Source organism: Salvelinus namaycush, chromosome 16 (assembly GCF_016432855.1).
Source record: "Salvelinus namaycush isolate Seneca chromosome 16, SaNama_1.0, whole genome shotgun sequence".
NCBI classification, from domain to species: Eukaryota; Metazoa; Chordata; class Actinopteri; order Salmoniformes; family Salmonidae; genus Salvelinus; species Salvelinus namaycush.
In genome coordinates this window covers 10,093,938-10,238,116 of record NC_052322.1, presented here as the reverse complement: position 1 = coordinate 10,238,116, position 144,179 = coordinate 10,093,938, and the positions used below count along the sequence as shown (strand labels likewise).

At 41.5% G+C, this 144,179-nt stretch overlaps 2 protein-coding genes and 1 pseudogene across 2 annotated transcripts; 2 read left to right on the top strand and 1 right to left on the bottom strand.

The window, feature by feature from the left end:
* The first annotated feature begins 5,851 nt into the window (after positions 1 to 5,851).
* LOC120060607 (whey acidic protein-like) lies at positions 5,852 to 7,442 on the top strand. Its single transcript, XM_039009984.1, has 4 exons — positions 5,852 to 5,960; positions 6,332 to 6,478; positions 6,771 to 6,908; positions 7,208 to 7,442. Exons 1-4 carry the CDS (start codon positions 5,858 to 5,860, stop codon positions 7,342 to 7,344), a joined length of 525 nt encoding a protein of 174 aa, XP_038865912.1. The 5' UTR covers positions 5,852 to 5,857; the 3' UTR covers positions 7,345 to 7,442.
* Positions 7,443 to 10,993: 3,551 nt separating this feature from the next.
* On the bottom strand, positions 10,994 to 43,494 carry LOC120060964 (GPI transamidase component PIG-T-like). The gene is made up of 12 exons (XM_039010417.1): positions 42,919 to 43,494; positions 42,141 to 42,318; positions 39,895 to 40,022; positions 39,239 to 39,339; positions 38,923 to 39,009; positions 34,401 to 34,488; positions 32,935 to 33,032; positions 32,533 to 32,692; positions 28,133 to 28,333; positions 15,708 to 15,873; positions 15,305 to 15,388; positions 10,994 to 11,926 (listed from the first exon to the last, which is right to left on the bottom strand). The coding sequence occupies exons 1-12, from the start codon at positions 43,460 to 43,462 to the stop codon at positions 11,677 to 11,679; spliced, it is 2,085 nt and encodes a 694-aa protein (XP_038866345.1). The 5' UTR covers positions 43,463 to 43,494; the 3' UTR covers positions 10,994 to 11,676.
* Positions 43,495 to 56,881: 13,387 nt separating this feature from the next.
* Positions 56,882 to 118,404, top strand: LOC120060899 (annotated as a pseudogene).
* The last annotated feature ends 25,775 nt before the right edge of the window (positions 118,405 to 144,179 follow it).

The following is a 144,179-nucleotide window of genomic DNA, read 5'->3' as shown; positions in this document are numbered from 1 at the left end:
GAGTTTGAAGGTAGGCCTTGAAATACATCCACAGGTACACATCCAATTGACTAAAATGATGTCAATTAGCCTATCAGAAGCTTCTAAAGCCATGACATTTTCTGGAATTTTCCAAGCTGTATAAAGGCACAGTAAACTTAGTGGACAGGCACAGTAAACTTACTGGAATTGTGATACAGTGAATTATAAGTGAAATAATCTGCCTGTAAACAATTGTTGGAAAAATTACTTGTTTCATGCACAAAGTAGATGTCCTAACTGACTTGCCAAAACTATAGTATAACAAGAAATATGTGGAGTGGTTGAAAAATTTGTTTTAATGACTCCAACCTAAATGTATGTAAACTTCCGACTTCAACTGTACATGTAGCCCTACTCTCCAGAACAGACAACCACAAACGTACAATTACCTTACAATTATCATTACAAATACCTTGCACATTTCCACTGTCATTTTCATGACTCTACTAATAATTGAGCAGATACAGTATTGTGTAATTATGTACTTTCTATCTCCAGTGGCAGTTTTCACTGTAACATAACCATGTAATGCTAACGTAGGGGTTCTCTGCTTCTAGTGTGATGTGACAGAGTGCACAATATTGCTTGAGCAGGCAGACACTACTTTAGATCAAGATCAAGGAGCTGAATCAGAGAGACAGGGCAATCTCAGAGTGGGGAGTCCAAATGGTACCATATTCCCAATTTAGTGCACTTCTTTTGACCAGAATACTTTTGACCAGGGCCCATAGGACCCTGCTATGAATTGGTTGGTGGCCCTTGACAAACACAACAATGCTCTGTAACTGTGTAGCAAGTAGCATATGTTGCTACCCATCTAAAGTTCCCCTGATACATGCATTTTCCATCACTATCAACCATAACATGTTATATATTTTCCTATTATTAAGCAATAGGCTCCTCTTAAACATTTGCTCATGCAGCCTGTGTTTAACCTAAGTGGAGTTTTATTTAGTCATATAGAATATGACGTGTATAGTCCTAAAAATCTTTTTGAGGCAAGTTGAAATACAGTAGCAGTATTACTATGTTCATAGAGGTTTACGTTGTAAAAGTGATTAGGGAAGAAAATCCAATGTTGAGCATTTATCTAGTCTGCTGTCTGCTGAATAGTTGTCCATCCTCAGCCACTAGATGTCAGTGTAGTCAAATGAAAAACACATTGGTCTGCCCATCATAAACATGACAGATACTTTTGGTCATTTAGTGTATGTTAACACCTGCTCGTCAAACATCTCATTAATATAGATTTCGTCCCCCCTTTGCTGCTAACAGCCACTCTTCTGGGAAGGCTTTCCGCTAGATGTTGGAACATTGCTGTGGGGACTTGCTTCCATTCAGCCACAACAGCATAAGTGAGGTCAAGCACTGATGTTGGGCGATTAGGCCTGGCTCGCAGTCGGCGTTCCAATTCATCCCAAAGATGTTCGATGGGGTTGAGGTCAGTGCTCTGTGCAGGCAAATCAAGTTCTTCCACACCGATCTCGACAAACCACTTCCGTATAGACCTCGGTTTGTGCACGGGGGCACTGTCATGCTGAAACAGGAAAGGGCCTTCGACAAACTGTTGGAACAAAGTTGGAAGCACAGAATCGTCTACAATGTCATTGTATGCTGTAGAGTCAAGATTTCACTTCACTGGAACTAAGGGGCATAGCCCGAAAGATGAAAAACAGCCCCACCATTACTCCTTGTCCACCAAACTTTACAGATGGCACTATGCATTCAGGCAGGTAGGACAGACGATTTTTACGCGCTACGCGCTTCAGCACTCCGCAGTCCCGTTCTGTGAGCTTGTGTGGCCTACCACTTCCCAGCTGAGCCGTTGTTGCTCCTAGATGTTTCCACTTCACAATAATAGCACTTACAAATGACCAGGGCAGCTCTATCAGGGCAGAAATTTGATGAACTGACTTGTTGGAAAGGTGGCATCCTATGACGGTGCCAAATTGAAAGTCACTGAGCTCTTCAGTAAGGGCATTCTTCTGACAATGTTTGTCTATGGAGATTGCATGCCTGTGTGCTAGATTGTATACACCTGTCAGCAATGGGTTTGATATATGTAGGCCTATTCATGTGTAGGCCTATTCCTAAAGATGAATTATAGTTTTCCAAAAATCATAATTACTACACTATACAATCAACGGACTCCAACCATTGCCCCAAAATCTCTCTACCTATTTTGACACATTTAGTTTATAAATAGTTAGGCATTAGGGATTTTCACCCACAGAAATCATTTGTCAGTGACCATGTTTACATGCACACCAATATCCTGTTTTTATTCAGGATACTCAAGTATTGGTTTTTGAGTGGACACATATCATATCCGGTTTACAATAACCTGAAAAAGCTTGTATCCTGGTTATGAGAAACCCGGATAAAATGCCTGGGATATGCTGATCTTAGATGGGATACTGTGTCATGTAAACATCTTATCCCGTTTACTGTTGTTTTTTCAGTTTCACATATCATGGGTGTTGTGTGAGGTTATCAGATTGTTAAACAAATCACTTCAAAAAGTAGGCTACCTGTGCAGTTCGATCCACCATAATAATTCCATAATTTATTTAGCTGATACTCTGTTCTTGATTGACTGGTTTAGGCTACTTTCACCCCTAATTCATAATTTCTAACATTTGGTAGGCCATATTATAATTTCTGACATTTGGTAGGCCTACATGCAGCTTCTCTTCTGTCATAACTTGTTTCCCTAGAATACTAAATAAAGCAGTGCTCACCAGAATAATGTCTTAAATTGATAGGCAGTACACTCGTGGAGCAAGGATGTGAAGGGTCCAGGCCATCAGTAAAAAAATGCAATAACTCCAAAACAGTAGAAAGATTATGTCATCTGTTTGACCGGTTTTAAGGAAATGAAAAGCTGAGAAAACGATACAACACGTTTCTGATAATACTTCAGTTTGCCTTGGGTGCATAATTTATTTGGTTGAAATACTGTCTGCTTGCATAAGTGTCAAAGATAACACATTACATGCACATTTGCATTTTCTCAAGATGCTGAAATAAATCAATCATATATTTCTCCACTCCTGTTCCAGAGACAAAATAAAAATTCACTGTATTATTTTACTGCAAGAAATGCATAATTCTGCAGGAGTTAATATTATATTACACTACATGTGAGAGGTGATAGGTCTACAGTGAGTGTCCTTATTTCAGTTACTATTCCATTTAACCCATATGAATTTAAATGAGGAATATTATTTTTATTAATGGGTAGAGGGATACTCGTAAGTGGGTTATCAAAAGGTGCATGTAAATAGCTTATAGCAAATAAGACCTTAAGCGGGATATGAGCTACTATCCGGAATACTGTAAACGTGGTTACGGACCTACCAACTCAGTTGAAAAAACACTATGGACGTTTACTTGCTAATGGGTTGCATCAAATTTTGGCTTGAATGTTGAGGGTATGGAATAGTGCCTTCAGAAAGTATTCACACCTCTTTACTTTTTCCACATTTTGTTGTGTTACAGTCTGAATTGTAAATGTTTTAAATTGAGATTGTCTGTCACTGATCTACACACATAATTCCAAAGTGGAACTTTGTTTGTAGAATGAAAAAATATATAATTTAAAACAAAATCTGAAATGTATTGAGTCAATAAGTATTCAAACTCTTTGCTATGGCAAGCTTAAATAAGTTCAGGAGTAAAAAAGGTGCTTAACAAATTGCATAAGTTGCGTGGACTCATTCCGTGTTCAATAATTATGGTTAACATGATCTCTGTACCCCACACATACAACTATCTGTAAGGTCCCTCAATCGAGTAGGGAATTTCAAGCATAGACTCAACCACAAAGACCAGGGAGGTTTTTCAATGATTGATAGATGTGTGAAAATAAACAAAGGAGATTCTGAATATCCCTTTGAGCATATTAATTAGGCTTTGGATGGTACTACAAAGATACAGGCGTCCTTCCTAACTCAGTTGCCGGAAAGGAAGGAAACTGCTCAGGGATTACATCCAGTCACTACCAAGATACAGGCGTCCTTTCTAACTCAGTTGCCGGAAAGGAAGGAAACTGCTCAGGGATTTTACCATGAGGCCAATGGGGATTTTAAAACAGTTTCAGAGTTTAATGGTTGTGGTATGACAAAACTGAGGATGGGTCAACATTGTAGTTAATCCACAATACTAACCTAAATGACAGTGTGAAAAAAAGGAAGCCTGCACCAAATAAAAATATTTCCAAACACGCATCCTGTTTGCGACAAGTCACTAAGTAATACTGCAAAAAAATGTGACAAAGAAATTACCCTTTTGTCCTGAATACAAAGCGTTATGTTTGGGGCAAATCTAACACAACCCACCACTAACCAGGTTTCCATTCAACCTATTTATGCAAGTAAAATGTAATGACATGCCTTATAGAAACAGAAAATGTGTCAGTAAACTTTCCAAATGTCTACAAAACACACTAGACAAGGTGGGATCTTTTTGTGTCTGTAAAATGAATTATGAGAGAAATGTCGGTGGAAATGCTTTCATGCCTAAATATTGATATAACCATCATATTGAAGTAAACTTGGAGTCACACAATGACATGTGTGGTCCTCCCACTACGACTCGTCGGGAAAGCATGCAGGTTATTAGGCAACATGAAATAAGTTATGATGAACTTCACAGGGTGTTGAAAAATGTAATATGAGCTTTGATGCTCCTTTCCAATAAATACTGAGTCTTATTTGGGTGACATGATCGTCGATGCTTGGCTGCCGTTTCACAAATAAAAATAACTTGATTTTTGAACACTCGCATGAAAATGTGTTGCTAATTGGACGGAAACCTAGCTACTAAGTACCACTTCATATTTCCAAGCATGGTGGTGGCTGCATTCTGTTATGGTTGGGCTTGTCATCGGCATGGACTAGGGAGTTCTTTAAGATAAAATTAAATGGAATAGAGGTATAAGCACAGGCAAAATCCTAGAGGAAAACCTGGTTCAGTCTGTGTTCCAACAGACACTGGGAGACAAATTCACCTTTCAGCAGGACAATAACCGAGGTTCTGACCAAAACGCCATTGAATGTTCCTGAGTGGGCCTAGTTACAGTTTTGACTTTAAAAGCTTTCAAATCTATGGCAAGATTTGAAAATGTCTGTCTAGCAATGATAGAGCATGAAGAATTTTTTAAATAATAAATTGGCAAATATTGTACAATCCAGGTGTGCAAAGCTCTTAGAGACTAACCCAAAAAGACTCACAGCTGTAATCACCGCCAAAGGTGCTTCTACAAAGTATTGACTCAGGGGTGTGAATACTTATGTAAAATATGTATCTCTACATTTAATTTTTAATACATTTGCAAACATTTCTAAAAACATGTTTTCACTTTGTCATTATGGGGTATTGTGTGTGTATATGTGTTAGAGATTTTTTATTTATTTAATCCATTTTGAATTCAGGCTGTAATACAACAAAATGTGGAATAAGTCAAGGGGTATGAATACTTTCTGAAGGCACTGTAATATTAATCAATTTCTTATCTAAGGAAACCACACAAAAATCCTTAGTTTTAGGTTAACAATATTTGCTTTTGCTCATGGATTTGGGAAAGGTGAGTCCCTTTCTGTCCAATTATGAATTTCTATCCATTTGGGGGACCCCTTTTTCCATCTAATTATTGTTATTACATGTGACCTTAGCGCGTGTTCGGCTCTGAACTCGGAATGTAAATTGAGGGGCATAGGGACCCTACAGGCGCATTGTTCCCTGTGCATTCGTCTCTCTTTTGGTCTCTCCCCCTTTTTACGTAATCGATTTGGAGTATTTGCTCCAACAAGTAGGCTCCAGTCTTGAAGTCAGCATGGAGATGAATTCCTCAGCGCTTTGTGCTTTGGCTATTGTTCTGTTGGCAATTGTAGATTTGAAACTAGTCTCTGCTGCTGAAACTGGAGGCAAATCTACAGGTGAGCTGTTCTAATTACTTTGCATTATTTGTCATGAAACAGATTTTTTGAAGTAGTGCCTACTACATTTGACTGCTTTGTTGTAGGCCTACCTATGTGGTGAGACACACTAGGCTACAGTTGAGCATAAGCCCCTTTGCAACCTATTTTGTTGTTACTTACTAAATATATGACTTTCATTTGCTGGTTGAAAGCATACACCGAGTATGCGTGTGAACTAAAAAGCTTCTGTTGAGAGGAAAAATATTAGGTGAAATTGGTTTTGTAACCCATTGCCACAAGGTTGCTGTGTTACTGCGTAATTACACCGTAATTAACTTGATTTGAGGTCTCCACAGTTCACTCCAACGATTCCTCCTGCTCTCTCACAGTGCCGACCCTCCAGAAGGCAGGTCACTGCCCGCGGCTTCTGAACGTCGTGCCGTCACACAAAGGATGTGTCTGTGACGAGGACTGTCCTGGAGATGACAAGTGCTGTGTCTTTGACTGTGGCGCCGTGTGTGTCCCACCTGCCTTCAGTAAGAACCTGACTGGTTTATTAACAGTGTTCAGAATGCTGTCATGCATTTTCATGGGTGATATGTGGAAAAACATTGATGATTCCTATACTTAGACACAAAAATACTTGGGGTATATATAGTCTGCAGTCTTCCCACAAATGCAAATGCCTATTTATAGTAGGCTAACCATCTCCACACAAATATGAGATTTTCAGAAAATGGTAGAGTCCAATTGTATCCATATGTTCATGTCCTTTTGCAGTAAGTTGGGTTCCCTGACATGTCTGCTCTGCAAATTTGTTACCAAAAGCAAAGCCAGGACTGTGCCCTCGCAGACTATGGGGCTCAGGGATGTGTGCGGAGTTCTGTTGGAACGACAGTGACTGCTCCAATGATGAAAAATGCTGCCACAACGGATGTGGGCATGAGTGCATTACACCTTACACAGGTAGGAGATGGTCCCAAAGTGACAGATACGCCCCATCCATTATTGCTGCATTACTCTGGAAACAAGAAAGCTGGGCTAGTTATGTACATGTCATACACATGGGAAGATCCCTTTCATATACTCTTTTTAGAGCTGAGACACTTAAGAATTCCCAGAGCCATGTATGTCTAGAGTCTATATGACCTTGAGCATTGTAATAGTAAGACTTCAAATGGGAACAGTCAGTGTAGACTGACAAGTTGTTACTATAGACCAATGTTGCTACAGTATAACTGAACACCTCTTTTCTGTTACCATAGTGAAGCTCGGTCGATGTGCCCTGCCCAAGGGGACCCCTATGTGTGCTGAGTACTGTTACCATGACGGCCAGTGCCCAGAAGAACAGAAGTGTTGCCGGACAACCTGCGGCCACGCCTGCAGCGAGCCATGCTCATAGGACAGCAAGGTTTGGGTCGGGATATTAGTGACAATGCTAATAGACTCCTTCTCTTTCAAGAACAAGAATGCTTGTTGGCTTTTTAAAACATTTTTTTTAGAGGGGGTGTTTTTTGTTCTTGTTTGTATTCCAATCAATAAAACCATCTGTGTAGCCTTTAAATACATTCCTGTGCATTTATGACCTTGTTGGTGGAAGTCTTGAGTGCCTGAGATGCCTTTTTATGGGCTTTTTATGGCAGCACTGAGCTACAATAACAAGTTATGGAACACTTCAAGAATGGAAATTGCTCAAGTATGTACACGTTTCCACCAGAGTCAGTACATATACTTCTATTTGACCAGGGATTTTGTCTAAAGAAAACCTGTAGAAAACCTTCTGGTGTGCTACTACACCTCCCCTAACCTTCAACTCTGCACAAAGTGTCTATGCTCCCTGCCAAGGTATACCCACTTCCCCGCCTAAATGGACTGAGTTAAGCAGAGCTATTAAACCGGACATGACCATCACTGATTAGGAATGCAGAGGGCTTTTTTGTTCCACTCTAGAGTGCCAAACACACGCAAGAGAGAAAATGACTGGCTGGCAAAGAAAGGGATCTCTGTGCCTGTCTGTTCTGCTGGAACTTGGCAGGAGTGAGGCCAAGTTTGTAAATAGAGAAAAGAATCAGCCGTTCCCTCCCCTACCCTGCACATACAAGCACTTCCATAACTGAGGCAATTGAGATGGAATACAGAAAGTGAACTCCTGGACCTGGGGTGTATTCAGTGATGTGGAACGTTCTGAAATAGAATGAATAGTGATGACACATTGTCTACTCTATCAGATAGAATAGGGAAATGATCTATTCTTCATGATACAGAACATTCAAGTAGAAAATGTAATGTTACATTCTACTGAATAGATTCATACTGTATGGCTTGTCATAAAATTACATCACTCGTTTTGAATGCTTATGACATGTTATGTCGTCAGAGGCATCTGTGCCCCTTCAGATTTGTCCATTTTAAAAATATATATTTTTAAATGTTTATTTAAAATAAATGTGTCTCTATGTAATACTATCAATCAAATGTATTTATAATTCCTTTATGTCAGCAGATGTCACAAAGTATTTTTTCAGAAACCCAGTCTAAAACCCCACCTAGCAATTTTATGAAGTTGGCTTAAGATAGCCCAGATACTGTAGGTTCCCAATCTCCCAACCTCATAACTAGCTACCAAGAAGCCTTTTCAGGTTATCAAGTTAGAGTTAGCTAGCTTGTCTAACTAACTTAGCTGGCATGCCTTCTGGAAAGGTTGGTAGACTTTAGAAAAACAAGCAATAACTAAATGTAATGACAAAGACTCACATTTCTTTAAATCTTTTACCAAGATTTTCGCCGGGATGCAGGGTAGCATATTTTGTTTCTTTAAAAAAAAAAGAACCACCAATTTAGGAGGATGAAGACAGCTCAAGAGACATGTAGAAAGTCTTACATTTTTTTTGGGGGGGGGAATTAAACATAATGATTATGCCTCTAGATTGCAGGAAAAAGCTATTTCAGGTATTTGAAAAATGCAAAATTGTCCAACTTCCAGAGCACCCCCCAACCATCTTTACGTACTTTGTGCCCCCTCAGATTTTTGGGGTGATGATGCCCCTGTATATCGTGAAGACTCTTTTGCTAGATATTGATAGTTGATCCATGCTTAGTTGCAGCCAAGTGGTTCCTCATCATTTATTCTCAGGAATCCTCAAGAGTTCTCCTAGCAGTCCAAAAATAATGTTTTAGACTGAGAAGCAGGGATGCACAGCATTCATCAAGGGCACAATTCGATTCCCAATGATCTAGGGCTGTATTTATCAACCGAGAGTAGGAGTGCTGATCTAGAATGAGTTTTGACTTGGATCATAATGGATAATATTATATGGACAGGAGGGACCTGATCCTAGTCTGAGACAATTGAGATTCATACGGCCCCTCTACAAGCCTCCATGTATTTCTTCTTTTAAGGCGAGGCACCACAGGATTAAATTACTTTTTTTTGCATCGACTTATCGATTTAGAATTTTGGGGTATTTTTGTAACTAAATGAGTTATTTAAAAAAGTAAACATAAAAATGTCAAAACTTTATGTAAATGTTTATTTGATTTAGTTTATCATACTACTGTCATTCAAATGGACATAAATCCATAATTTCGAAGCTTACTACATTTAGTAATACATAATTCAAAAGCCTTGCCTGGCTACCTAAACTCCTCGCTCCGGCAAAACGTTACATAGAAATCTATTCTAGACCATCTGATTGGTCCCAAAAACTGATGGGTTGGGCCAGAGCAGAACACACGTGGGTAAAGCTAAGTTTGAAAATGCATCATTAGCTTTGATACTGTGATTGGTTAGAGACAATTCAATCGCTAATGACTTTGCTTTGTACAACACCCCTCCCTCATTTTGACATCACCCAAAACAACTTCAATGATTGCAGTCTCAGATTGTATGTAGGGAACAATTGAGCAGCGGAAGACCAGAACTCAGTTTGAGTCGTCAGGCAATTAAAAGCCCATTTCGTAGAGAATGTTACAATCTGGACTATATGTAGTAACTAACTTTGAAGAGATTGCGATTGGGTCTAAATAGGTGTTTTGCATTTGGTAAGATAAATTCCTTGTACTGCTCTTTAACTGCCATTTCCCAAAAGTCAGACCTTCCCACATGAAAACATGTTTTTTCTCAGCTTCAGAAGCTTCTGCATTCACCAAATTTTGTGTGGTTATCCTTAGATATATTCTCCAGACTTGTGTAGAGGGAATTGTTGACATGTTGTAAAATGTTTTATTCTAGATCACATTTTCTTTTAAAAAAAACACACCTAAAATGCATTTTACATGTGACTTTAGTATTTCACAGATAGAAAGATTAAAACAATATTTATCCACAATCGTCTCTATACACATCCGGTCCTGGAGTGTCTTAACAAAATGACACCAAATAATTTAGGCTGACTTCATCCAGTGTCCAGAAAAACAGATTTGCTGTATATGCAAAGGTGCACATATTTAATGAGAGCCTTATTTGCATATTTTAATACAATATTTCAGGAAAGTTGTAATACAAAAAGTATTATGTTTGCATCTACATTCAACTGGTAAAATTGTGATATGAGTAAGGGGGATTTTTTTTCTTCCCTTATTAGGGTGTGGTGCCTTGCCTTAAAGCCATTAGATTAAAACAAGAATGACAAATGTTTGGTCAGTTGACCAGTTTTATAGATGTATTCTTTTTATATACCCAAGGTTACCCAATATATCTTCACACATTTGAATGTTGTTCAGTAAAATGTATGTATCAAGAGCAGTTTAATATACAAAGAACGAGCAGTGTTAAAAAGTAAATGCATGGAGGGTGCTTAGCCTTAGTCAAGTTCCTAATATAAATGCATGGCAAACTCATCTTTTTAAATGTTGTCTGTTGGGTATTTGTGCTACAAAGGCTTACCAAAAGGTAATGCCAATTAGAGAACACGACAACTTCAAACAGAAATTTGGACAAATGCAAGTTAAAATCAACAGTCGTTTCCAGTAGAGATTTTTGGGTTTTCTACAAGTGCAAACGTTCTGACTGGTTCTATGATTAATGAACAAATGTGACACGAAATCCCACGTATCAAAACAAAAGACAAATGTTTATGAAAGTTCTGTAAGTCAGTGCATTTAACATTTCAACATCAACTAAAAATACAAATCTTATTTATCTCAGTAAAGATTTAAGAGATGAATCTGGAGCCGAAATGTACCAAACATCTGAGTAGGAGTGCTGATTTAGGACCAGTTGTCTTCTAGAACACAATGATCCTAGATCAGCACTCGTACTCAGACGCTTGATACGTACAGCCCCAGATCCCAGAGCAATGGCTTCCTAGTGATCTATAACAGACAATTACTTTTCCCAGGAACCAATATGAGCTTGCTGTGATTCTTGCAGCCAACTGTCCCCACTGAAACCCTGGAGCAAACACTTTGGTTCCTGCCTTAAACGTGAAAAATACATTATTCTCTGTTTAACTAGACCAACAGCAGTAGTAGTGCACTGAAGAAAGGACACCATTTTTGCTTCTCACAGGCAAGAAAAGGCCTTTAACGTCCATCGAATCCATGACACTTCATTAGAGACTTCATTGTTCATCAACTCCTTTATCCTTCACGAAACAAACTTAAGAGTCATTTATTTTCTTTGTCGAAGCTTCCAGCACTTAAAGCGTTATCTTCCTGAAACTTACATTCACAGTTCCCAAGTGATGTAGCCACCGACCTCTGCTGTTGTTGTTGAAGTTAGCATTCTGGCTCATCACAGCAGTGGCACACCCCGTAGCCTGCGGATGATGTTGGCTAGCCGTTTGGCCAGGCCCGGACTGGGCTCCTCCACCTGGAAGGTGCGGGTCAGGAGATTGTAGAGGGAACCGTAACCCACGGCCACCACGGTGCAAGTGAGGCAGATGACGTTGTAGGGCATGCTGAAGTCAGGGGTGGGCAGGTTCACCAGCAAGGGCTCCGTGTAGACCCGCATGAAGTAACTGGACTCCTCTTTACAGGGGAAACTGGGAAGAAAGACAAGATGAGGTATGTTTAATGTAAAAAATATGTTTCTAATATTTAAAATTGAATGCCTTTATTTTTGCCAATGTAGAGCTAGTGAGATTCCTCTGTAAAAAAAGTCATATGCAAATTAAATGTCTTATTACAATAACCTACAGTGGTTCCTCCTTTAAAAGTTGCGTCATACTGCAGTACACCTTGTGTGCTGCCGCAGCATTCTGTGGCACGTCATTTAATTCAGGCATTTTTTCTGTTACTGCAAGTTATTGCTAGTTTGATCACCAGATGGCATCTTTGAGAAGCATTTGATAGTATTCCGTATTGGCATTACCAGAGAATTTAAAACCTTTTTTGTAAAAACATCGTATATGGGATTGATTAAGAAATTTGGCTTGATTTATTTGATTAATATTATGGTGTTTCTATTCAGAGAAAAATGAAAAACTACACCATCAGGGTTTCCGTTAGGATGGAATGGAAAATATGGCGATGTACAACATGACGGTCGGGAGCAGGCTACAGGATTGGAGGATTATAAATTGTTTGCCTTCATTAGACAACTTTGTTCCAATATTTCTGTAAATCAGTGATATCTATTCTCATAGTAATACGTTATGGATCCATAACTAAATCAACATCTGCATTTTGTAAGTGTATTTTTTATCATTATTTTATTAACGAAATGTGTTTATTTGTTTTTAGGCTACTGTGCAGTCTACAATACATACTGTAGTAAACATTGGAAAGTGCCTAATTCCTTACATAAGGGAGAGCAGGCCATGTCTGTACTACAGAATGCAGGGCACGCGGGAGACCAGGGTTCAAATCCATGTTGGGGAGGATGCTGTCCTTGTAAATATAAATTTGTTCTTAACTGATTCCACGTGTCATTTCATAGTTGTGATGTCTTCACTACTATTCTAAAATATAGAAAAATCCTGGAATGAGTAGGTGTGTCCAAACCTTTGATTGGTACTTGCTTAATTCATTTGATTAATATTATGGTGTTTCTATTCCATGAAAAACTGTTAGGAATCAACGGAAAATATGGCACTGTAGCTAGAGGTCGACCGATTATGATTTTAACGCCGATACCGATTATTGGAGGACCAAAAAAAATAAATTGGCCGATTTTATACATATATATATATTTTTGTTGTTGTTGTAATAATGACAATTACAACAATACTGAATGAACACTTATTTTAACTTAATATAATACATCAATAAAATCAATTTAGTCTCAAATAAATAATGAAACATGTTCAATATGGTTTAAATAATGCAAAAACAAAGTGTTGGAGAAGAAAGTAAATGTGCAATATGTGCCATGTAAAAAAGCTAACGTTTAAGGTCCTTGCTCAGAACATATGAAAGCTGGTGTTTCCTTTTAACATGAGTCTTCAATATTCCCAGGTAAGAAGTTTTAGGTTGTAGATATTATAGGACTATTTCTCTCTATACCATTTGTATTTCATATACCTTTGAATATTGGATGTTCTAATAGGTACTTGAGTATTGCCAGCCTAATCTCGGGAGTTGATAGGCTTGAAGTCATAAACAGTGCAATGCTTGAAGCACAGTGAAGAGCTGCTGGCAAATGCAGGAAAGTGCTGTTAGAATGAATGCTTACGAGCCTGCTGCTGCCTAACCAACACTCAGACTGCTCTATCAAATCATAGACTTAATTATAATATAATAAACACACAGAAATACGAGCCTTAGGTCATTAATATGGTCAACCCCGGAAACTATCATTTCGAAAACAAAATGTTACATTTTTGGTCTAAATATTGCTGTTAAATTGCACAACCTTCAATGTTGTGTCATAATTATGTACAATTCTGGCAAATTAAATACGGTCTTGGTTAGGAAGAAATGGTCTTCACACAGTTCTCAACGAGCCAGGAGGCCCAAACTGCTGTGCCTGGTGAGCAGTTGGTCAAGTTCTGTTGTCAGAAGAGGAATGGAAATGTCAGGGTGAACCGAAAACCTGACGAACCCGCCTCTTCCTGTAGGAGGTGGAGTTCCAGAGCTCACAGGTGTGCCTGGCATGGATTGTGACTCCATCTCGTTCTTTTTCAACGTGTGAGTGAGTCAATAACTATTCAAGCGATTGACTCACTGATGAAGGATCGGCAAAGGCAATCTGTAATTTGCGGGCATCACGGCTCGATAAGAACTGTTTTATGTATATATATATATATATATATATACATATATATATATATATATATATATATATATATATATATATATATATATATATATATATACATATATACAGTTGAAGTCAGAAGTTTACATACACCTTAGCCAAATACATTTAAACTCAGTTTCACAATTCCTGACATTTAATCCTAGTAAAAATTCCCTGTCTTAGGTCAGGTAGGATCACCACTTTATTTTAAGAATGTGAAATGTCAGAATGATTGTAGAGAGTGATTAATTTCAGCTTTTATTTCTTTCATCACATTCCCAGTGGGTCAGAAGTTTACATACACTCAATTAGTATTTGGTAGCATTGCCTTTAAATTGTTTAATTTGGGTCAAACATTTCAGGTAGCCTTCCATAAGCGTCCCACAATAAGTTGGGTGAATTTTGGCCCATTCCTCCTGACAGAGCTGGTGTAACTGAGTCAGGTTTGTAGGCCTCCTTGCTCGCACACATTTTTTAGTTCTGCCCACAATGTTCTATAGGATTGAGGTCAGGGCTTTGTGATGGCCACTCCAATAACTTGACTTCGTTGTCCTTAAGCCATTTTGCCACAACTTTAGAAGTATGCTTGGGGTCATTGTCCATTTGGAAGACCCATTAGCGACCAAGCTTTAACTTCCTGACTGATGTCTTGAGATGTTGCTTCAATATGTCCACATCATTTCCTCCCTCATGATGCGATCTATTTTGTGAAGTGCACCCATCTCTCCTGCAGCAAAGCCCCCCCACAACATGATGCTGCCACCCCCATGCTTCACGGTTGGGATGGTGTTCTTCAGTTTGCAAGCCTCCCCCTTTTTCCTCCAAACATAACGATATGATTGGTCATATAAAAACCTTGGGACCCAAACGCATAATGAGTGCTTTAACTCCCCTTGTGGTGGTCTGGAGCAATGAAGGTGTGACGCTGGGTACCTCTAAGTCCTGCGGTGTAAGCTCGCAACTTTTAGAGGAGGATCCACTGTATGAGAGTTGGGGGCCAATTCCATTTCAAATCAATGGATTTGAGGAATAGTACACTACTTTTAAAAGAAGATTGTATTTGGTGTAATTTCCTTGATGCATTCAAATTGCATTACCTCAGGTGATAAACTAACACACTTAAGACAACTACTACGTAAATGCTCAACCACTACTTAAAAAAAACAGCCTCATTACTCACAAGCTGCTGAAAAGTGGGCATTCCCGAGTGCTGTTGGTATCCATGGCAACGACACTGGGCACGAGAGCGCTGATAACAGAAGACCTGAAGCAAGGGAAAACATTTAATCAAATACCTTCTACTGCAAACCTGAACATCGAGAGACTACAAGCAAGTAGTATCTCAATTTCAGCAATGGCCCCATCTTCATTCAGAATTGAAGCAAGACAAGAGCAAATGGCACTTATAAAAGCTGACAGCACTAGGCAAACATGAAAAATGTATTTATACGTAAAATTTCCATCACAGTTTGCATTTCATTAGACAGAAACGGATAGAGTACAGCACTTCACCCATAGCATTGCCCTTTTTCAGTTTCTGTAAAAAGTGAACATGAATCAATTAAATCAAAGTCAAGTGGTACCCGACGTAGAAGCCGTGGTTGGGGTCGGGGGTATACTCGGTCCACTTGAGGAGTGCCCTCTCAAACTGCACGGTCACCTCGGTCACAGAGTTGGGGGGCAGCTGGACCAGCATCTCGAGCAGGTGGGGCCGAAGGCGGTCCTTGGACGGCTGGTAGTGAATGTAGCCTAGGTAGAGAAGAGGGGAGTAAGAGAAATGTTATTTATTTACTCGCACACTAATGAAAGACAAGTAAAATGATGACTAGGGCAGTTTTTATATATTTTTTAACCTTTATTTAACTAGGCAAGTCATTTAAGAACAAATTCCTATTTACAATGACGGCCTACCCGGGAACAGTGGGTTAACTTAACTTCACTCGGGTAGGGGGCAGGCAGCATTCGGAATTTTGGATGAAAAGCGTGCCCAAATAAAACTGCCTGCTACTCAGGCCCAGAAGCTAGGGTAAGCAAATAATTAGTAGATTTGGATAGAAAATACTCCAAAGTTTCCAAAACTTTTAAAATAATGTCTGTGAGTATACCAGAACTGATATGGCAGGCAAAGACCTGAGGAAAATCCATCCAGGAAGTACTATTATTTTGAAAGGCTGTTTTTCCATTGAAAGCCTATCCACCATACAAAGACTTAGGAACCAGTTCACAATCTCTATGGCTTCCTCTACATGTGGCCAGTCTTTAGGCATTGCTTCAGGCTTTTACTCTGAAAAATTAGGGAGATACAGCACTTTCAATGAGTGGTCAGTGGAAATCTCCAGACATGAGCCAAGTGTGTGATCGGGAGCGCGCCTTTCTTGTTTCTCCTTTTCTATCGACGAAGCTTTTGTCCAGTTTAAATATTATTGATTATTTATGACAAAAACAACCTGAGGATTGATTTTAAACATCGTTTGACATGTTTCTACGAACTTCTATTGTACATTTTTTGACTTTGTCTGGATGTTGAGAGCACGCATTGTGCCTTTGGATAACTGAAATAAACACACTAACAAAACTGAGGTTTTTGACATAGAGGGACATTATCGAACAAAACAAACATTTGTCTAACATGGAGACCTGGGAGTGCCACCAGATGAAGATCAAAGGTAAATGATTAATTTTAACGCTATTTCTGACTTTTGTGACACCTCTCCTTGGTTGGAAAATGGCTGTATGGTTTTCTGTGGCTAGGCGCTGACCTAACATAATCGCATGGTGTGCTTTTGCAGTAAAAGCCTTTTTGAAATCTGACACAGCGGCTGGATTAACAAGACATTTATCTTTAACCTGTTTGAGATAGGGGGCATATTATTAGTAGTATTGGATAGAAAACACTCTGAAGTTTCTAAAACTGTTTGAATGATGTCTGTGAGTATAACAGAATTCATATGGCAGGCGAAAACCTGAGAAAAATCCAACCAGGAAGTGGGAAATCTGAGGTTTGTAGTTTTTCAAAGCTTGGCCTACCGAATACTACAGTGTCTATGGGGTTAAGTTGCACTACCTAAGGCTTCCACTAGATGTCAACCGTCTTTAGAAACTTCTTTCAGGCCTCTGCTATAAAGGAGGGGGGGAAATGGGAGCTGAATGAGTCATGGGTCTGGCAGAGTGTCTCAGGCTCGTGACGCGCGCTCCCGACAGAGTTAGCTCTCGTTCCAATGCTTTGCTGCAGACAATGGAATTCTCCGGTTGGAACATTATTGATGATTTATGTTAAAAACATCCTAAAGATTGATTCCATACATCGTTTGATATGTTTCTACGACCTGTAACGGAACTTTTCGAGTTTTTGTCTGGACGTAGTGCTCGCGCCTCATGAAGATGGATTACTGGGCTGAACACGCTTACAACAAGTGGCTATTTGGACATAAATGTTGGACTTTATGGAACAAAGTCATTTATTGTCGAACTGGGATTCCTGGGAGTGCATTCTGATGAAGATCACCAAATGTAAGTGAATATTTATCATGTTATTTCTAACTTCTGTTGACTCCAACATGGCGGATATTTCTTTGGCTGGATTGGGCTCTGAGCGCCGTAGATTATGCTTTTTCCGTAAAGTTTTTTTGAAATCTGACACAGCAGTTGCATTAAGGAGAAGTCTATTTTTAATTCTGTGAATAACACTTGTATCTTTTATCAATGTTTATTATGAGTATTTCTGGGATTTCTGTGGCTATCTGCAAAAACACCGGATGTTTTGGAATCAAAACATTACTGCACGTAACGCGCCAATGTAAACTGAGATTTTGGGATATAAATATGCACATTATCGAACAAAACATACATGTATTGTGTAACATGATGTCCTATGAGTGTCATCTGATGAAAAGGTTAGTGATTCATTTTATCTATATTTCTGGTTTTTGTGACTCCTATCTTTGGCTGGAAAAATGGCTGTGTTTTTTAAACTTGGATCTGAACTAACATAATCCTATGTTGTGCTTTCGCTGTAAAGCCTTTTTGAAATCGGACACGATGGGTAGATTAACAAGATGTTTATCTTTCATTTGCTGTATTGGACTTGTTCATGTGTGAAAGTTACATATTTCTACAAAAATATTTTTGAATTTCCCGCGCTTTCAGCGGAATGTTGTCGAGGGGTTCCGCTAGCGGAACGCCTGCGCTAGAAAGGTTAATCCTATGTATAAAACTTGAATTTTTCATCAATGTTTATGATGAGTATTTCTGTAATTTGATGTGGCGCTCAAATTTCACCGGATGTTTGTTTGAGACAATGATTACTGTACATAAAGCGGCAATTTCAAATGAGGATTTTGGACATAAAGATTTACTTTATCGAACAAAACACACATTTATTGTGTAACATGAAGTCCTGTGAGTGCCATCTGATGAAGATCAAAGGTTAGTGATTAATTTAATCGCTATTTCTGACTTTTGTGAGCCCTCTCCTTGGCTGGAAAATGGCTGTATGGTCAGCGTCTAGTCACAGAAAACCAAACATAATCGCGTGGTGTGCTGTCGCCGTAAAGCCTTTTTGAAATCGGACACTGTGGTTGGATTTACAAGAAGTTTATCTTTAAAATGGTGTATAATACTTGTATGTTTGAGGAATTTTAATTATGGGATTTCTGTTGTTTTGAATTTGGCGCCCTGCAATTTCACTTGCTGTTGTCGAGGTTGGACGCTACCGTCCCACTGGTGCCAGACAGGTTAACTGCCTTGTTCAGGAGCAGAATGACAGCTTGGGGATTTGATCCAGCAACCCTTCGGTTACTGGCCCAACGCGCTAACCATCAGGCTGCCTGCTGCCCCAAATGTGAAGGTCATGGCATTTTGGATGGAGGTTATTTGTCAGCCAAATGACTGAAATCACCATTATATAAAAAATAAAAAAATAAAAAAAGAAATTACAAATCGGTCGAATAGCAATCATTATATAGTTGGAAAAAGTATATGAACCCCTAGGCTAATGACTTCTCCAAAAGCTAACTGGAGTCAGCTAACCTGGAGTACAATCATTGAGACGAGATTGGAGATGTTGGTTAGAGCTGCCCTGCCCTATAAAAAAACAATCACAAAATTTGAGTTTGCTATTCACAAGAAGCATTGCCTGATGTGAACCATGCCCCGAACAAAAGAGATCTCAGAAAACCCAAGATTACGAATTGTTGACTTGCATAAAGCTGGAAAGGGTTACAAAAGTATATCTACAAGCCTTTGATGTTCATTAGTCTAGTCCACGGTAAGAAAAATTGTCTATAAAGCGAGAAAGTTCAGCACTGTTGCTACTCTCCCTAGGAGTGGCTGTCCTGAAGAATCAGCTAAAGATTTACAGAAATCTCTGGAACATGCTAACATCTCTGACGAGTCTACGATACGTAAAACACTAAACAAGAATGGTGTTCATGGGAGGACGCCACTGCTGTCCAAAGAAACATTGCTGCACGTCTGAAGTTCGCAAAAGAGCATCTGGATGTTCCACAGTGCTACTGGCAAAATACTCTGTGGTCAGATTAAACTACAGTTGAGTTGTTTGGAAGCAACACTGTGTGGAGAAAAAAAGGCACAGCACACCAACATCAAAACCTCATCCCAACTGTAAAGTATGGTGAAGGGAGCATCTTGGTTTGGAGCTGCTTTGCTGCCTGGACAGCTTGCTATCATCGACGGAAAAATGAATTACCAAGTTCATCAAGTCATTTCGCAGGAGAATATAAGGCTATCTGTCCGCCAACTGAAGCTCAACAGAAGTTGGGTGATGCAACAGGATAACAACCCAAAACATAGATGTAAATCAACAACAGAATGGCTTCAAAAGAAGAAAATATGCCTTCTGGAGCGGCACAGTCAGAGTCCTGACCTCAACCCCGATCGAGATGCTGTCGCATGACATTGAGAGCGGTTCACACCAGACATCCTGAGAGTATTGCTGAACTGAAACAGTTTTGTAAAGAGGAATGGTTCAAAATTCCTCCTGATCTTTGTGCAGGTCTGATACACAACTACAGAAAACGTTTGGTTAAGGTTATTGCTGCCAAGAGGGTCAACCAGTTATTAAATCCAAGGGTTCACATACTTTTTCCACCCTGCTTTGTGAATGTTTACACGGTGTGTTCAATAAAGACATGAAAACGTATAATTGTTTGTGTGTTATTAGTTTAAGCATACTGTTTGTCTATTGTTGTGACTTAGATGAAGATCAGATCAAATTTTATGACCAATTTATGCCGAAGTCCAGGTAATTCCAAAGGGTTCACATACTCTTTCTTGCCACTGTATATATGTGTACAGTCGTGGCCAAAAGTTTTGAGAATAACACATACATTTTCACAAAGTTTGCTGCTTAAGTGTCTTTAGATTTTTGTCAGATGTTACTATGGAATACGGAAGTATAACTACAAGCATTTCATAAGTGTCAAAGGCTTTTATTGACAATTACATGAAGTTGATGCAAAGAGTCAATATTTGCATAGTTGACCCTTATTTTTCAAGACCTCTGCAATCCACCCTGGCATGCTGTCAATTAACTTCCGGGCCACATCCTGACTGATGGCAGCCCATTCTTGCATAATCAATGCTTGGAGTTTGTCAGAATTTGTGGGGTTTTGTTTGACCACCTGCCTCTTGAGGATTGACCACAAGTTCTCAATGGGATTAAGGTCTAGGGAGTTTCCTGGCCATGGACCCAAAATATCGATGTTTTGTTCCCCGAGCCACTTAGTTATCATTTTTGCCTTATGGCAAGGTGCGCAATCATGCTGGAAAAGGCATTGTTTGTCACCAAACTGTTCCTGGACGGTTGGGAGAAGTTGCTCTCGGAGGATGTATTGGTACCATTCTTTATTCATGGCTGTGTTCTTAGGCAAAAGTGTGAGTGAGCCCACTCCCTTGACTGAGAAGCAACCCAACACATGGTCTCAGGATGCTTTACTGTTGGTATGACACAGGACTGATGGTAGCGCTCACCTTGTCTTCTCCGGACAAGCTTTTTTCCGGATGCCCCAAACAATCGGAAAGTGGATTCAGAGAAAATGACTTTACCCCAGTCCTCAGCAGTCCAATCCCTGTACCTTTTGCAGAATATCAGTCTAACCCTGATGTTTTTCCTGGAGAGAAGTGGCTTTTTTGCTGCCCTTCTTGACACCAGGCTATCCTCCAAAAGTCTTCGCCTCACTGTGCGTGCAGATGCACTCACACCTGCCTGCTGCCATTCCTGAGCAAGCTCTGTACTGGTGGTGTCCCGATCCTGCAGCTGAATCAACTTTAGGAGACGGTCCTGGCGCTTGCTGGACTTTCTTGGGCGCGCTGATGACTTCTTCACAACAATTGAACCGCTCTCCTTGAAGTTCCTAATGGTTGATTTAGGTGCATTCTTACTGGCAGCAATATCCTTGCCTGTGAAGCCCTTTTTGTGCAAAGCAATGATGACGGCATGTGTTTCCTTGCAAGTAACCATATTTGACAGAGGAAGAACAATGATTCCAAGCTCCACCCTCCTTTTGAAGCTTCCAGTCTGTTATTCGAACTCAAACAGCATGACAGAGTGATCTCCAGCCTTGTCCTCATCAACACTCACACCTGTGTTAACGAAAGAATCACTGACATGATGTCAGCTGGTCCTTTTGTGGCAGGGCTGAAATGCAGTGGAAATGTTTTGGGGGGATTCAGTTCATTTGCATGGCAAAAAGGGACTTTGCAATTAATTGCAATTCATCTGATCAATCTTCATAACATCCTGGAGTATATGCAAATTGCCATCATACAAACTGAGGCAGCAGACTTTGTGAAAATGAATGTGTCATTCTCAAAACTTTTGGCCACGACTGTGTGTGTGTGTATATATACTCTCCTATGCATAGCCTAGGCAACTGAAGCAACTGAAGATTTATTTGCTACAACACCTTGCTGAACCAAGGAGCAGCCAAGTTTAAACATGTTGTAAAGACTCCATGTTAAACGTGGAAACGGACTAAACCCGTCATTTTTTTTTATGGCTGGGTTTCTCCTCATCTCTCCTTATATCAGCGTTTAGACGTAAAACAGGCTGCCTTTTCATTTGCTGCTTTTGAATAAAGTTTGCCGACTTGAATATGAAGTCCATTATCATTGATTACATGGTTATACAAAAACCGTCACAGCCCTAATAGTGACAGTAACATAATACATAGGTGTAGCAGAGGTGAGAAACCCAATACCTTAAACAAAAACTTCTCCCATAAAATGATCAATATAAAACATTAGGTGAGTAAGAAGTGTACACAATTGTACCCAAATTTCTATTATGTAAATAGTTTATGATTAGTGAATACCATAATGTAGTTATTTTGTTGGCTACTTCTCCCTATTAGATGAAATGGTATTTTTTAAAAGCCAATTTAGCTGTTGCGCTAGCTGTACTGTCCAGATAGATTTACAAATCATGGGAATATGCAGACCTTGTCTCCCGCCGAGGCATGTGTTGCTAGGCAACACCTCTGCCCTAGGAACATATAGAGAAGGAACTGTCAGATGCGTCATAATAGCCCTGGAACTAGCCACACTGGGAGCCACATTTTAAATGGAATACATTGAATACACAGAGCAGGGTAAAAAAAAAAGTGCATTAAAACATGATTTAAATGTATTTTCGGGATGGGCTATTTATTTTTTATTTAACGAGGTAGGCTAGTTGAGAACAAGTTCTCATTTACAATTGCGACCTGGCCAAGATAAAGCAAAGCAGTTCGACACATACAACAACACAGAGTTACACATGGAGTAAAACAAATATACAGTCAATAATACAGTAGAAAAATAAATCTATATACAATGTGAGCAAATGAGGTGAGATAAGGGAGGTAGGCAAAAAAAGGCCATGGTGGCGAAGTAAATACAATATAGCAAGTAAAACACTGGAATTGTAGATTTGCAGTGGAAGAATGTAGTAGAAGTAGAAATAGAAATAATGGGGTGCAAAGGAGCTAAATAAATAAATACAGTAGGGGAAGAGGTAGTTGTTTGGGCTAAATTATAGATGGGCTATGTACAGGTACAGTAATCTGTGAGCTGCTCTGACAGCTGGTGCTTAAAGCTAGTGAGGGAGATAAGTGTTTCCAGTTTCAGAGATTTTTGTAGTTCGTTCCAGTCATTGGCAGCAGAGAACTGGAAGGGGAGGCGGCCAAAGGAGGAATTGGCTTTGGGGGTGACCAGAGAGATATACCTGCTGGAGCGTGTGCTACAGGTGGGTGCTGCTATGGTGACCAGTGAGCTGAGATAAGGCGGGGACTTTACCTAGCAGGGTCTTGCAGATGACCTGGAGCCAGTGGGTTTGGCGAAGAGTATGAAGCGAGGGCCAGCCAACGAGAGTGTACAGGTCGCAGTGGTGGGTAGTATATGGGGCTTTGGTGACAAAACGGATGGCACTGTGATAGACAGCATCCAAATTATTGAGTAGGGTATTGAAGGCTATTTTGTAAATGACATCACCGAAGTCGAGGATCGGTAGGATGGTCAGAATGGTGGCTAATACATTAATTATATACATCAGACAATATTGGGGAGATATGTCATAGTTTGTTCACTGGTAAAAAAAATATATATAGTGACCCTATGCTTGGTGTGACTTATGGGCAGAGCAGACAATCTGATATGCGCTTAAATATTGTGATATGCAACCTGGAATTAAAATGTAAGAGGACCAGTGCTGTATAGTAATAAAAATAGCACTGGTGAGCAACTACAATTTCCCAGAGACAAATCACAAGTTCTTCAAGTTTAGTACTAGGCCTATATCCACATTTGAATGATGATGATTGAATATACAGCTAGGTTTGGCCTCCAGCCAATTTGTTCCTGAGCTTGTAACTAGTCTGTGGGCTGAACATAATTAGCCTATTAGCAAATAGCCTACTAGCTGTCCAATTCAAAGCCCTACACAATAGGTTAAACTACACAATTAACATGTGGTTAGTGGGCTAATTCAATGAAAATATAAAAATGAAGATCTTATTACAGTGGTAGAATCACCAATAACTATGTTAGTAGAACTACCTACTCTATTAAATTATATTAAATTGAACAGTGTTTCTCCAAAGCAAAACTAGTGTGTCTTGTTTGGAACTGAACTATCGCTGTTTGCAAAGAATTCAATCTGAAATGTTATTATGAATCTAAGCATGGTACTTTCAGAAGTAAATTTTCCACCCCAGACATCAGGCCCGAGTCCGACGCAGAAGTGCATGACGAGAGAATGGGAGGACATAGCTATAGGACTATCGACAAAAATACATGGATAACATAATTGCATCTGTCAAACCGGTAAGCCTCTCTCTCATTTCTTAAATAGTGCTCTAACAAAGCCCCCTTGTTAGTAAAGTGCCTATTCAACTTCAAGCACAGGGCACTGTTCATATTGATCTTAGAAATAGCGATCCACACGCTGCAGCAATCTGAACTAACTTTCCTGTAATTATCCAATTATATTCCGTTCCCACTAATATTGTAATTAAGCTTTCACATGTCATACACTTATCAAGCTTTTGGTGCTTGCTTTCATTTACGCCAAATCATTTGACTGTCAATTTTCTGTTGCGAATAGAGAAGACCATACAATAGAAGTCGGAATTTTACATACACCTTAGCCAAAAACATTTAAAAACTCAGTTTTTCGCAATTCCTGACATTTAATCATAGTAAAAATTCCCCGTCTTCGGTCAGTTGGGATCACCACTTTATATTAAGAACGTGAAATGTCAGAACAATAGTAGAGAGAATGATTTATTTCTTTCATCACATTCCCAGTGGGTCAGAAGTTTACATACACTCAATTAGTATTTGGCAGCATTGCCTTTAAATTGTTTAACTTGGGTCAAACTTTTTGGGTAGCCTTCCACAAGCTTCCCACAATAAGTTTGGTGAATTTTGGCCCATTCCTCCTGACAGAGCTGGAGTAACTGAGTCAGGTTTGTAGGCCTCCTTGCTCGCACACGCTTTTTCAGTTCTGCACACAAATGTTCTATAGGATTGGGGTCAGGGCTTTGTGATGGCCACTCCAGTAGCTTGAATGTTGTCCTTAAGCCATTTGCCACAACTTTGGAAGTATGCTTAGGGTCATTGTCCATTTGGAAGACCCATTTGCGACCAAGCTTTAACTTCCTGACTGATGTCTTGAGATGTTGCTTCAATATATCTACATCATTTTCCTACCTCATGATGCCATCTATTTTGGGAAGTGCACCAGTTCCTCCTGCAGCAAAGCACCCCCACAACATGCTGCCACCCCCGTGCTTCACGGTTGTGATGGTGTTCTTCAGCTTGCAATCTTCCCCCTTTTTCCTCCAAACAAAACGATGGTCATTATGGCCAAACAGTTCTATTTTTGTTTCATCAGAACAGAGAACATTTCTCCAAAAAGTACGATCTTTGTCTCCATGTGCAGTTGCAAACCGTAGTCTGGCTTTTTAATGGCGGTTTTGGCGCAGTGCCTTCTTTGCTGAGCGGCCTTTCAGGATATGTCGATATAGATAATTTTGTACCGGTTTCCTCTAGCATCTTTACAAGGTCCTTTGCTGCTGTTCTGGGATTGATTTGCACTTTTCGCACCAAAGTACATTCATCTCTACTAGACAGAACGCATCTCCTTCCTGAGCTGTATGAAGGCTGCGTGGTCCCATGGTGTTTATACTTGCGTACTATTGTTTGTGCAGATGAACCTGGCACCTTCAGGCGTTTGGAAATTGCTCCCAAGGATGAACCAGACTTGTGGAGGTCTACAATTTTTTTTCTGAGGTCTTGGCTGTTTTCTTTTGATTTTCCCATGATGTCAAGCAAAGAGGCACTGAGTTTGAAGGTAGGCCTTGAAATACATCCACCTCCCATTGACTCAAATGATGTCAATTAGCCTATCAGAAGCTTCTAAAGCCATGACATTATTTTCTGTAATTTTCCAAGCTGTTTAAAGGCACAATCAACTTAGTGTACGTAAACTTCGGACCCACTGGAATTGTGATACAGTGAATTATAAGTGAAATAATCTGTATGTAAACAATTGTTGGAAAAATTACTTGTGTCATGCACGAATTAGATGTCCTAACCGACTTGCCAAAGCTATAGTTAACAAGAAATTTGTGGAGTTGTTGAAAAAACGAGTTTTGATGACTCCAATATAACTATGTAAACTTCCGACTTCAACTGTATACCCATTACATCCCACATTATGATAATGAAGTCCCTATTTTGAGTCTGATTTGGAAAGGTGTGAAACATATCAACGAGAGAAAGAATCCAATCAATCTTCTCATAGAAGTCCTCTTCAGTTTGAGCTATTTCACTCTTCAAGCCATGAAGGAGAAACTAATACCAACATTGAACTTTGATTCATTCATTGATTCAATGAAACTGCATTTGAAAAGTATTCAGACCCCTTGACTTTTTCCACATTTTGTTACGTTACAGCCTTAAATTTTTTAAATAAATGTTCCCTCAATCTACAAACACACATCACACCATAGCGAACAGTTTTTTTTGAATTTGTACACATTCATAAAAAAACTGAAATATCACATTTACATAAGTATTCAGACCCTTTACTCAGTTATTTGTTGAAGCACCTTTGGCAGCGATTACAGACCAGAGTCTTCTTGGGTATGACGCTACAAGCTTGGCGCACCTGTATTTGGGGAGTTTCTCCCATTCTTCTCTGCAGATCCTCTCAAGCTCTGTCAGGTTGGATGGGGAACGTTGCTGCACAGCTATTTTCAGGTCTCTCCAGAGATGTCCGATCGGGTTCAAGTCCGAGCTCTGGCTGTGCCAATCAAGGATGTTATTCAGAGACTTGTCCCGAAGCCACTCCTGCGTTGTCTTGTCTGTGTGCTTAGGGTTGTTGTCCGTTGGAAGGTGAACCTTTTACCCCAGTCTGAGGTCCTGAGCGCTCTGGAGCAGGTTTTCATCAAGGATCTCTCTGTACTTTGCGCCGTTTATCTTTCCCTCGATCCGGACGAGTCTCCCAGTCCGCTGCCGCTGAAAAACATCCCCACAGCATGATGCAGCCGCCACCATGTTTCACCATAAGGATGGTGCCAGGTTTCCTCCAGACGTGACGCATTCAGGCCAAATAGTTCAATCGTGGTTTCATCAGACCAGAGAATCTTGTTTCTCATCGTTTGAGAGTCCTTTAGGGGCTTTTTGGCAAACTCCAAGCGGGCTGTCATGTGCCTTTTACTGAGGAGTGGCTTCCGTCTGGCCACTCAACCATAAAGGCCTGATTAGTGGAGTGCTACAGAGAAGGTTGTCCTTCTGGAATGTTCTCCCATGTCCACAGAAGAACTATGGAGATTTGTCAGAGGGGCCATCGGGTCCTTCTCCCGATTGCTCAGTTTGGCCGGCCGGCCAGCTCTAGGAAGGGTCTTGGTGGTTCCATACTTCTTCCATTTAAGAACGAAGGAGGCCACTGTGTTCTTGGGAACCTTAAATGTTGCAGAAATTTGTTGGTACCCTTCCCCAGATCTGTGCTTCAACAAAATCCTGTTTCGGAGATCTATGGACAATTAGTTTCACCTCATGGCTTGGTTTTTGCTCTGACATGCACTGTCAATTGTGGGACCTTATATAGACAGGTGTGTGCCTTTTCAAATCATTTGAATTTACCAAAGGTGGACGCCAATCAAGTTGTAGAAACATCGCAGGAATGATAAATGGATGCATCTGAGATTAATTTTGAGTCTGATAGCAAAGGGTCTGAATACTTACGTAAATAAGGTATGTTCTTTATTTTTAATATATTTATAAAAATGTCAACCTGTTTTCGCTTTGTCAAGTTCTCTTCAAAATATAACATTTTAGGTCAGGCACATTTTGTGGCTGCATGAGGCTTTATGATACTGAAGCATGTGCTCCCCCATGTGGGAAGAAATGGCCTTTCTCAACTGCTATCAATAGGTAGCTGCCATTTATATCAGGGTTAGGTGGAACAGTGTCAGCAGGTGAACAGCGGCACTGAAGTACTCACTGGGTTTGTTGTCACGGCCCTTGCTGGTGACAGTGAGCGTGTGGATGTAGAGTCGCAGGTACCAGGGCACAGTTTCTAGCAGGAGTACGGGGAAGGCCCGGTATGGGTGGTTGTTGTACATCAGGGTGTGGATCTCTCCCGTCTGCAGCCCGTAGCCGGCCACGTAGCGCTCTCCATGCAGTAGGGGACGCAGCATGTCTCCTGGGGAGGGGGAAGGAGGGAGCCTTCATATTGTCAATCATAAAATTACTAGAAAATAAATATAATTTCTATGGTGAGTTTTATACAGACACCATTTTATATGCTCTACATGGAAATTAATTTATATCACAATTTTTTCACCTTTTTCAGTAACACATTACCTGATCTTACTGTGCAGTAACTATGGCTATGTAGTCTATTTCAGAAGAACAGAATAGCATACTTTGAGTTGTCCTTATGTTAAGTCCTGATCTGGCTATGCCAAATGGCTGTGGGCTACACTAGTTCATTTAGCAGACAAGATTTGCTTAGAATTCCGTGGCATTATTTTATAGTATGAAGAATACAATTGAACAAAGCTCTAAACAATTTGAGGGACAGCTCTATTCTGTGTTGAGCGGTTAACAAAGAAATAGATACTCCTATATGCTTAATTTAGAGTTATTCATGTAAATGTAGTTGTTCTACAAACGTTGGGCTATATGGTTAGATGTTTAATTCGTTGTAAGGCTGTATGATATGACTAATGATGATTTGAAAAAGTCACTTGAAAGGCATGAGTTCTGCTTAGTTTCTTGCGCAGGTTGTAGACACTTCATTAGGCTCTCATTCACAATTTGACAAGCACTTGATAATGCCTCAAATTTCACAGCGGCATCCCCTTTGTGGCCGTAATGCACTCTAAAAAAAATCCATGCTTTTTGCGGCCAGTGGCCGTTGTGCCCTATGAAGAATAGAATTGAACAAAGCTCCAAACGATTTGAGGGACTGCTCACATGTGGCTATTCTGAGTTGAGCGGTTAACAAAGAAATAGGTTCTCCTATATGCTTAATTTAAAGATATTCATGTAAATTTAGTTGTTCTACAAACTTTTTTTCAAATCATCATTAGTCATATCATACAGACAAGATTTGGGTAAATTGTGAATGAGAGTGCTGCGTTGTGCCTTTCTCCCTGAGTGCTGCCTGCTCCTAAGCACCTCTCACTCACATGGCTCTCCATCACGTGATCGGGTCTTTCTTACAGGCTACAAGTGAAGAAAGACACATCGGGGACACAACTGCGTGTGTCCTTATCCAATTCCGAGGTGCATAACCATTATAAAGATATTGGAAGAACTGTCCACATTTACTTTCCGTCAGCAAACAAGATGAGTAGGCCTAACAAACAACAAAATCACACGCCTATGTCAATCTACTATCCCCCATAGTAAAAAAGTCTACCTATTCTATTCTATGTGAGAAATAAATATCCCAAACATAGTCAGACAATTGTGGGATGCAATAGATCACAAATTAATACAACCACTGGCATCAAAAAAACTTTTTTTTACACAATGTGGCTGATGCAACAGATCAGAACATTTTAGGTTAAAATTGTATTTCTTTACATTATAAGCGCACATGGTAGTAGGCTATAAGGGCGAATGTTCCATTAGCGGGAAAACACCATTATCAGAAGTGACCGCAAATGTGATTATGCATGTAATGCTTTCATTATAAAAAGGTGCATTTTTATAGAAAAATTATTTTCCCCAAACTTGAAACTCACACGCTGCTTATGTATGCCAGTTAGGCTCTACTACCCTTGTAAAGCAGATTAATGTGCTAAATTTTAAGAAGTTATTTGGCCACTTCACTTGTGATACAAACCTTATCAAAACATATATGCCTATGGGCTAGGTTACATCCCACTGGAATTGTTGATTCGGAAAAGTTGCTTTTGCTGGACATCATTCACAAGTGATAATACAGTTGAAGTCGGAAGTTTACATACACTTAGGTTGGAGTCATTAAAACTCGTTTTTCAACCACTCCACAAATTTCTATAGCTTTGGAAAGTCGGTTAAGACGTCTACTTTGTGCATGACAAGTACTTTTTCCAACAATTGTTTACAGACAGATTATTTCACTTATAATTCACTGTATCACAATTCCAGTGGGTAAGAAGTTTACATACACTAAGTTGACTGTGCCTTTAAACAGCTTGGGAAATTACAGAAAATGATGTCATGGCTTTAGAAATTTCTGATAGGCTAATTGACATCATTTGAGTCAATTGGAGGTGGATGTATTTCAAGGCCTACCTTCAAACTCAGTGCCTCTTTGCTTGACATCATGGGAAAATCAAAAGAAAACAGCCAAGACCTCAGAAAAAAAATTGTAGACCTCCACAAGTCTGGTTCATCCTTGGGAGCAATTTCCAAACGCCTGAAGGTACCACGTTCATCTGTACAAACAATAGTATGCAAGTATAAACACCATGGGACCACACAGCCTTTATACAGCTCAGGAAGGAGATGCGTTCTGTCACCTAGAGATGAATGTACATTGGTGCGAAAAGTGCAAATCAAACCCAGAACAGCAGCAAAGGACCTTGTGAAGATGCTGGAGGAAACCGGTACAAAAGTATCTATATCGACATATCCTGAAGGGCCACTCAGCAAGGAAGAAGCCACTGCGCCATAAAAAAAGCCAGACTACGGTTTGCAACTGCACATGGGGACAAAGATCGTACTTTTTGGAGAAATGTCCTCTGGTTTAATGAAACAAAAATAGAACTGTTTGGTCATAATGACCATCGTTATGTTTGGAGGAAAAAGGGGGAGGCTTGCAAGCTGAAGAACACCATCCCAACCGTGAAGCATGGGGGTGGCAACATCATGTTGTGGGGGTGCTTTGCTGCAGGAGGGACTGGTGCACTTCACAAAATAGATGGCATCATAAGGGAAGGAAATTATGTGGATATATTGAAGCAACATCTCAAGACATCAGTCAGGAAGTTAAAGCTTGGTCGCAAATGGGTCTTCCAAATGGACAATGACCCCAAGCATACTTCCAAAGTTATGGCAAAATGGCTTAAGGACAACAAAGTCAAGCTATTGGAGTGGCCATCACAAAGCCCTGACCTCAATCCTATAGAAAATTTGTGGGCAGAACTGAAAAAACGTTTGCAAGCCAGGAGGCCTACAAACATGACTTGGTTACACCAGCTCACAACTTATTGTGGGAAGCTTGTGGAAGGCTACCCGAAACGTTTGACCCAAGTTAAACAATTTAAAGGCAATGCTACCAAATACTAATTGAGTGTATGTAAACTTCTGACCCACTGGGAATGTGATAGAAGTTGAAATAAATCACTACTATTATTCTGATATTTCATATTCTTAAAATAAAGTGGTGATCCTAACTGACCTAAGACCGGGAATTTTTACAATAATTAAATGTCAGAAATTGTGAAAAACTGAGTTTAAATATATTTGTCTAAGGTGTATGTAAACTTCTAATTTCAACTGTATATAATTCACAAGTGATAGGCTAATATTGTCACCAATCCGACTATTCTTGATTTAATCTTGTCTTTACATATAGTAAATAAGGTGTGAAAATTTTGTTTTAATTTAGAATGGACCATTACCATGCACCGGTCTTGAAACAGAGGCAGCGGGAAACAATAAATGTCAACTATGCACTTAAATAGCGAATGGAGCACGCTTTCCCGTGGTTCATTTTCATGCCAGCCATTGTTTATCTTCCAAACAGGAGCATAGCCTATGTGCTTAATATTAGGAACGTTAAGAAATAAATATAGTAGGCCTAGCCTATAGAAAGCTGATGGGATCATCCTCTTTTTAGTAGAGGCCATCACTCTGTTTTCTCCCGCAATTGCATAGCCTACAGAAATGTTGCACAACATGAGCTCATGGGCTTTCATTTAGTGTTTGATCAGATTTTCAAACACATTTGCATTGATGTCAGAGTGATTAGAGGGACAAGAGTGCTCAGTGCCAGGCAGTCAGCAAGTTTGGTAGGCTACTAATGACCATCAGCAGCATCAGAGCTTGGAGAAGCCTAATTAACATGACTAAGCGGTCATGTGGAGTTTGACTGCCTTCATGACTCGTGACCGCCGGTGTCGCAGTAATACGGTCACCGCAACAGCCCTAGCAGTAACTGCAAATTATACTAGTAACATTGTATTAACATGCAGTTTCTTAGTATTTTAGTAACTGCATAATAATTGTATTGTAAATGGGGTTGAGCAGTTTTTGTAATTATACAAGACGGATAGGGATTGTTCCTTATTCCACTTGTGTAACAGCAATTTGTGAAGGGAGGGGAACAGACAGTTGAGGGAAAGAACATATTTTCTGGAATTAAATGCAGCTCACGTGTTGTGTTCTTTATAGGTCACTCACCACTCTCGGCTGCTCTCCAGCGCAGCAGCATGTTGAGGGAGCGCGTTTGTCCGAACGTGGCCTGGTTAGTGAGGTCGTAGACCGAGTAGGTCCTCCGGTCCCCAAGCACCACAGCCTGGCTGAGCAGGGGAGTGGTTGGGCTCAGCTCAAACAACTCTCCCTGTAGGGGAAATACAATAACAACACCTGCCTGCATAATTACCATAGAATAACAATTCTCCATAGTGTTGTCTGATGTTTTAGAGTTAACAAAAATCACACACATGCAAGCATTCATATACAAATATTGATTCGCAAATCAATGAATTAACAATAATGCGTATGCACTCAAGAGTAAGATTGTCTGATAACTGAATAGAATGTGGAGTTGGGTAAAGTTAACAGTCATGTAAAGTTGCTGACCTGAGGGTTGTCTGTGACGTCCACGTACACTTTACTGGAGGAGGCCAGCGGGCAGGCTTCAGTCAGGGTGCGAGAGAACATCTTGAACAGGGACCACTCTGTCAAAACACCCAATAACCAACATTACCATCGTAACATCACATTCATCTTGGCCCCTTTTGTATTTAAAAAGGTAGTGAACAGTCTTTTCAAGGAACACAGAAAGGTCAATGTCTGTACACCGCATTAGACATAAACAACTTTTATATGAAAGGTTGTTTGTTCTTTATTTCTTTCATTTTATTGTTTCACTGTAATGGGTTTTGCAACTTTAAAATGCACTTTAAATCAAGTTTGATTTTATTTGAAAAACATGCCCTTTTTGCTTTGTAACATCCAGCTAGCACGCAAATACACCTACCTGGGTTGGGGGGGTATCCAGATTTTTATACCGTCCTTCTCTCATCCCGGGATTTACAGTATTACCGTCTTCGTACACAAGGGGCGCACATTTTTCTTTTTTAAAGACCACAGGGGGCGACCATTACCAGAAAGCTAACAACATTTGAAAATGAACTAATTGCAAAGACAGGCAATCCAGCTCATAACGTTTATACAAGTGTAGGTAGGAGCCACCGAATGTAATGTTTGGTGAGTCTGGGCATTTTCAAACAAATGTGAACGAGAGATATTGTGCAGAAGAACAAAGTTTTGATTCATGCTTGTCTGAAGGAAGAATAGTACTGGCTCTGGAGCAGCATGTGTACACACTGAGTCTGTGTGCAGTCGCTAGGGCCACGGGCCTGCCTGCTCTGCTCAGGGAAGAGGGGGAAGGAGCTGACGGGCCGAGAATGGAGAGGAGAAAAAATAAACGCAAGGAAATCAAGATGGCAGCTGTACAGATTACTCATCCAAAGCGATTTGACTTCTCAAACACGGCAGAAAGATAAAACAATATGACGCACAATCTCCTTATTAATTCAGCCACTTACTTATTAGCTAACTAACAAGTTAAACCTAATACACAGCTGGACTCACGAGAAAGGTAAAATGAAGAACGCAATCTGCTTCATCTCCTAATTTATTGCACTGCAGGAATTTGCTTAAAAAGCTAAAAGTATTCTGATTTATTGAAAAACTTCAAATAAATAGTTGACAGTATTGAAAAACCATCCCGTATTTCCCCCCCCCCAAATACCCCAGTATACAGTACATATATATGATATACCGTTCAAGCCTAGCACCTACATGAATCGGTGGAAGGTACAGTAGATCTTGGTAACACCGGGGTGTTTTAGCAATAGTGAGGTGAAATTACTTATACCATTTTCACACTATCATGCAGACCCGAACCGTACTGTGCTGGCTCTGTTATTTTCCTTTAAGTTTCCAGCAAATATATGGTGGATGCATAAACAGGCCAGTGCAGTACAGTTCAGCTTTTGTGTGTGAAAGGGGTATAATACTGAATGCAAGAGGCCTCTCACCTCGTTTGCCCTGGCCAGAGGTGTGCAGGTCGAACACCACGTTCAGTGTCTGTCTCAGCTCCCACACTGTGGATTTGCACTTCCAGTCCTGAAACAACCGTAGAGTGTCATATCAAGGCTGGGGCTCATCAAAAGTGACAAGATTTAAAATGGGATTAGGATAGGATGGAACGATGTAGCATGGAAGGAGAAACCCGTGGTTTTGTTTGAGACAATGAAGACAGTGAGACAATTAACGAAGATTCTCTATTCCTACACTCTTACATTCAAAAATGACTACGACCAACTACACTGAACAAAAATATTAACAGAACATGTAACGTGTTGGTCCAATGTTTCATGAGCTGAAATAAAAGATCCCAGAAATGTTCCATGCGCACTAAAGCTTAATTCATATCCCAAAAGATTCTCACTATAATACATTTTAATAGAAAGTTAACAAAAATAGATAGGTATTTTCCTTTCCATGGTAGCAAGATCTATCTATTTGTGGAAAGAATTCACCCCGATTTAACTCTTCAGTCATATCCCAGTTGACCTATTTGCTTATGGCCTTGCCTACACCTAGCGACTTGTTTTTTAAATGATATGAGCAAAAAATATATATTTTATTTGGAACGGCAAGCCAGACAAAATTAAAACTGGTCCATTTATATAATTAATTTGAATTCGGAGGGCATTAGACCTCACAAGTTATACTTAAATCAGAACTGGTTCTCTAGCAGATTAGTAAGAATGTCTCAACGCATGTTCAATAATGGCCTTTTTCCCTTAATTCAAATTAAAACCTCACATTCGGTTACTTGAAAAGTAAATCTCCAAAAAAAGTCCTCAACTGACAGCTTCATTAAATAGTACCCGCAAAACACCAGTCTCAACGTCAACAGTGAAGAGGCGACTCTGTCCAGTGTCTGTGTTCTTTTGCCCATCTTGATCTTTTCTTTTTATTGGCCAGTCTGACATATGGCTTTTTCTTTGCAACTCTACCTAGAAGGCCAGCACCCTGGAGTCGCCTCTTCACTGTTGACATTGGTGTTTTGCGGGTACTATTTAATGAAGCTGCCAGTTGAGGACTTGTGAGGCGTCTGTTTCTCAATCTAGACACTAATGTACTTGTCCTCTTGCTCAGTTGTGCACTGGGGCCTACCACTCCACTTTCTATTCTGGTTAGAGCCCGTTTGTGTTGTTTTGTGAAAGGAGTAGTACACAGCGTTGTACGAGATCTTCAGTTTCTTGGCAATTTCTCGCAAGGAATAGCCTTCATTTCTCAGAACACGACTAGACTGACGAGTTTCATTAGAAAGTTCTTTGTTTCTGGTCATTTTGAGCCTGTAATCGAACCCACAAATGCGGATGCTCCAGATACTCAACTAGTCTACAGAAGGCCAGTTTTATTGCTTCTTTGTGTGTGTGTGTCTATATACACTGCTCAAAAAAATAAAGGGAACACTAAAATAACACATCCTAGATCTGAATGAATGAAATATTCTTATTAAATACTTTTTTCTTTACATAGTTGAATGTGCTGACAACAAAATCACACAAAAATGATCAATGTAAATCAAATGTATCAACCCATGGAGGTCTGGATTTGGAGTCACACTCAAAATTAAAGTGGAAAACCACACTACAGGCTGATCCAACTTTGATGTAATGTCCTTAAAACAAGTCAAAATGAGGCTCAGTAGTGTGTGTGGCCTCCACGTGCCTGTATGACCTCCCTACAACGCCTGGGAGTGCTCCTGATGAGGTGGCGGATGGTCTCCTGAGGGATCTCCTCCCAGACCTGGACTAAAGCATCCGCCAACTCCTGGACAGTCTGTGGTGCAACGTGGCGTTGGTGGATGGAGCGAGACATGATGTCCCAGATGTGCTCAATTGGATTCAGGTCTGGGGAACGGGCGGGCCAGTCCATAGCATCAATGCCTTCCTCTTGCAGGAACTGCTGACACACTCCAGCCACATGAGGTCTAGCATTGTCTTGCATTAGGAGGAACCCAGGGCCAACCGCACCAGCATATGGTCTCACAAGGGGTCTGAGGATCTCATCTCAGTACCTAATGGCAGTCAGGCTACCTCTGGCGAGCACATGGAGGGCTGTGCGGCCCCCCAAAGAAATGCCACCCCACACCATGACTGACCCACCGCCAAACCGGTCATGCTGGAGGATGTTGCAGGCAGCAGAACGTTCTCCACGGCGTCTCCAGACTCTGTCACGTCTGTCACATGTGCTCAGTGTGAACCTGCTTTCATCTGTGAAGAGCACAGGGCGCCAGTGGCGAATTTGCCAATCTTGGTGTTCTCTGGCAAATGCCAAACATCCTGCACGGTGTTGGGCTGTAAGCACAACCCCCACCTGTGGACGTCGGGCCCTCATACCACCATCATGGAGTCTGTTTCTGACCGTTTGAGCAGACACATTCACATTTGTGGCCTGCTGGAGGTCATTTTGCAGGGCTCTGGCAGTGCTCCTCCTTGCACAAAGGTGGAGGTAGCGGTCCTGCTGCTGGGTTGTTGCCCTCCTACGGCCTCCTCCACGTCTCCTGATGTACTGGCCTGTCTCCTGGTAGCGCCTCCATGCTCTGGACACTACGCTGACAGACACAGCAAACCTTCTTGCCACAGCTCGCATTGATGTGCCATCCTGGATGAGCTGCACTACCTGAGCCACTTGTGTGGGTTGTAGACTCCGTCTCATGCTACCACTAGAGTGAAAGCACCGCCAGCATTCAAAAGTGACCAAAACATCAGCCAGGAAGCATAGGAACTGAGAAGTGGTCTGTGGTCACCACCTGCAGAACCACTCCTTTATTGGGGGTGTCTTGCTAATTGCCTATAATTTCCACCTGTTGTCTATTCCATTTGCACAACAGCATGTGAAATTTATTGTCAATCAGTGTTGCTTCCTAAGTGGACAGTTTGATTTCACAGAAGTGTGATTGACTTGGAGTTACATTGTGTTGTTTAAGTGTTCCCTTTATTTTTTTGAGCAGTGTATATATATATATATATATATACATATATACATACATATACACACACACACACACACACACAGCAAAAAAAGAAACATCCACTCACTGTCAACTATTTTCAGCAAACTTAACATGTGTATGAACATAACAAGATTCAACAACTGAGACATAGACTGAACAAGTTCCACAGACATGTAACTAACAGAAATGGAATAATGTGTCCCTGGACAAAGGGTGGGGGGGGGGGGGGGGGTCAAAAGTAACAGTCAGCATCTGGTGTGGCCACCAACTGCATTCCGTACTGCAGTGACTCTCCTCCTCATGTACTGCACCAGATTTGCCAGTTCTTGCTGTGAGACGTTACCCCCCTCTTCACCAAGGCACCTGCAAGTTCCCGGACATTTCTGGGGGGGAATGGCCCTAGCCCTTACCCTCCGATCCAACAGGTCCCAGACGTGCTCAATGGGATTGAGATCCGGGCTCTTCGCTGGCCATGGCAGAACACTGACATTCCTATCTTGCAGGAAATCACACACAGAATGAGCAGTATGGCTGGTGGCATTGTCATGCTGGAGGGTCATGTCAGGATGAACCTGCAGGAAGGGTACCACATGAGGGAGGAGGATGTCTTCACTGTAACGCACAGCGTTGAGATTGCCTGCAATGACAACAAGCTCAGTCCGATGGTGCTGTGACACACCGCCCCAGACCATGACGGATCCTCCACCTCAAAATCGATCCCGCGCCAAAGTACAGGCCTCAGTGTAACGCTCATTCCTTCGACGATAAACACGAATGGCTTACAACAGGCTTACAAGCCCTCAGTCCAGCCTCTCTCAGCCTATTGCGGACAGTCTGAGCACTGATGGAGGGATTGTGCGTTCCTGGTGTAACTCAGGCAGTTGTTGTTGCCATCCTGTACCTGTCCCGCAGGTGTAATGTTTGGATGTACCGTTCCTGTGCAGGTGTTGTTACACGTGGTCTGCCACTGCGAGGACGATCAGCTGTCCGTACCGTCTCCCTGTAGCTCTGTCTTAGGCGTCACACAGCACGGACATTGCAATTTATTGGTCACACCTGCAGTCCTCATGCCTCGCAGCATGCCCAAGGCACATTCACACAGATGAGCAGGGACCTTGGGCATCTTTCTTTTGGTGTTTTTCAGAGTCAGTGGAAAGGCCTCTTTAGTCTCCTAAGTTTTCATAACTATGACCTTAATTGCCTACCGTCTGTAAGCTGTTAGTGTCTTAACGACCGTTCCACAGGTGCATGTTCATCAATTGTTTATGGTTCATTGAACAAGCATGGGAAACAGTGTTAAAACCCTTTACAATGAAGATCTGGGAAGTTATTTGGATTTTTACAAATTATCTTTGAAAGACAGGGTCCTGAAAAGGGGACGTTTCTTTTTTTGCTGATTTTGTTTTATATATATATATATATATATATATATATATATAGCTTTGTCATTATGTGGTATTGCGTTTAGATTGATGAGGTGTTCTAAAACTTTTGACCGGTAGTGTATGTGCACTCCAGACTATTACCTGACACACAGGTCTGAAGTGTAGTGCCTGGGAGTGGAAGCTGCTGTGGAAGAGTTTCTCAGACTTCATCAGGACTGCCAGACCAGCCTAGTGGAAGAAGAGGGGCAACATGAAGGACATGGTTAATCATCACACACAAAGTCAACTACAATAAAAGGATAACAAAAATAACCACCCAAAGCCAAACACGGAAGCCAAGAAGGAAGCCATTGCACACATAGGAGTTGTGGTAGATTTCAGATGTATTGTACTAAAGTCTAAAGCTTTGGCTAGATGCAACTTTCATAAGAGCATCAAACATAAGACAGACAGGTACCTTGGAGCCACAGGGAAGGAGTTTCTTCCACGGAGTCAGGTTTTCAGTACAGACGATCTCCCGCGGCAACACAGCATAGCGGAGGAAGCGCTGGTCTGTTACTGATTAGAGGACATATACAAGGTACATGAGACGACAAAAATCAACAGACGAGACATTATTGAGAGTCACACATCACTACCGTAGTGTGTCACATCTTTAACTAACTGCTTTGAGATTCCTTTTGAGTACATATGACAAAAATATGGCTGTTCTAAAGCACTGCTCTCTGTTCAGGAGTAGGAATCTTACCCCACCAGGGCTGGTAAGATTGCAGGCTTATATTCTAGCCAAGATGCACACCTGAATATGATTAGTTAGGTAGTTGAATGAGGTGTTTTACCGCTTGGCTTGAGTAAAAACTCCCCCCATACCAGCCATAGGATTGCCCCCACCTGCTGTAAAGACTCATTGTCTTTTGGCATTGTCTTTTCAGTTTGACATAACGACAAAGCATTGGTTGGCACTGGGTCATATTCATTGTCACACCGTAGAAGTGTTCCTTACTGGACAATTACAGATGGTACCTCTGTTTCACTCTGGTACTTTATGAACACTGCCCTCAGTTCAGAGGTCGGCTAGCTACTGTAGAGACTGTTGAGTGTGAGGAAACTTACCGTTGCCCAAGCCTAGAGGTTTGAAGGAGGCACTGGGCTGCACCGTGTTGGTGGAGTCAATGAAGTTCAGGGAGGCACAGAAGATCCCTGAGAGAACGTTGGTCAGCTCCTTCCAGGCACCGTCCACACTATAAGACGAAGGATCAAACGAATGGTACAGTTACAGGGCCTTCAGAAATAATTCACACCTTGATTTTTTTCACATTTTGTTGTGTTACAGCCCGAATTTAAAATTGAAATTGTGTCACTGATCTACATACAATACCCCATAATGTCAAAGTGGAATTGTGTTTTTATAAATGTTTACAAATTAATTTAAAAAAATGAAAAGCTGAAATGTCTCCAGCCAATAAGTACTCAACCCTTTTGTTATGGCAAGCCTAAAGTTCAGGAGCATAAATGTGCTTAACAAGTCACGTAATAAGTTGCATGGACTCACTCTGTGCAAAAATAGTGTTTAACATGTTTAAAATCACTACCCTATCGGTGTACCCCACACATACAATTATCTTTAAGGTCCAAGGTGAACAGTGAATTTGAAGCACAGATTCAACCACAAAGACCAGCGAGGTTGTCCTATGGTTCGCAAACAAGGGCACTTACTTATAAGGAAGATGGATAAAAAGAAAAGGCAGACATTGAATATCCCTTTGAGCATGGTGCAGTTATTCATTTTACACTTTGGATGGTGTAACAACACACCCAGTCACTAGAAAGACATAGGCGACCTTCCTAAATCAGTTGCTGGAGAGGAAGGAAACCGCTCAGGGATTTCACCAGGAGGCCAATGGTGCTTTTAAAACAGCTACAGAGTTTAATGGCTCTGACAAAAGATAACGGAGGATGGATCAACAAAATTGTAGTTAGGCCTACTCCACAATACTAAAATAAATGACAGAGTGAAAAGAAGGAAGCCTGTACAGAATACAAATATTCCAAAACATGCATCCTGTTTGCAATAAGGCACTAAAGTAAAACTGCAAAAAATGTGACAAAGAAATGAACTTTATGTCCTGGATACAAAGCGTTATGTTTAGGGCAAATCCAGCAACACATGACAGCTTTTTTAGGATAAAAAGAAACAGAATAGAGCTAAGCAAAGGCAAAATCCTAGAGGAAAACCTGGTTCAGTCTGCTTTCCAACAGACACTGGGAGATAAATTAATCTTTCAGCAGGACAATAACCTAACACACAAGGCCAAATATACACTGGAGTTGCTTAGCAAGTTGACATTGAATGTTTCTGAGTTAAAATTGTCTTGAAAATATATAGCAAGACTTAAAAATGTCTGTCTAGCAATGACCAACAACCAACTTGACAGAGTTTGACACTTTTTTAAATAATAAAATGGGCAAATATTGTACATACAATCCAAGTGTGCAAAGCTCTTAGACTTACCAGAAAGAATCACAGCTGTAATCGCTGCCAAAGGTGATTTAACACTTATATAAATCAAGATAGTGAAGATAATTATTTTGTGTATATCATTGACAAAAAAAAACAATTAAATCCATTTTAATCCCACTTTGTAACAACAAAATGTGTAAAAAGTCAAGGGTGTGAATAATTTCTGAAGGCACTGGATCATTCACTTTAATAGACAACTATATCACTTTAATGCCGAGAAAGGTAGTATCTGCAACCAGTCACAAGAAAGACATGCCTGTCAAATGTTGTGATATGTTCATGGGCGAAGACTCAATGGACCAAATAATAGCGGTCATAGTTTACAAAATGGGTGAGACTACAGGGTCGTTCCATATGATATCACTCACTTTCTGACAGCACCCCTTTTGATTTGAAAGAAACCTTCCATACATGTTTGCCCATGGTAGAAGTAGTCAGAAAGGGACTTTTTGGAACTGAATGCCAAAACAGTCAGGAAATAGAGGTGCTCAAATTTGAACCATTTTGCATACCCCACCATGATACATCAACAGTGTCTTCATTACTGAAAAATATAAATGGTTGAGTTTGATATCTATTTGAAGTCACCTTCTGACAACTTCTACCATGGGCAAAAATGTATGGCTGTTTCGTTCAAATCAAAAGGGGTACAGCCAAAAAGTGATTAAAATCATATGAACAACCCTAGAGCCATACATATGTATTCATACAGCTCTTGTTGACACCAGAACCGACTAACAATGATTCAACAGATCTAAAGCTACTCCATTATCTTCGACAATAAAGAAAAGTGAACTTGTAAGGATAAATAAATACACAGTATATTATATACACTCACTCAGTGACAGTGTCCTGGAACCATACCCACAGTTCAGCACCAGGGGGTGATGGTAGGAATGGCTGGCCCCACTGCATTGTCCTCCAGTAGCCCTGAGTGAAGGAGATGTGGAGCTCACGCACAGAGAACTTTGAAATCACCTGGCCCAGTGACTTTGGGAAGAGTCGGTAGTGGGAGACTGAAAATGAACATTTGGGAGGAAACAGTGAGTTTCATAGGACACTAATATGTTGACTTGATTTGTAGTTCATAAAATCCATCCTTGAGTTTAGGGGCGTGCACGTACCAGATCTAGGCCTATAATCTCCCAAAAGTGTGCACTGGCCATACCTCATACAAATTAGGCCTAGGTCCTATGTACTGATGACAATGAATGCAGAGCTACAGTCAACATAGCACAGCAGCAATAAGACACCTGGTTCAACTATTCAACTCATCAAGCACTTGATTGGTTGAATAAAATGTTTAGTGCTGGGCTGGAACAAAAGCCTGCTCTGTGGGTCTACAGGACCATGACGAATTCAGTGGAGGCTGCTGAGGGGAGGACGGCTCATAATAATGGCTGGAGCGGAAGGAATAGCATCAAACAGATGGAAACCATGTCTTTGATACCATTTCACTTACTCTGCTCCTGCCCTTACCACGAGACTGTCCTCCCCAATTAAGATGCCACCAACCTCCTGTGCTGGATATGCACTGACGACAGGTGTTGTCCCTGTGTGACTACTTGATAAATTATGTGATTGACCCACACAGCATATTAAACCACATTATTTACCTTTACTTCCTCGTAAGAAGTCTGTATCCCACATGGTGCGGAACTGGAAGCTGGCGTAGATATCCCCAGAATGCAATGGTCTGATCACCAACTCTTCCTGAAACTGATCTTTTGCGGGCGTTGGTGGAGGGACGTCTGGCGTTTGCATAGTGTCAGGGCCATGGTCAGCTTCTTTGACCTCGGTAGCCTCCCATTGCCTCTCCTCTTCCGCTGCCTCTTGGGTTTGGTCTTTTGCATACGGTGCTGGACGACTGTCGAGGTTTTGCATGGTATCATGGACATGGTCTGCTTTGTTATCGCTTGGGGCATCTGCGGGATTCGTTTCGGCCTCCCATTGCCTCTCCTCTTCCGCGGTCTGGGTTTGGTCCTCGGTTTTAGTTGATTGCAGTGACGCGCCTATATTCGTCTTCGGTGCAATATCAACGGCTCCGCTTTCAGCATCTTTCACATGATTTGTGTATTCTATGTCCGCTCTAACAAACACATATGTTAATCCACAAAGAACGAACGCCAGCATAAAAATATTGCACTTGTGCGCTGCCATTTTTCCGATTGCTCAACAGCAATCCGCGTCTCGTTAGCAACACTAAAAAAAGTACTTCCGGCTCACGAAATTGCGAGATGTTTCAAAATAAAACTCCCCTACGTAATAATAGAAAGGTGCCAATAACCTGTATTTATTCATGATATATGAAAAATAATTGTCTAAAGATTAACAAAGAAGCACATTTGTTCATATTTATGTGACATTTGCATTACATTTGGGTTTTAAAACGTGTTCCAGCGTCAAATAAATGCCCCAAATGAGAATCACTGTATATGTAACACATATTGGCTTAAAGAGCAAAAACTATTATTATTATATTACTAAATTATGGATGCCGCAGTAAAAGTATTTTGGGGAATACTAAGTAGGGTCTGTAGAATGTATATATGGTGTCATTTCATGGGGCTGAAAAATACGGAGTGTTGCTGGCCTTTTACTGTACTAAGATGGCGGCATGTGAGGGTGTAACATTTCTAGATGAGGACAATTTTAGGGTTCTCACAAAGTTTAGTTTTAGATTGCAGTTGAAATTTGTTTTTTCACCAAAAAATTATATCTAACCATACAATGTAGCTATTTTGAATAATTTTGTAATTAATCAAACTATTAAAATATAGTTTTGACGACTTCCAACGAACAAGCTAGATATCGAAAAGTTTCAGCGTGTGTAGTTAAGTTAGCCTGCTAACGTCTTCATAGCTAATAGCGTGGAATCAGGACATGACCAAACTGTTGCTGAGATAATGGGTGTTGAATCTTCCAAGGAGAAAAGAGGCATTGTTGAAACTAACTTATATGCTTGCAGTGTAAAAAAAAGGGGGGTGAATGTGATTCATACCCGAATACCCCAACCAAGGAGCAACTTCCAAAGAAGCTGAGAAGTGAACCATCAATGAGCCAGCTACAGGACAACATCGTCCGCATCCTCACAGCCAAAATCAAAGAGAGCGCAGATTACATGGATTTGGTGAAAAAGAACACTAATAGTATCGTTAACCTGAAGAAATCGATTGATTTCAGTGCTGAGGAAGTAAAAACTCTGAAGTAGCAGAACGCAACATTGAAAATTCAGGTGGCAAAGCGGGAGAAGAAACTCACAGAAATGGAGTCAAAGGTCAACGAGAATGACCGGTATAGTCGAAGATGAAATCTTCGAATTTATGGAATAGCAGAAAAATCTGACGAGAACATCAAAGCAAGAGTGAAGGACATTTGCAGGGCAATAGTCCCGGAGGAGGAGCGAAATGTTGTTGCAGGTTCTCTGGATGTAGTGCACCGCCTGGGTAGGCTGAGAGATGGGGAAAACAACCAGCCACCACGACCAATGATCATGAGATTCATCCCCAGGACATCGAGGGATATGACATGGAAAAGTGCAAAGAAAAAGGACTATTTAAAAAAGAACAACCTGAGGTTCAAGGAGGATCTGACAGCATTTGATAAAGAAGCTCGGAATCGTCTGTGGCCGATGATTGAGAGAGCAAGGAAGGAAGGGAAAAGTGCATACTTTGCGGGAGCTAAGGCTTTTGTTAATGGAAGGGAAATTCACGCTGACTCCTAGCTTGTTGACTGCTGGATTTATCAAGTGAGTTGTGCAGGACTGAGTTTTATTTGCATCTGATAAAACTTTATATTTCTTGATTAAAGGGCATTGTTTGTGTGAGCTTAACTTTTTTATGGCAGGGAAATTCGCACTAACACTTAATGTTAGCTTGATGGCTATTCGTTTTACCAATCTATGGTACAATGTTATTTGCAATTGTATAAAAATATATATATAATTTAGGTCAACCACTTGCGTGGTGCAAAGGACTGTTTTTATTTGCAACTAGTAAGAACTTTTCTTTTTGTGAGAACCCGATTCATGTGAACGTATACAAGTTTAATATTCTTCATATAGTCACTGTGATAGTAAATGTCCATTTGTTTTTTCTATTAATGCCAGGGGAATCCGTAATATTTTGAAATGGAAATCTTTATTTTTGTATTGTAAGAGTGCCGACTTTTATTTCATTCAATAAACTCATGCCTGTTCCACAGATACTGCCTTTTGGAAGTGTCAATGGGGGAATGATATTTGGTACTAATCGGTCAGCAGGTGTCGCTATTTTAACAGGCAACTTTAAGGGTCATATATTGAGTCATGAAGCAGATAATACAGGGATATAGATTATACTATTGGTAGATGTCAACCACGTTCAATTCATTGTTGTAAATATTTATGCTTCCAATAACAAGTCAAGTAACTGTATTTTATTTAGAGACATTGAGAAGAAAATAAGTAAAATTATGTCTAAATTTCCATTGGCCAAAGTAATATGGGGTGGAGATTGTAATACAGTATTACATGATCATCTAGATATATGGCCTCCTAAGGATAGCAATTATGTTTGTGAGATAAGAAATATATGTCTAAAGTTAGGTGTTCTAGATATTTGGAGACCTAAGAACAAAGATAAGATTATGTTTACATGGAGTATTAAAGATGCAATCCCGTATTGATTTCTGGCTGATATCTGAAGATTTGGCTGACAAGGTTGATAGTCTCAATTGAACCATTGATTTTAACAGACCACAAAGGGATCTCAATAAAGATAAATATGCATGGTTTGTCAACCAAAAAAACTTAGTGAAGGTTACTGGAAAATGAACAAGACTTTACTAGAGAATGAAGTATTTAAGAAGGAAGTAGCAGGAATTATTGATAAATACTGGAATTGTGCCTGTGTTATGAATACGTTTGGAAGTTACTGGGAGCTAATGAAATTTGATATAAGGCTTTTGGCTATTTCAATGGGGAAAGAAATTGCTTGTGCCAAGAGAGAGAAAGAATATGACATCATAAAGGGAATAATGGATTATACAAAAAAAAAACTGAACTAACTAATCAGGAATTACTGGAGCTATCATCATTGCAAATGCAGTTAGACTGTATCTATGAGGAAAAGGCCCGGGGAGCGTTTGTAAGATCAAGACGAAAATGTATGGAAGAGGGAGAGAGAAATACAAAATATTTCTTTAATTTAGATAAAAGGGCAGGTGAAAAGACTTCCATATGTAAATTAATGATTAATAATACTCCCAATGAAAATCCAAAATAAATCTCTCAGCATGTTGCCCAGTTTTATCAGAATCTGTATACATCAGCCCAGTCAACTTCCAATATAGATCTTTTCTTAGACAATGTAGCAAACATTGCTAAGAAGATAGATGATGATTTCAGGGATTTTTGTGATGAGTTATCTGAAATTGAGATAAAAGACTGTATTAAAAGTCTTAAGGACAATAGGTTCCCTGGAAATGGTGGTTTAATAAGCAAGTTTTATAAAGCATTCAATGATAAATTGATTCCTTTCATTCTTGCTATGTTTCAAGAATCAATAGAAAAAGGGGAGCTACCGGCTTCCTTAAAGCAAGGTGTAATTACTTTGATTCCCATACCTAATAAGGATACTCTTTTTTAGACAACTGGAGACCCATTAGCCTGTTGAATAATGATGGGAAATGATTTGCCTTTGTATTTGCTAAGAGGTTGAAACAAGGCTTGCATCATATAATTGATGAAGAATAATCTGGTTTTATGCATGGTCGACACATTAGTAATAACATCAGGCTGATCTTAGATATGATTGACTATAATGACCTCATCCTTGATGATAGTTTTCTTATGTTTGTTGATTTTTATAAAGCTTTTGACACTGTAGAACATGAGTTTATGTTCAAAGTTATATGTTTTCTGGGGTTTTGGTGACTATTTTTTTGAAAGCAGTCCAAACTTTATATAGTGGTTGTACTAGCTCTGTAAAATTAGCTCACGGGACATCCCAAAGATTTGATATTGGCCGTGGCATTAGGCAGAGCTGCCCAATTCGTCCATTTTTATTTTTATTGATTACTCATATTATGGCTCTTCATATCAAGAAAGGGAATTTAAGGTGTTTCAGCACTTGGCAAGGAATTTAAACTATGTCAACTGGCTGATGATACCACCATATTTTTGAGAGATAGGAATGAGGTTTCTAAAGCAGTTTCCTGTATTGAAGACTTTTCAGTAGTTTCGGGTTTGAAAATTAATACCAATAAGTCAGTCTTATTTCCACTCATCGATTGTGTTTTACAGGAAGTATATGGTATCCCAGTTAAAGATAAGGTTACTTATCTTGGAATTGTTATATGCAAGGATGAAAAACAAAGGAGTGAATTAAACTTTAACCCCATTATTGAGAAAACAAAGAAGAAATTGAACCTCTGGTTGATGAGAGATATTTCATTATACGGTCGGGTTTTATTTATACTCTCAACCAGCTTTTCCAACAGTGTTGAAGGAGTTCCCACATATGCTGAGCACTTGCTGTCTGCTTTTCCTTCACTCTGGTCCAACTCATCCCAAACCATCTCAATTGGGTTGAGGTCGGGTGATGCAGCACTCCATCACTCTCCTTTTTGGTATAATAGCCTTTACATAGCCTGAAGGTGTGTTGGGTCGTTGTCCTGTTGAAAAACAAATGATAGTCCCACTAAGTGCAAACCAGATGGGATGGTGTATCGCTGCAGAATGCTGTGATAGGCATGCTGGTTAAGTGTGCCTTGAATTCTAAATAAATCACAGACGGTGTCACCAGCAAAGCACCTCCACATCATCACACCTCTTCCTCCACACATGCGGAGATCATCCGATCACCTACTCTGTGTCTCACAAAGACATGACGGTTGGAACCAAAAATCTCAAATTTGGACTCATCAGACCAAAGGACAGATTTCCACCGGTCTAATGTCCATTGCTCGTGTTTCTTGGCCCAAGCAAGTCTCTTCTTATTATTGGTGTTCTTTCGTAGTGGTTTCTTTGCAGCAATTCAACCATGAAGGCCTGATTCACGCAGTCTCCTCTGAACAGCTGATGTTAGGATTTGTCTGTTACTTGAACTCTTTGACGCATTTATTTGAGCTGCAATTTCTGAGGCTGGTAACTAATGAATTTATTCACTTTAGCAGAGGTAACTCTGGGTCTTCCTTTCCTGTGGCTATCTTCTGCATACCACCCCTACCTTGACAGAACTGATTGGCTCAAATGTATTAAGAAGGAAAGAAATGCCACAATTTTGGGTGGAACAGGGCACACCTGTTAATTGAAATGGATTCAAGGTGACTACCTCGTGAAGCTGGTTGAGAGAATGCCAAGAGTGTGCTAAGCTGTCATCAAGGCAAAGGGTAGCTACTTTGAAGAATCTCAAATAAAATATGTTTGGATATGTTTAACACTTTTTTTGGTTTCTACATGATTGCATATGTGTTATTTCATAGTTTTGATGTTTTCACTATTATTCTACAATGTAGAAAATAGTAAAAAATAAAGAAAAACCCTTGAATGAGTAGGTGTGTCCACATTTTTGACTGGATATGTATATACGGTGAGAGTTCAGTGACCAGCCGGAGGAAGACGACACAACAGCACCCTCCTCAGGGGATAGGTACTCAGTGTAAAGCCAATTAGTACACACCTGGGCCCACTAATTGCTTTGTGTCTTCCTCTGTATAGGTGTGCCAGGAGAGGAGCTGTTTGTTGTGTTACTTTGCCTTTTTGGCCACAGCCTTTTGGTCAACGGCTTAGTTTATGTTTTTGCTTTGTTACGCTGGTGTTTCAGCAGTGGACATTCCATGTATTTTTCCACTAACCCTAATTAGAGTAAACGAATGAACAACAACACTTAGGCTTCTACTTCCAGCTTATACATACTATATACATTTTATGGACACAGCTATTGTAAAACAGATGATATTTTGTTTGTTTTTACTCCTATCCTTCTGCTACCCTCAACCCCTCATCTATTTCTGAAGACCATCCAGTTTGATTTCTTTTTGCCATATATTTTTAACTGTGCTGTTTCACAAGTTCTGAACCTATATATATATTTTATGGACATAGTATATTTTACATTAGTTACCTTGTTATTAGTCCCACCCTGCATTTTGGCTGAGCGGCCAGCTCCAGGAAGAGTCTTGGTGGTTCCAAACTTATTACATTTAAGAATGATGGAGGCCACTGTGTTCTTGGCTCCTTCAATGCTGCAGAATTGTTTTGGTACCCTTCCCCAGATCTGTGCCTTGACACAATCCTGTCTCGGAGCACTACGGACAATTCCTTCGACCTCATGGCTTGGTTTTTGCTCTGACATGCACTGTCAACTCTGGGACCTTATATAGACAGGTGTGTGCCTTTCCACATGTCCAAACAAATTTATTCACCACAGGTGGACTCCAATTAAGTTGTAGAAACATTTCAAGGATGATCAATGGAAACAGGATGAACCTGAGCTCAATTTCGAGTCTCACAGAAAAGGGTCTGAATACTTATGGAAATAAGGTATTTCTGTTTTATTTTTAGTAAGTTTGCAAAAATTTGCAAACCTTGTTTTTGCTTTGTCATTATGGGGTATTGTGTGTAGACTGATGAGGGGGAAAACATATGTAATACATTTTAAAATAAGGCTGTAACGTAACAAAATGTGGAAAAAGGGAAGGGGTCTGAATACTTTCCCAATGCACTGTATGGTGTTATTCCATGGTCGACTGAGGTCTGCAGTACGTGCCCAGCAACACTTTCTATTCCACCCACTCCATTGGTCCCAATACAATACAAATAGGCCTATAAATTCCATATTGGCTTACAGAGAGAGAACTAATCTAGGTGCCAAAGTAAAATGTATGTATGCCGATGTATGTGCTGCCCCTCATCCCTGATTCTCTGCAGGGCGCGCAGTAGCAAGTGACCCTATATTTAGTGTGGTCTCAGTCAAATGATCCATAGCCTATACTAGGCAATAGGCCTAGGCTATATGAAGTGCATGCTCGGAGAAGCACAGGGAAAAGGTATATTTCTAAGAAAATGTACTTCCTTCCCAAGTTTTGCGCTGCTGGAATGATGTAAATAAAACTGGCTATACTTCATTACACACTGGATGGATATCCCAATCCTAAACCCTGACCGGCCCTGCTCTTGCTGATGTAAACCTTTTCGTGCTGCCTAACCAATGTGTATGGTGGCACTTCAGGAGGTGAGTCAAAGACTTCTTCTGAAAATCATTTTTGATTTGTAAAAATATCCTTGCAAAAGTATTCATCCCCCTTTTTCCTATTTTGTTACGTTACAACCTGTAATTTACATAGATTTTTATTTGGATTTCATGTAATGGACATACACAAAGTAGTCAAAATTGGTCAAGTCAAATGAAAAAAATTACTTGTTTAAAAAAACTCAAAAAATGTAAAACTGAAAGTGGTGCATGCATATGTATTCACCCCCTTTGCTATGAAGCCCCTAAATAAGATTTAGTGCAACCAATTACCTTCAGAAGTCACATAATTAGTTAAATAAAGTCCACCTGTGTGCAATCTAAGTGTCACATGATCTGTCACATGATCTCAGCATACACCTATTCTGAAAGTCCCCATAGTCTGCATTACCACTAAGCAAGGGGCACCACCAAACAAGCGGCACCATGAAGATCAAGGAGCTATCCAAACAGGTCAGGGATAAAGTTGTGGAGAAGTACAGATCAGGGTTGAGTTATTAAAAAATATCAGAAACTTTGAACATCCCACGGAGCACCATTAAATCCATTATTAAAAAATAGAAAGAATATGGCACCACAACAAACCTGCTAAGAGAGGGCCGCCCACCAAAACTCACGGACCAGGCAAGGAGGGCATTAATCAGAGGCGCAACAAAGAGACCAAAGATAACCCTGAAGGAGATTGGAGTATCTGACCATAGGACCACTTTAAGCCAGCCGTACACTCCACAGAGCTGGGCTTTACAGAAGAGTGGCCAGAAAAAAGCCATTGCTTAAAGAAAAAAATAAGCAAACACGTTTGGTGTTCGTCAAAAGGCATGTGGAAGACTCCTCAAACATATGGAAGAAGGTGCTCTGGTCAGATGAGACTAAAATTTTTATTTTTGGCCATCAAGGAAAATGCTATGTCTGGCTCAAACCCAACACCTCTCATCACCCCAAGAACACCACCCCCATGGTGAAGCATGGTGGTGGCAGCATCATACTGTGGGGATGTTTTTAATCGTCAGGGACTGGGAAACTGGTCGGAATTGAAGGAATGATTGAGGGCGCTAAATACAGGGAAATTCTTGAGGGAAACCTGTTTCCGTCTTCCAGAGATTTGAGACTGGGACGGCAGTTCACCTTCCAGCAGGACAATGACCCTAAGCATACTGCTAAAGCAACACTCCATTGGTTTAAGGGGAAACATGTAAATGTCTTGGAATGGCCTAGTCAAAGCCCAGACCTCAATCCAATTGAGAATCTGTGGTATGACTTAAAGATTGCTGTACACCAGCTGAACCCATCCAACTTGAAGGAGCTGGAGCAGTTTTGCCTTAAAGAATGGGCAAAAATCCCAGTGGCTAGATGTGCCAAGCTCATAGAGACATACCCTAAGAGACGTGCAGCTGTCATTGCTGCAAAAGGTGGCTCTACAAAGTATTGACATTGGGGGGATGAATAGTTATGCACGCTCAAGTTTTCAGTTTTTTTGTCTTTTTTCTTGTCTGTTTCACAATAACAAATATTTTGCATTTTCAAGAGGTAGGTATGTTGTGTAAATCAAATGATACAACCCCCAAAAAATCTATTTTAATTCCAGATTGTAAGGCAACAAAATAGGAAAAATGCCAAGGAGGGTGAATACTGTTGCAAGCCATTGTATCTGTGGAGGGACTGGTAGAGGGTGGACCTAGTACTATAGTAGGAGTTGACTGTACTGATGGTGATGCTGTTGTCTGGTGATAGAGTTAACTGTGGAGTTGACCCTACTGATAAATGCATAGATCAGAATAATTTGACACAACAGATGATAAATGAAAATAATGCTGTGGTTCAACAAATCTGAAACATAAATTGTATGGGAGTGGCAGGGATGCTGCGGAGGATCAGAAAGTTAAGAATCACAAAAAATGTAGAAAAAATGTAATAAATGTTTGGATTACCATGCTATTTCAATGGCAATACATTCCGTTATGCAGCATAATGAAAAATGTGATTTCCAATTTTAGGAGGAAGTTGCCAAAACGTGTTGTCACTCAACGTAGTGTCAAAAATCTTAGGAGTATGTGGGACAAGAATAGAGGTTACATTCAGTCTTGTTAATCAGATTGAGGAACAGGTTGAGTTGACCATCTCTTTGAGCCCGTCACCCATATGTAATGAAATAGGAGATGAGGGTGACAGCACAAGCTAAGTCAGTGCAACACAATCAAAGACAAACTAATTGATACAAAAACACCAATCAAACAGAGAGTAGAGAGGAGAAATGGATTTAGTCTTAAAAGAGAACTGTGACACATTTATACATTCTATTGCTAGTGACACCAAGGTGAAATGAAACAACATGTTACAAACCCGAAAAGGTAAATGAGGCTCAGGTACAACACCTATTGCTTGTGGAGAGTTTAAATGAGGGGAGGTCAACTGCTCAGAGAAGACCCTCAGACTCCCAACATAATAGGCTAAATGTACACACGTTTGAGGATAAAGACCCTGATTCTGTACTTCATCTTGATGTAACCAATAGTTCATATTGGGAATGAACACTTCCACTTAGAGACAGAAAGCTGTGGTAGGGGTCTATCAGATGAGGAAATTGTAAGCTCTATAACAACGCAATCAGATGAGCACTATGTAACTGGAAAGGTTGAAATTGAAATAAGCAAGGATACACTGAAATGTGTTTTGTCAGTTGAGGCCAATATTGGAGGATTTATGTTTACCACCTAAAATAATAGTGTGTTTCCCTTGACTTGTGACAAATGGGACAGGGTCCATTCAGAAAGAATTTGCACCTCTGAGAAAAATGTGGTCTAGAAAAGTTATTCTGCAGCCTCTGCTTTTTTTAAAAACAGTAGCGGTTGTGGTGTTTATGTGTGCTTGTTCTCTAAAGCAGTCTTGTGAGCAGGCAGTGTGAATACAACATTTCACAATGGCATGCAATACTATATTTTACTTGAGTTATTGGAGAGTAAATGACTTAGTTGAAAGAAGTTAAGGTTTTAAGCTTGAATGATACAGCAGACTGATGAAAGTAAGCTATATGCTTAATAATTAAATTATGTTTAAATATACATTTGTTATTTATTTCATGTAGTGGTGAGCACCAAAATCGATAATTTGATGTGATATTGGTATCGTTTAATATTGTTATGAGCAAGGCATATCGTGATATTGGTTTATTCTTACTGTTAACCTACACTATTCTGTAAAAAAAGCATACATGACTATTCCTGTATGCACAAAACCCTCTCACAGACCTTCTCACAGGCTGCTTAGCATACTTAAAAGTGCTAAAACGAAAAACAGGCTGTTTAGCGTACCCATCATTGCCTGATGATGGGCCATCAATTGTGGATGGGCTTTCCATCGTCTTAACACTAGTTGGATAGGTTTATACCACCAGAACACACACCTGACTTCACAGAAAAGTGAACATTCACACAGTTGCAATGTATTTTCTCCGAACTGATATATCAAAATCTAATTTAAAAATGCAACTGATATTGACATAGATTTTCCATATGAAACAAAATGGTACATCACTAATTTAATGGATGAGGGGTTGAAACGAATGAATGTATCATAAAGTGTGTTAGACCATAAATTTCAACTGACACATTTTAAGAAAATTGTTGACTGTAGTGACTGTACCCATAGCCTGGTTGATATTCATTACATTTACATTTTAAATAAATACGATTTTCGTTTAGACTAAAAAGTTTGCCTTATGTGTTTGATTTTGAGTGTTGATAGTTTAGTGTGTATATAAGCATTAACTACTACGTGGATAGCACCGGGTAATTTGGAGGTGGTTTCTATAGACCGTATTGAGTTTTTTGTCTGGGTATGATATTTGTGCGTCTGTAACTTTCTCACTCAACATTATTCACGATTCATTCAGGACAATCCGTCATCATGGTAGCATCCACATTAATGTAGACGTGTTTAGAAACATATTATATTCTTATTTACAATTAAAGTCACTTCAAAATGACACAATATATTATTTACCATTTATTTATATTGGGCACAAATAATCTGAAACACAATCAAAACAAACTGCAAATGCATCCAACAAATGTTTTGAGTCAAGCTTGATGTAATCATTGCGTGCTAGGAATATGGGACCAATATGGGACCAAATACTAAACTTTTGACTACTTTAATACACATATAATTGAATTTGTCCCAATCCTTTTGGTCCCCTAAAATGGTGGGACTATGTACAAAAAGTGCTGTAATTTCTAAATGGTTCACCCAATATGGATGAAAATACCCTCAAATTAAGGCTGAAAGTCTGCATATTAACCTCATAATGATTGTATCATTTCAAATCCAACGTGCTGGAATACTGAGCCAAAACAACACAAAATGTGCCACTGCCCCAATACTTTTGGAGCTCACTGTATATAGGTTCTACAGACCCTAGTGAGTAATCCTATACATAGCTGTCTCTCTATAAACCAATATGTAATACAGTGATTTGAATTGTGGCCAATGTAATGGGCGGAGTAAAAGACCAGCAACACTCTGTATTATTCCGTGCTCCATGAAATGACACCATACCATGAAATGACACCAACAACAAACAACATTCTCCAGACCCTACTCTACGGAGTATTCCCAACCCCACTTTTACATCGGCCCATAGAATAGTTTTTTCTCAGTAAGACAATATGTACATTTAGATTTTCCCCATATGTAGTTTTAATTTTGTATCATTATTTTAACATTATGCACTATTATTGATTTCGTATCATACGCATAGCGTTTTACCGCAGTCTTTTATTTTGAAGCAAAATCAGAAAACCAGAAGTCTTAATGTAGCTGCCGGAACGCGAATGTTGCTGCAGTAACGCTAATACGGAAGACGGTACAGTAAATTCTAATACCAGACAGAGAGAGAGAGAGAGTGGCCCAACTAGGCGGAAAATCTGTCGCCCCCCATAGGTGGCGGTGAACAGGTGTATTTTCGTACACCAATCACAGTGATTTGATATGGAGGTCAAGAGTTTCGAATTTGGTCAACAACAAAACACGAATGACTTATTTGCTGCGTGAGGTTTATTTGACTGAATATAAGTTTCGTAATGCTTAAGCTGTTAAGAGTGTACTGATATAAGTAGGACACGTGACATCCCGTCAAGAAAAAAACACTCTATATAGGAGTTGTCTCGAGATGGCTATGCATATTAATGCATGAGGCTAGCGACGTAGTATCTCTCTCTCGCCATTCATTGAATACAGGCGGTTGACGTCAACAAACGTCGACTATTCAAAAATGTTTACAACAATGAGATGTATCCACCAATCCAAAGAAAGGCTAGGCGGGAGCTAGACAGCCCCCCGTTCCACTTTGTGAACAACGACTCCAATTTGTTAGGGCGGAGACACTTGTATCTTGTCAGTATATCCAAAATCTCTGCAACGGCAACTACTTCCTCATCGGCGCGTCATAGCAGGGTTGACCAATAGGATGAAAGGACTTCCAATGGACAATCATCAAGGCGCAAAATATGCGCATAAGGTCTACCACACATACATTTTCAAGTATTATTAATTGTTTGGTCAATTGAACCTAACATATTTACATTTGGAATATAATATAGTAATGTATGTGTTTTTCATGTACAGGTACAGTCGTTGAGCAGGAGGCTTAGGCTACATTGTCGTTTCTCATGGTATTAAAGCCAATGTTTGACATTTCTGTTCATTTCTGTCTATTACGCTCTCTACTTTATCAATAGGCCTACTGATCTCCCTTCAGCCAATACCACTAGGCCTATGCAGCTGTTGTCTCTGAATCCCTTCAATGCCATTCATAATTGCATTACATTGAAATATTGGGATACATAGCAGTATTTTTTTTAAACAATTCAAAACTAATAACGTTAGTCCTGACATTTATTCAATGAACCAATTTCACCACGTGTTGATGTTCTGCTCTATACAACCTCATCACCATTCATATAGACCAAACCAGCATCATAAATCAGTAGGCTACATTAATAAATGCAGATTGTGTAAGTAGGCAGCCTGGCCTAAATTTGTGTCGCCGGCTACAATGTTGCGAGGAAAAATCAGGCAGTAGTGACATATAAACCGGCACATCCGTATCACCCCTCCCACGTCCACACGAGCGCGCACAGACACACACGCGCGCTTCAACCGTTCTTATTATACGTCAGTGGCTCCAACATACTAGGAATTTCTGCTCAGCACCCATGGCTCCCCATTAGATGCTCAAAGCGGCTGTTGTCAGAACGAATTATATCTGCACTACTGCTGCTTACTTCTGACCTTGCCTGCCTCTGGTAGGGTTTTGAATATTTTATTTTATTCATGTGCTCTATCCCCAATGGCTACATCCGATGGAAATGGAATAGATGTCTGTCTTCTGCATAGAGGCAGATCTCAAAGTGACCCAAACCTACTCACAGAGTCCGGCATCGATCTAGTGCACAGCACAGGTAAGAGACATGTTTTTTTTGTCTGGATATTCAAACGTTATAGGCTATGGTATTGGCGTTTTATTATCATCGTTTTGGCGATAGGCTACAGTAGTCTCCTAAAGCCATCCCCAATTGCTAAATGGGATTTGAGGACCATATCAGAATAATAAGCACTCCATGCTTCCATTTGACAGAAAATACAATAAAAACAGATTCGCAGATAATTGGTAGGAAAATATCATGACGCGTTTGCCATTTTCCTCCAGTTCTATTTAAATGAATGGATGCTCTCCCAAAATAAGCTGTTTGTTCGTGAAATGCTGTGTAGTTTTGCAGTAAATGTGAAGATTATAAATTAACTTGAGCCTATAATGCAAAGCCTATTGTACACAAACCCATAATATTTCAGACATCATTGCATCAATTTGAATATATTTATATATAGGCCCAATAAGATTGGACGCAAAGATGACAGGCTACAGTGAAGGAAGCTCATTGTGTGGTCCATCATTTTAGGCGAAATGTCTAGACACATTTTTGCGTCGCTAGGTTATATTAGGATTCAATGTTACATTGAGCGCACAGACACTGACATTGAGCAGACACATTTATAATGATTATTTGAGCAATTTCGTTCTGCATAAGCCTCGGTTTCGGTGGTAGCTTATATTGGACCTTCATTCAATGGACCCTTGCCTATCCCGACTCGGCCACTGCGCTTGGCAGCATCAATTGGATCCCATGTTGAGGTTGAGCTGATGAAACAGTCCTATGATCAATGGCCCAGCGTTCCACGTGATGTATAGGATCAAAGACTTCGACGTCAGTGCTGCCCTACATATAGAAGAACATCAATTCCCTATGGTGTGGACCATGCAGGTGTGCACAGAGCACCTAGAGCAATCATAGGCTATTCCCCTTTAAGATAAATAAACAGGCCCTCCCTGCCTAGAAGCATGTTATTTACCAACCAAGCATTTTTATTCTCAAGTGCTTTTAGGCATAGTCTGCAAGCTTAATGGCATTTTGTTATAATATATTTTTTAAACAGTGTAATATAGTATTTTATTGGACAGCTATTAAGTATTGGTGCCAGGCTGTATCTGTTTAGGAAGACAGTATGTTTATGGCATATTTATGGCTAAATTGAGCGGGTTCTTGACCTTTTACCGTTCCCTCTCCTTTTCTAACACACGCACGCCCCCCCCCCCCCCCCCCCCCCACATACACACGCGCACACAAGTACAAGTTAACAGGTAGCCTAGTGGTTAGAGCCTTGCGCCAGTAACTGAAAGGTTGCTAGATCAAATCCCCGCGCTGACAAGGTATACATTTGTCGTTCTGCCCCTGAACAAGGCAGTTAACCCACTGTTCGTAGGCCGTCATTGAAAATAAGAGTTTGTTCTTAACTGACTTGCCTAGTTAAATAAAGGTTAAAAAAAAGACCGCTACAGTGCCTTCAGAAAGTGTTCATACTCCTTGACTTATTCCACATTTAGTTGTGTTACAGCCTGAATTCAAAATGGGTTAAAGTGATTATTTTTCCCATCCATCTACACACAATACCCCATAATGACAAAGTGAAACATGTTATTTGAAATTTTTGCAAATTTATTGAAAATAAATTACAGAAATATCTCATTTACATAAGTATTCACACCCCTGAGTCAATACTTTGTAGAAGCACCTTTGGCAGTGATTACAGTTGTGAGTCTTTCTGGGTAAGTCTCGAAGAGCTTTTCACACCTGGATTGTGCAACATTTGCCCCAATTTTTTCACAATTCTTCAAGCTCTGTCAAATTGGTTGTTGATCATTGCTAGATAACTATTTTCAGGTCTTGCCATATATTTTTAAGTAGATTTAAGTCAAAAACTGTAACTCGGCCACTCAGGAACATTGGTAAGCAACTCCAGTGTAGATTTGGCCCTTGTGTTTTAGGTTATTGTCCTGCTGAAAGGTGAATTCATCTCCCAGTGTCTGGTGGAAAGCAGATTGAACCAGGTTTTTCTCTAGGATTTTGCCTGTGCTTAGCTCCATTCCATTTCTTTTTCCTGAAAACTCCCCAGGCCTTAACGATTACAAGCATACCCATAACATGATACAGCCACCACTATGCTTGAAAATATGGAGAGGTGCTCAGAAATATGTTATATTGGATTTGCCCCAAACATAACACTTGGTATTCAGGACAAAAAGTAAATTTCTTTGACACATTTTTTGCCTATTACTTTAGTGCCTTGTTGCAACAGGATGGAATATTTTAATTCTGTTCAGGTTTCCTTATTTTCACTCTGTCAATTAGGTTATTATTGTGGAGTAACTACAATGTTGTTGACCCATCCTCAGTTTTCTCCTATCACAGCCATTCAACTCTTTAACTGTTTTAAACTCACCATGGCCCTCATGGTGAAATCCCTGAGCGGTTTCCTTCCTTTCCGGCAACTGAGTTAGGAAGGACGCCTGTATCTTTGTAGTGAATGGGTGTATTGATACACCATCCAAAGTGTAATTAATAACTTCACCATGCTCAAAGGGATATTCAATGTCTGCTTTAAAAAAAAACTAATTTACCAATACGTGCCCTTCTTTGCGAGGCATTGGAAACCGTCCCAACTTCTTTTTATATAATTTGTAAACATTTTCAAAATATATAATTCCACTTTGACATTATGGGGTATTGTGTGTAGTAGGCCAGTGACAAAACATCTCAATTTTATCAATTTTAAATTCAGGTTGTAACTCAACAAAATGTGTAAAAAGTCAAGGGGTTTGATTACCTTCTGAAGGCACTGTACAATAATGATTGAAGCAGTGGCTATGATAACCGTGTCTTATACTTGAATGTGCCTACACATGTAGCCTGCACCCATTCACAGGGCACTGCTAATGGACTATACCGTAAATACAGTTCTGTGTCATTCAAGAGAGCAATAGCAGTGTCTGGTGACCCAAAGTACACATTGTCCGTCCTCAGTGTATCATCACTGTGTGAGCGTCGCGGCTCACAGTCTTTGCCAAAGGATTACTAAGACTTTTACACAGTGGCCTTTGCAGCTGCAGAGACTGACACTGGAGAGAGAGAGAGAGAATGAGAGAGAGAGAGAATATTAGTTGTAGAACGTTCAAGGCAATTTTACCCTCCATCCTTGTTGGGGCAATGCACTGTATCACTAAGTGTGTATTATTTCAAGGGCTGATTTGTATGTAAAGTACTATGGGTTGTATGAAAGGTTTAAAAAACAAATATTAGTCTGAGGTGTTGTTGCCAGGACAGGATGTTACTTTGGGGGGGTTTGCACCCCGCTTAAAGACCTTTAGGGAAAACACTGCAGGGTCTTATATTCCAATTGGAATGTATATGTAATACTAGCCATTGTTGTGAACAAACCTATGTTTGACACGGTAGTGCAGGGCTCTACAGTAACTTTTTCAGTTAGTGGCACCAGCACATGATTTGGTCACACCAATATTTTAAATAATTTATAATGACCTGGCCTGTGTCCCATAATATAGCCGCATTCCATACAGAACAAGGCTAATAATGACTAGCCATATTTTAAATAAGCAACATTGGATGTTCTAAGTCCACAACAATGCTTAAACCACATCTGGGGACAATTTTTGGGGTCTGGGAAAAATCTGAGAAATGTAGATTTTTTTTCTGTAGTTGGCCTTTAAGTCAGGTAAGCACCAGCATAAGTTGTGTTTGGCTAGCAGTGTCGCGCAGGTGTGATGGGAGTTTCCAAAACAAATGACCATTGATGCGAATAATCATGATTCTGCCAGGTAGGCATAGGCTACTTTGTAGTTACCTTTTATTTGCCTTTCCATCTACCCGCAGATGTTTAGGCTATCATTAACATTGCTAATGGCTACACACACTGCACACACAGGGTTTCGACATTCAGGTAAATTTGCCAGCAGTCCGGGCCAGTGTCAACTGAAAGCTATTGGCACGAGTTTAAAAAATACTGACAATAGCAGATGATTTTATCTTTCATTTGTGGGCTGAGCAAATGTGTGCCTATGTGCCTCCTCTTCCCCGACCTGACTGAGTTCTTCTCTGCCTCCTGCTCCTGAGCACCAGGGCACCAAATAAAGGAGACACGGGGCCGTATGTATCAAGAGTCTCAGAGTAAGAGTGCTGATCTAGGATCAGGTCTCCCCTGTCCATGTGATCCTATTCTTTGTGATCTAAAAGACATCATAACCGCCATCGATAAGAGACATTACTGCGCAGCCGTATTCATCGACCTGGCCAAGGCTTTCGACTCTGTCAATCACCACATTCTTATTGGCAGACTCGACAGCCTTGGTTTCTCAAATGATTGCCTCGCCTGGTTCACCAACTACTTCTCTGATAGAGTTCAGTGTGTCAAATCGGAGAGCCTGTTGTCCGGACCTCTGGCAGTCTCTATGGGGGTGCCACAGGGTTCAATCCTCGGGCCGACTCTCTTCTCTGTATACATCAGTGATGTTGCTCTTGCTGCTGGTGATTTTCTGATACACCTCTACGCAGACGACACCATTCTGTATACTTCTGGCCCCTCTTTGGACACTGTGTTAACTAACCTCCAGACGAGCTTCAATGCCATACAACTCTCCTTCCGTGGCCCTCAACTGCTCTTAAACGCAAGTAAAACTAAATGCATGCTATTCAACCGATCACTGCCCGCACCTGCTCGCCCGTCCAGCATCACTACTCTGGACGGCTCTGACTTAGAATACGTGGACAACTACAAATACCTAGGTGTCTGGTTAGACTGTAAACTCTCCTTCCAGACTCACATTAAGCATCTCCAATCCAAAATTAAATCTAGAATCGGCTTCCTATATCGCAACAAAGCATCCTTCACTCATGCTGCCAAACATACCCTCGTTAAACTGACCATCCTACCGATCCTCGACTTCGGTGATGTCATCTATAAAATAGCCTCCAACACTCTACTCAACAAACTGGATGCTGTCTATCACAGTGCCATCCGTTTTGTCACCAAAGCCCCATACACTACCCACCAATGCGACCTGTACACACTCGATGGTTGGCCCTCGCTTCAATCTCGTCGCCAACCCACTGGCTACAGGTTATCTACAAGTCTCTGCTAGGTAAAGCCCCACCTTATCTCAGCTCACTGGTCACCATAGCAGCACCCACTCGTAGCACGCGCTTCAGCAGGTATATCTCACTGGTCACCCCCAAAGCCAATTCCTCCTTTGGTCGTCTTTCCTTCCAGTTCTCTGCTGCCAATGACTGGAACAAACTGCAAAAATCTCTGAAGCTGGAAACACTTATCTCCCTCACTAGCCTTAAGCACCAGCTGTCAGAGCAGCTCACAGATTACTGCACCTGTACATAGCCTATCTATAATTTAGCCCAAACAACTACCTCTTCCCCTACTGTATTTATTTATTTAGCCCCTTTGCACCCCATTATTTCTATTTCTACTTTGCACATTCTTCCACTGCAAATCTACCATTCCAGTGTTTTACTTGATATATTGTATACGCCACCATGGCCTTTTTTTGCCTTCACCTCCCTTATCTCACCACATTTGCTCACATTGTATATAGACTTATTTTTCTACTGTATTATTGACTGTATGTTTTGTTTATTTCATGTGTAACTCTGTGTTGTTGTATGTGTCGAATTGCTATGCTTTATCTTGGCCAGGTCGCAGTTGCAAATGAGAACTTGTTCTAAACTAGCCTATCTGGTTAAATAAAGGTGAAATAAAATACATTTAAAAAAAATACTATAAAAATAAAGATTTTTTTTTTTTTTTTTGCTAAACAACTGAAATATCACATTTACATAAGTATTCAGACCCTTTACTCTATACTTTGCTGAAGTACCTTTGGCAGTGATTACAGCCTCATGTTTTCTTGGGTATGACGCTACAAGCTTGGCACACCTGTATTTGGGGAGTTTCTCCCATTGTTTTCTGTATATCCTCTCAAGCTCTGTCGGGTTGGATGGGAAGTGTCACTGAACAGCAATTTTCAGGTCTCTCCAGAGATTTTTGATCGGGTTCAAGACCGGGCTCTGGCTGGGCCACTCAAAGACATTCAGAGACTTGTTCCGAAGCCACTCCTGCGTTGTCTTGTCTGTGTGCTTAGGGTTGTTGTCCGTTGGAAGGTGAACCTTTTACCCCAGTCTGAGGTCCTGAGCGCTCTGGAGCAGGTTTTCATCAACGATCTCTCTGTACTTTGCTCTGTTCATTTTCCCTCGATGCTGACTAGTCTCCCAGTCCCTGCCACTGAAAAACATCCCCACAGCATGATGCTGCCACCACCATGCTTCATCGTAGGGACAGTGCCAGGTTTCCTCCAGACCAGAGAATCTTGTTTCTCATCGTTTGAGAGTCCTTTGGGGGCCTTTTGGCAAACTTCAAGCGGGCTGTCATGTGCCTTTTACTGAGGAGTGGCTTCCGTCTGGCCACTCAACCATAAAGGCCTGATTGGTGGAGTGCTGCAAAGATGGTTGTCCTTCTGGAAGGTTCTCCCATCTCCACAGAGGAATTCTGGAGCTCTGTCAGAATGACCATCGGGCTCTTGGTCACCTCCCTTTCCCAGATCTGTGCCTCAACACAGTCCTGTCTCGGAGCTCTATGGACAATTCCTTCGACCTCATGGCTTGGTTTTTGCTCTGACATGCACTGTCAATAGGGCTGTGGAGGTCAAGAAATTTTGTGAGCCGGTAATTGTCAAGCAAATAACTGTCGGTCTCACAGTAATTGACCGTTAATTACCAAACACATTTAGCATCTCCTGGCTTCCACACATAGCCTACAAGCCACTGATGCAGACCTTTGGAACATCTACATTTTAAAAGTCTAATAAATCCATGTAATACAGCCTACACCTTCACAATAAATCCATTATTTATTTTAGACAGGTCTAAAGAAGCATGATATAAAGAAAATAGTCTATAGCAGAATAGCACACTCTGAGTTGTCCTTATGTCAGGTCCTGATCTGGCTATGCCAAATGGCTGTGGGCTATACTAGTTAATTTAGCAGACAAGATTTTCTTAGAATTCCGTGGCATTATTTTAATTTGAGAGCACATGCGGGCAGCTATTCTGTGTTGAGGGATTAAAAAAGAAATAGGTTCTCCTATATGCTTAATTTAGAGTTATTATTGTAACTTTAGGTTTTCTACAAAACGTTGGGATATATGTTTTGACTTAATATATTGTAAGGCTGTATGATGATTTGAAAAAAGTTGCCTGAAAGGCATGAGCCCCGCTTTGTTTTTTTGCGCAGGCTGTACACACTTCATTAGTCTCTCATTCACAATTTGACAATCACTTGATAATGACTAAAATTTCACAGCGGCATCCCCTTTGTGGCTGCATTGCACCCTAAAAAAATCCATGCCTTTTGCGGCCAGTGGCTGCGTTGTGCCTTTCTCCCTGAGTGCTGCGTTCTCCTAAGCACCTCTCACTCACATGGCTCTCCATCACGTGATCGGGTCTTTCTCACAGGCTACAAGTGCAGAAAGACACATAGGGGACACAACTGCGTGTGTCCTTATCCAATTCCGAGGTGCATAACCATTATAAAGATATTGGAAGAACTGTCCACATTTACTTTCCGTCAGCAAACAAGACGAGTAGACCTAACGAATAGCAAAAGCACTAGCCTATGTCAATCTACTATCCCACATAGTAGAAAAGTCAACCTATTCTATTCTGTGTGAGAAATAAATATTCCAAACATAGTCTGGGACAGTTGTGGGATGCAATAGATCTTAAATTAAAACAACCACTAGCATAAAAAAAATGTAGCTGACGCAACAGATCAGAACGTTTAGCTTAAAATGTTGATAACTATCAGGCTATTTCTTCACATTATAAGCGCAACAATGCGCACATGGCGAAGGCTATAAGCGTGAATGTTCCATTAGTGGGAAAACACTATTATCAAAAGTGACCGCAAACGTGATTATGCATGTGTTGCTTTTATTATAAAGGTGCATTTTTATGGTAAAAAAAAACTTCCCCAAACTTGAAACTCACACGATGCTTATGTATGCCAGTTGGGCTCTAAACTCCTTGTAAAGCGGATTCATGTGCTTAATTTTCAGAAGATATTTGGCCACTTCTGATACAAACCTTAACAAAACATATATGCCTATGGGCCAGGCTACATGAGGTGTGCGACTATGATTAGGGGGGGCAGGTTTGTATGCTGGCCATCATTCACAAGTGATAATATTTAATTCGACAAGTGATGGGATCCATCTGTTTTTCGTAGAGGTTTTCTCCCGCAATTGCATAGCCTATAGAAATGTTGCGCAACATGAGCTCATGGGCTCTCATGAAGTGTTTTAGTTTCTCAAAAACATTTGCAGTGATGTCAGAGTGATTAGAGGGACAATGGAGTGCTGAGTACCAGGCAGGCAGTTAGCATGTTTGGTAGGCTACTAATGCCCATCAGCAGCATCAGAGCTTGGAGAAGTCTAATTACCATGACTAAACAGTCATGTGGAATTTGACTGCCTTCATGACTCGTGACCGCCGGTGTGGTGGTAATATGGTCACCGCAACAGCCCTAACTGTCAACTGTGGGACCTTATATAGACAGGTGTGTGCCTTTCCAAATCATGTCCAATCAATTGAATTTACCACAAGTGGACTCCAATCAAGTTGTAGAAACATTCCAAGGATGATCAATGGTAACAGGATGCTTATGTAAATAAGGTATTTCTGTTTTTTCTTTTTAATACATTTGCAAACATTTCTAAAAACCTGTTTTTGCTTTGTCATTATAGGGTATTGTGTGTAGATTGATGAGGAAAAATTGTATTTAATCAACTTCAAAATAAGGCTGTTACGTAAACAAAATATGGAAAAAGTCAAATGGGTCTGAATACTTTCCGAATGCACTGTATATGACAAGAATGAGCACAAAGCTCAAACGTGAGACTTTATAATATAAGTCAGGCTTCAATCTGATCGAACTTTGACCGCAATGCACGTTTTAAAGTAACTTTAATTCATATCATTATTAAGTTGTAGGAAGTCTCTTTCACAGACATGTCAAATGAGAGGGTAGCTAAGTCAAATGATTGGTTCATTCAACTCGTGTTCATAATAGGCCTACCACATTCCAACCATATTTTTAACAAAAAATATGCTCAGCATGTGGTGGAAACATGGAAATGACCTGAATGAAGCTAATATATGACAGTATTTCAAGTGCCACAGATGCCTGGGGTTATTGATAAAAATGCCTAGAAGTCTCAAGCCGGTTACTCAGAACGATAGTAATTGAAAGCACCTTCAAGCGCAGTTGAAAAGACAGACATGCTAGGCTTCTACAACTTCCAGTCCATTGTCTGCATGACTTGACTGACAGCACTGAGCACATCATGACTACTTCTAGTTCAGTGCTCCTGACTACAGGTCCAGGCTGGTGGCAGGATTCCTTTCCAACTGTAAGACATTTTCTCACTGCTGCTGTCCCATCTTGTCCAGTGAGGTCTTCACCATGGGCCTCGGATCTGAGGCATTTTCCTAATGCCACTTCCTATTGATACCAGCTTTTCTGCTAAAAGAGCTAGGGCCGTATCAAGCATCTCAAAGTAGGAGTGCTGATTTAGGATCGGTTTTGTCTTTTAGGACCTTGAGCGTGGCTGAGGCGAACCCATGACCAGCTCTGAAACCAGATTGCATAGCGGAGAAGGTACAGTGGGATTCGAAATGGTCGGTAATCTGTTTGTTAACTTGGGTTTCGAAGACCTTAGAAAGGCAGGGTAGAATAGATATAGGTCTGTAGCAGTTTGGGTCTAGAGTGTCTCCCCCTTTGAAGAGGAGGATGACCGCAGCAGCTTTCCAATCTTTGGGGATCTCAGACAATACAAAAGAGAGGTTGTTAAATATATTTAATACATTTTTATTAATACATTAATAACATCTCTAAAAACCTTTTTTTTGCTTTGTCATTATAGGGTATTGTCTGTAGATTGCTGAGGGGGGAAAAACAATTTAATCCATTTTGGAATAAGGCTGTAAAGTAACAAAATGTGGAAAAAGTCAAGGGGTCTGAATTCTTTCCCGAATGCACTGTATACTACAAGACCGAAAGTATGTGGACACCTGCTTGATGAAACACTGAACAAAAATATAAACGCAACAATTTCAAAGATTTCAGGTCATGTAAGGAAATCAGTCAATTTAAATAAATTCATTAGGCCCTACTCTATAGATTTCACGTGACTGGGAATACAGATAAGCATATGTTGGTTACAGTACAGATACCTTAAAAAAAAGGTAGTGGCTTGGATCAGAGAACCAGTCAGTATCTGGTGTGACCACCATTTGCCTCGTGCAGTACGACACATCTTCTTCGCATAGAGTTGATTGGGGCCTGTGGAATGTTGTCTCATTCCTCTTCAATGACTGTGCAAAGTTGCTGGATATTGGTGGGAAATGGAACATACTGTCATGCACGTCGATCCAGAGCATCCACATGTTCAATGGGTGACATGTCTGTTGAGTATGCAGGCCATGGAAGAAGTGGGACATTTTCAGCTTCCAGGAATTGTGTATAGATCCTTGCAAAATGGGGCTGTGCATTATCATGCTGAAACATTAGGTGATGGCAGCGGATGAATGGCATGACAATGGGCCTCAGGATCTCGTCATGGTATCTCTGTGCATTCAAATTGACATCGATAAAATGCAATTGTGTTCATTGTCCGTAGCTTATGCCTGCCTGTACTATAACCCCACCGCCACCATTGGGCACTCTGTTTACAATGTTGACATCAGCAAACCGCTCACCCACACACGGTTGTGAGGCCGGTTGGACGTACTGCCAAATTCTCTAAAATGGCGTTGGGGGCAGCTTCAATTCAATTCTCTGGCAACATATCTGGTGGACATTTCTGCAGTCAGCATGCCAATTGCACACTCCCTCAACATTTTTGACATCTTTGGCATTGGGTTGTGTGACATGGCATTGGGTTGTGTTATTGTCCCCAGCACAAGGTGCACATGTGTAATGATCAGCTTCTTGATATGCCACACCTGTCAGGTGGATGTATTATCTTGGCAAAGGAGAAATGGTCACTAACAGAGATGTAAACAAATTTGTGCACAAAATGTGAGAGAAATAAGCTTCTTGTGCATTTGGAAAATGTCTGGGATCTTTTATTTCAGCTCATGAAACATGGGACCAACACGTTACATGTTGCTTTTATATTTGTGTTTAGTGTATTTATACATACACAGTGCCTTCAGAAAGTATTCATACCCCTTGACTTATTCCCCCCCCCCAAAAAAAAATTACGCCTAAAAGATTTTCTTTCTCAACCATCTACACACAATACCCCAAAATGACAAAGTGAAAACATGTTTAGACAATTTTCCAAATGAAATACAGAACTATCTCATTTATCCTAAGTATTCACACCCCTGAGTCAATACTTTGTAGAAGCACTTTTGGTGGCGATTACAGCTTTGAGTCATCATGGGTATGTCTGTATTCGCTTTGCACATCTGGATTTATGGGGATTTTCTCCCATTATTCTTTGTAGATTTTCTCAAGCTCTGTTAAGTTATATGGGGAACAGCAATCTTCAAGTCATTCCACAGATTTTCATTGGGATTCAAGTCTGGGCTTTGGCTGGGTGTAACGTGTGCGCTGAGAGTCAGGAAGCAAGTTCAGGGAGTGAGTGTTTTAATAAATAAAATAAACATGAAACACAAACGCACCCACATGAAAACAGAGTCAATAACACCTGAGGAAAGAACCAAGGGGAGTGACAGATATAGGGAAGATAATCAAGGAGGTGATGGAGTCCAGGTGAGTGTCACGAGGCGCAGGTGCGCGAGACAATGGTGACAGGTGTGCGGGATAATCAGCAGCCTCAAGGACTTTCACATTCTTGTTCTGAAGCCATTCCAGCATTGCTTTGGCTGTATGCTTTGGGTCATTGTCCTGTTGGAACGTAAATCTTCCCCCCAGGCTAAGGTTGTTTGCACTCTGAAGCAGGTTCTCATCAAGGATTTCCCTGTATTTGGCTCCATTCATTGTTCCCTCTATCCTTACCAGTCTCCCAGTTCCTGCCTGGTTTTCTCCAGATATATACTTTGCATTCAGAACAAAGAGTTACATTTTCTGCATCATTAGACGACATAATCTTTTGCCTTATGATCTCAAAGTCTTTCACGTGCCTTTTTGCAAAGTTCAGGTGTGCTGTCATGTGCTTTTTTTTCAGGAGTGGCTTCCGTCTGGCCGCTCTCCCAAAAAGCCCAGATTGGTGAAGTGCTGTAGAGACTGTTGTACTTCTGGCAGGTTCTTCCATCTCAGTCAAGGAACGCTGTGGTTCTGAGTGGTCATTGGGTTCTTGGTCACCTCCCTGACCAACGTCCTTCTTGTGCAGTTGCTCAGTTTGGTCGGACGGCCAGCTCTAGGCAGTGTCTGTGTAGTTCTATATTTTTACCATTTCCCAATGATGGAGACCACTGCTCTTTGAAACTTTCAACACTGTAGAAATTGTTTTATACCCTTCCCCAGATATATGCCTCATTACAATTCTACAGACAGTTCCTTGGACTTCATGGTATAGTTTCTGCTCTGACATGCATTATCAACTGTAGGACCTTATATAGACAGGTGTGTTTCTTTATAAATCATGTCCAAACAATTGAATTGGCCACAGGTGGACTCCAATCAGAAAGGATGACTAAAGGAAATTGGGTGCACCTGAGCTCAATTTGGAGTGTCATAATAAATGGCTGTGAATACTTAAGTAAGTTGAATATTTCTGCATTTCATTTTCAATAAATGTGCAACATTTTCTAAAAACATGTTTTTACGTGTAGATGGGTGAGAAAACAATTATAGTTTGAATTCAGGCTGAAACACAACAACATGTGGAATAAGTCAAGGGTTATGAATACTTTCTGAAGTCACTGTATATTACTCAGTATTAGTGACATTCTACATTTTCATGAGGTGATAGGCCTACCACTGTTTTCTGTCAGTATCATTCATACCATCTCACCTCACATGCAACTAGTTCATTTCAGGCTTGATCGAAGGCCTACTTGGGTTTCTGTGTTTGTTCTTGCTCCAGCTGTGAGTCTGTATTTACTATTTTACATGTTTTACTATTTATATCTGATCTGTAAACCACATTTAAACAGATATTCACACCTCAGTTTCCAGCCCCTCAGTTTAAATTTGTCTCTGACCACCTCCCCACATCTACATTTTTCACTCATTCCTTCTCTCTCTCTCTCTGGCTGTCTATCTCACCTGCTGCTTCAGTGTGTCACAGTAACCCTGGTCTTGAAGCCTACCTCTGCACCTAGCTCTGCTGGGTGTCCCACACTCTCGCTGCATGCAATGTCAGGGTAATTGACGAGTCAGAAACAGGATCAACTTGGACTCGGGTAGACGTAACATAGTAAATGTAAATCTGTGACACGCCAATTAGTATGATAGGCTACGTTTTGTATGGTACTATGTATTAATTTGTGGATGTCCAGCATCCATTCCGTATGATATGTTACGAATTCCAATTTGTTGTGGCTAACCTTAACTAGGTGGCTAATGTTAGCTAGGCTAGGGGTTTGGAGTTAAGGTTAAGGTTAGGGGAAGTGTTAGCTAACATTCTAAGTATTTGCCAAATAGCTAAAAAGTAGTTGGAAAGTTGCTAATTAGCTAAAATGCTAAAGTTGTCCATAATGACATTTGAACACGCAACCTTTGGGTTGCTAGCCATTCACGTTATACACCTACCCATCCACCCGACCAACCACCCTACTTTAGTTTTTGTCTTAAGTAACCTTCTGTCAGATGTATTATTATTTTATTTTACCCCTTTTTCTCCCCAATTAGTAGTTACAGTCTTGTCTCATCACTGCAACTCCCGTACAGTTGGGAGAGGCGAAGGTCGAGAGCCGTGCGTCCTCCGAAACACAACCCAACCAAACCGCACTGCTTCTTGACACAGTGCCCACTTAACTTGGAAGCCAGCCGCACCAATGTGATAGAGGAAACACCGTGCACCTGGCGACCGTGTCAGTTTGCACTGCACAGGAGTGGCTAGTGCGCGATGGGACAAGGACATCCCTGCCGGCCAAACCCTACCCTAACCCGGAGGACGCTGGTCCAATTGTGCGCCGCCCCATGGGTCTCCCGGTCGCGGCCGACTGCGACAGAGCCTAGGCTCTCACCCAGAATCTCTAGTGGCACAGCTAGCACTGCGATGCAGTGCCTTAGACAGTGGTCTTCTGTCTGATGTAACCATAGCGAATGTAACATATCATACTAATTTGAGTGTCCCGGATTTACGTTTACTATGTTATATCATGAGACCAAGCGGGCAGGATATGAGTCATCACTTTTGTTGCTAACTGGCTGCTAAAAAGAGCTCGGCCACTACAGGGTGGGAGGGAGGCCCTTCTCCGAGCTTCTCTTCCCACCTCATTTAGATACTGTATAACGATTGTTGAGTCTTCAATAATGGACTTTGGGTGAACTAGCCCTTTAAACCCATTTCTATTATGGAACTGGAGCTGTAATTCACAACGATGTCAGCTCACGACTCATTCATCTCAGCCTGCCAAGATTGGGATGCCAGTTAAGGCCACCTGTTTGTTGCAGCAAGAGCTCTGTTCATTTTCCTCTTGAGCCACTCATGTTCTCCATAGAGGACAACAGAAGCACTTTTAGCTTGAGAAATATCACAGAGGAACTCCTAAGAAATACCCCAAAAAATGCATACAAATATTAGTTTATATATTGTTTATTTATCCAAGTAGGTTGCATGCAGGTTAAAAAACTGTTATTGAGAGATGTGGGCCACGACTTGTACACTTGATCCATGAACATGTATTTCATCAGTTGGTTGTAAATGTAGCTGCTACTTTCAAAGTGAGTGACTGTGTCTCTTCAGCTCTACACTTGGTAAATGAGAGTGAGTGCACGGGAGCATCTGTACCACCCAGCATCAGTCACACAAGTAATGCCACTAATGTTATACTGTCCCCACTGACATCAACTCGCTAAGTTCTTACCATTCAACCTGTACTGTAACATCACTGCATGTGGTACTGCAATATTGTAAATACAAGAACTGCAAGTGAAGTGAATGGGACAAACTGTTAGTGTATGCCTTGTCGAGCACTGCTCACTGTGGGATCGCTGTATTTCCCCACGAATGAAAATGGAACACAGCAGCAACAAGCCTCATGGTTATGCTTATTCCCTGAGGTAGTCGAAGCAAATTAGGCATTTTACAATGTGTGAACTGTGTGGTGTGTATGTGCGTGCGTGCATGTGTCTATACGCATACATCGACTTACGAGCATGTGTGTGTGTTGATGTGTTGGAGAACGGGCACGCCTGCCTGAGCTTGTGCAACACCGAAAAATCACAGATGGAATCAGACTGAGTGGGAAAGCAGTCAGCAGACAGCCCTTTGAGATCGTGGTGGAACTAGGACCCAAGCAAAGCATAGGCCTCAGTCTTAAGGGAGAAAATAATGGAGCTAAAGACAGGAATTTAGGAGGCCAAGCTACACTAGAGTAGAGCTATAAGAGGAAAGCTCTAGTTTTGGCCCTTGTACAACAGAGGACGAGACAGCCTCTGCCTGTGTGAAAAGCCAGAGAGATACTGTATTATTGCCCTCCTGGGCCTGCCTGCTATCTGGCCAACATTACAGGGATAGACTGTGTGAATCTGCTGTAAATACACTTGTTGTAAAGTTACCTGAGCTCTATTGGATAGTTTCTGTATTCATCAACATCAATCAACAACTTCTCACCTTTTTTGAGGCTACATACCAATACCATGCTCTTGTATCCTTCTATTGTGTTTTCCCTTGTATCCTTTCCTTAGTAATTTTCCAATGAGAAACAAAAACCTTGGTTTGGTGAAAGCCATATGGTACAATTAAAGCCCACTATCCAGCTGGGTAGGAGGTTGCTTTCAACTATCCAGTCCTTTCTAATCAAGGGGAGCAAGGAACAGAATCATTGTAGACTAAGGGGCCCCACTCACCCTTTGTTTTGGCTGGTATTACAGCCAATCGTTCACTTATAGTATCCCATTGAAATCGATGCATTACTTGGTGAAAATTCGACTTAAGTGGAAGTTAGGATTCTCCCCACAATCTATAGTCTGGGTTTCCCACTCTGACGATGTGGCCGATTCTGTCAGAGATAGATGATCAAGGGAGAGGGAATTCCCAGTTCCTTACCCAAATAAACACTGTCTGGGCTGGGAACACAAGGGAATAGAAAGAAGGAGAGAAGGAGGGGGGAGGGGTGGACTAAAAAAGAACAATGAGCCCAAGGCGGACGAGGTAGAAGAGTTAGTCTTCCCAGCCACTCAATGGGTGCCATCATCGAATCATTACCGAGTGAGAGTCGAGGAAGCCCTTTCAGAGTAACTGTTAGCTTGATAAGCACTTACAGTAGAGCAGTATTGAACACAACAATCCTCACAGGCCCTCTCTAGAGATGGTAAATTAAATACATAGCTGTATTAGATGACAGTGATAGAAGGAATTTGGTTGTAAGGGAAATTAATTGATCTATTCATTGTCTCGCCGGACTGTTGTGAGTGTGTGGTAGGATGCAGGGCATTTGTGTATGTGTGTGAGAGAGAGGGAGAGAGAGAAGAGAGAGAGATGTATAACACTATTGTATGGATGGTGGGCATTCTGTATGTTTACATGGCAGCATTGGGGATTTCAGCACCATGGAGAGCATAACACTCGCATTGCAGTGGAACTCCTATGCCTGTATTCACAAACCTTATGAGAGAGAGAGGTATCAATTACAGTGTTACCTGGGTCACCTCTCTATATGCACACACACAATGGATCATAGCTACTTATTCTTACTCATGGTTTATTTTCACAACACACCCAGTTCATGTCTCTGTCTTCTTATGGCAGATATGACACATCTCTCTCTCGCACGCACGCACGCACGCACGCACGCACGCACGCACGCACGCAGGCAGGCAGGCAGGCAGGCAGGCAGGCAGGCAGGCAGGCAGGCAGGCAGGCAGGCAGGCAGGCAGGCAGGCAGGCAGGCAGGCACGCACACGCACACGCACACGCACACTAACTAACCCTTATTGTGACCATACACCTAGCCCCTAAGCCTAAAATAGCCCTTCTCCTTACTGGGACCGGCAAAATGTCCCCACTTGTCAGAATTGTCCTTGTTTTACTATCCTTGTGAGGACTTCTGGTCCCCACAAGGATAGTAAAACCAAACCACACACACACACACAGTTGCCGTTGACACAGTAATGTACACTTGCTGTCTGTGAAAGCTAACGCTTTAGTACTGTCTGCTGTATTCAGTGTCCAACTGAATATGCCATGTGTTTGTGTATTTGTTGAGTCAGAGCATTGGGATCCAGCATCAGAATATCTTTTTACACATTATTATTCAGGATACATCATTCCCAGACATACTGTAGCCCATAACAAGGTTATTGTACTTGCAATAGTAGACTGACTTAGTTTATCAATATAATGCTCAACCTATTTCTGAATCTATTCCTTATTCGTGGATATACATGACTGTAAAACCAGTATGAATCAGAGTAAAACCATTCCACGTAGGTATCATAAAATGTAAATGGTAGTGATTTTCCGTGTTCTGTGCGCCTCTCTTTGTCTTTCCTGCCTCGCCACAATGAGGCTGTAGTGTAGACTTCCAGTAGTGTGTTGCCTGCAGGGGGCCCAATGGAAGAGAGCCACTCACACTCATACACACTCGCTGGTATGTGCACACCACACACACCTACACTCATGCACATGCACTGCGCACACACGCACACAGACAAATAGGTTTCAAGGGTCTACACGGAGAAATGTGCAAACTCCTAACGCATGCACATACATTCTCACACGTATGCACACACGTATGCACGCACACACACAAACACTCGTGTTTTATGTAAATCTGTCAGGCATTAACTGCAATAAACAAGCACGCACCTACCTGATCCTGCTAGTCTCTACAACTATCAAGTAGACAGAAACCACCACCATTTCACAAGAGAATGGGGGCCCCAAAACACCTGAAACTACTTTTTCCTGCAATCTAGAGCCAAAGATATGTATATTTTTCTGCATAGTTATCTAAGCATACCTCTTCACCTGTTCAATTGTAATTTTAACTAATAATGATGCACATTTATTCTTTTGAACTTTTATGCCTTAGGAGTTTGGTACAACTGCCACACTGGTATATAGTACCATAGCCCAAGAATTAAAGCAAGTTTAGTATTCTCTAAAGTTTAGCAACCTTTCCAGCAGGCATGCAAGCTAAGATAGTCAGACAAGCTACACTAACTTGATTTATAGCCTGAAATTGTCACGATCGTCAAAGGGAGAGAGAGAGGACCAAGGCGCAGCGCGTGAAAAATACATCTTCTTTTTATTATCAGAAGGAAAAAACGAAACAAAACAACAAACAGACGACCGTGAAGCTATAAATCTAGATAGTGCTGACACAAACACTACACATAGACACAGACATTCACCATGTCACACCCTGACCTAACTAAAATAATAAATGAAAACAAAGATAACTAAGGCCAGGGTGTGACATAACCCCCCCCTTAAGGTGCGAACTCCGGGCGCACCAGCATAAAGTCTAGGGGAGGGTCTGGGTGGGCGTCTGTCCACGGTGGCGGCTCTGGTACTGGTCGTGGTCCCCACCCCACCATAGTCACTACCCGCTTTCGTAGCCTCCTCCAACTGACCACCCGCCAACTTAACCCCACTGGATTAATGGGCAGCACCGGACTAAGGGGCAGCACCGGACTAAGGGGCAGCACCGGACTAAGGGGCAGCACCGGACTAAGGGGCAGCACCGGACTAAGGGGCAGCACCGGACTAAGGGGCAGCACCAGGATAAGGGGCAGCACCAGGATAAGGGGCAGCACCAGGATAAGGGACAGCACCAGGATAAGGGGCAGCACCAGGATAAGGGGCAGCTCCGGACTGAGGGACGGCAGCTCCGGACTGAGGAACGGATCCTGGCTGGATGACGGCTCTGGCGGATCCTGGCTGGACGGCTCTGGCGGATCCTGGCTGTACGGCTCATGGCTGGCTGACGGATCTGGCTGCTCATGGCTGGCTGACGGATCTGGCTGCTCATGGCTGGCTGACGGATCTGGCTGCTCATGGCTGGCTGACGGATCTGGCTGCTCATGGCTGGCTGACGGATCTGGCTGCTCATGGCTGGCTGACGGATCTGGCTGCTCATGGCTGGCTGACGGCTCTGGCAGATCCTGTCTGGTTGGCGGCTCTGGCAGATCCTGTCTGGTTGGCGGCTCTGGCAGATCCTGTCTGGTTGGCGGCTCTGGCAGATCCTGACTGACGAATGGCTCTAGCGGCTCCTGACTGACTAACGGCTCTGACGGCTCGGGACAGACGGGCGGCTCTAATGGCTCGGGGCAGACGGATGGCTCAGACGGCGCTGGGGAGACGGATGGCTCAGATGGCGCTGGGGAGACGGATGGCTCAGATGGCGCTGGGGAGACGGATGGCTCAGATGGCGCTGGGGAGACGGATGGCTCAGATGGCGCTGGGGAGACGGATGGCTCAGATGGCGCTGGGGAGACGGATGGCTCAGATGGCACTGGGCAGACGGATGGCTCTGGCCGGATGAGGCGCACTGTAGGCCTGGTGCGTGGTGCCGGAACTGGAGGCACCGGGCTAAGGACACGCACCTTCAGGCTAGTGCGGGGAGAAGGAACAGGGCATACTGGACCCTGGGGACGCACATTAGGCCTAGTGCGTGGTGCCGGAACTGGTGGTACCGGGCTGGGGACACGCATCTCAGGGCTAGTGCGGGGAGCAGCAACAGGATGCACAGGACTCTGGAGACGCCCAGGAGGCTTAGTGCGTGGTGCCGGAATTGGTGGTACCGGGCTGGAGACACGCACCATAGGACGAGTGCGTGGAGGAGGAACAGGGCTCTGGAGACACACTGGAAGCCTGTTACGTGGTGTAGGCACTGGTGGAACTGGACTGGGGCGGGGAGGTGGCGCCGGAAATACCGGACCGTGCAGGCGTACTGGTTCCCTTGAACACCGAGCCTGCCCAACCTTACCTGGTTGAATGCTCCCCGTCGCCCGACCAGTGCGGGGAGGTGGAATAACCCGCACCGGGCTATGTAGGCGAACCGGGGACACCATGCTTAAGGCTGGTGCCATGTATGCCGGCCCGAGGAGACGCACTGGAGACCAGACGCGTTGAGCCGGCATCATGGCACCTGGCTCAATGCCCAATCTAGCCCTACCAGTGCGGGGAGGTGGAATAACCCGCACTGGGCTATGAACACGTACAGGAGACACCGTGCGCTCTACTGCGTAACACGGTGTTCGCCCGTACTCCCGCTCTCCACGGTTAGCCTGTGAAGTGGGCGCAGGTCTCCTACCTGCCCTCGGCCCACTACCTCTAAGCCCCCCCCCAAGAAATTTTTTGGGCTGACTCACAGGCTTCCTACCGCGTCGTCGTGCTGCCTCCATTCGCCGGTATCCCTCCTCGCACTGAGCCAGAGAATCCCATGCGGGCTCCGGCACTCGCCCTGGGTCGATCGCCCACCTGTCGATCTCCTCCCACGTTGTGTAGTCCAGATTACGCTCCCATTGCCATTCCTCCTTGCGCTGCTCCTGTTGCCGCTTATCACGCTGCTTGATCCTGGATTGGTGGGTAATTCTGTCACGATCGTCAAAGGGAGAGAGAGAGGACCAAGGCGCAGCGCGTGAAAAATACATCTTCTTTTTATTATCAGAAGGAAAAAACGAAACAAAACAACAAACAGACGACCGTGAAGCTATAAATCTAGATAGTGCTGACACAAACACTACACATAGACACAGACATTCACCATGTCACACCCTGACCTAACTAAAATAATAAATGAAAACAAAGATAACTAAGGCCAGGGTGTGACAGAAATGGCTTGGTAGCTAGTTATGAGATTGGTAGATTTGGAACCTATCTAGCTGGATAAAGCAAACTTCATAAAAATGCTAGGTTGGCTAGTATTACATTTATCATTATATTATCATTTATTCATAAAGTTGGAATCAATAGGCTACATAGATTGATCAAGTTCATTTAAAAACGTACCTCCTGTGAATCATGCCCATCACCGGCAGCTAAAATAAATAAATAAAACTGTGTGTGTGTGTCACTCTACACTCTCTCTCCCCTCCACTGACGATACTGTTTGCGCTCACTAGAGTAGCTAACATCCTGTCTCGCATATCTTTGCTCCTTGGTGCACCTTGGAAGGAAACACTTACTAGGAAGAATAAGAGGGGGTGGTACTCTGGCTGGCCCAGTTAGTGTGCCCCCCCCCTGCAAATTACCGCTGGAAAAACATGGGCTAAAAACCCTTCAAATGTTTAGTAATTCATTTAATATCTGACAAATTAAAAAACAGTACACATCTGAGGGGGAAGATGCCCTTGTGCCACCTATGGGCATGATGCCTGTCTAGTTTTTTTCTCCCTAATTTCATGATATCCAATTGGTAGTTACAGTCTTGTCCCATCGCTGCAATTCCCGTAGCGAAGGTTGAGAGCCACGCGTCCTCCCGAAACACGACTCTGCCAAGCCGCACTGCTTCTTGACACACTGCTCACGGTAGCCAGCCGCACCAATGTGTCGGAGGAAACACAGTACGCATGTCGATGTGTCAGTGTGCATGCGCCCTGTCCGCCACAGGAGTCGCTAGAGCGTGATGGGACAAGGACATCCCGGCCAGCCAAACCCTCCCCTAACTCGGACGACGCTGGGCCAATTGTTTGTCGCCTCATGGGTCTCCCGGTCTCAGCCGGCTGCGACACAGCCCTGGATCGAACCTGGATCTGTAGTGCCTCAAGCACTGCACTACTCGGGAGGCCGCCTCTGTCTACTCTGATAACCGTTGGAAACCAAAGACCTGTGGGTGCTCTCTTTTTCTGGCTAAAATGACACATGTCTATTCTTAGTGCCTGAGCCTATTATGTGGGTGACAGGAGTTGGGCAAGAGAGACACTTTTAGCAGGACTGGCTACAGTAAATCCCACTGGGTGGATCTGTTGGCTATGGCTTTCAGGGAGATGCTGGATCCCTAGGGTGGTATTGTGTGTGTGTGTGTGTGTGTGTGTGTGTGGGAAAGATTGTATCAAACACACATTACAAATATGAGTATGGGCCTGTTTTATGACTGTCAGGCTCTGTGGTCACTATGTGTGAATGGAATATACACTGTCCTGGTCAGTGGTCAGTGGGTACACCACGGTATGTTACAGGTTTTACCCGCAAAGCAGTATGCCAGGTTCAGGCTATGTGACAATGGTGTGTGTGTATACGTGTTTGTGTACGCGCATGCGCCGTGTTTGTGTATACGTTTGTGTGTAGTGTACTTGTGTGTGTCAAAATCAAAACCAACTTAGCTCTTAACCTAAGCAGCATACAAACCAAGATACTAACCAAAGGGACAAAATAGGCCTCATTGAAAAGATGTTAAACAAGACTTGATCCTAAGTGTTTTGTAGTGAGGCTGCATGCAGTCTCTCCTTTAAAGCCAGTAGCCCACACATTTGAGAATACCACACATAGACTGGTTTCTCAGAGTAAATGTACTTTGTATTTGTATTTATTATGGATCCCCATTAACAGCTGCCAAGGCAGGAGCTACTCTTCCTGGGATCCAAACACATTAAGGGATTTACATCACATATAAAACAAAATATAAAATAGTACATCATATAACATTATTCCACCACTACATACAGTATATACAATACAAAATGTATAATACCACCATAAAACAATATTACAATGTACATGTGTGTAGAGTGCGTGTGTCTGTACCTTTGTGTGTGTCTCTTCACAATCCCCACTGTTCCATAAGGTGTATTTTTACTTGTTTTTAAAATCTGATTCTACTGCTTGCATCAGTTACCTGATGTGGAACAGAGTTCCATGTAGTCATGGCTGTTCTGAGCCAATTGTAATTTTCCTAAGTCCCTCTTTGTGGCACATGACGACACGACTGAACAGTAGTCCAGGTGCGATAAAACTAGGGCCTGGAGGACCTGCCTTGTTGATGGTGTTGTTAAGAAGGCAGAGCAGCGCTTTATTATGGACAGACTTCTCCCCATCTTAGCTACTGTTGTATCAGTATGTTTTGACCATGACAGTTTACATTCCAGGGTTACTCCAAGCAGTTTAGTCACCTCAACTTGCTCAATTTCCACACTATTCATTACAAGATTTAGTTGTGGTTTAGGGTTTAGTGAATGATTTGTCCCAAATGCAATGTTTTTAGTTTTGGAAATGTTTAGGACTAATTTATTCCTTGCCACCCATTCTGAAACTAACTGCATCTCTTTGTTAAGTGTTGCAGTCATTTCAGTTGCTGTAGTAGCTGACATGTATAGTGTTGAGTCATCTCTGTACATAAACACTCTGGCTTTACTCAAAGCCAGTGGCATGTCATTAGTAAAGATTTTAAAAAGTAAGGGTCTAAACTCTGGGGAATTCCTAATTCTACCTGGATTATGTTAGCAAGGCTTCCATTAAAGAGTACCCTCTGTGTTCTGTTAGACAAGTAACTCTTTATCCACAATATTGCAGGGGGTGTAAAGCCATAACACATACGTTTTTCCAGCAGCAGACCATGATTGATAAAGTCAAAAGCCGCACTGAAGTCAAACAAAACAGCCCCCCACGATATCTGTATCATCAATTTCTGTCAGCCAATCATCAGTCATTTGTGTAAGTGCTGTGCTTGTTGAATGTCCTTCCCTATAAGCGTGCTGAAAGTCTGTTGTCAATTTGTGGTCTGTAAAATAGCATTGTATCTGGTCAAACACCATTTTTTTCCAGAAGTTTACTAAGGGTTGGTAACAGGCTGATTGGTCGGCTATTTGAGCCAGTAAAGGGGGCTTTACTATTCTTGGGTAGCGGAATGACTTTTGCTTCCCTCCAGGCCTGAGGGCACACACTTTCTAGTAGGCTTAAATTGAAGATATGGCAAATAGGAGCGGCAATACCGTCCGCTATTATCCTCAGTAATTTTCCATCCAGGTTGTCAGACCCTGGTGGCTTGTCATTGTTGATAGACAACAATAATTGTTTCACCTCTTCCACAATCACTTTACGGAATTCAAAAGTACAATTCTTGTCTTTCAGAATTTGGTCAGATATACTTGGATGTGTAGTGTCAGCGTTTGTTGCTGACATGTCATGCCTAAGTTTGCTAATCTTGCCAACGAATAAATCATTAAAGAAGTTGGCAATATCAGTGGGTTTTGTGATGAATGAGCTTTTTTTCCCAAAATTTAATTTAAGGTGCTCTAAAGCTTTTTACTATCATTCTTTATATTTTTTATTTTATATATTTACATAGTATAGTTTATTTGCCAATCGGTCGTGCTGCCACTTTTATTTGCCATACCTTTCTCAACCATAAAATGTTTCAATTCCTCATCAATCTAAGGGGATTTAACAGTTTTTACAGTCATTTTCGTAAATGGGTGCGTGCTTATTAGTAACTGGAATAAGCAATTTCATAAATGTGTCGAGTGCAGCGTCTGGTTGCTCCTCATTACACACCACAGACCAGCAACTATTCTTTGCATCGTCAACATAAGAATCACTACAAAACGTATTGTATGACCTTTTATACACTGTATTAGGCCCAGCCTTTGGGAACTTTGGTTTTCCTAGATATGGCTACTATATGGTGATCACTACATCCTATGGATTTACATACTGCTTTAAAGCACATTTCTGCAGCATGGTAAAGATGTGATCAATACATGTTGATGATTTCATTCCTGTGCCGTTTGTAACTACCCTGGTAGGTTGACTGACAACCTGAACCAGGCTGAAGGCACTGGTCACAGTTTGAAACATTTTCTTGAGTGGGCAGCTTGAAAGCCAGTCAATATTTAAATCACCCAGAAAATACACTTCTCTGTTGATCACATACATTATCAAGCATTTCACACATATTATCCAGATACTGACTGTTAGCACTTGGTGGTCTATAGCAGCTTCCCACAAGAATGGGCTTTACTCCTGAATGGGAAAACTGAAAAGCATATTGAATGCAGAATCTCGATTGAACATGCTTTTAAGTTTAGGGTCCGTATTCATAAAGTGTCTCAGAGTAGGAGTGCCTTTAGATCAGTGCCGTTTCAATCATAATGAATAAGATTACATGGACAGGGGGGACCTCATCCTAGATCCGCACTTCTACTCTGACACGCTTATTGAATACGGGCCCAGGAGTAGAATAAATCTAGTTGATATGTTATATTTCTGATATAGCTCTACCTCACAACAGCCACTCACCCATTGACTTTGCATAAGGATGCATCTCAAAATAGCTTTGTATGGAAAGGTCTGCTGTTTAAAACTGTTTATACAGTAATTTGTTTAAGGGAGAGGATTGATACCCTTTTCATTCTCTGTAATGATATATATACAGTCCCCCAGTGAAAGTCTACACACCACTTGCACAGTCTTGTAACGGCTCTCGTTGGTGGTATGAAGAGTGGACCAAGGCGCAGCGTGGTAAGTGTTCATGATTCCTTTATAAAAATTTAAAAAACACTCAAACAAAATAACAAACGTGAAAACGAAAGCGCACAGTTCTGTCAGGCAGAAACACTAAACAGAAAACAAGATCCCACAACCTAATGGTGGGAAAAAGGGCTGCCTAAATATGATCCCTAATCAGAGACAACGATAGACAGCTGCCTCTGATTGGGAACCACACTCGGCCAAAAACAAAGAAACAGAAAACATAGAATGCCCACCCAAATCACACCCTGACCTAACCAAATAGAGAAATAAAAAGGCTCTCTAAGGTCAAGTCTTCACATTTTGCTGCCTTAAAATTACATCTTAAATGGGATTCAATTAGATTTTTTTGCGATCTATCTCGACAACCTACTCCACATTTTCAAAGTGAAAGACAAATTATAGAACATTTTCCAAATGACTTAGAAATACAAAATGAAGATGTATTGATTGCATATGTCTTCACACCCCAGAATGAATCCTTGGTGGAAGCAATTTTGACAAAAACAATGGACATATGTTGCCCTAAGAGTTGTGCAAAGTTGGTAGAATATTATTCAAAACAATTCACAGCTCTAATGGCTGCGAAAGGTGTTTCCACCAAGTATTAACTCTGGGGTGTGAAGACATCAAGACATTTGTTTTTTTATTTCTAATTAATCTGGAAAATGTTCAATGACTTTCTTTCACTCTGAAAAAAAAGTAGGTTGTGTAGAACTGTAGGAAAAATAATGTAATCCCTTTTTAGATTAAATGTTTAGGCAGCAAAATATGAAGACTGTGCAAGGGGTGTGTAGACTTTCACTAGGCACTGTATATATATAAATATATATATAAAAAACAGCAGCCCAAATCTGCTCTTGGTCAACCCTATTTGGCCTGTTAGTGGAATATCAGATAATTCAGATTTTTGGCATCTAAAAAAGATGCAATTATACAATGTTATCATTCAAGGCAGTACTATGCAATGACTAAGATATAAGGGACCAGTTGCTAGCATGGGCACTCCACTCTTCATAAAGACTGGGTCACTCTGAACTCTGCACCTCCCTTTGTGTAATGGTGGTGCAGCTGCTCGCTAGTCTCTCTCAGATCAGGGGTCTTAAATCAATGTGTGGCTGCTCACTAGGAAGCATAGACACAAGCATCCTCTCACTCTCTTCTGGTAGTTAGCTGTGTGCTCAGACTGTGACAGGCCCGTAGGCCATGGCCAGATGGCAGCACAGTTGCAATGCCAGGGGGGTAAGTGAGGAGGTTAGCTGGCATGGCATGGCAGTGGGTAAGGAGGTGGCCTGTTCAAGGGCACATTGTTAGTCCTCCAAGTGAAGAGGGGGAGGGGGGTGGGAGGAATGGATTTGAACAGGGCTGACCTGAGAAGACCCTGAATCTCAAATCAACCCCTAGCCCCTACCCCGTATACACTTGGATAGATAAGAGATGATTGGATAGGTGAAAGCGATATGGCAACAATTCCACCTGGCCTATCAGAGGGCATGATGGAGAAATTGACATATGAATATCTAGACAAAGCCATATCCTGAGCTTTGAATTGATTTCTGAAGGTTGGGGGGTCCATTCGTTTTCACTGTGACACATGTCACTCTACAAGCCATGTGTACTGTATATGGTATGTGTGACCTCCATCAACTGTGACATTGCACCATGAAGTGTCCTTCAACAAATGCCCTTGAAACATGTTCATAAGGCATATGTTTGGTCTACTTATGTCATTGCACCTATGAACAGCCCACCTTTCAACTCTACCGTAGGACAACAGCCGTTTAGTTACAATCGTGTCTGTCGTGCATTCTGTCAGTCATGTTTTACGTCAGGTTACTTTTGTCATTAGAGAGACAGCTGGAAATGAATTGCAATTATTTGTTACAGCTGGCAGTATCTCACTCAGTGTAACGTATTACTGAGATGTGTCAGGGAAAGGCAAGCTAAGTAGCACCAAATACAGAGCAGGGTCGTGTTCATTAACGCACACAACATAACACATTTTATCATAATCTGCATTGGAAAACCAGCATTTATTATTGGACAAGTCTAACTAGTCCCTCCTTGTTTCAATCTGTTTTCTTCCGTTTGGTAGGAACATGACCCTGGTCTTGAAGTGTGTGAACAGTGAGGGAGTTCATCTTGGCCAGTCAGCAGGGCACAATTTGAAGAACTCTTAGCTACCGCAGCTTCCACAATAACAGGGTATACATTACAACATATTAAGGCCTATATAAGATGCAAACGATGTTGTATGTTTTTCATAGTTTTATTGTGACCGTACAACAGTAACCTCACAACACTGTCAATCATGCTTGACAATATATATTTTGCTCTATATCTGAGTGTCACACATATCTCTGTTGATTGTGCACTTTGCCTTGATTCAAAGAGACACTGGAGTCACAGGAAAATAGAGTGTATTAACATTGGATGTGCAGAAGCGATAACATATATTATTTTAGGAGGGTGAGATGTAGCTCAAATCTTTTTCATGTTGAATTTTGAATCTGTCCTGTCATATGTACATGAGTGGCAACCATAATGTCAGTTAAAATTACATTTGCTTTGTTCTCCTCACTTTCACAGTAAAATACTCGCTGTGGAGCTATACAGAGCAGGTTTGCTCTGTAGAAATGTTCCGGTTTTGAATTCACTGACAGCATGGTTAAACAGGGTGGGGTCCCCAGTGACATGCAGTACCACTGTAGTTCTGAGTTTAGTACACTAGGATTCTTTATTGAATCCTCATTATTATTAGGTAACATTGCAATGAATATGGATTTCTCCTATATTCTTCATATTTATAACATCCTTCTTAAAGTTTATAGTAGTCTAGCACGTGTGAAAACTAGAATACTGTATGCAGAGTCTACTATGAAAATCATTGGACTCTCATGAACACTTCTTATGCTGCAATCATAAGATCCCCCCTTTTTTCACACAAAATGTATTTTGCCTAAGTGTGATAGGTTGGGTAAGTCTTCCAGACTTTTAGCACTTGTAGGCTAGACACTCGCAACAGCTGGAAGACTAATACATACTGTGGACAATGTACATTACTGCAAAGAAATGGGGTGCTGCCTAAACACGATACCTGGATTTAATTCATCCAAATGTACATTAGCATATTCATTGAAATTGTATTGTTCACCACACGTGATACAGCCCATTCACAATGGAAATTTTACATACTTTTTTAATATATCCCCATCCGGTGAAGAAACAAATTCTGAGCTTTCTCCAAATTCAATGTTATCTGTTACACCATTTTTTAAAACAGGTTTCCCTCTATGGAAAATGTAGAAATACTTGATATACATTATGAATTACTGGGCTCTGATTGGCTACTGGAGATTCTCCTTCCGTATGGCAACAGCCTAGAATCCCCCCTCAACTCTCCTCTCCTCTCCTCCCTCCCACCTAGCCCCCCTCCCCTTTTCTACTCACTGACCTCCTCCATGCTGCTTACCCCCTTCCCTGCATGCAGTTGGGCTCCTCTCCACCGACTGACTGCAGCATCTGGATGTTGTCGCCATGGCAACAGCAATGCCCCCCCCCCCCCCTTCCTCCTTTCTACCTCCTCCCCCCTTCTCTAATCTCGCTGTGCTCGCTGCCGCGCGTCTTCAGGCTTGACCTGGATTCTGTTGTGTGCTGGTTGACAGTTAGTCGGCCAGACGTGCGTGCCGGTCAACTGACTCCAGAGCCCGCTTCTCCTCCAAATCCCATCCCATCCCATCCCATGCGTTTGTAGAGAGAGAGAGAGAGAAAGAGGCATGTTGCACATGGCATCGGGGCTCTGTCCACCCTCCCTCTCCTCCACTGTACTTCAACAACACTCAGTTCCTCAGTGAAGTGAGGTTTTCCAGTCATTTTCCCCCTGTTTTGTTGAAAGCCTCTGTAGCCTGTACTGACTACAGAAACCAAAATGTCTGCCTCCTGCCTGTTCCTGGTGTAGTGGGTTTAGTCACACTAATGTTTACCGCTTGGATTCTTTCTGGTCTATTTATTGTACAGTTCCTATGTATGTACCCTGTTTGTTTGTGATTGAATGTGAACACAACACATCACTAAGACTATGTGTACATCAGTGCAGCTGTTGTGTGGGCCTGTGGCCTTATGACTCACGCGGTAATTCAATGAAACTTGGTTCTCTTCTGATGTTGAGGAGGTGTTGATGTCAAATCAATCACCCTGGACGGTTTTCTGTACATACTCTGGTTATGTCTACATGAGAAACTTGTTTGGGTTGATGTACCTGTTTTGCTTTTGGCTGTGGCTTCTATATCCAGTGCTCCATCTTTAGTAGCTGTGGAGTCTTGCTGTAGAGTTTCTCTTCTCTAGTGTTAAAGGGGAGAGCTATAGGGAAACCATCTGTTAATCAAAATCAATTTATTTAAAGTAGGTTTAATTTGCATAATGAATAGGGTGAACATTGACACATGACATGATTTGCATAATTGCCTGCTAACTAATATCCATCCTCCCTGTCTGCTACACACCCCTCTGATTGCAGTGGAGGTGATGGACCATCATAGGGTGCTGCATACTGGCTGCCTGGTGTCGGGGGTGCACACCCCGCCCATCCGCCGCAACAGCAAGCTGGCCAGCCTGGGGCGCATCTTCAAACCCTGGAAGTGGAGGAAAAAGAAAAACGAGAAGCTGAAGCAGAGCTCCACAGGTGAGCGAGAGAGAGAGATGGGGGAAAAGAGAGAGCGAGAAAGAGAGACCCATATGGAAACTACACAAACATGCACACATGCAGGCGTAGTAGATGATGAGTAAAAGGACTCGAGTAATGCCCCAAATCTTTAAAATGGCTTCCTCTATCTCAACTTACCATGACCCCAAATAGGACTCCATTTCTGTCAGATCAGGGGTCATGAAAGAAAGGACACAAAAACGAAGCCATTTCAGAATAGGGTCGTTCCATTTGAAATTAATCACTTTTTGACAGCACCCATATTGTATACCCCACCATACCATGAGACATCCATGTCTTCATCAATGAAAAATATTAACGGTTTGATATAATTTAAACGGTTACAATCAGGTTAGTCAAATTATTTTATAATGTATTTTTTAACCTTTGACATGAATTTTCTTAGTGCGTAAACTCTGATGTTTTTCATTTTCGCATATGCTGTAGCTTAGACCCTAATTTTCATCATCTGAGGTGTTTGTGTTGTGCACGTCATCGGTTGAGACAGCTGCATACCCTTGAATACAGGGTGCGTGTAATTTCAATCACTTCAGGCCACTACAGTTTAGCTGGTACACCATTGACATTTAGAACTACCACAAAGATGTCCGCTGGTCTATCCACCGCCGAATGTCTACTTAAATGCAAATGTATATTCTATTATCTATATTTCTATGATTTCAATAGGTTTCCTATGGAAGATTGTCAGTATAATTTAAAACAAATTATATTCCCATTCAAGTCAACATTCTCTGATTCTCTATTCAAGAGTATGCTAAGTCTCAACCGATTGCAGGCACAACCCAAACACCTCAGGTGATGTAAATTAAAGTCTAAGCTACAACATATGCACAAACAAAAATGGGTGGGTGTATAACACGAACGTCGAGCAACCCAAAGGCTGTGAGTGAATCTCATCACGTGTAACTTTAGTATTTTAGCTACCCCTTCCCTAACCGTTACCCTTTAAACCAACCCTAACTCCTAAACTTAACCCTAACCTAGCTAGCTAACGTTAGCCACCTAGCTAGCATTCGTAACAAATCATGCATTTTGCAAATTCGTAACACAATGTACATGTTTTGCTAATTCGTAACATATAATACAAATTGTAATTCATCACATATCATACTAAATGGGGGGTGGCCATCCACAAATTAATACATACAGTATTTTTTTATTTATCCTTTATTTAACTAGGAAAGTCAGTTAAGAACAAATTCTTATTTACAATGATAGCCTACCGGGGAACAGTGGGTTAACTGTCTTGTTCAGGAGCAGAACAGACATTTTTACCATGTCAGCTCGGGGATTTGATCCAGCAACCTTTCGGTTACTGGCCCAACGCTCTAACCACTAGGCTACCTAACATATCATCCTAAATGGAGTGTAAATTGTTTTTCTCCCTCATCAATCTACACACAATACCCCATAATGACAAAGCGAACAAAGCTTTATAGAAATTTTAGCAAATTTATAAAAACTGAAATATTACATTTACATAAGTATTCAGACCCTTTACTCAGTACTTTGTTGAAGCACCTTTGGCAGCGATTACAGCATCGAGTCTTCATGGGTATGATGCTACAAGCTTGGCACACCTGTATTTGAGGAGTTTCTCCCATTCTTCTCTGCAGATCCTCTCAAGCTCTGTCAGGTTGGATGGGGAGCATTGCTGCATAGCAATTTTCAGGTCTTTCCAGAGATGTTTAATCGGGTTCAAGTCTGGGCTGTGGCTGGGCCTCTCAAGGACATTCAGAAACTTGTCCCGAAGCCACTCCTGCGTTGTCTTGGCTGTGTGATTTGGGTCGTTGTCCTTTTGGAAGGTGAACCTTTTACCCCAGTCGGAGGTCCTGAGCGCTCTGGAGCAGGTTTTCATCAAGGATCTCTCTGTACTTTGCTCCGTTCATCTTTATCTCAATCCTGACTAGTCTCCCAGTCCCTGCCTCTGAAAACATCCCCACAGCATGATGCTGCCACCACCATGCTTCACCGTAGGGATGATGCCAGGTTTCCTCCAGACATGACGTTTGGTATTCAGGCCAAAGAGTTCAATCTTGGTTTCATTAGAGCAGATAATCTTGTTTCTCCTGGTCTGAGACTCCTTAAGATGACTTTTGGCAAACTCCAAGCGGGCTGTTATGTGCCTTTTACTGAGGAGTGGCTTCCATCTGGCCACTCTACCATAAAGGCCTGATAGGTGGAGTGCTGCAGAGATGGTTGTCCTTCTGGAATGTTCTCCCATCACAGAGGAACTCTGGAGCTGTCAGAGTGACTATCAGGTTCTTGGTGACCTCCCTGACCAAGGCCCTTCTCCCCTGATTGTTCAGTTTGCCCGGGCGGTCCAGCCCTAGGAAGAGTCTTGGTGGTTCCAAGCTTCTACCATTTAAGAATAATGGAGGCCACTGTGTTCTTGGGGACCTTAAATGCTGCAGCAATGTTTTGGAACCCTTCCCCAGATCTGTGCCTCGACACAATCCTGTCTCGGAGCTCTACGGACAATTCCTTCAATCTCATGGCTGGGTTTTTGATTTGACGTGCACTGTCAACTGTGTGACCTTATATAGACAGGTGTGTTTCTTTCCAAATCATGTCCAATCAATTTAATTTACCACAGGTGCACTCCAATCAAGTTATAGAAACATCTCAAGGATGATCAATGTAAACAGGATGCACCTGAGCTCAATTTCGAGTCTCATAGCAAAGGGTCTGAATATTTATGTAAATAAGGTATTTCTGGTTTTTAGTTTGTAATACATTTGTAAAAATTTCTAAAAAACTGTTTTTGTTTTGTCATTATGGGGTATTGTGTGTGATTGCTGAGTTTTTATTTGATTTTTATTCCCTTTTTGAGTAAGGCAGTAACTTAACAAAATGTGGGGAAAGTCAAGGGGTCTGAATACTTTTAGAAGGCACTGTATGTATGCAAAGTTTTGTTCAAATCTAAAGGGGTGCGGTCAAAAAGTGATTGAAATCAAAGGACCGACCCAATATGGAGATAATGTAATGTAGTCATGCTATGGAGACCATGACCGTGAAATAGAAGGTGTAGAATACTGCAGACTAAGCCCTGTACGTTGTCTCCCTGCAGATGTGGCATTGTCCAGTGGTTGCATCTCTCCCGAGCCCGGCTCCCCCTTGCAGGGCTCCTCAGACGGGACAGGCATGTTGGGGAGTTTTGGGGGGTCGCTCAGCGCCACTCTCACGGTCAGCAGTGTGGAGTACCTGGGCCCAGAGGAGGAACTCCCCCCGCCAGGTAGGACAGCCCAAAAACCCTACAAAGAAAACTAAGACCCAATCCTAAATCCTATGGTTTATTATGCACTTATGGAGATATGAGAGGATTTGATTGGTATATATGATGAAACTTCCACCTCCTAGCCTGTCATAGGTCAAGGTGGAGCTACAGTTTTTGGACAGCGAAGCAATTTTTTTTATTTTGGCTATATACTCCAGCATTCTGGATTCGAAATCAAATTAGGAATATGAGCTGAAAGTACTGAATTTCGCCTTTTCTACTTTGTACTCCTTTAGAAGAAGATTAATTATTTGACACAGGATAGGATAGCCGAGAAGTCTACCATCAACCGTATTGCTTTCGCCAGTGACACATTTCAGAGTAATCAAACTTACAGAGGGCCATAGAATTCGACTGAATCATTCGTGTGTATCTTTGATAATAGTTTATAGGCATGTCAAAGGGACTATATAGACTTTCAAAATATATCTTCTAACCACAATTGTATTTTTTCTTTATAATTATGAACAATTATTTTTAAACTTTTGACAGTATTTACAATAGGAAAAACTCAAGATACATGATCTATGATATGGAGCGATCACCATTTTATTATTCATGTTCTTATACTGTACAAATTATTCAAAGTAGGTTACGTTTAGCCACATGATACTCACAAGAGCCACTAGGGGGCAACGGAGAAAATGTATAAACAACCAGAATGGTACTTATAATAGCATCGTTCATTCACTGACAACAACTTTCTCACAGCGAATGGTGGCACCTGATTTAAACTTTGATTTAACTTAATTAAACAAATGTCTTTCAGCGGCTGAGCCTCCAGAGGATTGTGAGCCAGAGGAGGAGAGCAGTCAGAAAACAGAAGAGGAGGGAGAAGAGGAGGCGCAGCCTAGTGCCGATGCCTCCGATGAGGTCCAGGAGGGCATAGAGGAGACGGAGGAGAGACTAGAAGAGGAAATACCTCGAGGAACCACGCCACCTCCAGTAGCGGCCAAACCGGTGATGCCACAGCTGAGCAGTGGCGAGGGTGAGTAGGCTAGTGTAGTGTATCAGGGTAGGGGTCAATTCGAATCGAACTCATTCCAATTCCAATTTTTCCTCATTGAAAAGCATTGAGAAAAATTGGAATTGATTGAAATGGAATTAACCCGGTTGGAGTATATTAATAGGAAGGGACCATCATGCCAAAACACATAGGCCTGCGAATACATACACATGTACTGCGCTGCACTCACAGACAAGGGTAGTGTGAACCCCACATGTACAAGCACACAAACACCCAAAAACATGTGACGGAGACCATCCATGTACGGCCGACCAGGATTCGATCACACATCAACAATGACACAAAACTACAAAATCTAGCATGCTTCCTTCCTACCATTACCTTACCAATAGTTTTGTTTGGCTGAGGGTAACACTACTTTGTCATGGCATGATGGGTACTACTAGCACACACAGCTAACTAGCTGACATCTGCTACATATACTTAACACAACACACCAAAGGATCACACATCTGTGCATGAAGAGGATGGACCACCCATACCACTAGAGTAAGAGTTTTTAAAATTCACATTGAGCATGCGATTATGGCGGATAGTCAGATTAATATAATAGTTTGATTAAAACGTTTACATGCTTTGCAAGAAGGCCGATTTCCCATAATAATCCTGTTTACATGGATACATCTGAAATCAGGCTACCTGATAGCACTCTGATAAATGCAAAACATCGGCAATCAAAATAAACGTTCTACCACATCGACCATGTTATTTTTGGGAAGCATATTTGATTCTGAAAACTACTTCTAAGACGCATACATTCAGTAGTTCCGAACCCGGCTCGCTCGGCTGGTGCTGGCACATGCACAGATCAAATAAATTGCTGGAACACCAATTAAGGTGTTTACATGTCCTAATAATTTGAAAGATTGCTCAGAAAACCAGGTGTTTTAATCGGCATATGCTTACTTCGTTTTTTGACTTTACACCGATTAAGATAAGCTGAGGAAGGTGTTTACATGACTATTGCATAATCTGCCTACTGCCATAAACAGTTTCATATGGAATTATTCCTGTACATGTAAACGTACCCATTGTGGACCACTCAAATCGTTTTGAGACACTGTGCTGTCATAGACAAACAAAGTACAGATTTTAATTTGGAGTCATCATCATCTAAACATCATTGGTATCAGTTATTACATGGTACATAAGGTCATCTATACATGCATAAACAAATACAAAGTACAGTAGATACCTGACCTCTGTCTTTCTTTGCCCCTCAGACCCATCCCCTGTGTCCTCACACTTGGCCAACTCTTTCCTGCCTAAGGAGCCTCCCAGGGCTCCCGAGAGCCTGGCCTCCATGGTGTCCCTGCGAGGGCCCCTCTCCAACTCCTCAGGGTCTCCTCACCTCACCAATATTATGCACCCTCCAATGCCCCCTAGCTGTATCATGGAAGAACTACAACGAGCCTTTGCCTCAAAAGCGAATCGGCAAGAAAGGTGAAGAGCACCACCCATTCACTGCAAACAGCCATATAATCTCCCCATCATGTGACCGGGAGTTCATGTTGTCTCTAATGTTTGGTAAAACTTAAAGCCTGTGGATAGAATTCTTTATAACTTGTTATAAGCATATATGAGCCTTTATAATGTCTTAAAATGAAGTTTATTATAATATGTTAGGTCTCTGTATCAACAGTTCCACTGACTCAAAATGGCTGGTATTTAGTCATGCTCATTATGAGACGATGATAGGACATTATAAACACGGTCACACATGCGACTAGACATTATCATGTCTTACAATGCATTATAACTGGATCATAATGCATTATACCTACTGGTGTTGAGTAAAGTGTTATTTAATGTTCAACCCCACATCTAACCTCAACATCATCCCTTTCAGTGATGTTACAGCCAATTAGCTTACTACCGCCATGTTGCATTTTCACTATCCCATAATTGAAGAACCCAGTGTTCACTCCTATGGTATCTTCACCACATGCTCACCCATCCACGTTAACTCCTACCTGTTACCTTTCAAATTGACCAAATGCTACCTCCCATACTAACCTGCACTGCCTTGCTAACCCGTCCATTAACCCCCCCCCCCCCCCCCATGCTCCCTCCTCCCTCCCGTGTCCCCTCAGTGTGCATGGGCCTGCTGAGCCGTGCTCGCCCCCTTGGCGGCGCTCTGACGGGTGGATCTCTCGCTCCTCCAGCTCGGAGAATCAGTCGGTGGCGGGTGGTGGCGTTGTCGACTGGCTCCACCAAGCGGAGAGGAAGATGGAGGCGGAGGAGAACAAGGAGAATGTGCGTCTGGACCAGTGCTTCTCCGACAGCTCGGGCCTCCCCCATGATCAGGACGACTGGAACGACTCTGTCATATCCGGTGTGTCCATTCTTAAAGGAAAGATCGCATAAAATGATATCCACCAAATGAACAACATAGATTAATGACATCCCCCTTGTTAAACTAATTCCCAAGCAATATACAGTTGAAGTCGGAAGTTTACATACATCTTAGCCGAATACATTTAAACTCAGTTTTTCACAATTCCTGACATTTAATCCTAATAAAAATTCCCTGTCTTAGGTCAGTTAGGATCACCACTTTATTTTAAGAATGTGAAATGTCAGAATAATAGTAGAGAGAATGATTTATTTCAGCTTATATTTCTTTCATCACATTTCCAGTGGGTCAGACGTTTACGTACACTCAATTAGTATTTGGTAGCATTACATTTAAATTGTTTAACTTGAATCAAATGTATTGGGTAGCCTTCCACAAGCTTCCCACAATAAGTTGGGTGAATTTTGGCCCATTCCTCCTGACAGAGCTGGTGTAACCGAGTCAGGTTTTTAGGCCTCCTTGCTCGCACACACTTTTTCAGTTCTGCCCACAGATTTTCTAAAAGATTGAGGTCAGGGCTTTGTGATGGCCACTCCAATAACTTGACTTTGTTGTCCTTAAGCCATTTTGCCACAACTTTGGAAGTATGCTTGGGGTCATTGTCCATTTGGAAGACCCATTTGCGACCAAGCTTTAACTTCCTGACTGATGTCTTGAGATGTTGCTTCCATATATACACATCATTTTCCTCCCTCATGATGCCAGCTATTTTGTGAAGTGCACCAGTCCCTCCTGCAGCAAAGCACCCCCACAACATGATGTTGCCACCCCCATGATTCACGGTTGGGATGATGTTCTTCGGCTTGCAAGCCTCCCCCTTTTTCCTCCAAACATAATGATGGTCATTATGGCTAAACAGTTCTACTTTTGTTTCCTCAGACCAGAAGACATTTCTCCAAAAAGTACTATCTTTGTCCCCATGTGCAGTTGCAAACCGTAGTCTGGCTTTTTTATGGCGGTTTTGGAGCAGTGGCTTCTTCCTTGCTGAGTGGCCTTTCAGGTTATGTTGACATAGGACTCGTTTTACTGTGGATATAGATACTTTTGTACCTGTTTCCTCCAGCATCTTCACAAGGTCCTTTGCTGTTGTTCTGGGATTGATTTGCACATTTCACACCAAAGTACGTTCATCCCTAGGAGACAGAACGCGTCTCCTTCCTGAGCGGTATGATGGCTGCGTGGTCCCATGGTGTTTATACTTGCGTACTATTGTTTGTACAGATGAACGTGGTACCTTCAGGTGTTTGGAAATTGCTCCCAAGGATGAACCAGACTTGTGGAGGTCTACAATTCTTTTTCTGAGGTATTGGCTGATTTCTTTTGATTTTCCTATGATGTCAAGCAAAGAGGCACTGAGTCTGAAGGAAGGCCTTGAAATACATCCACAGGTACACCTCAAATTGACTCAAATTATGTCAATTAGCCTATCAGAAGCTTCTAAAGCCATGACATAATTTTCTGGAATTTCCCAAGCTGTTTAAAGGCACAGTCAACTTAGTGTATGCAAACGTCTGACCCCCTGGAATTGTGATACAGTGAATTATAAGTGAAATAATCGGTCTGTAAACAATTGTTGGAAAAATTACTTGTGTCATGCACAAAGTAGATGTCCTAACCGACTTGCCAAAACTATAGTTTGTTAACAAGAAATTTGTGGAGTGGTTGAAAAACGAGTTTTAATGACTCCAACCTAATGTACTTCAACTGTAGTTGAAATAGACTTTAAAAAATAGACTTTTAGACTTTTACTTTATAACTCCTGGGCTAAACTTTTTTTGGGAAAACAGACAGACACAAATGGCAGACACAGCAGTTTTAATCTGACAAATTGAAAAAGCTTGTTTTGTTTTTGGTGGGCATTATGGACTCTCCTAAACTTGAGATGTCCACGTGATTTACAAGAAGGTTTAAGTTGCATGTGAACATTTTAGGTTAGGTTTCTGTCCTGTGAGAGTGATCTTGAAGTGATCGCTGACGTCGTTTGTGTGTGTGTGTGCAGGTACACTACCTTGCAGGCTAAGGAAGGAGCTGTTGACGGTGAAGCTTCGGAATCGGCCCAGCAAGGAGGAGCTGGAAGACCGGAATATTTTCCCGGCACGGACCGAACAGGAGCGTCAGGATATACGCCAGCAGATCGAGATGAAACTCGCCAAGTAAGTAGTCATCTTCTCTCCTCACCCACTCCTTTCTCACTTCATCTTTCCATAATACCTCACATCGTCTCGTCACCCCTTTTTCTCAAAAGGCATTGGAGAAGAAGGTCCAAGGAAAGGGACCTTGATCTTCTTCTCCAATATGGTTGGGAAGGAGGCAAGGAGCAAGGAATGGCGAAAAGGCCAATTGAGAAAAATCCCATCTAGATCACATCCTGTAGGCCGACCTCAATGACACCTCTTCCTCTTCAACATCTTTCCTACCCTAGAACAGGGGTACTACTAATTGAGAAGGTCCAGTGTTCACAAATTCCCTAGATGGCAAACGTACGGATGAATATTGTCCTTTATCAGCACTGTGGTACAGCGTAGTAACAAACATAGTCATCTAGGACTTAGGAAACATGTTGTTATATAAAATGTACATTAAATGAGACTAAGAATTTGAATTAATTACAATTTCTTTCAAATGTAAACATGTGCAAAATTGCATCAACATTGCTGAGGAACAAAACATTTAAATAAAATCAAGTGCATGTTTTCTGAAGAACAAAGTTAAAAAAAAATAAGTTTAACAAAAATAATAATCTTAATGCACAGAACGTCACTGTGGGCCATACAATATTCATGTATAAGTCACTCTGTGCCTTGTCCTGCATTAATGAGAGAAATGACACTTTCTGTCTCCTGCCAATGCTTTGAACTTAGGCACAAATGGTGTGAGAGCAACTTTGAGACACTGGTGCAGGTGTTCATTAGTGAGCCTGGTGCGGTACTTGTTTTTAATGAAGTTAATTGTGGAGACGGCTGATTAACCGCTGTATGTGGAGCCAAACATGGTCAGGATTTAGTGGCAGTTTCTTGAGAACATGGACATCAGCTGCAGGCACTATCTTTCCCAGAAAGTGACAGGGTCCATCACTCCATTTATAGTGATTTAACATCTACCCATCTGAAGATCTGTTTTGCTTCTTCTGACAACCTTGTCACATTCGTGACCAAAAAGGTGTTCTGGATGAGCAGAAGCAGTTCTCTTCCAAAAGTGAAATCATTAAAGCGAGCCTTGAAGTTATCCATCAGCCTCTGGAAGAAATCAACATGGTTGGGAACAGCTTTGTCTCCCTGCGTTTGCACCAGAAGATTGGGGAAGTGGACAAGTTCTCTCTGGAGATAATTCACCAGCATTACCAGCATTACGACCAAGAATACGACTTTCCCGAATCGGATTCTTTGTTCGTACCCACCAGGGCAATTTAACTGATTCCAGAGGCTGTTCCAAAACACTGCGGGCGGAAAAGAGGTACTCGGAGGGGACTTTTAGTCCGACTCAGGAGGTGCGCACAACACCGACCGCTTCCGAGTCTATTACTCGCTAATGTTCAGTCTCTGGATAATAAAGTTGACGAGCGCAGGGCGAGGATTTCCTTCCAGAGAGATATCAGAGATTGTAACATACTCTGTTTCATGGAAACATGGCTCTCTCGGGATATACTGTCTGAGTCCGTACAGCCAGTTGTGTTCTCAGTTCATCGCGCAGACATGAATAAATATCTCTCTGGGAAGAAGATGGGTGGGGGTGTATGTTTCATGATTAACTACTCATGATGTGATTGTGATAACATACAGGAACTCAAGTCCTTTTGTTCACCTGACATAGAATACCTCACAATCAAATGCCGACCGTATTACCTCCCAAGAGAATTCTCTTCGGTTATAGTCACAGCCGTGTATATTCCCCCTCAAAGAACTTCACTGGACAGTATGCAAACTGGAAACCACATATCCTGAGGCTGCATTTATTGTAGCTAGGGATTTTAACAAAGCAAATTTGAGAAAAACGTTACCAAGTTCTAACAACACATTGTTTGTAGTATTTGCGCTGCTAAAACACTCGACCACTGCTACTCCAACTCCCGGGATGCCTACAAGGCCCTCCCCCACCCTCCCTTCAGCAAATCTGATCATGACTCCATTTTGCTCCTCCCTTCCTATAGGCAGATACTCAAACAGGAAGTACCTGTGCTATGGACTATTCAACGCTGGTCTGACCAATCGGAATCCACGCTTCAAGATTGTTTTGATCACGCGGAATGGGATATGTCCCAGGTAGCCTCTGAGAACAACATACGCTGATACGGTGACTGAGTTTATCAGGAAGTGTATAGGAGATGTTGTACCTACTATGACTATTAAAACCTACCCTAACCAGAAACCGTGGATAGATGGTAGCATTCACGCAAAACTGAAAGTGTGAACCATCGCATTTAACCATGGCAAGGTGACTGGGAATATGGCTGAATACAAACAGTGTAGTTATTCCCTCCGTAAGTCAATCAAACAGGCAAAACGTCAGTATAGAGACAAAGTGTAGTCCAATTCAATGGCTTACACACGAGACCTATGTGACAGGGTCTACAGACAATCACGGTATACAAAGGGAAAACCAGCCACGTCACGGACACCGTCTTGCTCCCGGACAAGCTAAACACCTTCTTTGCCTGCTTTGAGGATAACACAGTGCCACCGATGCGGCCCGCTTTCCTTCTCCATGGCCAATGTGAGTAAGACATTTAAGCATGTTAACCCTCGCAAGGCTGCCGGCCCAGACGGCATCCCTTGCTGCTTCCTCAGAGCATGCGCAAACTAGCTGGCTGGAGTGTTTATGGACATATTCAATCTCTCCCTATCCCAGTCTACTGTCCCCACATGCTTCAAGATGTCCACCATTGTTCCTGTACCCAAGAAAGCAAAGGTAACTGAACTAATTGACTATCACCCCGTAGCACTCACTTCTTTCATCATGAAGTGCTTTGAGAGACTAGTCAAGGATCATATCAACTCTACCTTACCTGACACCCTAGACCCACTTCAATTTGGTTATCGCCCCAAAAGATCCACAGACGATACAATCGCCATCACACTGCACACTGCCCTTGTCCATCTGGACAAGAGGAATACCTATGTAAGAATGCTGTTCATTGACTATAGCTCAGCATTCAACACCATAGTACCCTCCAAGCTCATCAATAAGCTCGAGTCTGAACCCTGGGTCTGAACCCTGACCTGTGCAACTGGGTCCTGGACTTCCTGACGGGCCTCCCCCAGGTGGTGAAGGTAGGAAACAACACCTCCACTTTGCTGATCCTCCCCACAAGGATGCGTGCTCAGCCCCCTCCTGTACTCCCTGTTCACCCATGACTGCATGGCCACACACGCCTCCAACTCAATCATCACGTTTGCAGACAACACAACAGTAGTAGGCCGGATTACGAACAATGACGAGACAGCCTACAGGGAGGAGGTGAGAGCCCTGGGAGTGTGGTACCAGGAAAATAACATCTCACCCAACGTCAACAAAACAAAGGAGCTGATCGTGGACTTCAGGAAACAGCAGACGGAGCACCCCCTTATCCACATCGATGGGACCGCAGTGGAGAACGTGGAAAGCTTCAAGTTCCTCGGCGTACACATCACGGACAAACTGAAATTGTCCACCCACACAGACAGTGTGGTGAAGAAGGCGCCTCTTCAACCTCAGGAGGCTGAATAAATTTGGCTTGGCACCTAAAACCCTCACAAAATTTTACAGATGTGCAATTGAGAGCATCCGGTTGGGCTGTATCACCGCCTGGTACGGCAACTGCACCGCCGGGCTCTCCAGATGGTGGTGCGGTCTGCCCAACGCATCACCGGGGTCAAACTACCTGCCCTCCATGATACAGCAGCACTTAGATCTTCTGCACAGATTCTGTCAGACCCGGGCCCTGACAGTAAATCTCAGTAAGACAAAAATAATGGTGTTCCAAAAAAGGTCCAGTTGCCAGGACCACGAATACAAATTCCATCGAGACACCATTGCCCTAGAGCACACAAAAAACTATACATACATTGGCCTAAACATCAGCGCCACAGGTAACTTCGACAAAGCTGTGAACGATCTGAGACAAGACAAGAAGGGCCTTCTATGGCATCAAAAGGAACATAAAATTCGACATACCAATTAGGATCTGGCAAAAAAATATATATATTTTTTTATTTCACCTTTATTTAAACAGGTAAGCTAGTTGAGAACAAGTTCTCATTTACAACTGCGACCTGGCCAAGATAAAGCAAAGCAGTGTGACAGAAACAACAACACAGAGTTACACATGGAATAAACAAGCGTACAGTCAATAACACAATAGAAAAAAAATAAAGTCTATATACAGTGTGTGCAAATGGCATGAGGAGGTAAGGCAATAAATAGGCCATAGTAGCAAAGTAATTACAATTTAGCAGATTAACACCAGAGTGATAGATGAGCAGATGATGGTGTGTAAGTAGTGATACTGGTGTGCAAAAGAGCAGCAAAGTAAATAAAAACAATATGGGGATGAGGTAGGTAGATTGGGTGGGCTGTTTACAGATGGACTATGTACAGCTGCAGCGATCGGTTAGCTGCTCAGATAGCTGATGTTTAAAGTTAGTGAGGGAAATGTAAGTCTCCAGCTTCAGCGATTTTTGCAATTCGTTCCAGTCACTGGCAGCAGAGAACTGGAAGGAAAGGCGGCCAAAGGAGGTGTTGGCTTTGGGGATGACCAGAGAGATATACCTGCTGGAGCGCATGCTACGGGTGGGTGTTGTTATCGTGACCAGTGAGCTGAGATAAGGTGGAGATTTACCTAGCATAGACTTATTGATGACCTGGAGCCAGTGGGTCTGGCGACGAATATGTAGTGAGGGCCAGCCGACCAGAGCATACAGGTCGCAGTGGTGGGTGGTATAAGGCGCTTTGGTAACAAAATGGATGGCACTGTGATAGACTACATCCAATTAGCTGAGTAGAGTATTGGAAGCTATTTTGTAGATGACATCGCCAAAGTCGAGGATCGGTAGGATAGTCAGCTTTACTTGGGTAAGTTTGGCGGCGTGAGTGAAGGATGCTTTGTTGCGAAATAGAAAGCCGATTCTAGATTTGATTTTGGATTGGAAATGTTTGATATGAGTCTGGGAGAAGAGTTTACAGTCTAGCCAGACACCTAGGTATTTGTAGTTGTCCACGTATTCTAAGTCAGAACCGTCCAGAGTAGTGATGCTAGTCGGGCGGGCTAAATACTTGAATCAGTTATAGAAACCATTGCCCTTTATGGAAATTGAGCTGCACTTCCTAACCTCCTGCCAAATGTATGGCCATATTAGAGACACATACTTCCCTCAGATTACACAGACCCACAGAGAATTTGAAAACAAATCCAATTTAGATAAACTCCCATATCTATTGGGGCGAAATACCAGTGTGCCATCACAGCAGCAAGATTTGTGACCTGTTGCCACAAGAAAAGGACAACCAGTGAAGAACAAACACCATTGTAAATACAATCTCTATTTATGTTTATTTATTTTCCCTTTGTACTTTATTTAGCACATTATTACAACACTGTATATAGACATAATATGACATTTGAAATGTCTTTATTATTTTGGAACTTTTGTTAGTGTAATGTTTACTGTAAATGTTTTATTGTTTATTTGACTTTTGTTTATTATCTGTTTCACTTGCTTTGGCAATGTGAAACAGATAAAAACAAATTTAAATCTATCCCCCTTTGTGTCAACTTCCCTTTGATGGCCTCATGGATATCCTCTCCCATGTGTGTGCTTCCAGATTTGTTAAGCCCAACAGCTCCTCACAGGATTCCTTATTTTTAAAATCTGATAAACACCAGAAGCTGGGCATTATCAGTGTTATTCATCCACAGCTAATGAAATGCATGGTGCATTCTGAATGGCCTCATCAACTTGTGAAGTTAAATCTTCAGCTAATATTTCAGTTCTCCTCATTGCTGTGGAATCTGCCAGTGGGATATGTTTGATCTTTTCCCCGAGTTCATATTTTTGTTTACCTTAAAACCTCACTAGGGTATGTGGGACGGTAGCGTCCCACCTCGTCAACAACCAGTGAAGCTGCAGGGCGCCAAATTCAAAACAACAGAAATCCCATAATTAAAATTCCTCAAACATACAAGTCATTTACACCATTTTAAAGATACACTTGTTGTAAATCCAGCCACAGTGTCCGATTTCAAAAAGGCTTTACGACGAAAGCACACCAAACGATTATGTTAGGTCAGAGCCAAGTCACAGAAAAACACAGTCATTTTTCCAGCCAAAGAGAGGAGTCACAAAAAGCAGAAATATATATAAAATTAATCACTAACCTTTGATGATCTTCATCAGATGACACTCATAGGACTTCATGTTACACAATACATGTATGTTTTGTTCGGCAAAGTTCATATTTATATCCAAAAATCTGAGTTTACATTGGCGCGTTATGTTCAGTAGTTCCAAAACATCCAGTGATTTTGCAGAGATCCACATCAATTTACAGAAATACTCATAATAAACATTGCTAAAAGATACAACTGTTATGCATGGAATTTTAGATCCACTTCTCCTTAATGAAACCGCTGTGTCAGATTTCAAAAGAACTTAATGGAAAAAGCAAACCATGCAATAATCTGAGTACGGCGCTCAGACGACAAATCAAGCCAAACAGATATCCGCCATGTTGGAGTCAACAGAAGTCAGAAATAGCATTATAAATATTCACTTACCTTTGATGATCTTCATCAGAATGCACTCCCAGGAACCCCAGATCCACAATAAATGTTTGTTTTGTTCGATAATGTCCATCATTTATGTCCAAATACCTCCTTGTTGTTCACGCGTTCAGTACACAATTCAAACTCACGACGTGCGTGCAAGTCCAGCGGAAAGTACGGATGAAAAGTCCAAAAAGTTATATTACAGTCCGTAGAAACATGTCAAACGAAGTATTGAATCAATCTTTAGGATGTTTTTAACATAAATCTTCAAAAATGTTCCAACCGGAGAATTCCTTTGTCTGTACAATTGCAATGGAACAGAGCTCGCTCTCACGTGAACGCACGAGACTGAGCTCGTGGCTCTCTGGCAGACCTCTGACTCATTCCCCTCTCATTCGCCCCCACTTCACAGTAGAAGCATCAAACAATGTTCTAAAGACTGTTGACATCTAGTGGAAGCCTTAGGAAGTGCAATATGACCCCATAGACACTGTGTATTCGATAGGCCAAGAGTTGAAAAACTACAAACCTCAGATTTCCCACTTCCTGGTTGGATTTTTTCTCCGGTTTTTGCCTGCCATATGAGTTCTGTTATACTCACAGACATCATTCAAACAGTTTTAGAAACTGTCAGAGTGTTTTCTATCCAACTCTACTAATTATATGCATATTCTAGCTTTTATGGCTGAGTAGCAGGCAGTTTAATTTGGGCACGCTTTTCATCCAAAATTCCCAATGCTGCCCCCTACCCTAGTGAAGGTAGGTGTCAGCTAGGTGTCAGCAACTTCACACATGCGCATTCTTTTACCATCTCAGCATCTGAATTATTTTTCGTTTTCCCAAAACCCAAACTATCCTCAGTGAACACTCCATTGCACATTGTTGGGCTGTAAGGGAATTGACAAGGACTTTAGTGGACTTCTCATATTGGGATTTGAGTTGGTTAATCTTGTTTGTTCTCACCTCCGTGTTCAGGGGATACGTCTGATCGAATGTATTATGCCTGGTGCCATTATGGCGTTTAACATGGGCCCTTTTCACGAGAGCTACGGACTCACTGCATATCAGACACATTGGTTTTGTGCTAGTTGTGGGGAGAATGAATACTGTTCCGTCCACTCGTCTTTGAATATACAGTTTTCAGATTCAACTTTTTTTTAATAACAAGCCATATTAAGAAAGATAAAGGTAACTAAGCTCCTATCTGTGATATTTACAGTTGAACCTCGGTTAAATCTTTCTGTTTATTTCTGCCTGCTTGTCCCAAGGTTCCGCAGAGGATATTTGGATTAAAGTGATTGGGTAAAACGCAGCCTCTTGTATTTGCATATAACCACTCGATTGGATTAGACGGGGCACTAGTAGAGACGGGCGTTGCTTCGGGAGAAAGAGAGAGAGAGTGAGAAAGAGAGGTTGCTGAGTTAAAGAGGCCCGCTGCGTCCGGTAGATAAAAAAAAAAAGCTGTCTAGAAACATTGGATTGACTTTTATATAACAAAATGCAATGTTGTCCGGTTCTCTGGGTCCGGGTCTGGACCACAGTCCGCCAGTTGAGTTGGGCGGCCCTAGAATGTATGTAAGCAGACCTGGGTTCAAATACTATTTGAAATCTTTCAAATGCCTGCCATATGGGTAGGGTTTGCAGGTCTGGAACTATTCTACTGGTAATCACAAATAAAGTATTTGAAAAATTATTAAAAATAGTTCTTGAACCCAGGTCTGGATGGAAGACATTAACCTGAAGGCTCTTTCAGGACATAAGACCACACCATTGATATTGATTGCATATGAATGTCAATATAAATACAGTAAATTCCAGAGCAACTTACAGGAGCAAATAGGGTTAAGTGCCTTGCTCATGGGCACATTGACAGATTTTTCACCTATGAATGTCCATGAGAGGAGAGTCTGAACGGTGAACAATGAGTGATAGGAAGGGATGAAACTGTAAACTTAATGGTAGTGGTTATGTAATGTTGAACAGTGGAGGGTTTAGAGCGGAGGTGAGAAAGACAATCTGATCTAGGAGGATTACCTCCTTGGCTTGCATTGACTTGATTTGCGTCCGTCAGTTAATCTGGCATACATACTCTGGAATTGATGCTTGGACTCGGCCAATCCTGATCCTGGATCAGTCGCTCTATTGTGTTGGATTCATTTTACAGCGGCCAGGTGCTAAACCAGCTGATTGAACTAATCAAGGTCTTGACCAAACCAATCCCTAGTTGAGGAAGAGAGATTTCATCACCAATTGGAGTAAGATCCTGCAAACTTGAAATGTGGTTCATTTGTGGACCTGAGTTATACAATTAGAATGTGGTTCACTATGGTGGTAAAATACCCAGATTCCTTTTCAAGAGCAAAAACTCTTTGATTTCAAGAATGTTACTGGAGAGTTAAAGATAAAAAATCAGGAATCCTGAATTTCCTGTTTTCTATTGCCTTGTTTGTGTTTGTGTACTGTTTAGGTTTACTGTATGTGCCAACCACACACAAGACATTCCCTCACAGGAAGTTATTAGAATTCGAACTTCCAGTAACAGTCTTAGCTATGTACAGGCCAGTGGGACACTATGGATGTGGATACATCACACTTCTCTAAACAAAAGCATTTAGAATGTTCTCGTACTGTATGGTTTCTTATTTGCGGAAAAACACAACAGTTTGCTACGAGGGCAGAATGTGAAGGAATTTAAGAACTATAACTGCTGTTGTTTCTCATCACCATTTTGTGAAGCTAGGGGTACACCATCATGTTACGTAACCAGCCATGTAATAACTCACAGTTGAGTGCTACTCATCTTCAAGAACAAGATTTAACAGTCAGACTCCCATGGAAACGATCAACATCAGGCTATTCTTAGTTCCCGCTCGGACCACAGGGTCCTCAAAGTGTAATATTGTCACTGGACAACAAAAACAACTCACTACCGGCTGCAAACAAACACCTTATCTAAAAGGCCAGAGCAAAGCAGCATGACTCCGGCTTGCGTAAGAGCCCCAGGCAGTGTGCTCTGTGAAGACAGGGGGTTCCTCTAGCATGGGAGTGAGATGTGGAGCTGTCTGGGTAGAAGGTCACGTTGAGTGCACCATTGTAGGCTAGTCACACAAAAGACCACAGATCTGCGCAAAAACTACCATAAAGCATTATAATTATTTCATTTAAATGGATGTATTCGATGCACACAATGCAATTGCAAGTTGTATTTGGAACTTCCGTCGAATAATATGCTTTCCTGTCTATATGAAATATTATAGTTATTTTGCTCACTGCTCAATGGTCACGTGCACTGCCATTTGCTTCTGCGAAATTCTGTCTTGAAAAGAACTGTCACCAAATCCTGGTCTTGGAGAACAACTGTGTGTCCTGTAGGCAATGTGTACTGAATTAGGCCCATTGAGATGAACTGCTGAACACAATTCAGGGGACCGCTATACATCTAACATTTCTCCCCCTAAATGTCTTAGTTTTGACCGTTGAATTAAGCCTGGTTATGATGTGATTGTTTGGTTGAAACTAAAACCTGTATACACAGTGGGCCTCCAGGACCAAGACTTAGAGTCCTGAGAGATCACTGTGGAAGATAACTCAAAGGAGCATAGGGCACAACTCAAGCAGCCGGTCCCAATTAGTTTCCTACATCTTCCTCAGTGGCTCCCTGTGAGTTTTGCAGGGTGGAAGCAATGTGGTGAAAGCTCCAACACTACATTGCTCCTACCTATCCAGACTACTGAAATCAGCAAACATTGAAAGGTAAGGGGAAGGGGCAGGTGTAGGGATCGGTTTGGGATTATCCTACTATATTGTAATTTGTGCTCCCATTTTCTAGCCACGGTTACCTCCAGACAAAATAGAGACCACATATGAAAAGGTCCACTGTAAATTAGTAAACGTTCCGATTCCCACACCAGTGTAGACATTTTGTTGAGGTCATGAGCTGCTTATTCCTTCTTTACGTGGTGCCATTAGTGTGTACAGTGCATACGGAAAATATTCAGACCCCTTGAACTTTTTCCACATTTTGTCACGTTACAGCCTTTTACTAAAATTGATTCAATTGTTTTTTACCCTCATCAACCTACACACAAGAATACCCCATAATGACAAAGCAAAAACAGGTTTTTCTTAAATAACTGAAATAAAATCAGGAATCCTGAATTTCCTGTTTTCTATTGCCTTGTTTGTGTTTGTGTACTGTTTAGGTTTACTGTATGTGCCAACCACACACAAGACATTCCCTCACAGGAAGTTATTAGAATTCGAACTTCCAGTAACAGTCTTAGCTATGTACAGGCCAGCGGGACACTATGGATGTGGATACATCACACTTCTCTAAACAAAAGCATTTAGAATGTTCTCGTACTGTATGGTTTCTTATTTGCGGAAAAACACAACAGTTTGCTACGAGGGCAGAATGTGAAGGAATTTAAGAACTATAACTGCTGTGTTTCTCATCACCATTTTGTGAAGCTAGGGGTACACCATCATGTTACGTAACCAGCCATGTAATAACTCACAGTTGGGTGCTACTCATCTTCAAGAACAAGATTTAACAGTCAGACTCCCATGGAAACGATCAACATCAGGCTATTCTTAGTTCCCGCTCGGACCACAGGGTCCTCAAAGTGAAATATTATAACTGAAATATTATATTTGCGTAAGTATTCAGACCCTTTACTCAGTACTTTGTTGAAGCACCTTTGGAAGAGATTATAGCATCGAGTCTTATTGGGTATGACACTACAAGCTTGGCACACCTGTATTTGGGGAGTTTCTCCCTATCTTCTCTGCAGATCCTCTCAAGCTCTGTCAGGTTGGATGGGGAGCATCGCTGCACAGCTATTTTCTGGTCTCTCCAGACATGTTCAATCAGGTTCAAGTCCGGGCTCTGGATGGGCCGCTCAAGGACATTCAGAGACTTGTCCCGAAGCCACTCCTGCATTGTCTTGGCTGTGTGCTTACGGTCATTGTCCTGTTGGAATGTGAACCCTTGCCACAGTCTGAGGTCCTGAGCAGGTTTTCTTAAAGGATTTCTCTGTACTTTGCTCTGTTCATCTTTCCCTTGATCCTGACTAGTCTCCCAGTCTCTGCCGCTGAAAAACACCCCCACAGCATGATGCTGCCACCGCTTCACCGTAGGGATAGTGTCAGGTTTCTTACAGACGTGATGGTTGGCATTCAGGCTAAAGAGTACAGTCGTGGTTTCATCAGACCAGACAATCTTGTTTCTCATTGTCTGATAGTCCTTTAGGTGCCTTTTGGCAAACTCCAAGTGGGCTTTCATGTGCCTTTTACTGAGTGGCTTCTGTCTGGCCACTCTACCATAAAGGCCTGATTGGTAGAGTGCTGCAGAGATGGTTGTCCTTCTGGAATGTTCTCCCATCTCCACAGAGGAACTCTTCTTCCGAACTTCTTCCATTTAAGAATGATGGAGGCCTTCCCCAGGTCTGTGCCTTGACACAATCCTGTCTCTGAGCTTTACGGACAATTGCTTCAACGTCATGGCTTGGTTTTTGCTCTGACATACACTGTCAACTGTGGACCTTATATAGACAGATGTGTGCCTTTCCAACTCATGTCCAATCAATTGCATTTACCACAGGTGGACTCAAATCAAGTTGTAGAAACATCTCAAGGATGATCAATGGAAACAGGATGCACCTGAGCTCAATTTCGAGTCTCATAGCAAAGGGTCTGAATAGTTATCTAAATAAGGTATTTCTTTATTTTTATACATTTGAAAACATTTCTTAAAAACCTGTTTTTGCTTTGTCATTATGGGGTATTGTGTGTATATTGATGAGGGGCAAAAAATATTTAATCAATTTTAGAATAAGGCTGTAACGTTAAAAAATGAGGAATAAGGGAAGGAGACTAAATACTTTTCGAATGCACTGTATAGGTGCCCGTTTGCCGTGCATGCTCCATATTTTGGTTACACTGCGCTTTTTCAGAGAGGGGAAAGCCCAACTATATTTAGCCCTCAAGATGGTGGAGAAGAGGGAAGCTTAATGAAGGAGTAAAGTCTATTTCCCAAGGGTACTCTTAATGAATGACCAAATAGTCTATAACTCCGGGCTCAGATCTCCCAAGATGACTGCTAGCTTAGATTGAATCGTCTTTTTCTGAGCCTCTTTCCACGTCGGGGAGAAACCACAAGACAGAAAAAAAAGCTGAAAAAAGATGCTGTCCTAGCTTATCACTGGGATAATGACACCTTGCCTGTCCGTTGTCACAGAGTGAGATGACCTTTCCATCTATAGCACTCTGCTCTCTGCCTGCTTCTGCTGCGGTGGCGCTTCGCCGGTGCTATTCTTAGCTTGGAGACTATTGAATAATACATCCCGGTGCACTCCTATCTCTCCGCCTCCCCACTCCTCCTCAAATGTGTGTTATTGAGGAGTTATGTGAGGAGAAATGGTGGGGGGAGGGCAATACAGTTACAGTAGGCCAGAATGCAGGAGATGGGGTTTTTCCATTTTAAAGGAGAGCGGAATTCCGAACTCATTATTATTTTTTTTATGACAGGATAGGAGCAGAAGAAGGGAGACAGAGTAATGGCAGCAGAAATGTGTAGAGTTCATGCCTCAATAGAACCGGGATCCCCACTACAGGGGAAGTGTATGGTTTCGGAGGCGAGAGCATTACCCGCTCGACCAGACTCCGGGCCAGCAAGAGGTGTGTTTTGTGGAGAGCTGGTTTATTGTGACTGCTCGCTGCAGTTTGGCTGCCAATTTGTGGCTGAAGGAGAAAAGGAAGCTAATGCCTATTGCAACCACCCACTCAAGGTTGTCTATCCTTTTCTCTCCAGTCACAAGCAATGCTTTACATATTTATACTAGTATTGAGAAATACCCATCTAGCACATAACATTCTGAGAACCATGTTTCTTAGAGCTTGGTGGTGCGTCGTTGTCCTATGGTTATTTTGAATACAACCTTCCCACAACTTTCCACAAAAAGTCCAGAGAACGTTAAGAAACAACTGTTCTTCTGTGGAAATTTTAGTACTTCAGCATAACTTTTCCCACAGGTGTCCTCATGGTTCTATTTAAAATCAGAATCTCACATTGTTCCAAGAACATTAAGAAAAAACGTTCTTCTGTGGAAATTTCAGTACTTCAGCATAACGTTTCCTAAAAGTTTCCTCGTGGTTCTATTTAAAGTCATGTTCTCAAACTGTTCCCGAGAACATTAAGAAAATGTTCCATAAAAACCACAAGAAAACTGTAGTAACGTTCAGAGAACATTCTAAGAATGTCATTAAAAACATAATAATTCTGTTCCCAGCATCAACAAAACGCTCTCTGTCCTCTATCTTGTTAAGTGTGTTCAGGTGTGTTGGCCACCGCCTACTAATTGGCCACACCTGATCTTAATGAGTGCTTGTTTCCTTTGAAATGGGGTCTGTTTGAATAGCCTAAAATGAACAACTTTGTATGAGTTTAAAAAACACAGCAAACTAGCTCCATCATGGTGGCGCAGTGGACTAATTCCATGGCTAAAAAACAGAAGATCATAAGTTCAAATCTCACTGATGCCGTGCCACTATATAAAAAAAATGTCTTTGCATGATTAATGCCTAAGCAAATTAATTTCCATGTGTCCTATCTGTGCTTGGAGTTCAAAACAGTTAACCCAAACTAAGCTAGCAGTGTTAAGTCTTATTGAAACATGTTCTCGGAATGTAAATTAAACCTCCCAGGAAAACTTTCAGGGAACCATAGTAAAACCTCCTTGCAAACTGAAATGTTATGTTCCCGGAACAGACAAAATTCACTTCTGTTCTCAGAATGTTTAAAAAACCTTCGGTTTTACCGGTCAGGAAACATATTGCTTCGTTCCCAGAACCAATGGTAACCAAAAATCTACGTTCCAAGAACTTCCAAGGAACCAAATGTGCTAGCTGGGAATAGGCAGGGATTCAATCCAAGGGGTGTTATAAAGCATTACACTATAACAGACTTTTTAAGGTAATTTACTTTTGAGCCGATATGCGTTCACCATGTTTCTGCGAGTGTTTGGGAAAAATGCCTTTAAAAGGCACATTGTTTGCTGAATAGCCATTTCAGGACAGTGGGTACCTATACACCTGCAGTACACTGCATTATCATCCCATGTTCTACAGTATGTTCAAGAAAAGCAGATGTTCTGAACTGTACTGTATCTTAGACAGTCAAAATGAAATGTATAGGGTAGGAAACATCAAAACATCTAATGAGCCCTTAGTCTCTAGACTTTCCGTTTCCAAATACCCTAAATTAAGATATAACTTTCTTGCCAAGAATAGCCAATGTACTGCACATACACATAGCTATTATTAGGCCTACACTGTAGTAAGGGTTCCCTGGGAAGAATCCATTGTCTTAAATATTTCCACGAGAAAATGTCGCTAAGCCACCCAGCGGCCAGGTCAATGTCATGGTGATATAGCGTCCATTGGGGCTTTGAGAGTGACTCCATTTCATTTGTTGAAAATGTTATGCCACCAAATCTGTTGGAATGCCTTTCTCACACACTTGCACTGGAGTGACAGATGTAGGATACACCGTGAGCTACAAAAGTATTGGGACAGTGACAATTGTGTTGTTTTTTTGGCTCTGTACTCCAGCACTTTGGATTTGAAATCATACAATGACTATGGGGTTAAAGTGCAGACTGCCAGCTTTAATCTTAGTGTATTTTCATCGATATTGGGTGAACCGTTTAGAAATTCCATACTTTTTGCACATGGTACCCTAAAATGTGGGGACTAAAAGTATTGGGACAAATTCACTTATGTGTATTAAAGTAGAAAAAATTAAGTATTTGGTCCCATATTCATAGCACACAATGATTACATCAAGCTTGTGACTCTACACATTTGTTGGATGCATTTGCTGTTTGTTTTGGTTGTGTTTCAGATTATTTTGTGCCCAATAGAAATTCATTGCAAATAATGTAGTGTCATCTTGGAGTAATTTTTATTTTAAATAAGAATAGAATATGTGTCTAAACACTTCTAGATTAATGTGGATGCTCCCATGATTACGGATAATCCTGAATGAATCGTGAATAACGATGAGTGAGAAAGTTACAGACGCACAAATATCATACACCCAAGACATGCTAACCTCTCACCATTACAATAACAGGGGAGGTTAGCATTGTTCGGGGGAGTATGATATCTGTGCGTCTGTAACTTTCTCACTCATCGTTATTCATGATTCATTCAGGATGATCTGTAATCATGGTTCAAGTCACAGTTGAAAGTAAAAAAGTAAAAAAGCCCCAAAAAACAAAAATGTGTCACTGTCCCAATACTTTTGGAGCTCACTGTAGTTGGTGGCTAGTGTTGTGGAGGACACACTATTATACAGCCATGTTCACAAATAAATGTCTTATTGGACAAAACAAGTTTGATTTGAATTGAGCATATCTGACACAAGATTGTGTATTAGGCTGACAAAACTTTACATAAAATCATGCAGAACCAATAAATATTAGATGTTAAATTGAAAAATATTTGTGCATCTCTGGAAATACTCAAATAACATGGCCTAGTATTAATGTCCCTTGGAAAATTAATTGATCAGACGAATAAGTTAATGAATTATTCAACAGTATTGCTAGTAGCAAGTCTGTATTGACATTGATTCTTATAAAATGTATAAATGTCCGAACTTAGCACAACTGTCTAAAATATCATAAGCCAAACTCTCAACTCTGTTTCTTGTTTTTGTTGTCATTTCAGTCAACAATGTATAGTTTCAAAATATGTTAACAACTGTCATGTTGATCTCATGGACTCCTATGTATTTGAGTGGTTCCCCAGCTCCACCCCTCAGTTTATCAAACAAAATGGCAAGGTTAGGCTGTTGAAATTATAAGTCTCTGTTCTCAGCAATTTTTTATTTACATTTAAAAAATGTATTTAACCTTTATTTAAATAGGCAAGTCAGTTAAGAACAAGTTCTTATTTACAATGACGGCCTACCAAAAGGCCTCCTGCAGGGACGGGGGCTGGGATAAAAAAATATATAAAAAATATAGGACAAACCACACATCACAACAAGAGAGACAACTCAACACTACATAAAGCGAGACCTAAGTCAACAACATAGCAAGGCAGCAACACATGACAACACAGCATGGTAGCAACACAACATGGTAGCAGCACAAAACATGGCACAAACATTATTGGGCACAGACAACAGCACAAAGGGCAAGAAGGTAGAGACAACAATACATCACGCAAAGCAGACACAACTGTCAGTAAGAGTGTCCATGATTGAGTCTTTGAATGAAGAGATTGAGATAAAACTATCCAGTTTGAGTGTTTGTTGCAGCTCGTTCCAGTCGCTAGCTGCAGCGAACTGAAAAGAGGAGCGACCCAGGGATGTGTGTGCTTTGGGGACCTTTAACAGAATGTGACTGGCAGAACGGGTGTTGTATGTGGAGGATGAGGGCTGCAGTAGATATCTCAGATAGGGGGGAGTGAGGCCTAAGAGGGTTTTATAAATAAGCATCAACCAGTGGGTCTTGCGACGGGTATACAGAGATGACCAGTTTACAGAGGAGTTTAGAGTGCAGTGATGTGCCCTATAAGGAGCATTGGTGGAAAATCTGATGGCCAAATGGTAAAGAACATCTAGCCGCTCGAGAGCACCCTTACCTGCCGATCTATAAATTATGTCTCCGTAATCCAGCACGGGTAGGATGGTCATCTGAATCAGGGTTAGTTTAGCAGCTGTGATGAAAGAGGAGCAATTACGATAGAGGAAACCAAGTCTAGATTTAACCTTAGCCTGCAGCTTTGATATGTGCTGAGAGAAGGGCAGTGTACCATCTAGCCATACTTCCAAGTACTTGTATGAGGTGACTACCTCAAGCTCTAAACTCTCAGAGGTAGTAATCACACCGGTGGGGAGAGGGACATTCTTCTTACCAATCCACATGACCTTTGTTTTGGAGGTGTTCCGAACAAGGTTAAGGGTAGAGAAAGCTTGTTCGACATTAAGAAAGCTTTGTTGTAGATTGTATAACACAAAATCCGGGTAGGGGCCAGCTGAGTATAAGACTGTATTATCTCCATATAAATGGATGAGAGAACTTCCTACTGCCTGAGCTATGTTGTTGATGTAAATTGAGAAGAGCGTGGGGCCTAGGATCGAGCCTTGGGGTACTCCCTTGTTGACAGGTAGTGGCTGAGACAGCAGATGTTCTGACTTTATACACTGCACTCTTTGAGAGAGGTAGTTAGCAAACCAGGCCAAAGACCCCTCAGAGACACCAATACTCACAAGAATGGAATGGTCTACCGTATCAGAAGCTTTGGCCAAGTCAATAAAAATAGCAGCACAGAGGTGCTGACCTGTTGCACCCTCTACAACCACTGTGATTATTATTATCTGACCTTACTGGTCATCTATGAACATTTGAACATCTTGGCCATGTTCTGTTATAATGTCCACCCGGCACAGCCAGAAGAAGACTGGCCACCCCTCATAGCCTGGTTCCTCTCTAGGTTTCTTCCTAGGTTCTGGCCTTTCTAGGGAGTTTTTCCTAGCCACCGTGCTTGTACATCTGCATTGCTTGCTGTTTGTGGTTTTATGCTAAGTTTCTGTACAGCACTATGTGACATCAGCTGATGTAAGAAGAGCTTATGAATACATTTGATTGATTGACATTGCTTAGAATCAAGGGCAATGGGGACATCATTGAGGAACTTTAAGGTTGCAGTGACACATCCATAACCTGAGCGGAAACCAGATTGCATACCAGAGGGAATACTTTAGACATCAAGAAAGCCAGCCAGTTGATTATTGACAAGTTTTTCCAACACTTTTGATAAACAGGGCAAAATATAAATAGGCCTATAACAGTTAGGATCAGCTTGATCTCCCCCCAGCTGTGAGGAGGGGGGTTTATTCTCCAGGTCTTTAACCGTTTTCCAGAACTTCTTGGGTTTAGACACACAGAGAGAGAACTGCTCCTTAAAGTAACTAACTTTGGCCTTCCGGATAGCCTAAGTGCACTTATTTCTCATTTGCCTGAATGAGAGCCAGTCAGCCTGAGTATGTGGGTGTATGTGGCCTTTCGCTTGTTAACAATACCACTGCAAATATTTTAAAAAGGTCCAAGCCTATTAGACAGAGGAGATCAAGCTGATTCTATACCATTTTACAATTGAAGCCATTGTATTTTTGATGCTGTTCAATGTCATCATCCATCTCTTATGATCAAACCCTAAGAAAAACAGTACAATGATGACTAAATGTAATAACATTGTTTACGTCTAGTCGTCTTGCCGTAATAGTCGTACTATTAAATACATTGTCTTGAATACGAGCATGATTATTCTGTATTTTGCATTTCATTGTATGCATTTGGTATGTATATACGTTGCCTATAACTGTTAGGGCTCCAGCACCTTGATCACCTCTTCAGAGGGAAAGAGCAGCAGTGTGGGAGGGCAATGGGCACTACTGCCACAATACCCAGCTGTGGCACGTCAGTGGCGAGCTCAGCGCGTGCGACTTCAAGGTGTGTGACCTGACTTTGGTCCTCACTCAGAGCTCTGGAATTGAGGTTTGAAGTTGGTCGGGGGCGAGACATGCTGTGAGGTTGTGTGGTGCACTCTGTCTCGTTACCTTTATCTTTTGGGCGGTGAGTTTGCCACATGCACTGGGGGCTGAGCCCTATCTATTATTGATATCAAAGTCTTTGAAATGCTCACATGCACAGGTGACTCCAAAGTCATGGGCATTTGGTTTTTGTGGACTGTTTGAAGCTTTGATGGTGAGGTTTAAGCAAACATGAATTAGTCATTATTTTGATTGCTTATTTGTATGACCCGGTGACCATCTTATTAGTATCCCATCATTTTTAATGACATTTTAAGAAAAAAAGTATATACAGTTTTATAATCAGATTGAGATAGGCCTATAGATGTGTTGTAGCTAGCTACCCATATACATACATTTTGATGGGTGAGTCAAGATACTAAATAAAGGTTAATTGTAACCTATTTTACAATTCGAAACAATAGTATTTGAACAATAGAAGCAATTTTGTGAAACTGAGAAATGTTGTCTGAGTGATCGTGGATAACTTGAGTGGGAATCTCGTATGCACCTCCTCCCGACAGCAAATTATACATTCAGTCGGGAAAGGGGGGAGGTTCGCCCGAGTAGCGCATCACGACTCAGTTCAAGAAGGGTGCTGCCTGTGTGTGTGGAGTAGACTGCAATGGATGAGAGTGAAGCGAGCAGCTGCACATGCAACAGCAGACGATAGTAGACCTAGTGTTTGTTCTTCGTCTCTCTGATATTACAAGATTTGAGACAATAAGATAAGACAGCCAGCGGTTTCAACAGCGGTAAAACGTGAAATACAAAAAAATCGCGCGTCTGTGGGTATTCCAGATGTGGGGGGTGCCTCTAGTAAAGCATCATAGTCGATGTTTAGACGCGAGATGGAAAAACAAGGTGTTCCCCAATAGAACGACTACATTGAGGAGAATGATAGGCGAACTTGGTTTAAAAGTATACTTATTTGATGTTGACCTAGCTTGAATCGAAAATGGTTCAGAACGTGGTTCTGGTATTTCTTCGCAGGAGACTCAGCCAGAGGCCGAACGTTGAGGAGTTGGAAAGCCGGAATATTCTAAAACGTGAGTTGTAAAACTGCATTTTTATTTACATTTCTGCACTTTTTATGTTTCTTTTCATTAAGTAATGTGAAATTCATGCGCAGGTCCTAAATGAATCTACCAAGGTAGACAATACATACGTGTATTATGATACACACATTCACTCGTGCAAAATTCAGGAGAGGGAAAGGATGAGCACACATTGTTTTCCAACATACATAATGTAACATGACTTTGTGTTGAGAAATTCGTTCAGAAAATTGACCAACAGCACATATTATTTTGGGCAGGCTACAGCGTTGTGTTTCTCTTACATAAGCGTTTTAATTTCGAGATTCTATGTGAATTTGGATCTGACCCAGAGTGAAACAAGATTTACACTTAGACCAAGAATTATGTTTAAAATGTTCAAATATACATATATATCCCCATAGATTAGACTTGATTTGTAATATCTGAAGCGGTGTCTACAGTCAAACATAGTGGTACACTGGTATTGATTTCATAATCATTCAACCATAGATAAGGTTTAAGGTCAAACAGTGACATCACTGACATGTGGATTAGGGGGGAAACTGATGAAAATCAGTTGATACCTCAAGTGTTCTTATCAGGGTCGTTGTCTTAGGCCTATCACTAATTGTATTATTCTCATTGGTTTAAAGAGAGAAATGACCAGACCGAACAAGAGGAGAGGAGGGAAATCAAACAGCGGCTCAACAGAAAGGTATGTTACACTTTTTTTATAACACTACTTAGTTACTATGTATTATTATGAATTTATTGTTTTTATTGTCAATGTAATAATACACTATGCAGACATCCCATTACTCCTGACTGAAGTACTTGTTCTGTTTCTATACTTTATTTCATGCTATACACTAGTTGCATCTTTGTTTTGGGAAGTGCTCTGGATAAGACCATAATAAGAAATCTTGTATGGCAAAATCGTTACTTTTATGAGAGCAGCATTATGATGCCAAAACCACAGATGAATACAGGGATTTCAGACCATTCTGTATTTCAGCTCAATCAGCGGCCCACAGTCGACGAACTACGGGACCGGAAGATTCTCATCCGCTTCAGCGATTATGTCGAGGTAGCCAAAGCTCAAGATTATGACAGGAGAGCAGACAAGCCCTGGACCAGGCTTTCGGCAGCTGACAAGGTGTGTGTGTGTGTGTGAGAATGTCAACACTGTCAAAAATAAGGATCCTTCGACTGCATCTCCCATATTTCACATTCCACACAAAATTAATGATTCCCCACTCAAATGGCAAAGTGACTGGCACATACCCTTTTTTGAGCCTTTTGTGATGTAGGTTACATGTCCTATTTATTGCCCTGGCTGCCTCCTCCATAAAGCAAGAATGTCTCACTGTTTTCTAGCTAGCTTCAGCTTTTTTTCTCACTCCATATCTCAGATTGTGGCTAAGACCTTGTCGTTGTCATCTTTCTTTTGTTTACTACGCTCTCCGTGCTGAGTTTTGCAGACTGTGGGTCGATGCATGCGAGGGTCGATGGGTGCGTGGTAAGCCTCTGCTTAAGGATGCTCTCTAGTCTAACGCTCGTTTTCTTCCTCTGCAGGCGGCTATCCGAAAAGAGCTGAACGAGTTCAAAAGCACTGAGATGGAGGTGCATGCCTCGAGCAAGCACCTTACGAGGTCAGTGTGTGTTCTGTGCTTGCTTCTATTCTTGGCTGCGGCTGACTCTAATTTTAGCTCCTCTTACATGTCTAGAAAAGGTCCACAGCGCTAAAGATAGATGCGTAAAAGGGGAGGAGGGGAGTCCGTGCTTACCTTCCCCGCGGCCTGATATTGGCAAGAGAAATTACAAATGCTGTCTGTATCCAAATTAAGTGTGTGCGGTAAACGAATGTCCTCCAGTCGATTTGTACCAATGATCTAGGGAGACAGCAGCCCCACTCTCCCGGTACACATAGCCGTGCTAAAAATAGCCTCACAAGATTGATGAATAGCTGTAATCATAAGTGGAGAGATTACAAAGGCACCTTCTGAGCTCATGACTCTTCCTCCCCCTCACTCTTCCCCCTTCCTTTCCTTCTGTAGGTTCCATAGGCCATGAATACGAAGGGGAGATACTTCTATGAAGAAATACTGCTGAGCCTAGAATTTTCGGTTGCTGCGTCGGCAGCGGTTAGAAAACTGCCGGAGCACTTAAGCCATTCTTCCAGAGCCCGGTCCTTTGTCTGCAGGGTGTCCTCGATTCCTCCAGCACGCCCCTGGCCTTCATCGATAGGAGGGGTGGACGGATGGTGATGTTTGGGTGTGTGGCAGTGAATCCCAGAGGCTGTCTCCCCACTGTGGGAGCTGCCTGGAGGCAGAATACTAAAGACGGAACCCCAGACTCCGTCTGTCTGTCTGCCCATTGGTTAAGATGGAGCCGAGGGAAGAACAATGTACTTCGGTCTGTGTGCGTGTGTTTTTTTAACAGTCTCCTTTGAGAAGGTGGCAAATCCGTATGGGGAAGATGACGGTTGTGCATGTGACCAGCTTCACCTTTTACATTTAAAAAAATAAATTAGTGTCACTTGGAGGTTTGGGACTGTGTGGTCGGTCAGGGGTAGATTTTGTACCAACTGTATATATGTCAATCTGAACCGGACTGTCAATGTCTTTACTGAAAATAGAAAACCTTTGTAAGCACTACTTGTCTTCAAAATACAAGGTCTTTAAAAAATGTTTTTGCCTCTTATTTTTGGTAATTAGCATATTTTTTGGAAAGTATTAATAAACTGATTGTTAGGCAGCTGAACAGAGAGCAATAGTAATGTCGTCTTTTTTGAGCACTAACATAGGCTCACTCCGTCATGGCACGTTGGCCAAAACATTTATGGGTTTTGGTGGTGGGGGGGGGGTTGGATAAAGGTCTGTGGTAAATAAGGTCTGTGGTAAACACAGGCTTAGGAGATATTAAACGTTTTGTTCTATGAGATAATCTTCATCAGCTAACATAACTTTTTGTGAACTTTTAAGCATTTATGTAATCAAAACAAGCTCATAAAGGCTTCATTATTCATAAAAGTCATGTTAATTGACTGATACTGTATTATCTCATAGAACAAAATGTCTAAGATATCCTAAGCCTGTATTAACCTCAGACCTTATTTTTGGCATATATCCCAAAACCCCTATCTGTCCCAATGAATTTCCAACTAACTGGAGGTAGAAAATGCAAACTAATTTCAGTTTTTTAGGACTACAAGCTGGCGAGCTCTATATGTAAAAGCAAAGCCTCGATCCAGCCTTCCCCTTTGTGTTGCTCAGAAAGTACTCAGGTACAGTGGTAAGCAGGGTGAATGTGAGACTCATGGTAAGCAGGGTGAATGTGAGTCTGGCAATGTGAGATTATATAAAGCATAACAGTTACTCAGCAAAGGACACTCAAACTGATACTAAAATGGATATTTGTCCATTAGAATAACGTGAATAAGTTGAAGTACTACTTTCATATTTCCCTGCCAAGTAAGGTAGTTTAGTTTATCTGAATTCACATTATAAAACATTTTAAAAGTGAAATTAACTTCAGGCAATGTTAACAGCAGGCATGCCATTAGAACAATTTTCACAGAAATGCATTATATATTTTGAAAATACTACTCGCAGCGAGAGACGGTTAAAACCATAAAAAAGCTATTAACAGTGTCAAACATCACTGCAATAATACATAAATTAATTCATAAATATACAAATTATATATTAATATCATATAAATGAACATTTTATACTTTTTAAATAAGGCATCTATATTTCTTTTAAGTTATGCTCAATATATTTAATTGATTGCAATTAACGTAGAATGACGAGAAAACTTAATGGAACACAAACATATCTTATAAATGTGCAGAAACCCACTTGATTTGGGTTTAGAACCTTAATCCCCTCAGGCAGGAAAAGAGCCTGTAGTCCTCTCCTCACACTCAGTATGTCCTGTCTTGTTAAAGGGAGAGACACAAAACGCAGCGCTCAAATACACTCGCAACACCTCAGGGGGTGCAGTCTCAGTCGGCGCTTGTAAAGTCAGCACTTTGAGTATGGCCTACAAAAGAGGGACCTCTTTAATGCTGCGTGAGTGGAAGGGCAATTTTGTTGTTGTTGTTGTTTCTAGCCTAGTCACGACTGTCATTTACACTCACCATCTTCTTGAAGAGTCTGTCCTGAACTGACCTCATGCCTTTCCTCATCTGAAAACAGCAGGTGACAAAACATTTTCGAAGGGTTTGAACTCTTCAGTGCCAGACAGAGTAGACAGAAGAGGAAACGGGGATAAGCACAATGCCATATAGATCTGTCATTCTCATTGAAAGCAAGTCTAAGAGGCGGTAGATCTGTTCTATGTACGCTATGTCTATGCTTCCCAGTCTTAAGTTTTGTTTTTGAGTCTTACTTTCAGTTTGGTAAATCAGCTTGAAACAGCTGAAAATACAATCTTTTTGGTTATGGGAAAGATATTTCACAGCGATTTAGATGGTACAATGATTCTCTACACTACACTTGCTTATTTTGTCACATAAACTGAAATTAGGCAAACTATTAGAATTTTAGCAACCAGGAAATGGCGGAGGGATTTCTGCATAGTGCATTTTTAAATAAAATCAAACTGTATTTAAAGTGCATTTAAAGTTTGATTTCTATTTAGTCCTATTCTTTAACTTAGATTGTTGGTTGAAATGGAGATGTGATTTAATTAAAGCCAGACTCAGTGGCACAGATGGAGCTGTCCAAGCAGAAGATGCATCTCTTTCAAAAGTTGATATTTGGTTGCGTTGTCAACCAAACACAATTCAATATTACTTTTGTAAGACCAAGAATAGCCAAATGTTAAGGCAATCTTACAAACTACTAAACCTTAAAATGAGTAACACATCCATGGCTACATTTTGAGTTTACTGTAACAAATGTCTTCTTATGTAATCATAGAAAGTGTGCATAAGGAGGGTTGTAGGTCTGTGGAAATCTTCACAATTGCTATAATAATCTGCACATGCATGTAGCCTACTTTAATGTCATCTCAATTAACTGCAATCCAGGTCATTTGCTTGTGCTATTAGATCAAGCACAGTGATAACACATTAAGTTGTTGTATAAATAAACAAAATATCTGATATTGTTTTTCCATTTGAACTTTAGTGTGCTAAACCAAAAATCTGACATTGTTTTTCCATTGGAATTTGGTTGAGCTTTTAGATGGTTGAAAGCATAGTGATAACAGATTTGGAACTCAACAAATTCCTGGCTGTCTTTTTGAGTTAGTTAAAATAGGTTGGAATCTCATTGATCAGCGTACCTACCAAATATTACCCAATTCACAACGTTGAAATGATGTGGTGTGCCCAGTGGGTTGGCTGTTCCTCTTTCCCTATTCTCTGTACTTATTCCACATGGAATTGTTTGATTTATGACCAACATAAGAGGGCTAAAGTTCGGATGAAGTAGGGGGCTAAAGTTTGGATAGAATCCACACCTGAGAGGTGAAGATCCTCTCCTTGTACTCCAGGCTGTGACACACGTTGGTCTGGAAGTTGGTTGAGGCTCTGCAGTCTGATGAGGGCACAGGAAGAGAAGAAGAAGAGCCCACGAAAGAGCGAGCGAGCCAAAGGTCAATGTGTGTGAGAGAGAGAGAAACGAGAAAATGAAATATTCAAATACAAAACCAATACCACCATCACATGTGCATCTTTCTGTGGTGTTGTGAATAAAACATTTAAAAACACAAATTATGAATCAATAAAAAAAATATATCTGGCAGTGACTTTCTTCTGCCGATTTTTTGTTGTTGTTGATATTTATTGAACTGTCCACAAAATAAACGTTTAGATGTAAGGGTCAAACGTGAGAGAGAAGGCCCTAATACGACAATGGGAAATGAGACCAGATGTTATTTCTCATCACAGGAGAGATCGGGTATTTTTCTCATTCATTATGTTTTAAATGGAGGCTAAACTCAGTTTTCCTCCTAATGAAGAAAAAAGGGAGATTTGCGTCTTGGGGGTGTGGTTTGACACATTTTGTTATGTTTGCTATATCCTACCCTAGCAGTTATTGCTGTTTGTTCCTCTTCACTCACTGTAGTTGAGTTACCCCAAACAGCCTGAGCCACTGTATTATCTATGACTTTGACTAAAGGAATGACACTTGTGTTTGTGATGCTAACGTTAGCTCACGAATGTGTAAATGTTTGCGTAGGAGAGAAATTTCAGCCACAGCCGTTGCTGACAGCTATATAGAATTGAGCACACAGCCACGCAGCCACACACAGACAAACATTGGCAGTAGAATGGCCTTACTGAAGAGCTCAGTGACTTTCAACATGACACGGTCAGAGGATGCCACCTTTCCAACAAGTCAGTTCGTCAAATTTCTGCCCTGCTAAAGCTGCCCCAGTCAACTGTAAGTGCTGTTATTGTGAAGTGAAAACGTCTAGGAGCAACAATGACTCAGCCGCCGAAGTGGTAGGTCACACAAGCTCACAGAACGGGACCACAGAGTAGTGAAGCGCATAGTGTGTAAAAATTGTCTGTCCTCGGTTGCAACTACCAAGTTGCAAACTGTCTCTGGAAACTACATCAGCACAAGAACTGTTCGTCGGGAGCTTCATGAAATGGGTTTCCATGGCCGAGCAGACGCACACAAGCCTAAGATCACCTTGCGCAATGCCAAGCGTGGAGCAGTGGAAACGCATTCTCTGGAGTCATGATTCATGCTTCACCATCCGGCAGTCCAACAAACAAATCTGGGTTTGGCGGATACCAGGAGAACACTACCTAACCCAATGCATAGTGCCAACTGTAAAGTTTGGTGGAGGAGGAATAACGGTCTGGGGCTGTTTTTCATGGTTCAAGCTAGGCCCTGGTTCCAGTGAAGGGAAATCTTAATGCTACTGCATACAATGACATTCTAGACGATTCTGCGCTTCCAACTTTGTGGCAACTGTCATGTTTTGTCATTGATTATCATGTCTTGTCCCTGTGCTTCCCTTCTATTCGTTTCCCTCTGCTGGTCTTATTAGGTTCTTTCCCTCTTTCTATCCCTCTCTCTCCCCCTCCCTCTCTCCCTCTCTCGCTCTCTCTCTCTATCGTTCCGTTCCTGCTCCCAGCTGTTCCTCATTCTCCTAACTACCTCATTTACTCTTTCACACCTGTCCCCTATTTTGCCCTCTGATTAGAGTCCCTATTTCTCCCTCTGTTTTCCGCTTCTGTCCTTGTCGGATCCTTGTTTGATGTTTGCTGTTCTGTGTCCTTGTTCCGCCCTGTCGTGTTTTTGCCTTCTTCAGATGCTGCGTGTGAGCAGGTGTCTATGTCAGCTACGGCCTGTGCATTCCCGAAGCGACCTGCAGTCTGTGGTCGCGTCTCCAGTCGTTCCTCTCTACTGACGAGAGGATTTCAGTTTTCCTGTTTTGTTTTTACCTAAGATAATATCCAGGAGTATCGTTTTTGTTTAAGACTGGAATAAAGACTCTGTTTCTGTTAAGTCGCTTTTGGGTCCTCATTCACCAGCATAACAGCAACAGTTTGGGGAAGGCCCTATGGCCCCGTACACAAAGGGAGGTCCATACAGAAATGGTTTGTCCAGATTGGTGTGGAAGAACTTGACTGGCCTGCACAGAGCCCTGACCTCAACCCCATCGAACACTTTTGGGCCTAATAGTGCCAGACCTCACTAATGCTCTTGTGGCTGAATGGAAGCAAATCCCCTCAGCAATGTTCTTGAATCAAGTGGAAAGCCTTCCCAGAAGACTGGAGGCTGTTATAGCAGCAAAGGGCGGTCCAACTCCATATTAATGCTCGTGATTTTGGAATGAGATGTTTGACGACCCATCAAAAGTATGTTTCGTTCATTGTCTCATGTCAATCAAACAAGTCCCGAGGGACTGTGTTATAATGACTCAATTGGGTAATTCTGCTGTCTGTAAAGAAATGGGCGGGCTGTAGGTTGATTCTGCAGCTACGATTGGAAAGCGTGGGGCATGCTCTGACCATTTGGGTGCTGCCAGACAGCTGTTCCGTGTTAGGTGGCATGATTGGAATCCTAGACCCAACCCTCAAATATCGGTAACATCATTCATTTCCTAAATCTATCAAATCTCTGTTTTGGAAAATATTGTCTTTAATGACCAAAGTTAGTCAATTTCAGGACTAGAATTTATGTTTATGACTACTAACGATGCCACATTTAACATTGTGCTATCGTGAGAATGATTGTTGATAAATCTCCACTTAATAGATTCACTGTTGCTATCGAAATCATTCCAAAAGGTAGGTTCAACAGAGCAAATGAAATGTAACCATATCAATCATATGTCATCAATTATGCTATTTAGGCATATAGCATTTGGGAAGTCATCAACAGCTATTGTTGAAAATCAGCCCAGGATTCAATTAAGCAATACTACATGAGAAGCCATGTGTTATGACATTTTTATCATGGCTGGTAGACCACCACAGCCATGATAAAAATGTCATAAAATGTATATTTTTTTATTTCACCTTTATTTAACCAGGTAGGCCAGTTGAGAACAAGTTCTCATTTACAACTGCGACCTGAAATATGGACTTGAGTGTATAATTTCTTTTATACAATGGGTTAACTTCTTGACGCTAGGAGGCAGAATTCTTATGTTTGGAAAAATAACGTTCCCAATGTAAACGGCCTATTTCTCAGGCCCAGATGCTAGAATATGCATATAATTGACAGATTAGGATAGAAAACACTCTAAAATTTCCAAAACTGTCAAAATATTGTCTGTGAGTAAAACAGAACTGATTTTGCAGGCGAAAACCTGAGGAAATCCAACCCGGAAGTGCCTCTTATTTTGAAAAATCCCTGTTCCATTGCCTGCCTATCCTCCATTTAAAGGGATATCAACCAGATTCCTTTTCCAATGGCTTCCATAGGTTGTGAACAGTCTTTAGACATAGTTTCAAGCTTTTATTCTGAAAAATGAGCGAGATTTATGAAATCGCGTCAGTGTCCTTGATTAGTTCTTGTGTGCGAAAGTGGTAGCTCGACATCTTATTTCTGTCTTGTATTGAATACTTTACCCTCCGGTTTAAATATTATCGATTATTTATGTTAAAAACAACCTGAGGATTGATTATAAAAACGTTTGACATGTTTCTACGAACTTTACGGATACTATTTGGAACTTTCGTCTGCCCTTCATGACCGGAACGAGCCTGTGGATTACTGAACATAACGCGCAAACCAAATGGAGGTTTTTGGATATAAAAATCATCTTTATCGAACAAAAGGAACATTTATTGTGTAACTGGGAGTCTCGTGAGTGCAAACATCCGAAGATCATCAAAGGTAAGCGATTAATTTGATTGCTTTTCTGACTTTCGTGACCAATCTACATTGCTGCTAGGTGTTCGTAAGGTCTTGTCTAGTGATCGATAAACTCACACAAACGCTTGGATTGCTTTCGCTGTAAAGCATATTTTCAAAACCTGACACGACAGGTGGATTAACAACAAGCTAAGCTGTGTTTTGCTATATTGCACTTGTGATTTCATGAATATAAATATTTTTAGCAATTTTTTTTGAATTTGGTGCTCTGCAATTCAGCGGTTGTTGATGACAATTATCCCGCTAAAGGGATCCGTGCGCCAAGAGGTTGTTAACAGCATTAAAAAGCAAGATTATTTCCCAAACCATACATTTTTTTACAAAATGTGACGCTACATTCACTAACACTGGTTGTCAAGTGCAATTTTATGTGCTCACTGGTCGTTAGTTCTATTAGTGTTGACTGCCATGTAAAGCAAAACTACCTAATCGCCGATTGATATTTCTAGAACTTTGCAGGTCGCTATGGCAAACAAAACTTCCCCCCTTGCTAACTAGCCAACTAGACAGCTAACACAATCACTTCAGACTGAAGCTGGAAAGAGCAAAATAACTGCGTTTCGTTTTACCAACATCAAATAATGATCGACATATTTTCATTAAAAACGCTATTTTGATAAATATATTTGTACTATTTCATCCTTCCACAAGATATAATCCCGACACAAATCTAGGGTTGCTAGAGACGCGACCCAGTCGTTCGTTCTTTTTGTTCTGCATCTATGGACGCGACCCAGTCGTTCATTCTAAATGTTCCATTGCCATACTCACTGGCAACGTTCTTATCCCTTGCTTGCTAGCTAGCCAACTACGGCTAATTTACAGTCACGTCAAAAAGTACAGCCAGAAAAACAGCAAGTAGCTGCATTTGTTTAAGCTGTTTTCTAGTGAAATTTATTTGGATACATCTATAACAATGAGCTAATGAAGCACAATTTCCTCTGGCATAGAAAATGTGCTCCCTCATTAGGACACTGTTGTTCTGAGGAGCTAGCCAACAACACAGCTAACATAAACACTTCAAACTGAAGCTGGAAAGACTGCCAACTAGCTGCATTTCATTTGACCTGTTTTCTATTGACATTTCTTTGTATATATCCATAAAAATGATGCCAGTTTATTCACGATTTCGACTGGCTGAGAAAAGCTGCCTGTCTGTCACATTCATTACTATGGGACAGTTGGAGATCGAATTTCAATATTGAAACAATGTTCCAAATTTCGGAGAGACAGACAGCAAGGTTTATACAATTCTCTGCTATTGAAAACCAAATGCTAGTCTAAAAGAAATGGGAGATAATGTCTAGATGCTTTTTATAGTGGAGATCAAGTTAATGAATTGCCTGCTGGGCTGATGAGACCGTGGATTGCCCAGTGAGATGGAACAGAGTAAATAGACATGTCAACATCATTGCTTTAACCGGTGGTAACTTGTTTTAACCAATCAGCATCCAGGATTTGACCCAACCGTTGTATAACTAAAAACAGACAATACATATAGGCCTAGGGTTTCAACACTTGGTTGATTAGAAATATATCAATATAATAGCTTCACCTTTACAGTTGAATGAGAAGTCATTGAAAATGTGGTCTTTTTGGGTGGATTACTCAATTCCAATTTGACTGACCTCAATTCGAATACCCTGATCAATTTAACGAGCACACTTTCTAAGAACAATTTGAGATACTGTCGTTTTGTTCTGAACAGTCATGTGAATAGGCATGCTATGACCACATCCTGGAGAAACAAGTAACTATCAGTTCTTTGGAAACAGATCCAGCATCAATGACAACAGATATACTTGTATTTTTGGTCACAGTTAATTTCCCCTAAGTTATAAATTGGGCAATGTGTTATATGGTCCTTTTGAAATGGAGCAGGTGATGACTCGAGGCTAGATTGCAATCTTTGCAGTGTGACATTTTGAGCAGGTGGAACAACGTTTTTCCACTTTTCCCACACATTTCACACTCCCCGAATATGGCGCGCACACACACACGGGTACACATTCTCTCTCACCTTCTGGTCTCTTTCTCCTGCTATGAGCGGAAAACCACAGACTACTTCCTCCAGTATGTCTAAGGAGAGGCGAATTGATAACAGTGATTAAATCAACATACAGTCAACTAAAGCCCAGGAGGACTTCCCATAAACAAATGTTTTGTTATTTGGAATACTGCATTGTCAGAGATGTATCTTACTATTAAATAGAGTTTATGTTGGAGTTCAACTGTGTTGAATCTGTTGGGCTAGGTTGGTATACCCTTTAAAAGTAATGCAGATACATATTATATGGGCCCTGTCATTGTTTACAGCCCATACACACGACCAGTTGAGAGCATCTGCTAATACAGGTGTTCTCAAAGTGTGGTCCACAGGTTCTGCAGAGGTACTGTAGTGGGTCCGCGGGCAGATCTCAATATATATACAGTACAATACATGACCAAAAGTATGTAGGACACCTGATGGTTGAATATCTCTCCTGCTATAACAGCCTCTACCTTTCTGGGAAGGCTTTCCACTAGATGTTGGAACATTGCTGCGGGGACTTGAAACAGGAAAGGGCCTGAAACAGGAAAGGGCCTTCCCCAAACTGTTGCCACAAAGTTGGAAGCACAGAATCATCTAGAATGTCATCGTATGATGTAGCGTTAAGATTTCCCTTCTGGAACTAAGGGGCCTAGCCCAAATCATGAAAACAGCCCAATACCATTTGTGGAAAAGGCCCATGGAGTTGGTGGAATCGCCCTTTAATTCATGGCCACTTGCGCAACTGGGACAGAGAGCTTTAATTAGGTCAGCTGGAAAAGTCTGACAGAGGAAATAGCCACCGCCCGACCTCGCTGCTTTCTCTCCCCCAACTACATCTGTGTGCTTCCGCTAATCAACGTAAGCACATAGAATCAGTTCTCTTTCATCTGAACTATCTGTTGTGCTCAGAAGAGATGTATTTGCATTATCATGATTATGATAAACGATAATGATCCTAAACGACTCATGTTTCATATTGAACAGAACTGTTGAATTACTTCATTATGTTAATAATGAGAATGATTGTTGTTATGATTTTACTTTTGTGATTATGAATTTGATTTGATACATGTTATTCTTGTTTACGTGCTGTAGACTTGCTTACGTGCCGCTGCGCGGTTTGTTGCTAACCTTACCTTACTTACTTACCTGCCAACTTACTTTTGAATTAACGTTTATATTTTTAGTTTTTCCCAAACTCAACTTTTTTCATTCATCTTTTTCATGCCTTCTAATTGCAGTCGCTGTACTCATAATATACAGGAGAACCATCGCCTTATGGCGAGGATAGCTGTGCTGCAAGCCCAGCTTCAGAGGCAGTTGTTAGGCAAGGGTAATTTAAGTGTAGGAAAGGATGAAACAGCGTCTGTGCCACCAGTAAGTACAGATAGTAGTATAAATCCCCTCAAACAGTCCCTGCAGCCGGACAATTTTCTCATGGCTTCTGGAAGGAAATGCTGTAGGAATGCTCAAATCAAATCAAATTTATTTATATAGCCCTTCGTACATCAGCTGATATCTCAAAGTGCTGTACAGAAACCCAGCCTAAAACCCCAAACAGCAAGCAATGCAGGTGTAGAAGCACGGTGGCTAGGAAAAACTCCCTAGAAAGGCCAAAACCTAGGAAGAAACCTAGAGAGGAACCAGGCTATGAGGGGTGGCCAGTCCTCTTCTGGCTGTGCCGGGTGGAGATTATAACAGAACATGGCCAAGATGTTCAAATGTTCATAAATGACCAGCATGGTCAAATAATAATAATCACAGTAGTTGTCGAGGGTGCAGCAAGTCAGCACCTCAGGAGTAAATGTCAGTTGGCTTTTCATAGCCGATCATTAAGAGTATCTCTACCGCTCCTGCGGTCTCTAGAGAGTTGAAAACAGCAGGTCTGGGACAGGTAGCACGTCCGGTGAACAGGTCAGGGTTCAATAGCCGCAGGCAGAACAGTTGAAACTGGAGCAGCAGCACGGCCAGGTGGACTGGGGACAACTGGTCTAATGAAACCAAGATTGAACTCTTTGGCCTGAATGCCAAGTGTCACATCTGGAGGAAACCTGGCACCATCCCTACGGTGAAGTATGGTGGTGGCAGCATGGTGGTGGCAGCATCATGCTGTGTGGTTTTTTTCAGCAGCAGGGACTGGGAGACTAGTCAGGATTGAGAGAAAGATGAACGGAGCAAAGTACAGAGAGATTCTTGATGAAAACCTGCTCCGGAGCGCTCAGGACCTCAGACTGGGGCAAGGTTTACCTTCCAACAGGACAACAATCCTAAGCACGCAGCCAAGACAACGCAGGAGTGGCTTCGGGACAAGTCTCTGAATGTTCTTGAGTGGCCCAGCCAGGGCCCGGACTTGAACCCGATCGAACATCTCTGGAGAGCCCTAAAAATAGCTGTGCAGCGATGCTCCCCATCCAACCTGACAGATCTTGAGAGGATCTGCAGAGAAAAATTGGAGAAACTGCCCAAATACAGGTGTGACAAGCTTGTAGCATCATACCCAAGAAGACTTGAGGCTGTAATCGCTGCCAAAGGTGCTTTAACAATGTACTGAATAAAGGGTCTGATTACTTATGTAAATGTAATATTTCAGTTTTTTTTATACAGTTGCAAAAATGTTTAACTTCTGGATCGGAGTCAATTAAGGTGGGTTTGAGGCCATGTTTCACAACAGCTTCCAATTCTAGTTCAGTTTTGATTTGGCGTAGAAGAGGTGATGTGGCAGTTCTAACGTTTGTCAAGGGTTGACCAGGTCTCTCTTTTCCTGTGCGAGTAGCAGCCTCTTCTTTAAGAGCCTGACTGATCTGGGCAAGATGAATAATCACCGCATCCAGTCCAACTACCTCACATCTACTGACAGTAGACACAATCTTCCCGTCAATATAAAAGCTGAGGTTCTCTGAGATGTTACTAGAGATATTCAGCATATATTGCTCCTCTTGGTCCCCTACATTCTTAAGAAATGCTATTGAGCTCGTGTTGGAGGGATCGTGTTGAGATGTAATAGGAGGTAGCTTCAGAGGTTTTGCCTCCTGCAACAGAGGGGCTTCCTTACCTTTGAGCCATGGGCGCTCGTGGATCCTGCACTGATGTTGTTGTATGTTTGTATGCAAACCAAAAACCTTTTTACATTACTTGCAAGTGTGACCACCCTGCAATTATCTATGTTCATGTGATGTGGATGCCTGTTCTCCCTCTGTCAAAACAGAGGCACTGGAGCTACTGGGAGAAGAAACACGTTCTGGACCGTCACTCTGAGGGGAAGAACTTAAAGGGCCCACAGGCTTTATTAAAGATCCAGGCCTTGCCTTAGCATTTTTGTGTCTCCTCTCATGCCGTCGCCGGCCAATCTTAGAGCCAAAGGACTTGATGCAGTACTTACACTTGAATATGTGTGCATGGTGATTAGCAAATGTGTTCTAAGTCTTCCTTGCTGGTAAAATGTCTCTCACAGAATTGGCAGGGAAATAAGTCCTGGAGCTCTACATTAGGGTTGTGGTCAGGATCCTGTAGGATCTCAGGGATTGTCGAACGGTAGACCAATTCTAAATCCTGCTTCAGACCACAGCCTTTGGCCTTAGGTTTTTGGCAACTCGTGTTTCAATCTGCCAGATCATCAGTTTCCATGGGCTTAAAATAAAGATTGCAGTGACTTTCCTCTGGCTCCTTCTCCCCATCTCCTCCTCCTCCACATTTTCATCATCCCTCAATTCTGAAATGTATAAAGTGTGAAAGTTGTCCATGGCCTTGGGAAGCTGCATTCCCTTTTCTGTGACACAGAAACTTTGTGCAGGGATCGGCAGGAGGGAGAACATATATACAAATTAAGATCCTGTAATTTAATATCTATTCAGACTAAGGGCCCCATATTGACAGTGCAAATATATCACACTAGTCAGGACATTTCCACTTGCCTGTTGGCCCGACAATGTCTTCTGAACATCGGGCCAGTTAATCAATCTTTCCAATGGCCCGCTCAGACCAGTACACTTTTAAAACTGCACAACAGAAAACAAATATTTAAGGGACAATCTGGGAATGGTGCTCTGAACAAATTAAGGGAATCATTCACAAACATTGGCACATTCTAAGATCCGATGACAGTATCGGTAAGGTTTTCGGACCCGCCCTCTTTTGTATTCTCGTCGGGCAGAAATCTCTGGGATCAATTGGTAAACTCTGATTTACCAACCCAGAATACCCCTGCACAATGTCTATTTGCAACTCTACAGGATTGAAACTAGAAGTATAATGGCTGTACTCAAACCAATGGCACTTACAAATGTACAGTTGAAGTCTGAACTTTACATACACTTATGTTGGAGTCATTAAAACTCGCTTTTCATCCACTCCACAAATTTCTTGTTAACAAACTATAGTTTTGGCAAGTCGGTTAGGACATCTACTTTGTGCATGACACAAGTCATTTTTCCAACAATTGTTTACAGACAGATTATTTCACTTATAATTCACTGTATCACAATTCCAGTGCGTCAGAAGTTTACATACACTAAGTTGACTGTGCCTTTAAACAGCTTGAAAAATTCCAGAGAATTTTGTCATGACTTTAGAAGCATCATATAGGCTAATTGACATCATTTGAGTCCATTGGAGGTGTACCTGTGGATGTATTTCAAGGCCTACCTTGGGAGCAATTTCCAAACACCTGAAGGTACCACGTTCATCTGTACAAACAATAATACGCAAGCATAAACACCATGGGACCAAGCCGGCGTCATACCGCTCAGGAAGGAAACACTTTCTGTCTCCTAGAGATGAACGTACTTTGGTGTGAAAAGTGCAAATCAATCTCAGAGCAACAGCAAAGGACCTTGTGAAGATGCTGGAGAAAACTGGTACAAGAATATCTATATCCACAGTAAAACGAGTCCTATATCGACATAACCTGAAAGGCCGCTCAGCAAGGAAGAAGCCACGGCTCCAAAACCGCCATAAAAAAATCCAGACTACGGTTTGCAACTGCACAAGGGGACAAAGATCGTACTTTTTGAAGAAATGTCCTCTGGTCTGATGAAACAAAAATAGAACTGTTTGGGCATAATGACCATCGTTATGTTTTGAGGAAAAAGGGGGAGGCTTGCAAGCCGGAGAACACCATCCCAACCGTGAATCACGGAGGTGGCAGCATCATGTTGTGGGGGTGCTTTGCTGGAGGAGGGACTGGTGCACTTCACAAAATAGATGGTATATTGAGGAAGGAACATTTTTGGGATATATTGAAGCAACATCTCAAGACATCAGTCAGGAAGTTAAAGCTTGGTCGCAAATGGGTCTTAGAAAAGGACCCCAAGCATACTTCCAAAGTTGTGGCAAAATGGCTTAAGGAAAACAAAGTCAAGGTATTGGAGTGGCCATCACAAAGCCCTGACCTCAATCCTATAGAACATTTGTGGGCAGAACTGAAATAGCGTGTGCGAGCAAGGAGGCCTACAAACCTGACTCAGTTACACCAGCTCTGTCAGGCGGAATGGGCCAAAATTCACCCAACTTATTGTGGAAAGCTTGTGGAAGGCTATCCGAAACGTTTGACCCAAAACAATTTAAAGGAAATGCTACCAAATACTAATAGAGGGTATGTAAACTTCTGACCCACTGGGAATGTGATGAAATAAAAAGATGAAATAAATAATTCCCTCTACTATTATTCTGACATTTCACATTCTTAAAATAAAGTGGTGATCCTAACTGACCTAAGACAGGGAATTTTTACTAGGATTAAATGTCAGGAATTGTGTAAAACTGAGTTAAATGTATTTGGCTAAGGTGTATGTAAACTTCCGGCTACAACTGTAGATCCTTTAAACACCCCCAAACAGGGAAACGGATCCCAATCAAAGGCGTTATCACGTGCTCCACTAGGGCAGTTATTTCTAACTTATAACTTGTCCTTGTGGTAAAAATTATGTGGGTAAAACGAAGCACAAATTAAAAATATTAATCTCGGAGCATCAGAGCACCACTAGGTAAAAAAACTCGACGTACACAGTTGCGGCCCATTTTTTGGAAGCGAACCACTCGATTTCGTCCCTACGTTATATCGGCATCGAACATGTCACCCTCCCTAGGAAAGGGGGTGACCTCGACAATATATTGTTAAAACGAGAGGCTGTCTGGATCTTTCATTTAAAGACCATTGCTCCCCTCGGTCTCAACGTAGACTTTGATCTGAAGCCATTCTTGTGATTTTGCTATTAATTGTAAATGTTTGTAGGCCTATGTCGCCAAATTGTATCTATGATCGCATGCTATCCACTCATGTTTTTTGTATGCTCTATTTATATCTGAATTAACCAATGATATCAAGCCACACCCAGCCATGATTACAGACACCTGTGTGTGTCATTTGACACTATACAAACTAGTGTGTGTCATTATTATGTGGACAAGTCCCAGATGCAGACAGTTCGAATCACAGATGTTTATTTACAAAACAGGGGGCTGGCAAACAACAGGTCAAGGGCAGGCATAGGTCAGTAATCTAGGGAAGTGTCAGTAAGGTACAGAACGGCAGGCAGGCATAGGTCAGTAATCTAGGGAAGTGTCAGTAAGGTACAGAACGGCAGGCAGGCAGAGGTCAGTAATCTAGGGAAGTGTCAGTAAGGTACAGAACGGCAGGCAAGCATAGGTCAGTAATCTAGGGAAGTGTCAGTAAGGTACAGAACGGCAGGCAGGCATAGGTCAGTAATCTAGGGAAGTGTCAGTAAGGTACAGAACGGCAGGCAGGCAGAGGTCAGTGTGGTACAGAGCGGCAGGCAGGCTCAGGGCAGGTACAATGGCCAAAACCAGGAGGACTAGAAAACAGCAACTATAGACACTCAAACACAGGATAACATAATGGTAGGATTTGACAAGACAAACTAGCATTAGACCAACAGAAAACACAGGTATAAATACACAGGAGATAATGGGGACAAATGGGAGACACCTGGTGGGGGAGGATACAAGCACAAGACAGGTGAAACAGATCAGGGTGTGACAATTATACCCTAATGAAGACAGCTTGTCTGTCAAAACATTGGTTATTATTGCATCTGAGCTCCTAGAATGTGCGGTTCTCCTTTTCAAGCAATCTGGGAATGGTACTGTACATATATTTTGGGACTTTAAATTATATAGCCATTGATCCTTGAAATATATAACTTATGAATGCCTAATAAGCTTAGTACAACTATAGCTTCAAAACATGGTTAACTACAATTTTTATATTATGGATGGTGAGTCCTTGCATCTATAGCTCAGCCTATGCATTTGAGTGGTTGCATTTCTCCAGCCCCATCCCTCAGCTGTTAACTGTTTTGTTTTTGTGTGACTCCCATATTGCCACTTTAATCTTTCACAATCTTCCTGAAACAAATGAGGATCTGTTGAGGTGCAAACTTGGCTTGGAAAATTGCCTAATGTTACTTGTACTAAACATGAATCTCTCACTGAATGGGATGTGTGAGATAATGATCAGTAGTAGTTCAGGTCTTTGGGTGTTGGTTACTGGTTATTTGGATGTATCAGGATTGGGTGAAGATGTTGCTTAAACTGCTTCACTTCGAGTTCTTTGTGCATGTGCCCACACGGATCGGGTGGGGCCTTTGGCTGAGAGTTTCCTTTTGAAGTTTCCATTCTCACAAACTGCCTGAACTCTTTCCAAGTATAGACCCGGAAGTTAATCATGCAGTTAACCAAATTTTGCAAGATTTTCCTTCCGGGTTAACCAAGAATGAATCAAGAGATGAATCAAACATGAATGGCTGTAAGTCTGACGCATCATACTTGGTTGTTATGCATCAGCGAGTCCTGGGCAATTCCACGGTAACATGGATGCTGAAACTCAGATTTTCACTTTAAAAGTATGCCAAACAAAATCCATTGATTCAAAGTTAAACAAACCATACAACTCTATGCACAAGGACTACTTTAAAGTTTAACAGAAAGACTGTAAATCTCCACATTTTCCAAATTCTGAAATAACATTCAAAGATGTCTGTAGAAAGAATGGTGCGTCAGCATACAATTCTGTCAGTTATATGAAATGATAATTATTTTACAGTTATAAGAAAGGTGCCATTTTTATCTTTCTGGCAGTATAAGCATTAATAGGTATCACAGGAGGTTGGTGGAACCTTAATTGGGGAGGACGAGCTTGTGGTAATGGCTGGAGTGGAATGGTATCAAATACATCAAACGCTCACGATAAATCATTTATCTTGGGTATGTCTATTTAGGCGAAAATCGACATTTTGACATTACATTTAATAGGGTCTCCTTAACTGTGTAATTGTATACTTTCCACAAGGAAGACTTTGATGTAGACACATCTGTTTTAATTAGGTGATTGATGAGCCTATACATTATTTGCAGTTACACCTCGTGGATGCAGACAGAAATGCAGGTTAAATGCTTGGTATGTGAAAAACACCTACTTCTATTAAATTTGTATTTTTCGATAAGGGAGTGGCCTAAACTACATGTTTTACCCACTTGAAGGTGGATATAATGAAAGCATTCCCTTAGTCTGATGTAGTCCACTGCTTACCATCTTCACTGAATCGTTTTTGACCATGGTTGTTTTCTCTGATGGGGGAAGGCTGCTGGCTGTAAGAAGAGACACACAAATATATTCATTTTTATTTTGACAAACAAAAGCATAATTCAAAAGACCTGATCATCTTACTGTAGTAAAAACAGATTCGGACATGTTTCATTGCAAGCTAGCCTATGAAAATGCAATGCCGAGTAAAACCACTAGAGCTACAGTAGGAAACAGTCAGTCAGTGTCTAGGATTGTCACTTCCACCTGCTCCATTATATAACATTAAGGCCAGCAACACAAGCAAAGCAGGACCAGTGGAGAAGCTTTTGTCAAGGTAATTTTGGCTGATTAGTATAACCTGTCTCAATCAACGAGAGAAGATTTGAAATAGACAAGATGGCACATTACTTGATGGAGCAAAACAATTATTTAAATAACGGAGCATTTTCTAAATTCAAACACACCACCTGCAACTGGACATTTTAGGAGATACATGTTTGGCCGAATCAAGACGGAAGATAGTATTGCCAATACCAGGTTAGCTAAAATCTATGGTGACGTTTTATATAGGATAACCTGTAACACCCAGTAATTGATACCAGAAATCTTTGGTGTACAATCTGTAGCTAGGCCTTCTTTAGTTCAACTGAAATCGAGCTAATGCACTGACTAGACCAGCTATTCCCAAACTCGGTCCTAGAGTTCCCAAGGGATGCAAGTGTTGTTTTTTGCACTCGCACTACACAGTTGATTCAAATAATCAAAGCTTGATGCTGAGATCATTGTTTGAATCAGCTGTGTAGTGCTAGGGCAAAGACCAAAACGTGCACCTCTTGGGGTCCTAAGGACAGAGTTTGGGAAACGCTGGACTAAACAGTCAAAGAGATAGCTAGCCATTATTGTAAACAATGGGGGTCATTGTGGGGTTTTTATAAGGTTTTTTTGACATGCTTAACTAACTATAAGCTAGTAGGGCTTCTTATGCATTAAAGTTTGAATTGCTGACTCTTGTGAACCTGCATTTTCCATTACTCTCTACTCTTACCAGTGCTCTGTCTAACCATGAGGCCACAGCCTGAAATGTGTGTGTGTATGAAATATGTGTGTGTATGCAACAAAGTATCAGTAGTGTGGGCGCTGTACTGTGTGACCGAGACTGTGCTAATCTTAGAGAGACACAGGAGGGGGTGAATCATGAGATTGCTGACTGTGGTGTACAATGGACAATAACAGATAAGCTATACACACGAAGAACATATGTGAGGTTCTGAGTAATACTATAACACACGTGATTGAATATTAGCAACTGTATTACATGTGATTGAATACTATAACAAACGTGATTAGCAACTATATCATATGTGATTGGATATTGACAAACTGTTGGTCTGGGCGCCTGGATGTCTGTGTGTGTGTGCTGGAAGTAACAGTTAGCTCAGATAAGAGTGCTGAGAAGCTGTAGTTAGCCTTGAGCGAGAACAGTGGACATTGTATACAGGTGCGAATATCTCAGACAATGTTATAAAACTGTCTGACCCAAGTCTCTGGGGTGAAGAAGCGTAATCTACACAGCAACAGCGACGGGACAACAGAGAGCGCAAAGGGGCTAGGACTAGCTTATGCGCCAACACCAACGATAGGCTGGGTGAGTCTAAACCACGCCCAGTCTCTACTCTGACAGGCCGGCTCGGAAGCGGGAACTATCTCTGTCACGAGTATAATATACTATCTTTGTCAGAAACAAATCAGTTCCTTGTTCCACCCTGCGGGGTGGTGCAGTGAACCCGTATATACGAAAAATGTATTTGCCATTTATTAACTTTTGAATTAAACAATTATTTTAACCAAGTTCAGGTGTGGTATTGTTCCTATCTCAGTTGAACTTTCGCAACCCTAACATCATACGTCAATCAGACCTTACATGTTATCTGATTATTTAGTTTTCAGAGATTCTTAAATCACTAGATTTAGCCAAATTAAGATTGAGCCCCGGTCAACACATACATTGTGTGTCATATAGTGAAACCTGTGCTGTACCTCATCCGAACACCACCTCAGTCCTTATTTGTATGGATATACTGTATATAGCAAGCTAGCTATCAAATCCCGTTTCATTTCGCTCATGTTATTCTATCCGCAGGTTTCTGATGTTGACAAACTAGCTACGTGCATTTCAACCAATTCTTTATTTCAAAGATGTTCTATTATATTGACAAGATAGTCGATTGGCCGTTCTAACAATGGAAATACATGTCCTCAAAGATGGAAGGCAGGCGAGGTCAGGTGGGACCATTCTAGCCAATGAGGGCAGATACACCTGGGAACAGGCAGGCCATAGAGATATGTACAAGACTCATCTTTCTATCTGTGTCCTTATAAAACGGATTGTTTGGATCCTGGATGCTGATTGGTTGATATGCGGGAGTTGTCCGACACCTCTTGCAAAATCCGGTCAGGAAATTCATAAATGTCATCTTCCTCAGGAAAAAAACGTATACAGAAAGAAATAAAATGATTCAGAATGGCCAACTGACACCATGAAAAATATTTTTTTTGCGCAAAATAGTATGCAAAAAAAGTTAAACATTCACCTTCTGCCACTTTCTGTCTAGCAATATGCACCACAACTGCCCCTGTAACGCAATGCTACAAGGCAAACGCAGCGTTTCATTGGAAATGTGTAGTTCTGTTGTACCAAAATGCCATAACGCTGTCGGTGGGTTCAAAGCGTCAGTGAACAGCATGCAAGGCATGTTAAGGATTATCATTTTCTCGTCATACCACACATGGGCCTATACTATTGATGGATTCAAGTTCGTTTTTAATTGTTCTCAGATTCTCAATTTGTCAGTGTCAAAGTAGCTTGTCATTTCGAATGTCATGATATGCATGTTATGCTTTATTATAATGGGGATTTTTTTCTCATGCTTTCCGGTACCTTTTAGAGCTTCCCAGGTCACCCCCTCTTGCGCTCACTTTTTGTACTGGCACGTCTCGATTTACAAATTAAGCACTGAAGTCCTCATCAGCTCATCGACAATACAGTAAAACCGACTATTCAAATATACCTTAGATGGGGTTTAATGATGCATCTGCTTCGTCACCTGTAAACAAACATTCCAACAGAGCTTTCCTGAAGGCTGTAATTGACCTTGCAGGACTTGTATTTTTTAAGACTGTCAGCTCAACAAGTCTCTTCTATTTCAGAGGCATTCATATCCGGGCCTTGAGGTCTGCAGTGCTGCAGGTTTTCTTTCTTATGTCCTTTGACTAATCAAAGCCCACACACCTGGTCTAAATTGGTCCAGATCCAGGATTAGAGGGGAAAGATGAAAACCAGCAGTTCTGCAGACACTGATCATACATGCATTATATTTATTCTCCACTAGAGTGCACTATGTCCTAATGTATAGAAGGAGATAGACCACTTTCTCCAAAGTCAGCATCTGATACTGCAGGCTACATATAGCAAAGAATACCTTGCTTTGTTTGGAAACATAATTATGTAGCTCATTATACAATAAACAGGTAGTAGAAAATAGTAGTAAATGTTAAGATGTTAAAGGCATATACTATTGAATCTGTTGTATCCTAGAGATTATGTAGACCTACATTTATACTGAACAAAAATATAAACACAATATGTAAAGTGTTGGTCCCATGTTTCATGAGCTTTGCCAAGATAATCCATCCACCTGACATGTGTAGCATATCAAGGAGCTGATTAAACACCATGATCATTACACGGCTGCGCCTTGGGCTGGGGACAAGAAAAGGCCACTCTAAAATGTGCAGTTTTGTCACAATGCAATGCCACAGATCTCAAGTTTTGAGGGAGCGTGCAATTGGCATGCTGACTGCGGCAATGTCCACCAGAGCTGTTGCCAGATAATTTAATGTTAATTTTTCTACCATAAGCCGCCTCTCCTACATCGTTTTAGCTAGAGAATTTGGCAGTGCGTCCAACCGGCCTCACAACCGCAGACCACGTGTAATCATGCCAGCCTAAAACCTCCACATCCAGCTTCTTCACCAGCGGGATCGTCTGAGAGCAGCCACCCGGACAGCTGATGAACCTCTGGATTTGCAAAACCGAAGAATTTCTGCACAAACTGTCAGAAAACACCTCAGGGAAGCCCATTTGCGTGCTTGTCGCAGAATTTTTAACTTAGTAGGTCTGGATTTACTTGTGGTGTTAATTCTGTCTCTCAGAATTAGAGCTTTTTTTGTGTGATAGTTATGTGTGAATTTGACCCAATTTTACTCTGCGTTTGCTAGAGGTTCACATCTCGTTGGTATATTCGTGGTACTTCAATCAAACTGTTACATTTCCTAAACGATACTGTACCATTTTGCCTATGGTTCAAATGCTGCTTTAAAGCAGTGCCAAAGCAAAAAATTATGTCAATTTATCAAACCTAAAGTAGCTGTAACACCATCTGAAAAGAAGTTAATTTGGATTCACTTTTGACCTTAGTTTGGATAGTTCTGCTACACTAACGATGGCGGCGCGGCTGTAAAGCACCTGTATTTCATAAGTAGCTCTACAGCCGCCCTTCTTCTGTTTGATTTAATGGGCATATACTGTATGTTAATATACCATAATGAGATTAAATGAATGAGGACCACACACAACTGAAAAAAACAAGAATGGTGTCTAACTAGTGCCAGACAGCCACATAACACATGCCTGATAATAATCCAATATTACTCAGATTATGGAAGAAGAATTAGAAATCTTGCAAAGTCTTACTCTTATTATCTATTTAAGTCAGAGTAGGGTCTTATCAAAGTAATCATACTCTGATTAAAATGCATAGAATATCAAGCTATTTTCTGAATTATTAGAGGAGTATTAGGAGATGTAAACATCTTACTCAGACTAGTATTCCACAAGGTCTGTTGGCTGTTGACTGCATGTGAACCTTTGTGTGCAAAGTATTAGACGCCTTTTGAAGGACAAGGATAATGACAGGCAAAAACACAGCTTGTGGTGGAGTTTCGGTGTAGAGACATAGAGAACAATCACATAACCATAATAAACTCAGCAAAAAAAGAAACGTCCACTGTGTGTTTATTTTCAGCAAACTTAACATGTGTAAATATTTGTATGAACATAACAAGATTCAACAACTGAGACAAGAACTGAACAAGTTCCACAGACATGTGACTAACAGAAATGGAATAATGTGTGCCTGAACAAAGGGGGGGGGGGTCAAAATCATAAGTAACAGTCAGTATCTGGTGTGGCCACCAGCTGCATTAATTACTGCAGTGCATCTCCTCCTCATGGACTGCACCAGATTTGCCAGTTCTTGCTGTGAGATGTTACCCCACTCTTCCACCAAGGCACCTGCAAGTTCTCTGACATTTCTCGGGGGAATGGCTCGAGCCCTCACCCTCCGATCCAACAGGTCCCAGACGTGCTCAATGGGATTGAGATCCGGCCTCTTCGCTGGCCATGGCAGAACACTGACATTCCTGTCTTGCAGGAAATCATATACAGAACGAGCAGTATGGCTGGTGGCATTGTCATGCTGGTGGGTCATGTCAGGATGAGCCTGCAGGAAGGGTACCACATGAGGGAGGAGGATGTCTTCCCTGTAACGCACCGCATTGAAATTGCCTGCAACGACAACAAACTCAGTCCGATGATGCTGTGACACACCGCCCCAGACCATGACGGACCCTCCACCTCCAAATCGATCCTGCTCCAGAGTACAGGCCTCGGTGTAACGCTCATTCCTTTCGACGATGAAACGTGAATCCGACCATCACCCCTGGTGAGACAAAACCGCGACTCGTCAATGAAGAGCACTTTTTGACAGTCCTGTCTGGTCCAGCGACGGTGGGTTTGTGCCCATAGGTGACGTTGTTGCCGGTGACATCTGGTGAGGACCTGCCTTACAACAGGCCTACAAGCCCTCAGTCCAGCCTCTCTCAGCCTATTGCGGACAGTCTGAGCACTGATGGAGGGATTGTGCGTTCCTGGTGTAACTCGGGCAGTTGTTGTTGCCATCCTGTACCTGTCCCGCAGGTGTCATGATCGGATGTACCGATCCTATGCAGGTGTTTGAGTTTATTTTATTTTTACAGGGACAGTGCACATTAATCAAAGTTTCAGTAAAAGTGCCGGTTTTAGCCAGCCGGCTAATTTTCAACCGCAGTCCCTGGGCAGGTTATTAAAAACAATTATAATATAGACAATCATTGAGCAGTGAGCACACGCAGAGCAACATAGAACAAGCAAGACATAGCATACAGACAGAGCAACATAGAACAAAAAGCAGCAAGACAAAATTCATAAAAGCAACTAAGTGTTTCCACACCTCACAAGCTACAGACAACAGACAACATGGAACGCGGCAATACACAGCTAGGGATTATGTTCACAAATCTGATTGACCTTTAGCCATGTCTTCGTGCAGTTATGTGTGTCTGATGGCAGTGTATTCCAGACATGGGAAGCTCTCACAGAGAAAGCGGATTTACTAAAGGTGCTTTTCCTTAAGGGAACTATACAGTCACCTCTCATGGCAGACCTTGTGGATCTGCTGCCATATGTTTGGGTTTTCTGTTTAACAAAAATACTGAGTGGAGGGGGAGCCAGGCCAAGAGTTACACGTGGTCTGCCACTGCGAGGACGATCAGCTGTCCGTCCTGTCTCCCTGTAGCGCTGTTTTAGGCGTCTCACAGTACGTACATTGCAATTTATTGCCCTGGCCACATCTGCAGTCCTCATGCCTTCTTGCAGCATGCCTAAGGCACGTTCACGCAGATGAGCAGGGACCCTGGGCACCTTTCCTTTGGTGTTTTTCAGAGTCAGTAGAAAGGCCTCTTTTTAGTGTCCTAAGTTTTCATAACTGTGACCTTAATTGCCTACCATCTATAATCTGTTAGTGTCTTAACGACCGTTCCACAGCTTCATGTTCATTAATTGCTTGTGGTTCATTGAACAAGCATGGGAAACAGTGTTTAAACCCTTTACAATGAAGATCTGGAAAGTTATTTGGATTTTTACGAATTATCTTTGAAAGACAGGGTCCTGAAAAAGGGACGTTTCTTTTTTTGCTGAGTTTGTGCACCAAAGGTGGTTAGAGGCACAGAGGGAAATGTTTCAGGGGCACCGAGAGAGTTACAAAGGCCGATAGAGACACGGTGGGCATGTAGGTACAATGCTTGCAAGACAGTGAGGGACAGACTGCCAGCATTCATACGTCTACTCAAAGAAATATCTGAAGAGAGAAATGGTGACAGAGCTGTAGAGGCAAGAGTTCTATTAGCCTAAATAGATCTAAACTTTGTTGGCCAATGTTTTGGTGAGAACACATCTGTCAGATATTTTACCGTCCCCAACTCAATTTGGGCATGGCTGTTACCCTTGTTGATTCTTTTTTTGCTGAGTTTACATATAACCACCTCCACCCTTATTGTAACTTCAGAAAGCATTAAAATAATACATAATCATTCGTCAAAAAATCTACATCTTTCATGTGAAAATCTCACACAATGCAATGGCTCTCAACCTCCCTTGACTTGTCGAGTTTATATTCAGTGATCATGTGTGTCAAATGTTTCCACCACATGTCCAGTGCATGCATGGCATCTTTTGTGACTTCTGAGAAACAGGTTAACCATACGATAAATGTGGCCGTCTGCCAAAACGAGGACTACTTTAAAGTTAACATGCTACTCCTCTACAGCAGTAGGATGACGGGACCTGAAAGCAAAGTTCACCCAATTTTAAAATACACTCACAGATCTACAGTCTGATCAAAGGTGATCTAAACGGAGCTATTGTTGGAAGAAATCAGTAAAACTGGGCAGAATCATGCAACTGATTTAAATGCATGGGAAAGTATCCTGTCGATGCAGACACAATCTTGTGCCAATGACATGTGCGCCATGGCCACTGAAG

What these genes read in the sequence shown, in the direction of transcription:
- LOC120060607 (XM_039009984.1), top strand. Translation starts at nt 5,858, where the DNA reads ATGGAGATGAATTCCTCAGCGCTTTGTGCTTTGGCTATTGTTCTGTTG. An exon ending in AACTGGAGGCAAATCTACAG is followed by an intron (nt 5,961 to 6,331) that starts GTGAGCTGTTCT and finishes GCTCTCTCACAG; the next exon opens with TGCCGACCCTCCAGAAGGCA. An exon ending in GTGCATTACACCTTACACAG is followed by an intron (nt 6,909 to 7,207) that starts GTAGGAGATGGT and finishes CTGTTACCATAG; the next exon opens with TGAAGCTCGGTCGATGTGCC.
- LOC120060964 (XM_039010417.1), bottom strand. Translation starts at nt 43,462, where the DNA reads ATGGCAGCGCACAAGTGCAATATTTTTATGCTGGCGTTCGTTCTTTGT. An exon ending in TTCCAGGACACTGTCACTGA is followed by an intron (nt 40,023 to 42,140) that starts GTGAGTGTATAT and finishes TTCGTCTTATAG; the next exon opens with TGTGGACGGTGCCTGGAAGG. An exon ending in GGGCCGTGACAACAAACCCA is followed by an intron (nt 15,874 to 28,132) that starts GTGAGTACTTCA and finishes TTCTCTACCTAG; the next exon opens with GCTACATTCACTACCAGCCG.